Source organism: Dermacentor albipictus, chromosome 3 (genome assembly GCF_038994185.2).
Source record: "Dermacentor albipictus isolate Rhodes 1998 colony chromosome 3, USDA_Dalb.pri_finalv2, whole genome shotgun sequence".
Classification (NCBI taxonomy): Eukaryota; Metazoa; Arthropoda; class Arachnida; order Ixodida; family Ixodidae; genus Dermacentor; species Dermacentor albipictus.
Window position 1 is genome coordinate 78,462,646 of NC_091823.1, and position 144,179 is coordinate 78,606,824.

At 45.7% G+C, this 144,179-nt stretch overlaps 4 protein-coding genes across 6 annotated transcripts in view; 2 read left to right on the top strand and 2 right to left on the bottom strand.

Annotated features, from left to right (window-relative positions):
* The first annotated feature begins 25,502 nt into the window (after positions 1-25,502).
* On the top strand, positions 25,503-36,424 carry LOC139057423 (protein pinocchio-like). 2 transcript variants are annotated; one of them, XM_070535649.1, is made up of 4 exons: positions 25,503-25,772; positions 32,489-32,681; positions 33,221-33,350; positions 34,785-36,424. In XM_070535649.1, the coding sequence occupies exons 1-4, from the start codon at positions 25,700-25,702 to the stop codon at positions 34,869-34,871; spliced, it is 483 nt and encodes a 160-aa protein (XP_070391750.1). In that variant the 5' UTR covers positions 25,503-25,699; the 3' UTR covers positions 34,872-36,424. The 2 variants fall into 2 exon arrangements, with proteins under 2 accessions (XP_070391750.1, XP_070391749.1); XM_070535648.1 differs by lacking the exon at positions 25,503-25,772 and adding an exon at positions 27,209-27,658.
* A 951-nt stretch (positions 36,425-37,375) lies between these two features.
* On the bottom strand, positions 37,376-103,724 carry LOC139057422 (testis-expressed protein 10 homolog). 2 transcript variants are annotated; one of them, XM_070535646.1, is made up of 16 exons: positions 103,242-103,720; positions 97,738-97,917; positions 95,032-95,298; positions 87,793-88,198; positions 86,349-86,446; positions 82,375-82,515; positions 77,481-77,673; positions 77,003-77,135; positions 71,577-71,740; positions 68,356-68,521; positions 64,792-64,862; positions 58,242-58,393; positions 50,027-50,107; positions 48,726-48,999; positions 43,653-43,765; positions 37,376-37,649 (listed from the first exon to the last, which is right to left on the bottom strand). In XM_070535646.1, the coding sequence occupies exons 1-16, from the start codon at positions 103,422-103,424 to the stop codon at positions 37,509-37,511; spliced, it is 2,763 nt and encodes a 920-aa protein (XP_070391747.1). In that variant the 5' UTR covers positions 103,425-103,720; the 3' UTR covers positions 37,376-37,508. The 2 variants fall into 2 exon arrangements, with proteins under 2 accessions (XP_070391747.1, XP_070391748.1); XM_070535647.1 differs by lacking the exon at positions 37,376-37,649 and adding an exon at positions 40,150-40,569 and having other exon boundaries at positions 103,242-103,724.
* A 563-nt stretch (positions 103,725-104,287) lies between these two features.
* On the top strand, positions 104,288-112,616 carry LOC139057858 (transcription factor Adf-1-like). The gene is made up of 3 exons (XM_070536622.1): positions 104,288-104,713; positions 104,824-105,007; positions 111,986-112,616. Exons 1-3 carry the CDS (start codon positions 104,521-104,523, stop codon positions 112,416-112,418), a joined length of 810 nt encoding a protein of 269 aa, XP_070392723.1. The 5' UTR covers positions 104,288-104,520; the 3' UTR covers positions 112,419-112,616.
* A 23,085-nt stretch (positions 112,617-135,701) lies between these two features.
* Positions 135,702-144,179, bottom strand: part of LOC139057424 (cell adhesion molecule Dscam1-like) — a 105,644-nt gene continuing 97,166 nt past the window's right edge. Inside the window, exons 19-23 of the mRNA XM_070535650.1 lie at positions 142,801-142,876; positions 141,376-141,399; positions 139,855-139,918; positions 139,127-139,245; positions 135,702-136,100 (exon numbers count right to left, since the gene is read on the bottom strand). Coding sequence (XP_070391751.1) covers positions 136,039-136,100; positions 139,127-139,245; positions 139,855-139,918; positions 141,376-141,399; positions 142,801-142,876 — 345 coding nt within the window. The 3' untranslated portion in view covers positions 135,702-136,038. The remainder of the gene's footprint in view (positions 136,101-139,126; positions 139,246-139,854; positions 139,919-141,375; positions 141,400-142,800; positions 142,877-144,179) is intronic.

The window sequence follows — 144,179 nt, forward strand, 5'->3', positions numbered from 1 at the left end:
GTTGCGCAATCGGTGGCGATGGTCGTTCTGTCCTTTCCGAAGCTGTCCATATCGAGTTGCTCGTCCCACCTCAGAAGGAAGGGAAGTGACGGAGCTCTAACCCTACAATTGGGCAACGAGGAGAAGACCGGGCCCGCATTCGAGTCTTACATCAGCGCCGTCCGAGGGAGGTCACCGTCGCCGCAGTCGTCTCGTTATGGTGTCGTCCAAACGCCGGCAAGGAGGGGGGGGGGGGGCGGGGGGGGGCGGGGGGGGGGCATTTTTTTTTATTACGTAACGCGGAAGTTTCGTGAATACAGACACCGAAACTAGATCCGACGACGCTGCTTGTTAACACTTGGCCTTCATCCCTCGAGACCACTGGACTATGATTATTGGCTCCATGGGACCAACCATCGATCACTACTGATCTACATGGCCGAAACAGGCCTACATTTATATATTTATATAATATGTCACGCCATTGGGCAAACTTTCGAAATAATAAAATAAATACAGACACGTATGTGTGGTGCCACGTGTTAGCGAGAAGCAGCCTAATTTGCAGACAAGGTGATCATGACTAAAAGCGTGTTCGTTTTTAAGCTGTCTGGAGTGTCACCGATTCACAAAACGAATCCGTTTTTCTAATGCGTCTGTCAGGTTCTTCCGGCTTCGCTCAGTGTTCGCTTGTCTATGTATAAAGCCACATGACCACGCGACACCGACGTGGTTAACAGCACCAACGAAGAGCCCTCCCCTCCCCCCCCCCCCTTTGCCATTGATTCCAATAACGTTTTATTCATTCATTCATACGTTTACACTGAAAGAACGGAAGTAAATTGAAACAAGGGAGAAGGCTGCGGATGAAGAAGACCATACTACATATTTGATTTAAATGGGGTACCTTCGGGCCTCGCTGGCAACATGCTTGAGAACTCAATAAAATCTGCCATATATACTTGAATGAGTTAGGTGCTTACGGTAGTAAGCCACTTGGGAGAGAAGTTAGGAGCACGTTAAAGGTTGTATGGGCATGGGGAATACGTGAGGTCCTCGATAGCCATGGGCCAACACAGAAAGGCACTCTAAAATTTACGCTCATGCCTTGAATATTTTATCTTAGACATACATGTCCATGACGAACTGGATTGTGCAGATTCGCATAAAATTTAAATGGTTCTATAGCACCGTTTTAACTTTCATGCGAATCCACCTCCGACCTCTACCCAGGTTTCACCGACGTGAGGCATCGCTTCTACACTGGCTGTGGTTGGGAGTGGCTTTCACGAAGGCGTACACTACTTTGGTTGGAATCACCGACAGTGCAGCATACGACTTCTGCGGCGTGGGAGAGAACATGGAACATTTATTGTGCCATTGTCATCGATTTCAGTCGGAAAGACAAATATTATCTATCGCATTGCCACGACTGGACGATTGGCCGTTGTCTGCGCAGGTGCTACTTGAAGACCGTGCCCATAGCTCGTCGACCCACAAAGCTATGAAGGCACTTGTGTCTTTCTTGAGGGCGACTGGCATATGTGAACGTCTTTGACTCGCTCAGGCCCTCCACGTGCTTGCGCCAGCTCACCGCGGCTTTCCTCCCCCTCCCCCTCCCTCTCTCTATCCTATATTTCTATTCCCTCTTTCCCGTCACCCAGAGTAGGGTAGCCAACCAGACGCATTTCTGGTCAAGATCCCTGCCTTCTCTCTTTATTTCCTCCTCCTCCTCCATGCGAATCTGAACAATCCAGTTCTCCAGAGAGACTCATCATAAGCTATGTTAATGATTTCTGCGACGAATAGACCGATCGGATTTTTTTTCTTGAAGCAGTTGCTATGCGTAATAATCTTGCGTCCTGCAGTACAAGTGTTCTGCTTACGTGTTCTAAAGTTGCTGAGCTACAGGCGCTCAAAGTGAGCTTGGTCCATAAATAAACCTCTAGATCACGTCTTTCTTGTGTGTCTGTGTGTGTTTTTTCTCGCTCTCTGCTTAACGAATGCTTTCAACAAGTGCATCATGCAAAAACTCAAAGCTTGGAACGTCGCGACAAACACGCGGCATGGCATTTTCTTTTATTTTTTTTACTGCTGCAGCATTTTTCGTCTTGGCATTAGTGACAAGAAAGAGCGTTTCGCTTGAAGGCCCCGGATTTTGATGGATTAGGGCAAGTCAAGGCTAGTGGTGTGACTTAGGTAACCGGTGACATACTGCTTCGGTCGACCGCTCAAGGCAATATCTTACAACACACAACAACAACACTGTCATCGAGACTGGAGGCTGAGAGGACATGTGCGCTCGTAACGCGTTACGGCACTCGCGCACTCCATCAGTCATGCAACGTATGCAAAACTCGCGGTGACAGCGCGCCTCCATCATAGATAAGTTCCGCGTCTTGGCGACCAGGAAGCTGCCAGGTAAACGTGGCTGCCGTCAGAACAGGCGACCGTTCAGGGCGGTGCAAATAGATAGACCTATACTCCAAACTGCAACGATCTTAATGGTAGGTCGCCTCTGACGTGTCGCCGTGCTGTACAGGCTGGTTCGCGGTTTTCTTTTTTTTTCTTTTTCTTCCTAAGCGTTTTATCCCGGTAAAACAGAAAGAGAGAGACAATCTCTTTAGCCGTATATTAACGCTGCCGCCAAGTCAAGCAACTTTAGTAGTTGACTGCCACTGCTTGCGCCCTTGCACGCAAGCGATGCCAGTGTTCTTGTTTACCAACATGAAGCACGCCTGTGGAGTGCGTGTCCCATCGCTCATATAGACTTGGCCCTGTAGTGTCCTGAAAAACAGAAACGACAGAAACTTGCGGGGTGTGCGACTAAGCGAACCCGTAGTCCTCGGCGTGTTCCCGAGGAAGCAGGCCACCGCCTTTGAACTTCTTTATCGCTTGAATGTTGGCCGGTGCTAGCATGTTCCACCATTCAAAAGGATATAAAAGGTGAACGTTGGCGCACGTGGAAACACAAGTAGACGCAGCTATGTTAATGCTACGAAAGTGCCGCTGCCGCTAAACATATTAAAAACAACATGAGGCTCGTGAAATATGGCGGTAACTATTTGGCATGCTACCTAACCACATTCCCCCACGATTTTGTTCAAGCACGAAGTGTCCACGGACGGCATCGAGAATATTTTTTTGTCAACAAAATTTCGCAGGCTCTCGCATGTCGTCTGGTGGCAAATGCCGATCAAATTATGCAAAACCGGGAATCGAACAGCGAACCTTTAAGATTCTGAAGCCGGTGCTCAGAGGACTCGTGGTTTAGTCCCACGGACAAGATCGATTAAGTCTGCGTTTACCCTGCGTTTGAAACGACACAAGGCAGCCGGATTAGTTGACAGCGGACAACGTTGCCTGGGATCTCCTTTCCAGTGACGTTGCATGTTCCTCAATAATCTGAGAAAAATAGAAGCAGCATCAAATCAAAGCTACACTGCGATATGCGCCACTATAAGCCACTGTTTAGTTTATCAAGATCTCGTTATGAAAAATTTACTAATGTTTGACTAATTCACATCATTATTAATTACAGCACAGGGGAATGATGTGCATCTGACATATTGTACGAACTTCGCGCCTGTAAAACAAAGTAGAACATTCACAGAGAGATCATGTACACCGCCACACTCGACACATGCGTGACGACATGATTAGCGCGACGTAAGAAGTGTAATTCACATAGAGCTACAAGTTGAGTTTCCGAATCGGGCATCTGAGCGGCCAGAAGTGAGAGCAATGCAGGCGCCGACGTCTGTTCTAAGCAACAACCCTACACTGGTTGCGTCTCAATGTATCTATAATGGCTGCGCTTTGTACTTCGAGTCTGCGCTAGGAAACGTGCTGAAGGTACTCTGAAGTGGCGATAAGAACGCACCAACGTTTACAAACACATATACAGGGACACGCTGCATATGGACGCGTGCATCCGTGTTATCTCTCGTGATTGGATGTCCCCGGACGTAGCTTCATGTGTAGAGCTGCATTACTTACTGTAAAACTGGTTCGAAAGCCCTTTCTTTTTTTTTGCGTCCGCAGTCCTGCATCGTGCACTGTCTGAAGGATCGGCCTACTCACCACATCCGGGTGTACAGAGCCTCCCAAAGTAGATCCAGTGTGCACTACGGACGGAGTGGGCTGACCCATGGGAGGATTGGCCCACTCGTCGTCTGCAGTGGGCGCACGCGGCAAGGCATAGCCGCAGCTGTGCCGGGGCCCAGAGTCAACATCGCGAAAGAAAGAGGTAAGGGTAACGCGCAGCCGCGAATCGTGGCAGGAGTGGTGGAACGAGCGCAAGAAGCAGACGGTATAAACGAGACGGTCCTGCCTTTTGACACCAAGAAGTGGAGGCGTTGGAAGCGGAAAGACCTGGCGCGAGAACAAAACAGCTGCGCCGAGCAGACACAGTGACACGCTACACTCTTGCACTGCATTTCACAGAAATTTTCTGCACCGCAAAATAAAATTTCTGTGAGTGCTTTATGACAGAAACCTGTTAAAAGATAAAAAACAGAAATTTTCTGTTCTTGATCTCCAGCCTCTAAATCAGCTCAAAACTAAAATATAACCATGCAAAATTATTGTAGCTGCATAAAAAACTATAAACTAACATTTTAGAGTTTTCTTTTTTTTTTTTCATGCACAACGGTTTTTTTTTTCATATATTATGCATGACACGCTGTTCGCGGTACTGCTTTTATGCCCCGTGCCGTATTCAAGATGGCTGCTCTTCGAGTCAACGTATGTCTGCACTGCTCCGTCTCTTCTTTCGCCAATATTAAGAAGTGATTGGTTTTATAAGTACATTACAAAGAGTGCATGGCGCAATCCTTTACCCGGTACATTCCGCGTGTTCACGACATGGAACAGGGCTATACTACCCACAGAGCAAATTCAGGTGGCCAGGGACAAAATTTACCAACTACGTGTTTCGACATTTCAGCTTACGCTGCGCCTTGTGAGGCAACGTGGGATTTGGGTCTTAAATTTAGACTTAGTGTTTTGTTGTAGCCCATGTAAGGGCTAGCCAGTGGGCTTGACAAATGTATTATTGTCTATTCTTGCCTTCTCGGAATGTACTTGTTTTTGCTGTGGATGCGAGAAAAAAGAAAAAAGAAAGCGTGCGAGAGTTCTCAACAAAGCTCACTCCGCGACGTTAGCTCTTAGCTACGATCAAGTGTTTAGTTTCTTGAAGTGATGGGAAAGTGTGATTTCTCTTCTGTTGTGTAAAATTTTATTTTATTCGTTTGGATGTTCACATATGAACCCGCTGAATATGATGGCGTATGACATCCAATATTGATTTTGTTGCTTCCCTAACTGCGGTTTGAGTGTTTTAGTGCGCTAACGTCGGGAAATGATTTTGCCTGGCCACTGACTGCGTCGTTTCATTTCGAAGTTAGTTAGCGGGAATAGTGGACTGGGCGGCTTGGTGTACTAGGTGCGCATTTTAAACGCACAGCGCAGGAGGTACTAGTACCGAGCCGCGAAGATCTGCTGCCATCACGCTCGTGATAAAAGAATTGCTCGCTTGTCACCTGCTAGCCTCACTTCCTGACTGCGACAAAGAATAACTAAATGTATGAATGAAGTACTGCAAATATTATAACTAACTTGTCAAAATTTGCGTAAACTGGACTGCAGCAACACTTTTAGTAAAAGAACGCAAAAAGGCAGCACGCGTCATTGTTTCCCGTAACTAATGCTACATACAATTAATGTCATCTGTCCACCGCTTTACATTATCGGGACTATGTTCTAATTTTGCCATTTTGCTTGATATTGCTACGAAAGCAGCTGCAGTGTGATTTGATTGCGACGTATACGCATGGGCCCACTCGAAGGGTCGTGTAGGTGTTGTATATGGTAAATGCTGTAAATATCTGGTACTGAAGTAAATTACGATTTCTTTCTCGTTTATGCTGCTCGACGTTACTGTATAGAGGCGTAGAGCAGACGACACACGTGAGCTCGGATTACGAGTTGCAGACGATGAATATAGTTTCGTATTTCATACCCCGTGCGCCTGCGCATTTCCAGCGCTGATAGTAGAGGCAGTACAGAAAACGCGATGATAGCACAGGCGTCCATAGAGCAAAGTATTTTACGGTAGACTCTATGGGCTCCACCGTCAAAAGGGTGATGACTTTTTAGCATGTTTACGCACTCTGCGGACTGTGTACGCGCCCAGGCCCAGCATTGCCGCGCGCGTCGCACAGACACCGTGACGCCGGGAAACTTGTCCTGCCTACCTTCTTGTCGACAGCTACTTTTTTTAAGCGCACCTAGCCTGCGTTGCGGGCAAGCACACTTCGTTTTCAGTATTACATTTCAATTGCAGGAAAGCCAACTTCGCGTTGACGCAGTGGATATACCGTGTTGTCTTCCTTTTTCTTTCATTTTTTTTTTTGTAGTTCAAAAATTTTACAACACAGCCCGGGACATATAGCGCAATCGGGTCTATTGGTGCGGATTATCCGAAGAAGTGGATTTTACTTGAGCGACAGATCGCAATGTCCGGAGCCTGGCCCGAGAACTTGTCGACCAGGCTCCGGAGGACGCAGAAGAGCTCACTTGACTCACAACATACTAAGAAATTACTCAACACTACAGACTCAACCACAGAACACTCCCACCACCACATCCAAAGTGCGCGAAGATGCAAGAGACAACACTCAGATTGTTGCAAACCTACACATTCCCACACCCAAGCAGGATTCATCTCATGTTCGGCACGCGGAGTGGCGCGAGCCAATGGGGCCCTGAACCAAGGGCTCCACCCTGCGAGGAAGTCGCCCAATCTCATGACAAATAAATGTTCTCTCTCTCTCTCTCTACACAATATGACGAACAATGTAAATACTTCGAACCGCTAGGAACCCCTCCGGCACATTGTCATAGATTGCAAACAAAATCCAGTCTTGCCTCTTCTACCCCCACCCCCTAAAGCATGCAGTGGCAGACGCTGCTGTCCAGCTCCCACTTCTCAGACCAGATCATGTTGGTTGAGAGGCCGGTCGCAGCCAAGACGGCGCATGGATTCCCGTGAAGAGGGAATCACTCCTGCAAATCAAGCCATCTTTATGCCAATTAAAGGGGCTTTCTCTCTCTCTCTCTCTCTATCTCGCGATGTCCAGGTTGATAATTAAAACGATTCACTCAATAAGTTCATAATTATTCCTTTTGGAGCATATGTACGCATTCCGAAATTGAGGCCAAGAAGTAATCAAGTCATTACTCCATAGCAGAAATTCGAAAACTAGCGCCACTTTAGAGATATCTGTCTCTAAAATCTGCTAAAGAAAGGCATTGGCGTTAAAGCTATGCTCATCCTGAACCACTTAATGCACACGTTAGGGAAGTTATAAGCTGGAAGGCCCATAAATTTCATCGCAGACTTGAAAACCGTATATCTCAAAAGTATCAAAAGGCATAACACGGGGTCTTTGACTATGGGACCTCCTTCTGCGTACTAAATACTTGTAATGAGACCCAACTTCCAACAATAAATTCTGATTCCGAATTCTGATTCACCGGGCACAAGATATGGGTAATGAGATCGCTGGGAGAGGCCCTCATCCTGCTGTAGACACAAGTAGGTTGATAATGATAATACTATTAATGATCGACGACCATCACCATCTCAAAAGTTGTGCTAGATTTACGATTCCCGCTAAACAAGCATCACTTCTCCACTGAGCGGCTTCAATTCCGCCACTTCAACATTTGCCCTAAAGTGAATAGTAAGATTAGTTTAGAAAGTCATAAAAAGGAAGTCATTAGAGAATGTGGCTATTCGTTTTTGATATCACATTCTGACTGGCTGCATGGTATTAAAATGTTTCAACCATGGTTGCACAGACGGTTGGTCATATTGTCATCAATTGGTGACACGCTTAAAACAAAAAAAATCAGCCAAGGCAGTGAGAGGGTTGTGATTACATTTGCAACTGAATCGATGGAACCCAACCTAGGATCTCTCTTTTTCTTTTTTTGTCTTCACTGGCTCTTGTTCTTTTAAAATGAAGTAACAGTCTCAATTAATCTGATGTTCATACATCATCTGGCTTAGTGCATATTGACTGAGCTGAGTATATATTGACTATTCACTGAGCTCTGTACAATCATGGTGCCATAGGTACTTTAAAGCAACACTTGTTTTTCGGGTCAGTCGCAGCATGACGCCCTCAGAGAGGAAGCAAGGTCCAGCGCCCAAGCAAGCAACACGGCCTTGCACCTAAAGTTGTCACCATAATCGGGTGTCTTCACGATTGAGTTTTAAAGCAAGTCTCCAACAACGTAACGCCGTGGCAAGTTTGAGTTTTTTTTTTCAGCCCTATTGTGGTTGGATATGTAAGCAGGTTCTCTTGCACTGTAGGAAGACGTTCGCTGTTTCTGTTTTGTTTTCATGTGGCTTATATGGGCATATGTTTTTGTTGCTTAAAAATAAAACACTTTTCTGTTTTTGTACGAAACAAACTCTTGCCTTGCTCTTTGTGTAGCATCATCTACAGCATTGTTAGAGCAGCCATTTGCTATTTGTCACACATGGTTCCATGAAATGTCTCGTTCCTTAGGCTAAAGAAAAAGAAAAGCATAAGCGTTATAAGTAACATTAGATAAAACAATTTTAGGGTGAAATCAGTTGTGCTATTTTGAGTCAGCGACGATACTCAAACAAATATCTGACTTTCAACAGCAGTTCCTTTTTACATCAAACAAGCATTTGATTGTATATGCATTTCGAAAATGCGCACATCTCTTCAATGTACACGTCACAATATCTGGACATTATGACATAGCACACAATGCACACCTACAATGCTGTCTCATGCACGTTGCACGCCCAGCTTGATACCATTGTGTGTAGCAAATTTGCGCATGAATACACGCGGTGACTGACAGACAAAAATTTTATTGACAGGGTCGGGGGAGTTGTTTAGTGAATTGGCTATCAGTGCCTACTATACGCAAAGATGTGCGTATTTATTTACTTCACACCTTGCTTTGAAAGGGCGTGTACTTTTTCCTGTTCCCCCTTCTTTACATACGCATGTGATCCATGGCAAGGGAAAGCTGGGAAATTCAATTTCAAGCTGTGATAACACTTGGAGGAAAGCCGATGTTGTTTGTTTTCCGAACCTAGTGCGCATAAGCAGTTCTATTATTATTCATGTATTCATATTTATCTGTCAAGGGAGCTTTTGATGTAAAATAAAACAAAAATTCGTGTTCCTCTACAATGTCCTAAATTGCAAATTCTTACAGCCACTTAGAAGAAAAGGTGTTGACCGTGTTTGACCATATAAGAAACTGAGTAAAGTAAAAACGGAGAAATATGAGCGCTGCGCCTGACCTTTGTCTTTTTGCACTACGGTTAAATATTTTCAACTTTTACCACAGCCTAATTTTTGTTTTAAGACCAGCTGCATATTTACGCGTTATCGCAGATACTTGTGTAATGGCCGCAGGTTGTTCTCCAAGATTTGGGGTGAAAATCGGGGGTGCCGTCATTACACGGAAGAAAAAGAACAACTTATTTTTTTCGTGAATTTTTTCGTTGGCGCTCGCCTTTAGTGAACTACAGTACTCGCTTGCGCTTGTACTGGCTCTGGCTATTCTTGACTATTCCCCCTAGCGCGTCGCCTGCCGGCCGGAGTAAATGGTGACGCCCCACAGACCAGTGACGGCAGCGTCTCGGAGGCAGCCACTAAATCTCGGGGGCTGTGCTATTGCTGATTGGAGGCGCCGGAAACTAGGCACGGCTGCCTCGTCTTGCCAGCGAATAAAAAAAAAAAGAAAGAGAAAGCTTCGGAATTCTCACACCACACAACAGATAACACTGCCAACCTTCTCAAAAACCAAGGGTGCGGCTTATAGGTGGGTAATTTCTTTTTTAATTTATTGGAGGATTTCTTTTACAAAGTTCTGGGTGTGGGCATCTACACGGGTGCGGCCATCACACGATTATATGCGGTATTTGTTATTTTATTATGATTCTGTAACGCGCTATACGAAACTCACAAAAAACACGAAAAGTTCACAGGAAAATGGAGGCTAGAAGTGATAACCACTGGTCGAACAAGCAATAGTGGCTGCAACCAATGTTCCGACAAAGGAAATTCTCTTCGTGAGGGCAGCAACGGCCCTCACGTAGAGAATTGCCCTTTCAAAACGTTGGCTTCGGTGACTTTCCTGGTTCGCCCACTATTCATCACGATAGAAAATTGTCTTTAGACGTCAAATTTCTGCACGGTGGAAAAAAAAAAGTGAGGTAGCATACAATATAAGCAGAACACAGAACATTTTCTGTGCCTGAAAATGGATAACTGTTTTACACATACATTCCCTGTAAAATAAAACAGAAAATATTATTAAAGAAACAGAAAAATCTAAAACAGAAAACTGAACTTTTTAGGTAATACAGAACAGATAACTATCTTTAAGCACACACTTTCTGTTAATGTAAAACAGAAAGAAAGACTTGTTAACTAAGAGAAAAATCAGAAATAGAAAACGGCTTTACAGAAATATTCGGGCAAAGCAGCTGCCATAAAATTTGTTTTTTTTTTAAAGGAAATATTTGCTACAGTGTAGTTGACAGTCAGTCTCGCGCAACATGTGTATACATATAGTTTGATTAGTTTTACAACACAGATGAGCAAAGTATACGCAAAATATATCGCAAGTACGTTCTTTCGCAATGTACAGGTGAAAGTATCTCTTGTTTGCTTTACCATCTTCATAAGCCAATAATAATTGCCGCATGTTAGTGGCGAAAACGCCGGTGGCGAAATTATCTTTATTTACGGACCTCTCGGGTTCCTCTCGTTGCGTACGGTCTCTCGAATACAATCACTCGTGCAATTCCGGAAACGGTCATGTGAACCTTTAATATTTTTTTAGGTTCTCATTACCAATATTGAAGCTTCGTTACGTGTTGAGCTTGAGCCATCATCATAATCATCATCAGCCTGTTTTATGTCCACTGCAGGACGAAGGCCTCTCCCTGCGATCTCTAATTACCCCTGACCTGCGCCAACCGCTTGGGTATCCGACTCTTCTTTCGGGGAACCTCTCTATACGTCTAAAGACGAAAGGTGCTTTCCAGTCAGTAGGAATTTACTAGAGGAACCTTTGCCGCGGCTCTGTCCACTTATTTACATTAACCCGGTGCTAACACATACCCCATAAAAATAACATTCTCCTTAACCGGTGCCCCTATCAGCGCGATTCATTCGGCAAAGTATATTCCCCGTTCTGGTGCTTCTTTCCATTGTTCAAGGTCATCAAAATCGTCAGAGGGCGCCCGGCGAGGATCGGTTTTTCTTATCGATCAACATAATGACCTGGCACACAGTGTCGGTGGCGTCACCGGAATGCCCGCCGTGTACTTGTAAATGCGCCAGGACTCTCCGCAGCAGCAGCAGCAGCATCACAAGCTCGTGACGCTTAACTACATTATTTGTAGCCTTGTTTCCTTTGTGCGTGTTTACTCTAACCGCTACTCTGTTTATATGGACGCGATTACTCGCCTGTGCACCTTCGCGGACTGCAGGCGCTTGCGCATGTCTCACTACGCCTGGTAACGCTTCGTACTCCTGAACTTCTCACTGTTCTCACCACGTGCCTTCCGCATTACCTCTTCTCACATTGTTTTGAAGGCCTTTAGAGCTGTACTTTCTATTAGCAAAGCTCATTGAAATTTTACAAAGAAGTCTATACCGAGTGAGTGAGAGTGGGTAAAGACTTTATTTGAAAACAAGGTATTGACGGGTGACCTTGTTAGGCAGCATCGAGCCTCTGGGCCCGGGCGGCTTCTACACCGAAAAATATTTATTTATTTCTCGTCCGAGCGAGGGGAGACTGGGACTAAAGGCACGCAGGCCTTTAGTCCTTTAGGCCTGTAGGCCTTTAATTAAAGGCCTTTAGGCCTTTAGGCCTTTAATTACTCTTTTATAGTACAGCGTTCTTGAAAGCAGTGGCGTTAGCAGGCGTTCGCGTACTTTTTTTTTCATAGTTAGTCAATGCGACTCGCTGCCACAGGAAATTGACCGCATCTAAACCGCCGGAGAATCGAATATGTATCAAGTTTCCCCGGGCATCGCGCAAGCAAGTTTAGGAAAGCTTCAAGTTAGCCCGAACTATACTGCAGTGTATAACTACCGTCATGCACATCCCGAACATGTCTTAACTGCCTATTTGCACCTAGCTCTTTCGGAAGGTGGTAGAGATTTATGGTTGAGGATCCTCGAATGAGCAAGTTCACGCATGTTCCGTCCCAAGCATTCGATGCTTGCGCGTTACAACCCGTGTGTGTCCAATTTCTTCATTGTTCGGGTTAAGTCTGACGACAACTGTAAGTTGCTGCTATGAAACTCAGGGAATGGACGTCTTAGCTGATAAGTTTGCGGTGTACGCGTATATGCTATACAGAAAGCGACTTGTACGTCAACGCGAATCGACTTAGAGCTGAACAGGAATCCGAGTGCGACGTCGTGCACCGCCGCCATATCCCACAAGTTTAGACTGAATTCATGGAGATTTGTTGCATAAAATGCATGCAAAATATGGTAAATCAAGCCTACGGAGGCACGCAATGTGGATGACGGTTGATGAAAGGGTGAAAAGATGTCATCCATATTGCGTTTCCTTTGTGGCTTCATGCTACTGTCGGGTCGATGACAATTCGGCTCGATACAATACAGACTCCCCTGTGCCCTAGGCTCATTAAAGCCATATTGAAGAGAAGCTTAAATCGAGTTAGGCCATTAAAACACCCTTCCAGAACTCTAAATTTGCACGACTCCGAAAAGACTGCTTACTTGGCGCTGTTTTCACACATCAGGTTTCTTCGTTGTTCTGCAGAAAGATTCCACAAATATTGCCAACTTGAGTCCTGCTTTGTGTAAATGTGTAATGCAATCATTTTTCTTAATTACCAAGTAGCCTCGCTTAGCCGCCACCGGAATTTATGACGTCGCGAGGAGCTATTGCGGGATTCCCGCAATGGCGTCACCACCGGGCTTTTAATTTCGTGTAGTCTTCTTGCCTAAGAAATTACTGGTAAAAGTGAACTTACCAGTACGGTATTCCAGAAGAGTTATCTACCAGTGCAACATAGGTTTAGATTTACACCCAACGTCAGTGCGCCATTTTAGTGACATGCAGCTGGCCTCTTCGGTAGCTGAGCTCACTAAGTCAGCCCCTCCATTCTCGTAACTGATGTTTCCGACAAGTGCTGTCGAGTCGCAGTTTGAAAATAGCTATCTTTCCTCGAAATATGCACGTACGCACGTGATTTAGTACTTTCTTTCTGTTATATATATATATATATATATATATATATATATATATATATATATATATATATATATATATATCTTTTGCTCTGCGCTTTCCGTTCGTCGTATCTGCCACCCGCCCCGTTCTAGAGTACTTCCTGTTCACACTGACAATCACCTATTTCGCACTGCGCTGGCGCTTGAACAGAGGGCAGCAATTTTCTTTATGACTTAGTCCGTTGCTCACCCGTAATGAACAGACGATCTCCCCAGCTGCGACCCAGCACAACGATCATACACACAGGCAAACGCGAATAGCTATAGAGGCTATGTATAGAACCTTACATCAGTATAACTACGCACAAGTATTAGTTTGGCCTGGATAGAACTCGATTGTGCAGTGCCTTGCCGACTCGAGAGAAAAGCTAGTTTCTTTCTTGCCTTCTTCTTTTGCCCGCATTCTCCTCGCGAGTGTTTGCACAAGTGTGCTCCTTTTGTTGCTGTGGTTCTGCAGAAACGGAAGGAAACGCAGCAATTCCTTCCTTCTTCGCTCCTTTACAGTGCTCTACGCACGCTCTTCTGCGCGTAGGCCGAGCCAACTGCGCAGAGTGGGCGGCAGGATGTATGTAGGTCGGGCCGTTATCGCGTGCGCTGCGCACAGCACCGCACAAGCCGTGCCATCTGGGGCACTGCGGCCGGGGTTTTGCGCTAACCAAAAAAAGAAAAAGTCAATATTTTTTTTTCGTTTGATTTGCTTTCGTTTGTGTGTGCGCGTGCGTTCCTGTTTTCATTTTCAACGCATCTATGAAAGAAAAGAAAGAAATAAGGTAAAGTACACAGGAAATCCGGCTGGAGCGTGCACGCGCTCCTGAGCACCGCACCATCACCGGCGACGAGACGCGGCCATCCCGGTGCAGGAGCGGCACAGTTTCCGGGCGGCGCACGCCCCGTTATGCGCTGCAGCGGCGAAGACACCGACGAAGACGGCGGACGACCTGTTACGGTATACAGCGGCGGCACGGTTTTACGAGGCCGGAACGGGGAGGGAGGGAGGATCGGGGCACGGCAGCGGAAGACCGCCGTGAAGTCGTCGGTCGCGCGCGGATGCGCACTGAGTGTGTAGTGTATATACACGCGCGGTTTGCGCGCAAAGAAACGCGTAGTATATACGCACGCTTGCGCTCGAGCGCCTCTTGTTTACAAGCGCCGTTCGCTCGCTTTCAAGGTGTATATATATACGAGCCCACGCACGCACGCATGCATGCTGTCGTCGTCGTCGTCGTCATCATCATCAGCAGCACCGTCATCAGACAATTTTTACGCCACCACTGCAGGGCCGAAGTCCTCTGCCAGGAATCTCTAATTGCCCTTTTTCTTGCGTCAGTATACTCTATGCTATGCCTACGAATTTATTAGTCCGGTCACGCTAAACTTAGCCTTCTGCCGTCCTCGATTGCGCTTCTCTTGGCATCTACACTGTTACTGTTACTTGAATACGACAGCGGTTATCTGTCCTACACGCATTACGTGACCTGCACAAGCCTCACTTAACCTCAACGATAATATGAGCTACGCTACGATATATATACAGACGGCAGAACTCTCTCAATAGCAACACGCAATTCGATTTGACAGGCGGTGAGATCTGTATGCTGCTTAATGGAACCTGCGACCTCTGTCAGTGGGCACTGCTTTTTGGCAATATGGCTTAATGGCCAGGAATTGAAGAATTTAACGTGAAGTAATCAAAACCGCTCACAACAACGCAGAAGTGTAAGCACCCCAGACAGTTCTGAGGTCTGTGAGGTCTGTCATCTAGGAATGGGTGATCTCAAGGTTCAGTGAGCTCCGGAGTACTTCGTTAAGCGATACGGTCGCCCACTGTGGATCTTCTTCAAAATCTCGAAGTCAGTTTCCCTGCATAGTCGAAATCATTTATTCAGTGGTCGTGGAAGGAAGGTAGTCTTTTGAGTCTCTTAACTGTTGCTATAGGTACTTGTCCGATCACGAAACCGAAAGATGGCGTAGTTGGCATGCGGATTCGTTGCAGCATGCACCCCAGTACGTGACAACGTGACACGCATACAATGTTAGCAGGAAGAGAGAAGCTGGTACAGCCCCGCCCTCATCCTCCCCCTATTTGTGTTGTGTCTAAATGCCGTCTGCTGTTTGTCTCGTTCACGTCCATTATATCCGTTATTTCGTTCGCTGCGTCGCCAACTAGTTGAATATTGAAACCAGATATTTTTATCTTTCTTTTTTACTTCTTTGTCTTGTTCTATTCCACTCACGGGGATATAAAAATACCCATGCCATTAAAATCGATGCCAGGAATATCGAATCACTTGATTTCCTATAAGGAGGAACTACAATGTGAAGGGCCCATAGTACCAGAAATGAGGTTAACGTTGAAACTGTGAAGAGACCATGTGAAGATCAAGTTAACGCCTAGCGCTGGAGAGTCTCCGTTTCGTCTCCTCGCCGTGAACCCCGCAAGAGCTCGAGGAATTGCAGCTCCGCGGCGTGCTCGTCCCGCTTAGCCCTTGACAACACACACTCGAAACGAAGGCGGGAGAACATGTTCTTGGGCGAGTTGGTTCATGACTGAGAAGGAAAACTTAAGTGCAAAAGAAACAGGACGGGACGAGTACGCAGCATCTTGAAGCTGTAAAAGAAGCGCACAAAGACGAGAACGAATAGAGTGGACAGGACGAGGCGCTTACTCACAAATTAAACGTTTTATTGAGAGGAAACAAATATGTACACAAAAGCGGGGCAGAACGGCGGACGAAGTACACAGGACTGTGTACTCGTCCTGTGTACTCGTCCTGTGACAGTCCTGTGACACGCCTGTGACAGTCCTGTGACAGTCCTGTGTAGTCGTCTCGTCCTGTGCCTCTCGCGCTTCTGTTGTCCTTACTAGAAGATCGTGTCGCGAGCCAGCTTACATCAAATCAAGACTTCATGATGTCGGTGTCGAAATACACGCTACGCGCTCTGTAGAGATAGTCTGCGCACATGTCATTTTTTCGCCCATAGTAGGCTCAAGAGGTAAACGAAGGATTTGCCCCACGTTGTAACGTCCCACAGTGTCGCACGCCAGCAGCTATATAGGATCAGCTATGTCGGAGCGCCAAGACGCCCCTTTTCAAGTGAATCGAAGGCCCGGATGACGACTGATATTGCTGGACGGAGCACAAAGCTTCCTCGGGTTATGATGATCCCGTTGGGGTGACATGCATAACTTCCTCGACGGCTAGATTTCGACGGCTAGATATCGACGCCGGAAAAGCGTCCTCCACCACTTTAGAGTCACCAACGGTTTCTATTTATCCGTGCCCAAAATCCACTATGAAATACATTGGCGTATAATCTAATTTCCTAAACTTTCTCACTCCCGCACTGCGCGACAGAACCAAGCGGAACACCTCAGTGTTTCGTAGCATGTATTGAGGACGCATATATTTCGCAACATGTACTCAGAACCTCTGCTATATACGTAGATACGAACAGACTGCTACTCGGCTTCAGTAGCACGATTGCAACAAGCGCCACAAAGCGAGCAATTAAGTATGTTATCCAGGGAACTTCGTTAAGCTAAACAAACATTGCGATTCGTAGTGCGTGTATTGCCCACCTCTTAAGTAATCCTCTTGAAGTCAAATTTAGGTACCTGCACGGGTTTTTTTTCGTGTGTGCGTAATAATAATAAAGAAAGAAAAAAGGTATAATCACTGCTTCTTTAGCACTAACCTAAGGCGCCCAAACATAGAGGCAAACAAATCAGCTTGAAAGGAGGCTTACGATAGCGCAGCGATATATATAGCGTGTGAATTGACCGGGGTACGTTGAATAGAGGTATAGCACATCAGGCAGGGAGATACGATCTCTCCAATGTTATTCACAGTATGTTTACAGGAGGTATTCAGAGACCTAGATTGGGAAGAAGTGGGGATAAGAGCTAATGAAGAGTACCTTAGCACCTTACGATTCGCTGATGATATTGCCTTGCTTAGTAACTCAGGAGACCAATTGCAATGCATGCTCACTGACCTAGAGAGGCAAAGCAGAAGGGTGGGTCTGAAAATTAATGTGCAGGAAACTAAAGTAATGTTTAACAGTCTCGGAAGAGAACAGCAGTTTACAATAGGTAGCAAAGCACTAGAAGTGGTAAGGGAATACATTTACTTAGGGCAGGTAGTGACCGCGGGTCCGGATCTGAGACTGAAATAATCAGAAGAATAAGAATGGGCTGGGGTGCGTTTGGCAGGCATTCTCAGATCATGAACAGCAGGTTGCCATTATCCCTCAAGAGAAAAGTATATAACAGCTGTGTCTTACCAGTACTCACGTATGGGGCAGAAACCTGGAGGCCTACGAAAAGGGTTCTGCTTAAATTGAGGACGACGCATCGAGCTATGGAAAGAAAAATGATGGGCGTAACGTTAAGGGATAAGAAAAGAGCAGATTGGGTGAGGAAACAAACACGAGTTAATGACATCTTAGTTGAAATCATGAAAAAGAAATGAGCATGGGCAAGTCATGTAATGAGGAGGGAAGATAACCGATGGTCATTAAGGGTTACGGACTGGATTCCAAGAGAAGGGAAGCGTAGCAGGGGGCGGCAGAAAGTTAGGTGGGCGGATGAGATTAAGAAGCTTGCAGAGACAACATGGCCACAATTAGCACATGGCCGGGGTAGTTGGAGAAGTATGGGAGAGGCCTATGCCCTGCAGTTGGTGTAGCCCGGCTGATGATGATGATGATAGCACATTAATAAGCAAGCATGGGACGCCGATGTTTTCGTTGATAACTTGCGAGCAACAAATGCTGTTGGACAGGCGATAAATAATTAGCTGAATCGATAAACGGTAGTCAATTAGAGAACAAGAATGGGTGTCAATGAAATAAAAACGCATTCAAAGGCGGGAAAGAAAAAAAAAACGATCTATAGAGATGTGATGATTAATAAACTTGCAGGCATAGTACGGACTCAGCTGATGCCGGACAAAGGTGAATGGAGACTGCCCGCAGTGTGCCTTTGTCCTTGCAGTGGAATTGAAATACTCTGATGTTTGATTATATGCAAAAAAGTTGCCATTACATTTCCCAATTTCCCTCCCACATACGCTGTCTGAGCATGTAAACACATCTGCGTCTATTAGTCTATTTATCTTATAAGGTCGGTGTTAGGAAAAACTTCACCGACGATTACGATACTCTCCAATGCAAAATTTGAACGCAGCTCTATACGTGTTTTGATTTCGCGATGTAATGAGGCAAGGAATTTGAGAGAGACATGTAGCAGAGTCGGCAATCGTCGAAAATCAGATCTGCGGGTAGAGCGCGTCAGCTTTTATACAGGACTCGTCGAAGCTTCCAGTGTAATCGCTGGTGCCGCGTGGTTTCCAGAAAGTACTACACAATTCGCGTCGCACATACAGTGAGATTAAAAAATAAAGACAATCGCAAACCGTCACAATCGAAACAAGCGCTAACGAAACCAAACCCCGCAAACCAAACAAGTGCGGGCGAGAGCTGACGCGAGCAGACGTTAAGTACGAAACGAGCGGTCCGGCTGAGATCAGATACGAGTACGCATCGAGCGGTCGGGCGGGTCCGCATGACACCATGGTTTCCCGCACGCACGTCAATGAAGGGGCCGCTCTCATTGGTCTCCGTCGTTCGCGGCTCGCGTTTTTTTATCGTCCGCTCCGCGTTCGCTCTTTCATCTTTCGCTGCGCTCATTGCTAGGCTACGCCGCCGACGCTCACCGCAGAAACGGGTGGCTGCGCTCTAAAAAATGCATCAGCCCTTACACTCTGTGAAGCACGAGAAGTGAAGCTGTTGTGTTTTACCTCAATCAACGCATCTATGTATATATAGGTATCATCATCATCATTATTATTATTATTATTATTATTATTATTATTATTATTATTATTATTATTATTATTATTATTATTATTATTATTATTATTATTATTATTATTATTATTATTATTATTATTATTATTATTGAAGGGCACAGACAAGGAATAGATCTTTCGACTGTGAAGGGACTTATTCTTTTATGAAGTAGTGACGTGCGCAAGTACCGCCGCATTGCAGGTGGGAACTCCACAATATTTACAACCTCACAGTGAACTACGTAATTAATAAAGGTAGATGAAACTCGGCGCAATGATAGAGTCGTCTTAGCAGTCAATTTCAGTGTGATTAGTTTTGGGATAGTTTTCGATGAAAGAAGAGTTACAGCCGTTTTCTATAACCCTACTCCCTCCCTAGACGGCCATGTACGTATTGACAGCAGACAGGAAATCAGTCACGTCAATTTCACTGTGAACTAATTCTGACCTGCAAATGAAACTCGGCGTAATGATGGAGTCATCTTAGCAGCGGATTTCAGTATGATTTTTTCCAAGGCACCTACATTAAAGTGAGAGCTACAGAGCATTCGCGAAAAGCTGGAGACGGAAATTTTTTTCGTGCCGACGCGACGCGTAGACGGACGGACATCGACCAGCGCCGAAGGGTATATCAACATACAACTACGCTGTAAAAAGTCATTTCAGGCGCGCCAGAATGCGTGTACTGTTTAGCAACGTTAGCCTCAATGGAAATGCAGCTACAGCGTCCCGCAAAACAAACAAGGCAGCCTCAGTGGGAGTCAGACACACGAACAAAAAAAAAGCAAAATTTTCACCGAGCGATGCGCCGTCGGATATTATTTCGCAAAGCCCTGCACTGCCGGCCAAACGGTTTGTTGACATCTCTGTACATAGAAGTGCCGTCACAATGGGTCTATATATATAAACGGCATAGTCCTGCAGTCCACTGCTGCAGTAACCGCGTAACGGGACTTGAACAAAGCAACAAATCGCTAACTGACTTGTTTTCGTCGAGTCGACGGGGTCGTACAGTACAGTGGGCAAAGCGCTAGAAAAAATAGGCCGCCATTACTTTCTTTCAGGCGCAACCAATCTCTCCTGCTTTAAGCAATACAAATCGGTCCCTGCAGAGGAAGGAGAGAGACCGAGCCAGCCGCCACAACGCGCGCTTCTCATTTACACACACCTTCAGGGAAAACAACGGAAAATTGCAGAAAATTGTTTTCGTAGTGAAGAAAAAAATATACTAGCCTCTGTCCTATTTTCTCTTTCGATGTGGCTATACGTATACCTGTCGCATTTCGCGCATGTGTTGTATACAGATGCATTCGAGCCAAAAATAACGCCCATAACTAAACGCTGACATTGTCGCAACGAACTCGCTGCATAATAACGACAACAAAATAAATAGAACACAGAGAAGCTATGTCAATGGCAAAAGGCTATGTCAGTTTCAAAAGGAAAGCCCAACATAGCCGGATATTCAATGTCAACGGGTCACGATACGCGTTCGTCTGTAGTACAACAGGGAGGAGAGGAAATGGTGGAGCGGAAGCGGAGGCGACCGGAAAGGAAAGGAAAAAAATATAAAACATAAAATGAGAGAGAGAGAGAGAGAGAGTCGGAGTGTGAGAGTGCTCGCGTTATCTCGCCCAGGCGCGGCTGCAAAGAATCTGCAGAGAATGCGACGGTTTGCTCTGCACATGTGTTGCGCGGGCCATTCTTCTTTTGTGATGTCTGCGACTTGGTGCCGTTCAGGCGACAGCGAGAATTTTTTGGCCTTGCTCTTGCGTGTACGTTGTTTCTAAGCGTATGCAGCGGTCAGAGGGAGAGGAGGACCGAGACGTCCTTGGACACCCTACCGTAAGAGGCCCCAGGAACGCGGCCCGATGGCGCATACTTCAGTATCGCAGTGCGAGCAATACCCAGAGTAATGGGCGTCCAAGCATTCCTATCTCATTTGGAAAGAAAGAAAGAAAGAGAGAAAGAAAGAAACAAACAAAGAAAGAAAGAAAGAAAGAAAGAAAGAAAGAAAGAAAGAAAGAAAGAAAGAAAGAAAGAAAGAAAGAAAGAAAGAGCAGGAAACTCGCACAACTCGGCTAAGTGTTGCAAGATATCAGCAAGCTCACGTCATTGCCGGTGAAAGCGAAAATAACGTTCCCACTTTTAATACAACCAGTACGTATTTGAGGACCCTCTTTGAGTACATGTTTATTGAAATGTAGAGCTGATCCTTAGTTCGTGCAGGAAGCACGACATGAGATGATTAACTGTCGTCCCTATAGGCAAGCGAAATGAGAAATATTAGCATTTTCCACCGTTAGAGCAGATGCAGTTAGGTGGTTTCGAAAAGTTCGAACTGTCCAGATCAATTGCTTGTTCTGCGTAGATATATACGATTGAAAATAAGCAAAGTCCGCTCCTCCTAAATTCTGGAGGTCATTTTTCTTGTATTTTGTCCGAAAACGTTAGCAACGGAAAGAGAGAGAGTGTGTGTGCGTGCGTGCGTGTGTGTGTGTGTGTGTGTGTGTGTGTGTGTGTGAGAGAGAGAGAGAGAGAGAATTACAAAGAAAACAATTCGAGATTTTATTAAAAACGTATTCCCAAATCAGAAGGAAATAAGGACCCCACGCGGGTTAGGGCCGACAGCTGCTATACCTGCTTAATACAACACACTGTCGCACGCACCCATGTATTAATTTCCACATCATATGTCGTATGACAGACAACTTAAAGAGATTTCAGTATAAAAACAGGGAGTGTAACCGAAGCAATTGACGCGAACTTACGGCTAAAACATTTCAGTTTATCGACACTTTCAGTGTGTCTTTCGCCTTTTTCAGTTCGCAACAGTGCAAATTCTCGATCGATCAGTTTTGAGGATATCACTTTCAGTGCGATTTGCCTTGTTAAGTCGAATTAATGACACTCGCCCGATAAGCGTTATTGCCTGCTCCATAGACCTCTAATTCATTGACAAGTGTGTTCCTCGCATCAGTGAGGTAAAGGCACCGCATAATTTATTCGAGTGGACACAGGTTATGCGAAACTCATTGCTACACATTTGTGATGGCAACTGGCCCATTGAGCTAAAAAATCCGGCGTCTGTAGCAGCGAAACGGCGCTTAAATTCCCATTGGCTGCGTCGCCACGTTACGAGCGCGCCTAGACCGAGCAGAGCGGGCGAATTGGAACACCTGCTGCTGCCTTAGCGCGCCAGGTGTGAGGGGAGAGGGCATCGCCGCGACGCCACGTCATCATCGCGCCTCCACGGAGCAGATATACGGCAACACGGTGAGAGTCGGGTCGTGGTCGGCGAGGCCGTCGCGTGACGCGCAGGTACTGCCGTCTCGCTCTCGGAAGCCAGCGCGCGGTCCGTATCTCTCTCTCTCTCTCTGTCTCTTTCTTTTGTATCTCGCCCCCACAGGGCTTGCGCGCACCTGCCGGCCTTGGTGGCCGCTGCTGCTTCCTCGGTCTATCGTCCCGCACGACATCGGTGGGATGCCGCGTCCTTGACTTCTCAGCAATATCGTCCGAATGATTCCGGTCCACAGCCAACGTGATAACGTAGAAAGCGTACGAAAAAAAATAACCCGCCCCAATTTAATCGCAAAACTCGATCACATGCACGGCAGCAAAACTCGAAAACATTTACTCGCAGCGCCACACTCGAAGGAGCGCTCAGCGGCGTTCAATTGCATATTAACGTTTTCGCACTCACAACTCATAAGTGCTTAGTTGCCCCCGGATCTTTTTCAATATATAATGTTTAAGAGATGTTGGGACCTTTTATTGCACTCCTCTTCCCATATATATATAGAAGTGCAAATAATGAAGACCACAGGTACGAGAAAATTACATAAATATACACATTTATTATAGCCACGAACTTGTGGCTGGGCATATCAAGAAAGCTAGCCATGAAAGCTCTCTTAGAATCTATTTAACACAGACCTAAATTCTAGGCTGTGAACGAGCTCTTTGGACATGAACGTGTATACTCATGTAATCGCATCCTACTGTCCATCCTCACCAACAGTCTTCATACCCATCTATCTCTCATCTTCCCTCTTAATGTAACCGCATCCTACTGTCTATCCTCACCAACAGTCTTCATAGCCATCTATCTCTCCTCTTCCCTCTTAGTAGAGTAGCTGGCTAGAGCATATTACCTCAGGCCAACATCTCTGCATTTCCTCAATAAATTATAATCTCTCTATCTCTCTCTCTGTACAGCTTGTATGCGCTGACAAGTTCGAATTCCTGTATGTGAAAAACTGCCTATGAAAACAGGAGATGAACAAAAATTGTAATAAAAAGAAGAAAAAGTCAGGCGACATCGGCAGCGCAGAGCTTCCTACAAAATTTACCACGGGGTACTCAGGCGCTACGACCTTTCGGTTACCATGGGAACGATGGGTAGTACCCGGGTTTGTCTAATCTTCATGCTTGTGGCTTCAGACGTTCTGATGGCTTTATTTATATCTTTCCAAATATCAATGAAATGACTTTTCTTTTTTTTCCTGGACGCACGAAGGCATGGACTTTCTGCGTACACGCACATTTATAACGAATCGTTACTACTAAAACGCAACATTTTGTCGAAAGATATCATTTTTCAAACTCGCAAGGAAGTTTGAAGCCGCGAGAACAAAGTTTAAGGAAATCCACGTACTATTCATCATTCCCAAGTCGACTGAGCCGTCGTACTCGCAGCTGCGCCTCCGACACTACAGCGCCACAGTTCGCTCTGGTGATTCTTGTAGGAAGCTCTATGATATGCAGCACCGGCTCGAGACTGCCAAAAAGTTGCAACGCTCCCTGGCACTTAAATTGTATCAGTACAGAATCGCATAGAGTTTCAGTGCCACGCGTTAAGGCTGGCACGAACGAGAATCTTCTTTCAAAAAAGAAAAAAAAAGAAGAAGGTCGCGTCTTCCTTCTCGTTTATTGCAGCACGGAAACCGCCACCACCCGCCTCCTGCAACGGCAAAATGAGGGGAAAGAAATACTTAAACAGAAGCGGTAAAATTAGCGGGGACGATCTCCAGAAGGTTAACAAATCGTTCCACACTTTCCACGAAGCGGCGCGGCTTCAGAAGCAGCCTGCGTATAGTTAAGGAAACACGCTGGGAGCGAGGGATGTACGCGGAGAAGCTTGCGTTTATGTCGTGCGCAGGCGGCACTACATTCAACCAGCCGATGCTGCATTCCGGAGGAGACGCCGAGAATGTCCGCGTCGGCTCATTTCGCAAGAACCGCTCTGACAGTTGCGCGCCGTCTTTCCTTCCTTGCTTCTTGCAGAGCTTGCGGGGAGGATCGCGAATTCGCGGGAAGCGCTCCAACGGTCCCAGCGCAGCTGTCCCCTGTAGCCGCTGACGTCGAGTAATAACGCCGCGAGCGTTCAGTAGACGAACAACGTTGGCGCGAAGCGCGTAACTCCCCAACATCGGTATACAGGTTCAGTTTCACGAAGGGGAAAACCGAGCGCGGTCGGTCTGCTGGGCGCCGTTCCCACCGAAGTCCTCACAGCAGATTAGTCGCAAAACGGTCGAAACAATCTATTACTATTCAAAATGCCGCATTTTGCTCTAGCTGTATCACGGAAAACAGACTAACGCACGCGCTGCGCCACCTGGAGAAATGTTTGCTGTAAATGGCATCGTCCACAACCACATGTCAAGGGGCGCCCATTGAAGCCAGTGCTGCTACTGTAGACCCTGTGCCCCACCACATTTGCCCTAACCAAGACAATTTATTTACTTATTTATTTATTTATTTATTTATTTATTTATTTATTTATTTCAATAAAGACTCGTGTAGCCTATCTCACCGTTTTCGTGTGCCGATCCCGGATATAGCACAGTGACACAGTCTGAAATGATGTGCCACTGGAGAGATTGTATATGTGCATTGGGTGTATGTGCACCAGGACCACAAGGGTAACTAGGTATGTGCAACTGAGTTTTAGTTTGCTTTCAATCTTGCATCTTGCCATTACAAACATCTCTCTTACACTGCAGCCTATGATCTCTACATAACCGTTCTCTGCACAACAGTTACATTACTCATACGGCCGTTCTCTACAAATGAAGACTGCTTCGCATTACGTTGGCAACGTTAACTGCAATTGAGCCAGCCGACATTTCTTTTGTTTTAATTTACAGGGCAATTTACGACCGCAAAGGCGGGAGTTTCGCAGGTTTGAGGAGCGCGGGATGCTGGCACGCATGCGCAGCTGCTCTCAACGCTTCTGCGCATGCGCCACGCCAGACGACCTCGTTTGCCTCCGCGGCGCGGCGCCAGCGGCGAGCTCGAAATGAATCGTCTGCTGCGGCAGCGTTCCTCCTCAGTCGTCCGCAAGCGCGCGCGAAGTGCGGGAGCAGTCGTTTCGGGCAAACCGAAAGCTATTCCAGTCGCGAAAGCCCAAACTCAATATATTGGATTACGTATACCACGTCAGGAAGCACGGTGCTGTGATCGCAACTGTCGCTCACTCCATCATCCCTTTCTGCTGTGCCCGACACGTGGAGTTATACCATGGCTACTGGAGTTCTAGTGAGCTACCCGTCCCCGGCGCTTCATGAGTCGCGCTCAGCAGTCTTCAAGAAAGGTTAGAAACACCTCAGTCACATTTCCTGCATCTGCACACAGTAAATAAGCAACTATTTGTAACAACGTTGATGAAAATGGGATTTCTCAATGAAACTGCGTAATTTTATCGCCCGAATTTCGGTACTGTTGCGAAGCAACAAATCCAGACAGATATACAGGAAAGCTTTGGTCGAAGCTGAACACGATGGCCGGTTTAACTGGGGAAAAAGAAGAAAAAAACTCGCTATTTCACAGCGCTGCCACCTTTCGCGCGCGTAACCTGACACCATTTGGCCGCGGGCCCTGCGAACACCAGCTGCAGGGTCTGTAGCCCGGTAGAACGCGTACAAGGCGATGTAAAAATAAAAATAAACGGAACTGCTAACCAAATGATACAGCGACAATCTCTTATTTTCCCAGATATCTGGCAAATTATTTGGCTTCAGGCCTTTTTGGCTCGAACGGTCGTCCCCGATTGGCGCGGCGATGTGTGGATGAGGCCACGACACTCGCTGCAGTTGCAAGGCGGCGGTCTACGTGGCCGTCTGCCAAGCTAAGCTGAACCGCGCCCGCCCTCAGCTCTTTACATATCGCTCTCCAAAGTGCCGAAATTATTAGCAACGGAAGGAAAAAAATGCCAGGGATTGTGAAGACAGACGAGGCAGGGTTTGTGTAGAACCACGCGGCCAGACAGTTTCTGGCGTATCAAGCTCGCACGCCACGCGTGCATATGATATACAACAGGCATGCATACATCCGGCCGTTTCGAATTCAAAAGAATCGCGCCGACACCGCGACTGACACCACGGCCTTGAGAACGCGCGCAACTTTGGAAACGTCGTCTGCTTCGAGGTTGTTGTACCCGAGACGAAGAAGCGCCATGCACGTGTTCTGTTCTGAGCAAATTTCAAGGGTCCGTAGTTTGTTCGGTGGCCCGCTGCGGCAGCAACTTCGAAAAAACAGAAGCAATGTATGTAAGTTGCTCGAGTTCTAGGCTGTGTAAAGTTCTCCACTGAAGGCAAGTGCACCACGGTGCGCGACTGTGGGGAAAGGGCGAATATTGCATCTTTCTCGCCTTACACGTAGATATAAACATAAGACCCCGTTTGTCGTGCACGTCCTAACGTTCCTAAATAGGAGGCAAAAACCATCACTCACTCCAAGAGCAGAAATGACGTTCCAGGACGAAAGTCAACAGACTACACGAGAGGTTCAGGCGAAGTGTTCAATTGAACGTGGCGGAGGAGCTGGGACTTGGAAATCTCGTGCACTTTGCCGTCACGCTCAGTCACGCTGTCCGCGCGCGTTTCCGAGATAATGATGCGTTGTTGGCGTTGTCGATAAGGGCCTGGCGAATTTGCCAGTCAGGCCCTTATCGAGACCCGCTCTGAAGGCCGGCGTATCATAGCTGCGATTTCGGCAGGCCCAGATTCCGGTGCCGCCGTATTTGGTGCGCACGGCACGTACCGAAGGGACAGTCTAGCGCGCCCCCGCGGTCCAACCCTGAGTCACCGCGTTTTTAGTCACCAGCATATAGCGCCAGCTTAAGTTTCCCGGTAGGACGCGTGCGCCACATGTGTGTTGAGTCACTTTTCTTTTTTGCCAAACGGAATATATCGCCACGGATTAGGCGCGGGGCCCTTGCACAGCTTGAGCACATGCCCGTCATTCGCATTAGAAAAAGTGACCTCGAGAGTCCATAAGTTATCAGGTGCGTCGAAAGCGCGACGAGGCCAGTGTTAGTCAGTCCGCGTCTCGTTCTGCTATACGCCTCTCCTTGTCCCGGAGACCCGGCCTAGCGAAATATGGCACACTGTGCGCGACGTTCGCTCGCTATGCTTGAAAACTCGTCTGAATCCAGGCCGTCGACGTCATCGCTTCGCGACGTCCACCGCTCTCTGAATGGTACGTCGTTTGTGTGTGTGTATGTGTGCGTCGTCACTTTCGGTGTCATCACCAGCTCCGCCGCCCTCGTTCTGTTTCATCCGTCTTCATTTCAAACGGGGCCAGCCGCAGGTGGAATTGTTATATGCGCTTCTTCGCGAACGGTGTTTGCATTCGCGCGCTTTTTGAGGCATTGAGGCAAAGATAGCTTGCTCCCGTATGTATCTCGCGTTTTATCGTGCTTCTTTGATACAATGTATCTGGCTCAGAATGACGAATAAGACGGCAGCGGTGAGCAGGTTACACCTGCCGCATGTCTTCCTCAAGAAAAAAGGCGGGAAAAAAAGAGATAAAGATACCCTCGCTTGAGAGCGGAGGCCACCGCGGCAAGTTGCGCGGCCCTCTACAGCTCCGACCCAGATCTCCCGCCGCGAATGTAGCACAATTTTTACGCGCGTGCCTCGTGGGTCACAGACGAGCGAATACAACACCCGCCGGGCGGCAGATCACGACGTGCCCGGCCGCAGGAGCGAAACCGTGTTTCCGAGATTCGCTCGAGCGATCGCACGAGTTTTCGAAAAGCCAGCAGAAACGCACGAACCGCGATTCAGATGTACTACACGCATGCACCGTGCGGTTGCCGCCCGCACGTGAGAGCAGAGCGAGTACTTTTCAATTTCGGGGGGAGGGGAGGGCTGTGAGAAATAACCGTTATTCACGGCCCGTCCCGTTATCCGAAGACGTGGCCGGCGCTCTGCGTACGCCCGTATAGCATAAAATTATATAGGTGCGCGCGGCAGGCAATCGAGCTGGCCGCGTCGAGACGGCGCCGCGCAGACGCCAGAGATCATTCATTCGTGGCTCGCGTTTGAGGGACGGCAGCTGCTGCGTGCGCGCTCCCTTGTCATTCGGGCGCCAGCCTTTGTTTTGGTCGGCGGCGGCGCCCTGCATTAGTTTTGCGGGCCAGCAGTGTGTGTGTGTGCCTTCTTTCTGACGGCGGATGTGTACACTGCGATCCGGCTGGCATCGGCGCAAAGATTAATCTGGAGAGTGACGGCACTGCTCGAAAAACAAACGGGCGCGCGCAGTCGTGCCCCCTCGCTGTCTTGAGCTCTAATGTCGCTGGCGGAAATTAGGCGTGGACACGCGTCTGACAGCAATTTGACCGTGCAATTGCCTCTCGAAAAAAAAAAAAAATTACCTAGGCCGCGGTGACGGCGCGTTCAGGAAGTGTTTGAACACGGCGAAGACGTGGCGTAGACGTAGACATGCGCAGCGGCGATGGTGGCGACACCTTGCGATGCTGTGCTTAACCCCGCAGGACTTGTATTGCCACAGCATAACCGCGACGTCGATATTCGTGTACGTTTTCTCGTTTGGCAAGAAGAGTCGTGAGCCAGAACGTCTAGCGGGTTGCTGGTGAAGGCGTCAAAGGATTATGCCACCGCAGCTTGATGCTGAAATTCGCCGAAAATGCAGACAGTAACCGCGACAACACGTGTGCGTTCGCGGTTGGGGCATATGCAGCACCTGCCGTGTCGGAAGGGTTTCTAGACTTATGCAGAAGCCAGCGGCTACATTGTCTTGTCGAGAAGGCTGCTATGGCAGCACTTCGGCAGGCGATAGCAGTTTTTTTCGTCGTCCCGTAAATGGTGAGGATTCTGCTCAATGAAAGGCACGATACTGCACATTTGCGTTATTTATTTATTTATTTGTTTGTTACGGGTCTTTGACATTGTTTGGAAGCCAAAGAAATCTAAGAACTGCATATCTTTGTTTACAAAACCGAGGCGCTTTGCGAACCGATAGAACATCTTTTTCAAGCGTCCAGCCAATCTTCTGACGTTGCGTTTTTATGGGACCGTCAGGCTTCAGGACGCTGACCATTCTGCTGCTGTGCTGAATAGATATGCATTGCTAAAACATCGCGGTAGAAACAAATCATGACACGGCGAAAGCCTGGTTCATCATTAGTTTGCGGGTGCAATTCGCAGCGCGGGAGTGGCAGGGAGGACGCCGCGAAGCAGGCGTCAAGGGTATCGCCATGTCCTCTTCTAGCATCGGTTATCACACTGGGGCTTTTCGATATATACTGCGGTGTGTTTGGCTAGCTTAACTTCAGGCACTGCGATGCCTCTAAAGGGCACCTGTTATTTTCTCTTTCTTTTCTGTATGTTACCCCAAAAATGGATAAAACTGGTCATACGGAAGGCCACGAGAACGCTTTTTAAAACGCACAGGGGACAAAGCTTGCTGGCTCGCTGCGACTCGCAGCCTTCATGGCGCTGAAAGGGACCAGCAGCTCTGCCAGCGCGTGGAGCCTACTGGTGCTTGTCGTTGGAGCGGCGCGCGCCGCGTCCCAGTGGCGCAGGACAGGTTGCTCCCTCGTCTGCGCGCAGCGAGATCTCGTGGGAAAGAAGTCGCAGGAGGACAACGCACGGGGCAAGGTGGCGGGCCAAACGGGGTCGTCGCACGAGAGGAACCGAACCCTCGCGGCTCCGCTCAAAACGATAAGGGGGCGAAGAGGAGGACGTGCGCCGAGAGGGGAGGGAAAACGCGCACAGCGCCGCCGGCGCGTCGCCCTTGCGGCTTGCTTTTCAAGAGAGCTGCCGCGCCCTCTCTGCTTTCCAAAAGGCAACGTGCGACGTCCGAAGAGAGCGTCGCGTCGAAAAGAGAGTGAGACTCGTGCGAGATGCCATGAAAGGGCCGGCGAAGACTAGAGCGGAAGAGGAAGGAGAGGCACTCGTCACGTCTACGCCTATTATTTTCTTCGTTCTGTGCCTTCTCTTATCACAACCGTCCACGAGACAACGCAAAAATAGAGAGGAACGCCCACCGCCTATTGCCGAGATTCCCTCTTCTGCCCCCGCCTTGGGGGGCTTAGTCAACCGCGCACGCCAACTCCCGGGCTTCCCCGCTCCACGTGCTTGCCAATCTAGTAGAGGGCGCGGCCTCAAGACGGCATAAAATAGCGCGGCCTTCAGTTTCTTTTGAATGCTGCGCCTTCTCCGTCTCCTTCCCGATCGCACAAGCATGCACGCCGTACCGCGAGCACTGAATATTCTTCCTGCAACTTAAAGGAATGGGTCTCTTTTAGGTAGTACAGGCACAGAAACAAGAAACATATAGCCAGAGGGAATGTTCCTAACGAACATCCCCCTGGCACAGGCGCATCTGAAATTAAGGAGGACCTGGCTGGCACTACCCTTGTATTACAGTGAAATAGAAAGCACTTAACACCTACTTCTTGGGAAGGAGAGGGTCTTCGTATTTGGTAAATAGGAACATCGAATCCGGAAAAGCAACTTGAGAAGCTTTCTAGAAAGTGCTGCTCTAGATCACTCGTGTTTCGAAATGATTAGGGGCAGTGGTCGCAAAGGTTACTCGAACACTGCGAAACTGCACAGCAGCTGCGTCAGTGATCACCACTCTGATGATGGCACATAGCACACGTTTTAGACCACCATGTATACTAAACCTCGGTTGCAAGAGTACTGCTTTAGAAGAGATGAAAATAAAATGAAAACAAGTCTTATCCTTTTCAAGAAAACAGGATATTTATTGGGAGACTGGCTTTACAATTTGACAGCTGTTAGAGCAGTCACTTGTGGATGCTTTGACCGTTCAAAGTTCAGTGCACTACATTGATAGAATTAGCTATACTGGCATGCTATAAGGCCAAGTACATGCTGTTATGAAATAGCTGCATTTCTTCACTGAAGTATTTTGATGCTTGAAAACTAGCTACATATGACTTATGACATCACAATAAAATTCGGTCAGGCTGGATTTGGTGGACATTAGTGAATACATAAAAATTGCAGCCCATGTTTTCATTTATCCTAACAGCTGTCAGATAGTCGCAGAGTTCACATAAGCTAGTTAACTGGGGTTTGCAGGTACTACATTGTATGCGAGGACCAGTGGAAGAAGCACTGTTTCCTGTAGCAATTTTTCAAGTACGGTGGCAAACGTGATACTACTACTCCATTACCTATAAGATGAATTATTTGTCCAAGAGCAGCATAATTTCCCAATATGCTATTCCACTCAACAAAGTTTCACTGAACACTGCAATAAATACGGCCTTCATAGAAATGTGGGCATATTGTCACTTAGCTTGTTGCACCTGGAGCAAAGTTCATGGCAAACGGGATGTCTGCCAGACACTCGTATACGCTGGAATGCTACAAGAGTCTGATTGACGCAGGGTAGAGTAAGCAGGTGTTTCACAGCTGTGCTTTGCACACTCCACTGCTGTGTACATGGCCAGATTCAGTGACCCCACTTTTCCTGTCTTCACCAGCCAGGCTCTAGCTCCAGCACAGAGTTCCATCATTAACAAGCGCCTGGACAGCATTGTATGCTAACATTTAGCACGATTTCAATCTTGCTTGCAACGACTTAACTTTTTTAATGCAAAGCACCGTTGAAATTGGAGTCATTGTGATGGAGACCTTTATAACCGATGGGCTGAAATCAGCTGGCAAAAGCTGCAAGTGTGTTCTCCTAGGCAGTTATCACAAAGCAACATTTAAGTGTAATAGTGTTTGTACTGAGGGCTACTTGATAGCTCAAAGGCAGAAAATTACCGGCAAAAGACTATAAATGGGCAGTTGTAGTCTGACAAAAGCAGGATGTTTTGTAAACATCGCATCCTGGTCTGTTGTACCATCACATAAGCACACCACACTGCAGCTTGCACCTGCACTTCTATGTTTCTTTCTCATTGTTTCAAGTCTGCACTAGGCTTGTATTACTCACGAGGGAGCCAAAGCTTGTCAGTGCAGTTTGAACAGTGCCTGGTGTCTGTAAAGTCATGCCTATATCCCGCCTGTTGATTGTGCGCAGACCTGTGCATCCGGCATTCCAAGTCGGACCCTGTGCTGATGACGCTCTCACACAACCCGCCACTGGCACGATGCTCAGACCAGGACAGCTGTTGGGACAGTATTGAGGATTTGGCGCAGCAGCAACTGCTGGTACAAGGGGCTGATGCAGTCACTCTGGAAGGCCTCAAGAACCACTACAACTCCTGCTTCACGTGAGTTATCATGATTGCTCTGGAGTGTTCCTAGAACTAGATCATAAACAAAAGGTGCTGTTAAACCAAACAAAACATGTTTGCACACATTGAAGTTAACATGTAAACAGGAAAAGCTGTGTGAACGTGGCAACAAGACAACCACTAGAGCCTCCATCATTGTAACTAGTACCAACACTGTGTAATGGGCTTGCTGCTTTCCTGCCACTTTTCCATTCTGTGCAAAACAGAACTGTAATGTGAGCGGGAAAAACAGGGTCCAACTTGCCAAAACATTTCCTAAACAAGTAAGATTCTTCCATTATTGGTTGGCAGCGAGGCTTTTAGAGTTCACTGACCAATGGTCTATGGCAGCTAACCACAATGTGCAACACATTAGAAATCTTGATTTTTCTAGCTTGACAGTATCAATGGTGCTCAGCACTTTTGTAACGCATATGTGCAGCATCCATTTTAGCCACCAAATTAATCAACGAGAAGGTGAGCTGGTGTGAAACGTTGAATGAACAGCTGCAGCATGCATGTTGCATGCTTTGCAGATGTGGGGTAAGCTGGTATGAGGACCATGCTTCTCTGGACTGTGCCGAGTGCGGCGGATATGCCTTGCGCCGTCCCTGTCTTCACTGCAATGGCAGCTGTGATGAAGTCTGGAGCAGAGACTTGGATGCTGTGAGTCCACTTTCCTTACATCACGGTGCAATACAGATGAAAGAAAAATATGGTGGCTGTGCCCTTACTTAAGCATACAAAGTAATAAAGATTGAAGTTTGCCTTTGCCAAAAGTACAGTACAGTCTGAAAATCTACCAATTAGTGAAATTGGTGCAGCACAGTTAGGTATTGTAAGCACCAACTACTTGTTTCTTAAACTGTTTCCACACAACACAGGGTAGCATGCTCTGGCTATGAAGCAAAGAAAAATAGAATGGTCATGCATAGAAACTTGGCTTTTTACCATAGCCAAGTAGCATCACAAATGTTTTGGGCAGCTAGGTACCTGATATCTATTGTCACCTGGCATCAGCACAAGGGAAAAAGAAAGCCTCATTGCCATAGTTACTATGAAAACTGAATAGTGTTGCAATCCATATCAGCAAGCAGCATCTAAATTTTCCAGAGTCCATAACTTCCTTTCTGCTTACTTTAAAACGCTTATGTGGCAGTGCATACATTGACCTATTGCAGCCAATGCAGGTGCCTTCACTCCTTTATAGACTCTTAATTTGTAGGGTTAGGTGCTTAAAAAGGGGCCTTGAGCCATTTTTTATTGAAGTGGAGAAAGACATTTGAAGTGAAAATAGGCTATTTCAGAATACTTTGCCACAAAAAGTACTTCAATGCGTTCACCAGAAGTGGTTATTGGCAATCAAACATGGCCTCCGCTGTGCTCCTGTTACTTCTTCAATGCCTTACACTGCGAAGGCTACGGCACAGTGAGGCGTGCCCACAATGCTCCCCATTCTAAATGTCATCGTTGCATACAGTTGAAATTTCATTCTGGATGTTAACATAGATGCCACGACTTCCTCCTATGGTGCCTACAAAGCACTAAACATAAGCCGAATGCGGTCGTCCTCAGCGAGCCGCAATGCACATAGCCAGTGGACTTGTGGCGGCCTCCCGTGGCGGCCACGGTATCTGCGCCATGTAGCCAACCGCAGCTTGACGTCAGCTATCGGCCAATAGCAGACGTCCAAGAGAATGATGAAATGGTGCATCCGATGATGAAATAGTGCGTCTAGAAGAGAGTGAGGACAGGGCCTCTTGTTGAAAAGACAGTGTTTGAGAGAAAGGTGACTTCATGATCCGCTTGCGAGATCCGTGCACCGCGTACGACAGCAAAACTTGACTGAGATGTTCACAGCGGTGTATACTATCCGCCGACTATGTTATTTCACCAAGCCAGATGGGTGGTTCAGGGCCCCTTTAATAGTGTAAAGTTTCATTACCAAGCTTTTACCGGTATTCAAAGCAATAAGTTAGCAAAGGCAGTCTCTTCAGCAGAGTGGTACTGTTAGTATTTAGGAAAGTGATACATACAAAACACTGTGCAGCGCTTGCAAGCTAAACATGTCTCCTTTTCCTGTTCCTCCACCATCAATAGTCCCACAAGCAAAGGCGTGCCCAGTGGCTGGGAGAATGCAAGAAAGCCCCCCAGGACACTCCTCCGAAGAGCCAGCAAGACTCTTGAGGAATGTCCTTCCTAGGAGAGCTCCCAGGCAGCAGCACTTCTATCAACTGTACATAGGACAAATCCCTGGTTGATCCCATTGCGTCGCATGTTTTCTCCCACTGCCTCACATCGAGCCTGGACTTCACTCCACCAAAAGACTTGAGGATTCCACGGCATGCATGCCTCGTCATCACACAGTCTCCCGAGATGTCTTGGCAGCACCTGTGTGAGCATTTAGTGGCCATGGACCTGCTGGACTCTGTGTTGTGGTGTTGAACAACCTGAACTTGAACGCATCGTGCATTGATGGCTGTGGGAATCTGAGTTCTATTCATAGCATCATGATGCGGCCAAATTACTGATCCATGCTGTAGTCACAGATCCAATGAAAAGGGAAGGGTGCTTGTGGCACCTGTAACATTCCATGTCTGCGCCAAGTCAGTGGCTCCCCCTGCAGTGGTTTGGGAAAAATGGGCCAGTGGGTCAACGAGGGATATATTCTGTACATATGTGGTGCTCGTTCAGTGTTTCGCACATTTTTGTCCATCTGCATTGTCTTCCCTTGTTTTTAAGGTTCATTTGAAAACGGGATAATGTGGCCTGTGGTAGCTTCTCGGGGTGCTAGAACAGATCGCACACAAGTAAGCTGCTTTTTCCTTTAAATGATGACAAAAGCATGGTAAGCATCATCTGCGGCTCAGTAATGACACTAGAAAAAAAACTTGAACCCTTGATGTGTGTGTCCATGCCGGCTTTCTACCTGTGCTGCAGGGGCAACTTGCTGTCGCTTAACGGAAACAATTGCCATGTGCTCATTATGAAGCTGATAAATGTGCCACAATGATTTTCCAGTGGTGGTTACATTACCAGCTTAAGACCAAAGGCAGTACGTTACATTTTTTCCTTTTGTGCATACAAGGCTGTTCTTGAAGCAAACTTGACAAAATGGCAAAGTGCCACTTTGGCCCTGTAACACAGTGGTAGATGTTGACAGTTACTGCAAAACCATCTTGTCTAGTGTGTGTAGTTTGTCATTGTACATTGTATTTTGTGGTAAAAAGTCACCACTGCATGGAACAAAAATGTCCACCTGTACATTGATGAGCCTGTAGAGGTGTGCTACCTTAGTTGCAGCTGTCAGCAGTGGCGGCTGCTCAAAAAACAGCAGATATGTCAAGCAATCCCCTTTTCACAAGCTAGCATTGTAAGCTTATAGTTAACTTGTTGCCACATTGCAAACCAATATGGTAAAAAAGATTTTCACATTTGCATACTAGATTTAACTACATTTACCAAAACTGGACTGAATTGGTAATCGGTGCTGCCATGCATCAGCTACTCTGTACTCTTGAACCATGCAAATAATAAGTCTGACAATCTTCAGATTGACATGGACTAGCTGCTGCTGACAGCTGACAAACCATTGCTTCACAACTCTCTGGTATGCATCTCACTCTGCTGTACACTGAGAAAGCAGTGAAATGTTGATTTTAAGTCATTTGCTTGTACACCAAAGCTGTTGTCGCTACCTGTGTAATTCTGCCTGCCTTTAAAATTTTTTTTAAACAAGAGTAACTCAATATTGCCTGCTTTTTAACTATGTGCCAAAAATGTCTGCAATCTGTGTCCTTGCCTGTAAAGTTCTTGTACTGTCAACTGATTCTTTTTCCACGGACAATTTGGTTCTGATATCAGAAAAATCTTGCTGTTGACCTAAACAGGCAAGCGAGATGGACAAGGTCAGACTTGTTTGGTGCTGAAACATGTTTCAGGATCTGAGTGCCTCAGGAAGCGACTTGTGTGAGATGAGTGCCTTGGCTAGTAGATATGGAAGCAATCTACAGAGTGTGTATTTTTGTAAGCAGAGAAGATTGATGCCAAAAGCAAACAGGCAGATGGTGCTATGGTTGCCAATAGGGAGAATCAAAATGCACATCCACAAACGGGCTGATAAGGGACTAAAGCCAAAACCACACTATGCTGCATATGGTAAATTGAAATTGCACAAACTCGAGTGTCTTGGTTTTATCGCAAAACGCCAGTCAATATCCATAGTAGATATTTAATTAGAGCGGGCTGGCTATCTAACAAACAGCTGAATTCAAGCACTGCTTGCCCACAAAGCATGTGGCAAGCATATTTAGTACCAAACAAAGCTTCTCAAGCTAAAATTTGAAATAAATGTAGCCTAGTCTACAGAGTGCTAATATGAAAAGGGACACCAAATTAATATTCAAGATGCAGAAATAAAAGTTGAAACATGGCTTGCCTCTTGTTCAAGAAGCTGCCATGTAATGTTTCATTTCACTGCATAATTAAGGCAAAGGTAGGCCTAAACCAAAATTGTTCATTCCCATTCATACATAGGGAAAAACAATAACAGGAAACCTGCATCTTCATGAACTCGCACATGCAACGGCACATGTTTCATGAACTCTTCTATGCCTTCAGCTTTCAATGATGAGCCTACATCAAAACTTCCAGCGCAGCAAACACCAGTGCTGGCCTTGCACACAGATGGAGTCATTGTGCATGTCTTATTTATTGAAACATGTCTCGAGGAATGTGTGTTTTTGAAAACACCCATGGCTTGCAATAAAGACTGTCACTTCGCATCTGGTTTCCATGGACTGCTTGATCTGCCTATGGGGTGCCTTACTGACGCACGGCGATGGCGATGCCCGATGGCTGCAGCATCGCTGACTGGTGGGGATGGTGCTGCTGTTGTATGCCCTCGCAGAACTCGCTCAGTGTGGCCAGGAACCATGGGTGACGGCGCAGCTCTGAGCCTTGTTTCTAAAGGAACAGTAGAGAAGAGGCCTTTGGTTTGCACAAATCATTTAACAGCCAACAGAAAGAACGGTAGATTTATGCTGCAAAAAGAAATTACAGGTTGAGCTGACAAAGGCGAGAAGCGCTGTGCAAAGAATTTGAAACAACCATTACTGTTAACTAAGTGAGCAAGGTAAGTTTCTGTGAATTGTCAACTGTTGCAGCATGTCAGAGAGGAGACCATCAGTTGTGCTGGGGTTAAAGACACAGTATGCTTCCAATTCATTTATCAGCCTACTTCAATTCATTGCATGGCAAAAGCCACTCCTAGCCCTCTCCAATTACCTTCACTTAGAGGTGTGAGAATTCAGTATACAAAGTTGTCAAATATTTGTTTGCTTGAATACTATAAGTGACAACAGTATGTTGTAGTCTTCAGAGAGAAATACCAATCTAAGTGCTCATTACTGGCATAGTTATTGGCACACCAGGTATGTTCACCTTTCTGTTTCTTATTTACAAGCCTCTCAGTTGACTTGACATCCAGTTATTAAAGGCCATACATGTATAACATACTGCAAATGAGCTGGTTTCTTTCCAGCTGGACTCTACAGATCTCATATTTGCTTAGAAAATGAAAACGTTCAGTATTTAATTCGATATTCACAGGTTGGTTTTCTGGAACATTCAAGATCGACTCAATTAGAAAATTTTGCCATTCGAATGCCTTTACCTCTACTCCATCATTCGCCAACCATTGATGTCTGAAAATATTTTGCCAACCTGGGCATCTATTCTATAGCCATGACCTCTAGGTATTACATAGCCAGCTCAAATCGACATTTTTCCTCTTATTCTCGACCAAACTAGCAGCTACCGATGTTCATTCTCTAATCCGTGCTGCCATGTTTCTATCCTTTAAAAGGGCCCTGAAACACCTGAAATATAGTAAATAGTATACATAGTAAACATAGTAAATAAACTTGCATAGTCCCTAGACAATACTGCCATATGCATTTGAGCCAAACATTATTCCTGTACAAGTGCAGCTGTGAGCCCAGCATGTTACTTTAAAACGCTGTGAGCCAGTTGTTCCAACCATAGAAACTAGGCTTACATTGTATCCAAAAATGCAAAAAAAAAATCATATTGACAATTTTTGTGTGCTATTCCTCAAAAAAAGAAAGAAACCGCCCCTCAATTATGGCAGATATGTTTTGCAAGAAAAGTGGCAGCTTCACCTGAAAGGCAAAGCATCAATTGTGATAGCAAATTAGTGGACAGCTCCACGAAATAAGGATAGAAGTTTTAATGGCCGTATAAACTTGCAAACATAGGCACGCCAACTAAATTAACAAGCATGGTGACACGCGCGCACAAAAAAACATGAACACATCTGACTCGATGACCGCGGAAACTCGCTGTCAAAACGCTGGCCTGAGGAAATGCGGCAGCAGCAGCAAGCAAAGTGACGTTCGTGCTGTCTATCACTTCAACAAAATGCGAGCGTCAAGAACACAAAGCTACGAGCTGCCAACGCACCTAGACTCTGCGCCCAATGCAGATCATTCTCCAGATACAGCCGGGCAACTGCCACATGCGAAGTTGCAGCCGGAGTAGAACGCCGTGCTCTCTTCCTCCCTTTGTCCCTTCCCCCCAGCGCCTTGAAACATTGGGTGCCTCTGGCACGACAGGAGGTGGTGCGCTTCCAGTCTGTTGTCTCTTTCGTGCAAGCGAGATTGAGCCACGATCGTCGACTCCCTTCGCATTCTTTGCATGCCTTCATTTGCACATACAGTGTAGGGCGCACGGCAATGGTGTTACTATTGCCCTTGGACTTTATATCGAACCTTACAGCAATGCTGATGCTGACGGCAGATATGTGCTTGGAGTGTCTATATCATTGCTATCGCACTAAAAGAAACCCACATAGGTTTCCTTTGTGGGTTCACACTACTGTTTGGTGGATGACAATTTTTTCCCTTTCATGACCCTTCAAATATGTATAATTAACGATAGAAATGGTAACAACACAAGTGTGTCCTAGGTGCCCTGGTTTGGAGGCTAAATTCGAAGTGTAGAATTCAGGAACTCATTTTATTCGTAAATACTACCATATTCACCTTCACCTGAATGAATACATGGAGTGTTTTGGCAGACCATTCTATATAAAACTCCTTCAGTGCTTCACTTTAGTGCTTTCATAAGATTGGCCCTATGCAAGCCTGTCAAAACTGCACTGTGCTTCCACAAATTGCACTCCAAGCAACCTCTACAAAGTCACTGTAAAGAGTACAAATACAGCATGCTCACTCTTAACAGGGATTAAATCCCATCTCAGAAAGAGCGAGACAACTCACAAAGCTAGATTTGCGACACTGTCTGAAACCCTAAAACTGAAACTTGAAACACCTTGAAATGAAGCACAGCTACAACACTCAATCACTAGGTGTTTCCTTCCAAAGAGCCTTGAACTCTCCCTGTGCCTTCTTTTAGCATGGGAAAAGGCACTACTAAGATTAGGAGGTGATAACCCAACAATAGTCCGCTATCTCCCCATGGCCCTCAACAGCTAAATGCGGCTATCACTCACAGAAGTGAGAATGCGTCATTCTTAGCTGGATAATGTCTTTTTCAATGCAATGGCTACAGGAAGCAGACTGCTCACTGACAGGCATCCGAGCTTCTGCAACAAGTGTTTGCGGCAGTCGAGATGATAAAACGAAGGTCGTGACAAAAGTTAGCCGATAACGAAATTGAGTTTTCAACCAAATGACATGCCATTTCATCCACGCAGAAAAAGCTATGCTGAAAAGTGGCACAGTCTAATGGAGCAGAATCAAACAGCAGGTACTGGCCGCTTCAGGGTGTAGAGGTAGAGTGGGGTGGAGGGTGCCAAATGGCGATATGCTTCTGCACTTCGCAGAATACAGTTGCCGCGCACCTGCCCAACAACTGCATATTGGCTCAAGCTCGAGAAAACAATGGTCAACAAGAACACGTACACACTCAGAAAGCACTTACTCACTACATTTACAACTTCTGGTTTTAACAGGATAGCTAGGCTTAGAAAAAATGAGTGAGGGATTCCTTGAAGAGAACGCACAGGTAAAAAGGGGTTGCTGTCAAGACCGTCTGAGCCAAATACTATTCCTATTATTCCTGTACATGCATTGAAGAACCTACAATTGTTCTTAGATTTCCGGCTGCTTCATTCGAACTGCAGAACTCCCTGCCACTTTTTGTTTGTTGTTACGCACTAATAAATATATATATATATATATATATATATATATATATATATATATATATATATATATATATATATAACCTCGAATGTAGGCCGAACAAAAAAAGCGAAGAGAGCATTCACAAAATGCAAACAGCCTTTATTGAATCTGAACATGCAAAGCTCATTCAACATCGTCGTCACTACTAGACTGGTCACTGTGTTCCTTGTCACTGTCACCTTCAAACAGTAGACTATCTTCGATACCGTCAAGCGCATTAGATATGCTGCACTATTTAAAGGCGCGCACGATCAAAGTACCTCGGATGTCATCCCACACTGCAGCTACCCAGCCCGCCAGCTGCGATAGCGATGCACGTTTGATGCGGCCCGTTGCCGTTAGCATGCGGTCTTCGTCAGTCAATCAGTCCGTGTAATATTTCCGCAGATGATCCTTGAAAGGTTTGTTGATGCAGATATCAAGTTGCTGCAACTGGCCCATCATGCCACCCGGTATGACAGCGAGGTTCGCGTTCGCTTGGGCGAGCGCAGCCTTCACGTTATCGGTCAAGTGCCCACGGTAAGAGTCGACGACAAGGAACGAGTTCTTTGTCGAAAGCGCCATCGCTGTCGCCACACAATCTTAACCCACTCTTCCACCATCGCACCCGTCATCCACCCGTTCTCATTTGCCCGCACAATGACATTTCTTAAAGTTTCTCGAGCAGGCAGTGTCTTCCTTTTAAATATCATATAAGGGGGGAGTTTATGTCCATCAGCTGTGCAGCACAGCATCACAGTTGCGCGTGGCTTCTCGTAGAACGCAGAGCGCACCTTCACCTCCTGGCACCCTTTTCATTCATGATGTACCCCACTGGAATATCAAAATACACAGCCATCTGGTCGGCATTGCCGATTTGCCCAAGGTGTAGCCTGCCGCTTCTCTCTTTCGCAGCACGTAGCGCTGAAAAGCTATCAGCTTGTCTTCGAAATCACTTGGCATTTTCTGGGTGATTGAAGTGTGACGTCGGAGGCTACAGCCGAAGCGCTTCATGAATTTCTGAAGCCAGCCCCGGCTGGCTTTGAAATCCTTTGGCATTAAACCTCGCTCCCTCGAAAGTTCCCTAGCTTTCGCTTGGAGCACTTCTGTTGTCACTGGAAGGGCAGCTGCTCTCTGCGTTCGAACGAAGTTGGCCAAAACTGTCTCCACTTTGTGGTGACGGCCTTTCTTTGGTCCGCTAAATGCCATCCTCGTTGCGGCACACGCAGAAAACTGCTGTCATTGTTCCCTCCAAGGACGGATGTCTTTCTCGTCGACACCGAACTCCCACCCGGCTTGAAGGTTCGACGATGCCTCTGCGGCTATCACAACCTTTCGCGTGAAAGCGGCACTGTAGTGGCATCTCCACTACAGTTGGCAGTCAGCGCTTGCCTGTGGTATTTGTTTCCTTGTGTCCTCGTCTTTTTCGCGCTGTTTAATCTCAGTTCTAGGCATCTCCTGCTTGGTGCCATCGCGATAACACCACGCCGCACACCAATACGGCCGACACGACACAGGTCATAATGGCGACCTCGATTGTGTACGGTTGGCTGCTGGCACGGCTAGTAGCAGCTGCGATACTGACTTTTCTAGATGGCGCTAGCTATGCGCCATATTTAGCAGTTTCAATGAAAAACTGGTGCGTTTCTTAATATCCTCGAATCTAAGCCGACCCTAGAGTTTGGAATATAATTATTTGAAAAAAACTATCGGCCTAGATTTGAATAAATACGGTAATTTATATGTTAAAATTGGCCTCGAAATGCCGTACCTGGTGTCACTGACTTAACCATTACCTCTTCACAAAGTGCAAAATTTGCTGATGTTGTGGAGCAATAAGGCTGGGTATGAGGGTGCTGCTCAATATAAAAAAAAGAAAATAAGAGTATTGTGTGCACATCTCGTGGCTGCGAGTGTCAACAGCAGCGATTACAAGAACAAGGCAAGCCAACGGATTATGACGCATTCGTTTCCTGCAAGCGAAACTGCTTTGCAGAAACATGCATTAAGGCAAAAACAATTGAGGCCGCTCTGATGCTTGCCAATATTTTTGCTGGAGTACAGTGTATGGAGCATTTGCTGCAGAAGAATGACAAGTTGAAAATGTCATATCAGTACACTCCCTTAAAGAAATTTTAGCTCAGAGATCGATAACAAGTGCTACTTAGGTGCGCGTCCTCGAGAATTGTGTAGCCTAAAAGGTGCAATTCTATCCATCATCGCTCATAATAATAACTGTCATCATTCAGTTGTCATTCCTTATTGCTGCACACATTATATACTTTCCTGTCAGGAGTGCCATGCTTGTCAAAGCATTCTATAGCCTTCTCCCCAGAAAAATAGAGGCCGCACCTTGTGCGACAGAATGTGAATGCACAAGATAGATGGAAATTCTTGCTGTGTAAAAAAGCACGCCCTAGAGAGTGGAATGCTTTTTCAAACTGTACTACCCATGTCCTTGAGGGAGTCGCACTGTCCTAAATCTTTGAGTGCTGAGATGGAGTGTCCAGTGAAGAGATGCTTAAGAAAATGGTGGTGAGAGATCTTAGCCTCCTTCAGGTTAGCCTTAGTAGGGGTATTGAAAATTCTTGAGGTCGCACTGAATCTGTCTTGAAATGGTGCATTCTAACCCTAATAAAAGTATACCACACTTCAAGATGAGAAATGCTTGAGGATGCACTTAATTTGTTTGTGCTGAAACGATACTACGCACTCGCTAACGAAGTGCGAGTAATTTGAACAACCAGAGTCTGCTCACCGCAACCAGCATCTGGAGAGCAAGGTTCCTCGCTGGGGTGCCTAGAAGGCGTTGCTTGCTGAGAATTCGCAGTGCTCCACACACCAGCTCTAGGCAGGGTGCCGATAATGGCACTGCAAAAGTGGGGAGGCAAGGGAAAAGAGGCACAGCAAATAAGCATTGCAAGAAATTAAAGGGATACTTTAACATTGTCACTTTAAATGACGTTCAAAATTTTACTATACTTTCACATACTTTAAAATTTTTAACACGAAAGTGTTTTATGCTGGGGTCCACTATCAAGTTCCTGTAACGGCTTTGACATCGGTGCAATCGTGTAAAATATGCTTTTGCTTGACAGGGGTGGCGCCGCCATCCAGGAGCAGTGAAGCAAAGTACTGCATTATGACACTAAACAAGTGCCGACAGTGAGTGCTTCAGTAGTTTCAGCGCAGCGAAAGCTACAAAGCAGTGTAGACTGGTGTAGGTGGTATAGGCCTTCTGCTAAAGTGACAACGCCGCCTCCGCACATGGTTTGTCTTTCGCATGCAATTAGCCTCGGATGCCTCGTCACCTGTGGAGTGCAGCTTCAACATGCATCAGCAGTGCTTACCTATCGCCTACTAATTCGCTTGTGATGTTACCAACTAAGAAAACTGCCACACTAAGCGGCACAGAAAGGCAATGATCTTGACGGGTGAACCCCATTTTGGTGCGGCGAGAGACATGCCAACGTGAAGCAGAACGCCTTCGTGCATTTGCGGCGCACACTGCGAAATCTGCCACTCCCATTCCTGAAGCTGAGCGCATTGCGACTGGCTGCCCAAGACACTACGAAGCCGGACCAAAATGCTCGTACCTTCACCGAAGCAACTCGGCAGCAGGATGCCACTCCCTAACAGAACACTACATGCCAAGCAAACCTACAACACGGTCACCAAACCTAAACAGGGTGTCTACCAAGTTGACATTTTCAAATTCCCGGTGTTTTCGTGGTTTTCCTTGAGCGACAGATAACTTTATTTTATGTCAAGACATCCTGACACCATGTCACCCGATGCTGTTACTCTCAAGTAAACATGCTAAAAAAAACAACTTACCTCTGTTTGAATAGTAAGGAGTAATGTTTATTAAAAATAGAAAACTGAAGGTAGAGGATAGTAAAATGCACAGCAAATAAAATATCTTGGATAAGAAAAACGCTAAATCCCCATGTAAATCGAGCCGAACATTTTCAAATACGAATAAAAAGATGCATACAGAAGCAAACATATTTTCGAAAATGAGCTATTTCTATTAAGTGATAGCAAGACCATTGGTCCCAAACTTTCTCAGCAGTCAGATTTTCTCAGCAGTTGGAAAGTCAACCTCCGCTGTCCTCACATACTCTTAGCCCATGCACAATGCCTCCGTTTTGTGTTTCACTGCTTTCAAGAGTTCATTTTGGCTTGGATGAGGGTCACCTGCATCGTTGTGTCAGCCAACACTTTGTTTTTTGAGCTCAAGCTCCTTCACACAAGAGGCGGTACAGTTCCTTTCCCAATCACTCCTCAATGCAACGGGCATTTCTGTTCTTGCTCTCGTTCTGCTGCGCGTTCGCTCCATGGACCATTTGAAGCATCCTCTTGGTCAGTTATACCGTTGATGTCCAATTTCTCATACTCCCTAGGGGCCACAAGAGCGTTTGAAAAATCAAATCGGGCAGTCTGAAAAAATGAATGCATGTCTTTTACTGCCCTTAGGGGCTCAAATCCTCACACGCACGTCAGAAAAAGCTCTGAAGGCCTACCAGTACACTTATTAGGCATATTGGTGCTCTTACTGTGACAGAAGACGGCAGGTGCACACGTGTATAATTATGGAATACGTACTGTGTCCTCTGACAATTGCCCCTTCCCATGCTTGTTAAGCTTCACAGCAATACAATACAATACAAATTCCCTGAGTTTTCCCCACGTTTTTCCAGACTATTCAAAATCCCTGAGAATTGCTGGTTTTCCCCATTTTCCCAGTTGGTAGACACCCTGCTAAAATCTTGTGCCTTTTGCTGCAGCAAACCATGAGTTTATCAAGCAAACATGGAACAGCTTCTGTGAAGACACATTTCACTTTCGTGCTCTCCAGATTCCTATGAAAGAGGGATCAACCATTATCTTTTTATCCTAGTAAGTTCCAAAACATTCTTCAAGATGAGTAGTGTATACATTCAGATGAAATGTAATCATTTATTCACCTGTGCCAAACGGTGTCAACACAAAGAGCATGACAGATGTGTGGCAAGTTCGTCTGTGTGCTTAAGGTAACACTTGAACAGAAAGCCCCGAACTGTGCGAAGAAGCATGCGTGAACACGCTTATCCTATAAGATCTGAATGCCTTCCGGTGGCTAATCGGTCCTATCTTAGAACATGTTTTAGCAAACGAGACGAAAGGGGATTAACCGAGGGGCCCAATTTTTATTAATCATATTGTTACGGGGATGTCGGAAGTATAGAAGATTATAATTACAATATATATACAAAATGAGTCTGAGTACAACCCGCAGTAGCCAGCGCCTCGGGATCTTCTTCCTCTCTTCGTTCATCCTTCCGTAACAGGACACCCGGGTGGCAAAGCGCCGTCTCGACGCTTGGTAGGCGAAGAATTGCGAGCGAAGTATGGCTTCAGCTGTGAAATGTGCACGACGTCAACAGGCATCTGATTTGAGGATGCATCAAAGTGTAGCAGCGAAATCTCGCAATTTACGTCGTTAACTTGGCATATGACTTCATAAGGCCCTGTGTAGTGAGAGAGAAGCTTCTTGGAGAGGCCAACCCGACGACATGGTGACCAGAGGAGCACCCAAGCACCTGGCGCGAACTTAACATCGCGATGGCAGCGGTCGTAACACTCTTTTTGTATATGCTGCGAGGCTAATAATCGAGATCGGGCAACTTGACGTGCCATGTGAGCGCAATCAATGACTTCACGGGCGTACCCAGTTGCAACACGCGGCACAGATGCGATTTCAATATAACAAAATTTCACTGGCAGCGCAAAGGAATGCTAAGACAATAAATGGAAACTTCAGCAGACACAGATGGCAAATGATTGAACTACAAGCGGCTACTTGCAAACACACCTCTCAAATCGTGTGCCTTGCGATGAGAGCGATTGCCAAAGTGGAGCCGCATCATGTTCTGTATAAAGTCCAAGTGCGATAAGATCCTATCGCGCCCCGTGCACTGTATGCTTTAGGTGCGAGTTAAAATGTGGGAAATGGCCGTGGGTGAGGCAAGGTGGTGGTTTCACGAGTGTTGCCTTCCCACGTGAGCAGAGGCAAAGAGAGGAGGGGAGGGTGCTTGCAGTAATGCGATCAAGTGAGCACGAGGGGGCGGAGTTGGGGGGAGGGGGTGTAAGTTGGCGCCCGTCTCGATTTCTGCCGCATGTCTGTCTCGGCTGTGGCTGCACATGGCTGTATGCCCGGCTGAGCACATACACAGCTGCGCACCCAGCTATAGAAGTAATCTGCTGCGTGTCCAAAGAGTGGGTGTGCCGAGACGGCGTGGCACCATGTAGGGAGGTTGCGCAATCTCTAGTTTCGGTGACCCGTTGGAGCGAGAGGCAGACGAAGCATTTGCTCCCCACTGTTGGCGCTTTTCCTGATAGCATCATACCAGTGCGGGCGATGCTATCAGCCACAGGAGTGGAGTGCACGCGAAAGCATGGCTGGCTTCACTTAAATCGTACCACCGATGTGAAGATATCATCAACATACATGGCACGAAACCGTATCATTTGTCGGCAACTCCCAAATTTATCAAAATTAATTGTTTTTTTCATTCAAATTCGCTTTTTTAGATTGCCCGATAGTTCGTAAAATGCTGTGGCCCCCTTCTGTGCAAGAAAAATCAGTCGGTGACTGTACTCATTTGCATAAAAGGTCAAATTTCAATACAACGGAATTTTAATATAATAAAACAAATTGCCGATTTTGTTATATCGAGGTTTAACTGTATAGCAAATTGTGCTTAATACTGTGCTTAATAATAATATTGTGCTTAATACTTAATATGAAGGAATACTGAAACAACAGATGGAAATGGCTGCAGATGCAGATGGAATTACATGCGGCTGTTTGCAATCACGGCACTCAAACTGTGTGCCACGCGACAGAGAGCAGCTGCCGGCCGAAGTGGAGCAGCTATGTAACGGAACTATGGAACTATGCAACTATGGAACAGCGTAGTGGCTATACCCTCTTGCCATCATGTTCCATATAATGTCGAGGTGCATTAAGATCCTATCACGCCTCACACGCCATGTGCAGTAGGTACGAGGGAAAGCGTGCGAGGGCAGGCTGAGAAGGATGGCGTCTTCCCACACATAAGAGGGGTTGGGGTGAGGTGGCAAGTTTGCAGTAACATGATTAAGAATACGATAGTGTTGGCAGAGGTAGCGGAGGGGAGGCAGTGAGGGGCAGGTGAGCAAGTGTCGCACTTTTTGTCAGCGCGACTGAGCGCGCAAACGACCGTGCGTCCTATGTTTGAGCTAATCTGTGGCCAATGCAAAAATGGGTGAGCCAAGATGGCCATAACTTAATGTGCACTGTCTTCCCATGCAATTAGTGCTGGAGAACATGTAATCTCATGCTTCGGAGACGCATTGACACAAGAAGCAGATGAGCCTTTCGCTTCCCTCTGCCTGAGCTCTTCATGATAGCGTTGCCCCACTGTGGGTGACATTATCAGCTGTGGCGGTGGAGTGGATGTGGGCACGCTATCAAGCGTTGCGAACTTCGTTTCGTACTGCCGCTGTGAAGATATCAACAACATGGCATGGAGCCGTATTTTGGGTTGGCAGCTCTCAAATTCCACAATATGAAATTTATTTTCTCATTCAAATTTGTTTTTTTTTTCTGACTGCCAGATAATTAGAAAAATCTTTAGGAAATTGAAGGTGGTATTGCCACTCATATCCTGTTTCTGCACCATCTTTTGGTGACCTAATGCTTTCAGCAAATGTGATTGGTTTATCATTCCAGAAGTGAAGCCTAATTACACTTAATGCTTCCTTAAGTGTACGTTCAGCACAACTGGTAACGCAGCATACTCACGGTCAAGGACTTGACAGAACTGTGCAACAAGGTCGTTAAAGATGCTTGGGCAGCGTGCAGCCAAGCCTGCCAAGGCTTGGACCAGGGCAGGCATTGAGGTTGGCAGAGGACCAGACAGCTGCGCTGCCACACACAGAAGCCCCGCGGTGCAGCCGATAGTCAGGGGACCCCAGGGTGGTGCAAGCAGCCAGGGTGGCTGCTCAGCTGAGCGCCTCCGGCCACAGAGATGCACGATTGAGAGGGCAGCTGAGCATGACATCTGGGGGTATGCCTCCTGAATTTGTGGGTTGACAACAAATGACATTTGAAAAGGGTGGCCCTTGTCTTAAGGAGCACTTCAAAGTACTCTTGAAGTTTTAAGAATGGAGAAAAATGCGTATGGTATTCATTAAAGTTTCTCTCTGCACATTACAGTTAGGTTTCATTATAACGAAGTCATAAAAAATTGGCACTTTACGTTGTCACACTTAAATTTCACCAGATTGAAATAAGCTGCATCCTTGTGTAAGGGCTACGTCGTCTCACACATAACATTTTGGAAATTATTCATGTACAAGTTGCACCCCATATATAAAGCATGCCAGCATCTCATGAGCCGCGACTACGCAGCACGCTAGATGTTTGAATATGTAATGTCTGCAAACTGCCACTTGTTAAAATTTCTTTAGTTCTGGGGTTTTATGTGCCCAAAACCGCGATCTGATTATGAGGCACACTGTGTAGAGAGAGTACAGATTAATTTGGACCACCTGGGGTTGTTTAACGTGCACCCAATGCACAAAAAACATGCGTTTTTGCAATGTGCCCCATCGAAATGAGGCTGCCGTGGCTGGGGTTTTAACACTGCGACCTCATGCTTGGCAGCGCAACACCATAGACACTAGGCCACCACAGTGGGTAAAAGCCACATGCAATTCCCAAATTTGAACACTGGCGCTGCTGTAGTTTTATTTAACATTTCTATCGTTCTTTGCAGCTGCGGTAAAAGATGTTTAGGCTGAAATAATGGATAGACACTTTCTTGTATTGCGGGCAAAAATACATGATGCTTCATGGGCATCAAGTAATGAAAGGTAAAACAACACATTATTACATTATGAATTTCGCAACAAATAAGTTTGTTACATCAAGGTTTAACAGTGCATATCACTGTTATTATATTGCACATGGTGCAACGCTGCAACTTTTGATTTACTGACCCATTTCAAATTTTTATTAAAATGACACAATTGGTCTTGGTTAAGTACAGCAATATGGTTGCTTGCATAATGTGTAAACTATGCTCAAGGCCTCAGTCTTACAAGGAATTGATGCAGGAAAGGCTCAAAGATCCGAGACAGGTTCCAGGAAGCAGGAAATGCTTCAAAGGATTTGGCCACCATCTGCAGAAAAGAAAGGTAACTCAAATGCAAGAATAGAAGAAAGGGGTCACAGTGACACTGTTTACCTCCAAGCTTTTCCAAATACAGTTGAACCTAGTTACAATGAAATTGAATCCAGCACAAAAATGCCTTTCTTATATCCGACAGTTATTACAGTGAAAGCTCGTTAATTCGAACTTAAATGATTCAAATTTATGGATGATTCGAACTGTACGATTTGGTCTGGCCAAGCTCCACAGAAGTCTATGCATAAAAATGTCTGTTAATTCGAACACGAGAAGGTCCTGGTCCTGCCACGGATAATTCGAACTACGCACCACTGTACCGGCGGCTTGGCGTCTGGCACACGGCCAGAGAAATGCGCCTTATGCCTGCACACAAGGCTGCATTGCCTCCGGAACGAAGATAACGGCGAGAAGAGGCAAAATCGGGAAAAATCTAACCGGCGCGTGGTTGGCCAGAAGGCAGAGGCGGCTGCCTCCTCTCCATTCTACGTCGACCTCCAAGACTTCTTGCCCGTCGCAAATGTCGGGGGCTTTGCAAATCTCCTTTGCTGACTATGTTGACGTGGACGAGAGTGCAGTGGTGTGTGGTGCACTGACAGATGAGAAAATATTTCTCAGGTCAGAAGCGCTGAACCTGTCGCTGCCAGTGACAAGGAGGAGGATGACAAAGCGCCAGCGCGGCCCTCCACTACGGAGGTCATGGCTGGATTGAATGCTGCCCGTCTCTTCTTCAGTTTTGAAGAAAGCAAAAAGTAGGCCTTCCGGCATATTCGCTTGTTAGAGCAAAAGGTGCTAGCTGTCACCTTCAAGGAAAAAAGGCAGCTACAATCACGGACTTTTTCAAGCATTACATTTCTGACATGCCCTACTGCTTCCAAATCGCAGCGTACTGTTGTTCGCCTTCATTTTTGTTAGTTCGAACTTTTGTTAATTTGAACTGAAGCGGCTTCCCCTTGCGGTTTGAATTAACGAGCTTTTGTTGTATAAGTATATATATTACAGGCCAACATAGATGAGAATGTGTACGTGTGAACAAAAAATGCGCACACCACTGGCAGAGCTTTTTTTTTGGACACAGAGGGGACTGCGTATCGATCCGTACTTCAGTGCTATGGCCTTTAGTCTAACCTGTGCGTCTCATCTCACAATCCATCACCAATAAGGTATAAGAGTGTGAACATATTGGCGGTGAGCTTCCCGCAGTGACTTGCCACCAGCCACTCCGCCGGCCATACTACTTTGGCTGCTAGGCCTAACCAGTGCTGCACTGTTGGGAGTTGGCAACCAAAGTTGCGGTTTCGTGCAGTCAACATGGCAACAAGTTTGTTTACGGCTCATACGTTTGTGACATTGAGCATGCAGTTCATGCGCAGAACATTGCTCAGCATCGAAAATTTCCATTACTGCCGCTATACATCGGTACAGAGGTAGGTGGCAGTGTCACAGGGAAGTCCAAATACAGTCTGCTTCCATTAATTTGACCCTAACGGCCCCACAAAATTGATTTAATTAGCCAGCGGGTCAAATTCATCAAAACACACCTGATTCATTGCACAGTATTTGCCCGATTCTAATACTCCCCCAAATTGAACTTCCACCCACTTTCTATCTGTCCAAAGTAGAAAATTAACGTAGATAAGAGATCTAAGTTACTAAGGAAAGTAGAAATGTAACATGCACCCGATCTTTTAGCAAGAAAGATCGGCAAGGGTCCACTATGCGTTAACAGTGCCAATCGATTCCCTAAAGTTAGCTTCTCCGCGACACAACGATGTTATGCGGAAAAGCATACAAACGCTACGAAGGCGATTTGTGGATCGATTTTCATGGGGGAAAAAAAAAGAGAGGTGCGCATTATAAGCGGGTAAATGTGTTATCACACATTATGAGCTACCGTTATTGCTTTAAAATCTTTCTTGGGCAGGCCGAGAATTAGCCTTTACGACATGAGATGACATGGGTTCAATGTATTCAGTGGCCCCTAAGCTGTGTCAGTTCTGCCAGTGAAGGGATCACCATAGAAGCAAGGAGGGCGGGCATGTTTTTTTTCTTCTTCTTTTTTTAACTTTATTTCCAACACAGAGTTGGGGGTCCTCCCGGCAAGAAAGTTGTCATAGACAACTTGAGCAAACGTAGGGACCGTAAAAACAGCAGGCAGAGTGATACATTCACAAAACGAAAATTGGAAAGACTTTACATCACCAGGTATTTTAGAATAGTGAAAATAATACACAATGCAAGATAAAAACGAATACAGTTATGGCAACTATGAACATCTTTTCATGTACATTCAGAACATAGTAATGTCAAAAATAAAGATGCACTTGTATTATAAGGGTTCTTCACTCATTCCACAACAAAAATAATCATATTTGCAACTTGAATTTATAAAGCTGAATGTTGAAGCTTATTAGTGAATTCACATGCTTTATTAGTCCGGGTATTTGATAGGCTAGGATGGCCCTTCCATAGTTTATATGTGTTCGTGGCATTGTTATCTGTTCATTATGCAGTGCATAACAAGCTGACATTGTGTTTGCTGAATGTAGCAAGTTATGTTTATATATGTGCAGCAGGAGTTCGTAGCCATATAATTTACTCACTTTAAGTAAATTGTGTTTAACGAACAAAGGATTAGTTGGTAGATATTTGGATTAACGATGATAATTCTCAAAAATCCTTGGCACATTGTTTTGCAATACCTCCAGTTTGTCATAATTCATTGTCGTTGCAGTGCCATAAACTAGTGTGCAATAGGATAAACGGGAGTAGAAGTGGGCATACTATATCACTTTCTTTAGCTGCAGAGAAATTAGACCTGACAATTTCAATAATAAACCAACTGTTCTGCTTGGTTCTGAGGCTAGTTTGGTTATGTGTGTACTCCATGACATACTTTCCTCAAACCACACACATAAAAATTTTTGACATTTTACGCATGCTATGACGGTGTTATGGAATGTCAGCGTGAGTTCAATGTCATATGGTTTGTTAGCGGTTTAAACAAGATGTAATTAGCTTCCTTTAGGGTCGATGCTAATTTATTCGTATGAAGCTAATCATCAAGCTGCATTAGGTAATCGTTTATCATGTTCTGAAGGTCAATAAGTGTACGCACATAAAAAAGTACATCGGCATAATCTGCTTAAATGACTAACTTTGGTGAGTTAGGTATATAAAATATTTTGTTTACCTAAAGTATAAATAACAAAGGCCCTAGAATCGACTGCTGAGGTACTCCTCGTTTCACCATAGTAGTTGGGGATATAACATCACCAATTTTTATACACTGCTTTCCATTTTCTGAACTTGACCGGTCAAATTCAAATTATCCAGCAAAAGCCAACTTTAGGATCAAAATAATGAAAGTTTAAGCCCATAGAAATGCATGGCAGCTAGCCAAGACCTTCGGTCAGGTTCAAATTAAGCAGAGTCGAATTAACGGACGTCTACTGTAATCACGCTGGTCCAAAAAATTGGGCACCTGAAAAACTGACTGACAGCCGCCCACGCAGATGCCTGTTGGCATAGTCGGTTTGCGTTCTGGAAGGGGTAGAAGGGAGACGGGAGAGATGTGTGCAAGGCTGGTGACACAGTGAAGGCACACAGTGTGCACTGAACATGGGTGGGTACGGAGGCTTGCATTTTCTTTTTTAGACCGCAGCTCTTAGGTGCCCATGCCTGCATTTAGCTTTGGCGTCCCTCGTCAGTGCCCCTTGGCGTAACCAAGAAAACGAGCATAGCGAAGGATTAAAGAATCTACATGGTGCGCAGCCAGGGGTGAAAGACTGTGTTAGCAAAGGAAGTGCGAGGAGGAAAGCGAAGGAGTGGGGTAAGGCAAAAGCATGAGAAGCAAAGCGTAATGCCATGCAAGACGAGCTATGCAAGACGAGCTCTGCAAGATGGCGCCAGAGTAGTGCATCACCGTCTGTTAACCAATGGCATGTGGCGAGCGTGTCTACTGATACTATGCAAGTTGTCCCACACAACTTGAGCCAAAGTTTTAAAAATGAAAGGCACTCTAGACATGAGTTGAACCGAACGCATAATGTTGGCACTGGCCTAGAGTTACTCATGATATTTTTTAATAAAGCGACACTAAAGCAAAACAATAAATCAGTTTAGACTAATGAAGCACTGTTTGAGAACCCTACAGGCAGTCATTTCAAAAGAATAGTTTGATTATTAGATGATAAAATGAAGGTTCAAGTATCAGTATTTGAATTACACGCCAAAACCCCAGCGCCGGTACGTCAGCGTGACGTCAGGGATTCTAAAGTATGTTTTCGCACTTGGGCCGCGTTGGCTGAATAAAGGTTCCCGAAACTTGCCACGTTTAATATTTGGTTCCTTTAGAACACAATGTAGTCAATCTGTACCGCTATATATAATTAGTAGGGCCAAGAAGATGCCATCGAAATCCATGACGTCACAGCCCCCAGGTGCGGGAACATAAGTAGGCGTCGCCACCCGTATTTCATTCTTGCGCTTTTTCTGGCTTACCAAACGTCTTATTGTTGTAAAAGTGTTGTTTTTGGTGTTCTAGAGCTCTAATTTACTGATGCAGAAGAAATCATTTTTCACTTTAGCGTCCCTTTAACTAATGGATTAGTTATGTTTAATTATTCAACTTTTTAAGTATTGGCTACAGACCCCAAGTGTGATTCGTAAAGTTACAGAGTGCCTTGAGTAACCTCTCAATAAATCGTTTAACCACACAGTATATCTCACATCGTCCTTTCTTCCGCGTTCCAAAGAAAGCCCATGAAATATGACAAAAATACCATGTGGCGGGGCGCTTGCGCACTCTTATTGTGCTGCTCTCAAGCATGTGATGGATGAACGACGTCGGCTGCAGCGGGACTGGTGCACGACAGGGCATTATGCCTAGTGCAGGTATCTGGGCATGCGGCTCTTATTGCATGACGATGCAAATGCATGCTGCTGGCCGGGTGTTGCATGCGCGTTGCATGCAATTGCATGCGCGTTAGAATCGAGAACGACCCTAAATCCACATTACAATATCGCCATCGGCATTCGAAAAATACCTCCATGTTGTATGTGTAACCAGGCGCTGGTGTAACCTAGTCTACTGCCTGTATTCCCATTTTCTGTGTTTATTCAATCAGCACGGAAGCGCCGACTGCGAAGACACGCCGAGTCCACCATGTTGCCGCATTTAAAAGGAAAGTTATCATGTGCGCGGAGACGGACCGAAATCGGGCCGCATCACAGGCATTCGGAGTTCCCGAGACTTGCTTGCGAGACTGGCGCAAACAGAAGAATATTTTCGCCAGCAAAGCAACAAGGAAGAGTTTCAGTGGACCAAAGCAGGGCCGCTTCGCCGAAATAGAAGAGCTGCTCGTGGAATATGTGCAAGAGCAGCGAGCGGCACAGCGGCCTGTGACAACCGAACAGAATCAGGTGGCCGCATCTGGCTTCACACTTGTGCACCGTGACCCGCGCGTCAGTCCTTCACAGAGTGTGCCCGCAGGCTGTTCCAGTTGACCGGATGTAGATCATACCTTATATATCTTGTCTGAACCAATCCCAGCGAACTAAATTATATCCAGTGTTCCTCAGGCACCTGTATCCCTGCATGTTCTCTACAGCAACACTATTTGGCTGTGACCAGCGTTAAGCAGCAGATATGGCTTACTCCAATGAGGAACGAGCAGATATGGTTTTGGCTCTAGGTGCGTTAAGTGGACATAGAAGGCGCGCAGTTGAGCTACTTCAACGCTGGCATCCGGGTATGCGTCCGAGCTCAATGACGATTGTGCGTGCATATGAAACGCTGAGACAGATTGGGACTTTTACGAAGAAACAACATAAATCTCCAATCCTGGGTGAGGACGTGGAGACAGATATTCTGTCAAAGTTTTCTTCAGACCCACATGCAAGTGTTTGTAGTGTGAGTGCTGAAGCCAGAGTGTCAAAGCCTTCAGTGTGGAGAGTACTTAAGGAGAGGCAACTTCATCCGTACCATGTGTAGCTGCACCAGATGTTGGAGTCCCATGATTTCCAAAATCGAAAGGACTTTGCAAACTGGATTATAATCAAGACGAAAGAGGACCCATGCGTTGTCAACTAAATACTGTCAACAAATACTCGGAAGCTACCTTCTCACGTAATGTCCAAGTGAACATCCACAACATTCACTATTGGAGCAGTGAAAACCCTCTCTGGGTTTTGAAGACACATCACCAATATCAGTGGTTGGTTAATGTGTGGTGTGGAATATATAGTGGCACTATCATTGGCTTCGTGCTTTTTTGATAACACGCTTACATGTGAAAGATATGTCAACGACATCCTTGATGGGGCGCTTGAGGATTTTCTTTGCGAAGTTCCATAAGCCAAGATGAAGGATATTTGGTATCGGCATGATGGTGCTCCTCCCGCACACAGCAGCAGCAAAGCTTGCAAACGGCTGCATGAAGTATTCCCGCAGCAATGGATTGGACGGCGTGGGCCCATTGCTTGGCCGGCACGGCCGCCAGATTTATCTCCCCTCGAATTCTTTCTCTAAGGCTACATAAGGACCAACCCAAGTATACTGGACACCAACCACAACGTAAGAGAACCTAAAGGAAAAAAATAAGACAAGTCTGCAACTCCCTCCCTGATACCACAATCAAGACTGCCTCGGAAAATGTGCCTATGAGATGCCAAATGTGCAGTGCAGCAGATGGTGACCTCTACGAACACGCATTATAATCAAAGGGCGCTTTTTGTATTGAAGGTCAATGGAAAATAATTCCGGCCTAACCCCGAATCCCCCCCAACCCCATTACACTCCATCAGCAGGCTGCCAGCTCTTGCCCGTAACAAAAATAAAAAAATAAAGCTATGTTCTTGTTCTCTTTCGTCTCCTTAGACGCTTTAGCGCTTTGGCGTCGCTCGGCCAGCAGCACATATTTGCGCCGTCATGCGATAAAAACCGCATGCCCAGATACCAACACCAGACACGACACCCTGTTGCGGGCCAGTCCCGCTGCAGCCGACCTTGTTCATCTATCGCACGCCTGAGAGCAGCACAATAACAGTGCGCAGGCATCCTTACACATTGTATATTTTCATCTTTCACAGGCTTTTTTTTGGAACGTGGAAGAAAGGATCACGTGAGATTTATCGTATTGGAAACAATTTAATGAGAGGTTTCTCAAGGTGCTCTACAACTCTGCGTATACACTTGGGGTCTGCAGCCAATACTTAATTAAAAAGTTGATTAATTAAACATAAATAATTCGTTTGTTAAGGGAAAATAAAAAAATAGCCCGAGTAACCCTAGGACAGTGCCAACATTATGCACTCAGTTTAACTCGCGTCCGGAGTGCCTTTCATATTTAAAAGAACTTTGGCTCAAGTTATGTGGGACAACCTGTACATAGAAGCAAAGCACTGCATGAGCGGAGGTCTGTTGGCAGCGGCTGCTCTGAAACACGCCCATGCATCACCTACGCGCTGCTCCTCGCGATCTTCCGATTAGCGAGGCTGTCGCGCCACCACTTCATTTGTTTGCAATGTGCCGCATGAGACAGACTGTCTGCGCCAGCCAATATATTGCGAAATGGAAAGACATATACAGCTGCGCTCATTAGGGAGCATCGTAATTGTCGGTGAAATTTTTTTGTTTCCAGTATTTCGCTTTCTTTTTCCTCTCGGCGAAGCCAGTAGATTTATTTGTTATAAGGAATAACACAGCATCGGAACATTGCAGTATGCAGTCTATGTTACAATAGAACCCATGCACAAGAATTCACGGTGCCGAGACTGCTTATTGTTACATTCGAGTGTTGCTATTAAGAGTAATGGTGCAGGCGGGTTAAACTGTACTTCTTTTTCATTAAAAAGTTTTTATGTCTGTCGCCTTCTTTTTTTGTGCAACCTGGTTAAACAATTACCGCTTATAAAACTGAATTTCCTTGGCACTTGAGTATTGCTAAATGAGGGTTTGACTCTATTTTGGATTGTCGCCAGTGTGTTACATTTTAATTGGCTGAAGGCCTTATGCACATGTACAGATGAGTTGAATAACTCGGCCACTTCAACTTCAAGTTTTGTGCAGGTAATCCTCTGCATCCGATGTCATGCTCCCAAAAGGTTTCTGTCAAGCAGCAACATACCTCAATCACCATCAGGTGGCTGGGAAGAAGGTCCCAGTCAATGGGAACCACAGGAATCTGGCTGACTTCCGGCAACAGCTCCTTCAGCTCCGACCAGGAGGAGTCATCTCGCCAGACTGCTCTCAGTTGCTCATCTTTACTGCGTGACATGCCTGCAACAGCGATGAAGAGCATAGTCTCTGTCAGACTTAATGCCCGCAATCAAGGCACATATCCAGCAGCTTAATTCAAACAAACCTAAGTTGTAAGAGCAAACATAGAAGGTCTTGGAAGGATGCATTGAGATAACATGTTCAGAGCACGGCAAACCAGAAATCTCTAGCAACATCCACAGGAGAAACGAAAAAAACGCTTAAGGCGTGTGTGGGCTAAGTATGATGGAAGCTGCACTTCCTAAGGGACACTTTAGAGAAATACAGTAAAGCCTCATTGATACAATTGCGATTTCCCGGCACCACAACCGGGAATCCAGAAGATGGCCCAGTACAGACGTGCCTCTTTTTTACCCGTTCGTAGGTTCCCAGGAAACACGATCCTTCGACAGCAGCATTCAATACATCGCCAAATTGTGATCATATGATACGCTTTCCAGCAGCTAGATTTTATGTACAGAAGAAACGGCACAAGGTGCGCATGATCGAGCAAAGTAGCAGCCCGCCACTGCAGCCCCCTGCAATACTCACCCACCCATCTCGAGTGAAAACGTTGGAGCGCACTCAGTTTCCTATCCTATTCCAGTATCGGCAAACCCCTTATCGCATTGTCGTGTGCAGCATTCACAGCTACCGTTGCCAACCCTATTGCGATAAGCATATTCACCTATCTGTTTCACAGCGTGTGAGGCATAGTGCCGTTGGAGATGTACTGCACGCATTTACCGTAAAAATGTGCGTATAATATGAGGCTTTTTCCTATTATTAGCGTCCCAAATTTTCGCTTCGTACTATATGCTGATCCAAACAAAAATTTCAGTCAAATTTGGGCTAGAAGTTTTGGTTTCGTTATTACTGGGTGGATATGGCTTGAGTTCGTTATTGCTGTGTGGTTGGCTTCCTTTTTGCTGCATGGCTACGGCTTGGTTTCGTTATTGCTGCGTGACTACAGCATCGTTTCTTTATTGTTGAGCGCACACCTTGGCAGCACACATGCAAACCACGCTTTGTGAAGTTCATCTTTTTTATTCCGCATTGAAGGACCAAGATGTTCGGACCACGAAAACAGTACTCGGCTGCCTTTAAGAGAAAGGTTATTTTAGCCGCACAGGACATCGACAACAGTGCGGCCGGGAGGCAGTTTGGCGTCAACGAGGCAAACATTCGTGGATGGCGTCTACAGAAGGAAGACCTTTTCGCGTGCAGTGGAATGTGAAGAAGCTTTAGCGGCCTGAAGAGTGGGTCATTTCCGGAAATCGAACTTGCCCTGACGGAGTTTGTATGCCAACAGTGAGCCGCACAACTAGCTGTGAGCATGGAGCTTATGCAGGCAAAAGCTAAGGAGCTTGAAAGAGAAAAAGGGCTACCGAGCTCTGTCTTCAAAGCGAGCAAGCACTGGATTTATAGCTACATGTGCTGTGCTGAATTTTCCTTACGCCGCCAAACTTCGATTTCACAAAAGATGCCCAAATCGTTTGAAGAGCTGCTTGTGGCTTTCCAGCGCCACGCTATTTCGCTGCACAAGTCCAAGAACTTCCAGCTAGGGCAAATCGGCAATGCTGACCAAACGCTGGTTTATCTGGACATGCCATCGCCCCTCCCGTGCACAAAAAGGGCTCTAAACAAGTTTATGTCTGGTCCACTGGCAACGAGAAAATGCGAGTTACCGTCATGTTGTCATGCACGGCAGACGGACGCAAGCTCCCGCCCTATGTCGTCTTCAAGCGCAAGACAGTGCCTAAAGGTGAGGAGCTGCCAAAAATGTGGTCGTGAGATGCCATGAGAAAGGCTGGATGTATGAGAATCTTGTGCTCAACTGGATAAAGTCCGTCTTGTGTAGGCAGCCCGGCGCACTGTTGTCGTTCCTGTCCATCCTCGTGCTGGACGCATTTCGTTGCCATTTGGCCAACTCATTGAAGAGGCTGTTGCGCGAATCCGGCACTGAACTCGTCGTTATCCCGGGTGGAAGGACATCTCAGCTGCAGCCTTTAGAATAGCTGCGTGTTCAATGGGGCTGGTTGGTTCATCTTAGAATAATAACAGGAACAGCGCAACACAGGACAAGCGAGTAAAGAGCAAAAGACAGAGCGCTGTCCTGTGCTCTTTACTCGCTCATCCTGCGTTGCGCTGTTCCTGTTTTTATTCTAAGCCTTTATATGTTAGCGTGAACAAGCCGTCTAAGGACGCGGTCAAGCGGGGTTACGCAGATTGGACACGCTCAGGTGAGCCTGCAGTGACGCCGACTGGGCAGCTGAAGCAGGCTTCGCCAACCATGCATGCAAGTGGATTGTGGACGCATGGGCCAGCATACCGGAGGACCTTGTGCGCCGCGCATTCAAGAACTGCTGCATCTCGAACGCGCTGGATGGCACAGAGAATGAGTGCCTCTGGGAAGATATGTCTGACAAGGAACTATCCGAAGAGAGTGCAGCTGAGGAAGACAGTGATCGAAGTGCGGAGTGCAATTTAAATAAATGTTTTCCTTGAGCTTTCCGAACTCGTATTATACGTGGAAAAAACTTTCTTTTTTCCATTTCCCATCCCCAAAATTTCACCTCGTACTATATTTATGCAGCTTCGTATTATATGCAGTTTTTTACGATAATAACCCAATTTTACGATAACCCAAACGCATTGTCACTCCCTGCTGCGGGCAGCATGAAGTGAGTGTCATGTTTTGCGCTGACGGCATCATAGGCATCATATTCTGGTGTTGCCCACCAGCTCGGTTTCGTTTTGGTGCAATAGGAAAACGACAATGAGCGTCTTGGGTTGCACGCGCACCACCTGCTTGACACATGTCATTGTTTCGCGTGGCAACATTTCGCGTCGAGTGGGCACGTGAAAACTTCCCATCAAAATGCCCTGCTCGAGGAAGCCACTGACACACGCCTAATTCGAGGAGGGCAAATTTAAGCTTGCTGAGGCCGTAAGAACAACGACACACGTCTCTGGCTGCTCGGGTTCTACCTGCTCGGGGCGTGTCGGTGTCGCATGCTGCAATGATTTGACAGTCGAGTCTGTTAATATTTTTGTGACTTCAGATTCTGTGTTTTCCCACTTAGCACGTATTTTCCTGCGCTCATTTTTAAGACATATGAATGCGGTTCTACTGTACGTCAAGTTGGGCTGCGCTAGTAAACGCTTTTTGCAATTGGAAAACAGCTCTTCCTACGTGGTGAGGCCACTTCGAGAGTCAGAAATGACACAAAAACGAAAGATGAGTAGCAATGCTGCACCTTCAGTTTCCACTCAAGCCTGCCATGCCGTCATGAATTTTTACAGCATTTACTTGGGCTTACCTAATTGCTAGCACACTTTCTTTTTTCCACAACGTGCCTTCTATTCAAAAAAAAAAAAACCCCAAACGTCACATCCTTTTAGAAATGTCAAACCTTTGCACCAATCTTCCACTTCCATGCAAATACCGACTGCAGATGTGGCATTGGCAACTAATGGTGGTGCACCTGTCCCCTCCATTATTGTGGCTAACAAAAAAAGAAAACTAAAGATACACAGTAGCCGAAATTGGACTGCAATATGCAGACAAACGGTCTTGAAACAAAAGGCAGCATAATACCTTGACCCTGCAAGGCCCAAACGCAGTTTCACATGTAGGAAAATTGGAACAAATTGTTGACATTTATATGTGGCCATGCAGACTACATTTGCAAAGAAAAAAAAAAATAAAGAAAAAGAAATAAACAAGGAAGTTATTTATCAGCTAAACCTTAATTACTGAATTAATTAATCAATCAATTAGTGATTGGTTTGTCAAACTATCCCCAGCTGAAACTTCATTCCAGCATGTCAATGATACAACTATGCGACTTTGCATAATGTTTCTCTCACTTCAATCAGCATTTTGAGGTACCAAACTAAGCGTAGCATATATGATACATTGGGCGTTTCAGAGTTGAGGGACACTAAATAAAAATATTAAGTCAAATTAGATTGAAGGACTAGGCTTCTGTAAGAACGAATTTGTCTTTCCTAGTGAGGACAGAGCTTTTGTAGGCGAGAAAACGACGAACATTAATCATCTTATTGGCGTCACCTATTTTGGATGTGACGTCGGCACTGGCCGATTTACAGACAGCTGCGGAGAGAATGGTCCCGTGTGGATTACACCAACTTGTTCAGAGGTTTAGAAGTACTAAAGGAAGAATGTTGCAAACGAACAGAGACAAGATAGAAAACATGGACAAGCACAGACTAGCAACAACGGCTTATCTTGAAAAACACGCCAAATATATACCCTGGCATTAACACGGGTGGCACCTTAAAGGGCCTCTCTCCAGGTCTGGCCATTTTGAGCTGACAAAATGGCCAAAATGGCTGCAGGCACCGAAACTATGCCATTTTCTACCGTGTTCCAGTGCATGACCATGCTCTGCGATCTGCTTGTTATGCCACAGTATTCATGTAGCACTGAATTATACCACTAGTCACATGTCCTTGTGCACAGCACGCAAGATCGTGGATCGTAGCGAAACCCGACAATCAGAACAGCTCGCATGCGACGCAGTCAGCAAAAGTGTGCAGCGCAGCAAAACAAAACAAAAAAAAGGCGAGAAAAAAAAAAAAAAACGACGCCGGGGCCCGCGACGTATGCATCACGCAACCCTTGAGGTCCGATATGGGAGAACACAGGGAAGGAATTTTTCTTGCGGAGGCTCGATGGGGCTAGTGGAGAAAGTGCCTTGCTTGGCAGTGGAGCTCGCCTCCTGAAATCATGGGTTCACTACACTGAAATATTTCTATCTCTGCTATTATTGAGCCGATTTGGAAACTTTTGGGGGCAGAACGCTCCCTAGAGGACACGTAACAATTTCCAGCATATAATTAAAATTTACTATGGGGCCTGGTGAGGGGGGGCCCTTTAAAGATTAGTGGTTAAATAATCAAGTTCTAGTTCGTGCAAACTCATTGATGGCCTCGCCACGCACATGTTACAGGACTTGTGTGAATAAAGAATGCTTCAGCAATCTCCCTCGCTATCCTATCTTTGTGTCTTGACAGCACCTTGGTTTCTTTTAGCAATGGTTTGCACTTACATTCTTTGTGACATAGGCACAGATTAGACGACAGGTGCCCTTTCAAAGGAGCTCTGTGGTCCTTTAATCGGTTATTCAAACATTGTCCTGTTTGGTTGGTGCACCATTTCGCGCAAGACAGGGGAATGTGATACACTACACCCTTTCCACAGTCAACTAATCCGTCACTGTGTTTGACATCACAATCCCTTCACTTCTGTGTATTCCCTTCAACCTTTCTTCCTGCCATTACGCAGATGAGGCCCAATTCATTTCTTGCCAAGAAGAGGACATTTACGCCAAATCTACTACCCACTTTTTTCACACGGCGAGACAAGGTGTGCAAATATGGAATACTGGCAACTGGCTTATTATTGGCATTGACCTCTCTTGTCATGACACCTTTTGCTTCCAATTTTAACTTCCTCAGTAATCTTTCACTGAGCGAGGCTAAAGTACTAACTGGATAACTTGATTGCCTGAGCCTATTCAGATGATTAGAAAAAGCTTCACTCATTCAATGCAGGCAGGACTTGCGCAATGGAGCTTCTAAAAAGGATGCGGCAATAACATTCTTCACTAGCTTCGAGGGACCAGAACGGAAATTCAGAATGGGCTTCACAGACCTCGGTGAATACACCCAACAGGCATGCTCACCCCCAATTAGGATATTTATATCCAAAAACTGTATGCTCCACTCCCTAGATGCTTCGAAAGTGAAGTTCAGACCACGACCCTTCTCCTTAAATATCATGAGCACATTCACTCTGGTAGTGACGCAGCCATTCGCTTCAACGAAAACAAGTTAAAATAACGCATTGTTTTCAAGGCAACACCTTCTAAAACACCCACTAGGTCACAATCAAAGCTGCTCAGGAAAATTTCACTAAGTATTGCCGCCATGTGGGAACCTACACAATCTCCCAATCTCTGGGTATAAACTTCATCAGACCAATTGACCAGCGTCGAGGATAAATACACAAATAGCAGTTCCAGTAATTCCCCCACAGAAACACCACACTGTCTTGGAAATACAAAATCATGGGCGATTCAAATCGAAGAGCAGCAGCGGGACCTACAGTGGCAATTTTCTATACAACAAGGTCGTACACTGAAATACACACAACAATGATAGACTTCGAAATGAATAATATATCAATAAAACCCAGCTGAACATATTTCTTTAGGTCCCTTTGAGAAAAGCTGCCAGGTCCAACACTTTATTCATGATCACCTGAGACCTCTTAAAAAAAGTCATCTTTCAGGCACTAAAAATAAGGCTACAGCATTCTAAAACCAGTGGATGTACAGTACCGATTCAAATATGGCACTTGATCTGTGGCTTGCTTTCACTGCACTTACCTGTTGCAACAGAAAGTAGGAAGCTGCTGTATGCAGCGACGTACGTGACTCCCCCTTTCTCCTCATCAAACCTGTTTCAGACATAAAATGAGAGAGCAACTATGAGAGAGAGTCACTAGAATCCCGACAATTATGTTGATCTGTCAGCAGCCACCGAAATGAATGACAACTCTGTATTTCTGTTTCGATTTCATTGATCATTTTCAGCAGATACAACAAAAAAGCAGTTGTATTCATGTTGTAGGTTTGTGGACTGGTCTTTTGCAGAGTGTTGCATAAAAATACTCTCATTGACCAATCTTACCTGTAGTCTAGCAGAACATAATGCCTTATTTACTCAAATGCAACACGCACTTTTGCAATAAAATGTGTCCAAAAAATTGCATGCGTGTTAGAATTGAGTACCACCCTAATTCTGCGTTACCACATCGCCATCAGGATTTCAAAATGGCTGCCTCGTATGCACTTCGAGCCTAGCTGCCATAGCTTTCTCCATGTGCTGTAGTACATGTGCTTAGGCAATGCTTCGTTCAGATTAGGTTAGTGCACCGTCTGCCTTCCCGTTTTCTGTGTTTGCTCTGTCAGCATGGAAGTGCTGACTGCAAAGACATGCCAAGTTCATCACAATGCCGCAATTAAAAGGAAAGCGATCACGCGTGTGGAGACGGGCGGAAATCAGGCCACATCACGGGCGTTCGGAGTTCCCGAAACTTGCATGCGGAACTGGCATAAACAGGAGAGGCGTACTACGCTGACAGCTGCTATGTACGGCGCGGCCCTATCTTGAAAGCGATCTGCAACGGAGACAAGAAAATTAAATTATCGGGTTTTACATGCCAAAACCACTTTCTGATTATGAGGCACGCCGTAGTGGGGGACTCCGGAAATTTGGACCACCCGGGGTTCTTTAACGTGCACCTAAATCTAAGTACACGGGTGTTTTCACATTTCGCCCCCATCGAAATGCGGCCGCCGTGGCCGGGATTCGATCCCGCTACCTCGTGCTCAGCAGCCCAACACTATAGCCACTCAGCAAACATTGGCGGGTAACGGAGACAAGAGTCTGCGCATCTAGGCACACCGCATTGTGTTCTCGTTGCTTAGTTCGCGTCAAAGCGAGAGGCTGCACAAAGGTCAATTCCCTCACTCCTGTTACCGCACTTCCCTCACTCCAGCATTTAAAGGGCTTGTGCGGTTATTGAGTGAGAAGTGCTCATGTTTGCTTGTGCAAACATGACACCATACTTGTTAATTTAGTTAGTAAACAAATGTTTAAAAGTGTATACGGCTGATAAAACTACTATCCTTACTTTTCACATAGCTGTCTACTAATTTGCTATCGTAATCAATGCTTCGCCCTTCGGGCGAAACTGCGACTTTTTTTATTTATCGCAACTTTAGTGCACTGGGAGTAAATTTCTTTCTTCTCCAAATGAGGGAAAGTTGTATTTCTGTACGAAAGAATGAGGTGTGCGGCACTATAAAGGAATTTTCTTTTTTTAGGTCATGGCAAACGGCTGTGCGTTACAATCGAGGGCGTTTTCTTTTTTTTTCTTTTGATCACGAAAAATGAGTGCGCATTACAATAGAGGGCACATTAGAATCGGGTAAGTACGGTAGTTATTAGGGGTGAGCAAATACTAGAATATCACCAAATCGGATCGAATAGTGAGTGGTCGAATAATTCAATTCACGAATCAAATATCTACAATTTGAATTTTCAAATGTTTGGTATACAGTTAAACTTTGATATAACAAACTTCGATATAACGAAATTCTCAATGTAACGAAGTATTTAACATTTTGTAACCTCTTGTCTTCTTGTCATCATCAGGCTGATGATGATGATGATGATGATGATGAACTTCTTGTCTATAAAATACCATGTATTTTTAACCTCAATATAACGAAGTGCGTTTAAACATGATTGCAATATAACGAAATTTCACTGCCGCTGTGATGGAATACCTAGACAATGAATGGAAACTTCCATGCATGGAGATGGTCAAATGGTTGAATTACATGTGGCTGCTTGCAAACACACCTCTCAAATCGCGCAACCGAAAGCAACCGCCGAAGCAGAGCAGTGCGATATTCCATATACAGTAAAACCTCGTTAAACTGCACCCGCTTAAACAGTAGTTTCGTTTCAAAAGTAGTAAAGTCAAATCCCCGACTCAGCGGCCTTTGAACATAATGTGTTTTGTATTTGCATAAACCATACCAGCTTATTGCGTACGTATCGGTTAACACATGCTGTTTCCACTTTTTGTAGCGCAAGCATGGCGGTGCGTCGTCTTTATCGGGCTGCCCAGCAGAACAACAAGCGTCAGAGATCAGCACAACGACCTCCAAGTTCCCTGTGCGTTTGCACGTTAAGCTACATCAACATCATTTCGTCGCCGTGCCAGAGAGCGTTATGGCATCATGCAAGCGAGAACTAGCATAATGCCAAAACTCGGATATAAAAAACGCCAGGTGCTTAGCTTAGAAGAAAAATTAGACATCGTTCATGCTGGGTCTACTGTTGACTAGGTTGTGTGGCATTAGGATTGCAAAGAAGTTGCTCGACAGTGCTGCAGTGACCGCAAAGAGATGTCGGCTACGAGGTTCGACTTTTCGCCATCATTGCCTCTGTTGTTGTCGAAGTGTCACCTAGCAACACTGATAAGGAAGATACGGAAAGCGACAGCACGGGCAATTCAGGCCTGACAGTGGCAGAAGCTGCGCGTTACATCAGCCTCATGAGTGCAATCGTTGCGACGAGAACAGCATTCGGCAATGAAAAAGGCACCCCGAGACTTCTGCAGCACTACCGAGCGCATGCACAGAGAATACATAACGCCAACGAGGAATCTGCCATGCGATTGTTTGCCGAGAAGAGGGGGCAGGCTAAAAAGCTGGCATGCAGCTTCAGCAAGTTTGAGACCGCTTTCGTCGCGCTAGGCCGCCGCGGCATCAAACGAAAATAACACTTTTGTCACGCGAAGTGAATAAATACTGCACGTATTTTCCCCTTTCATCGCACTCTCTCCGTGTTCCATTTTCGACAGGCAAGTGAGCGATCTCATGCAATTTCGGTTAAACAGTACTACCGCATAGTACGTACTTTTCCCGAGCTCCGGCCAACTACGGTTTAATGAGGTTTCACTGTAGTACTAATATTCGCGTGGTCACCAACTTGCTCGCATTCTTACATGCACTGCTCGACAACCATTAGTGCAGCACATTCAGCACACCTATAAGATTTCCTGATCGCAAAAGCACATGACCTTGTACCAGCGCCGACAGCTCAAACAAAGAGCCGTTTTTAATTCATGCCCTTAAGTTCTTGTATTTCACACAATGGTTAGAGAACAAAAGGGCCAGAAGCGACGACTTCCCTCTTACTTTGGATGCATAATGATTACACTAACTGATGACTGCAGTGAAGAATGGCAAAGAGGTCTGGAAGAAAAAAATAAAAAGGCAGGAATGTCACAATCTTCCACAGCACCGGGACCTTGCCATTCCAAAGCCAAGACTACCCCCAACACTAATTTCTGCTTCTCCTTTTCCTCTTACCTCCCCTTGAGCAGCTGAAGCAAGTACAGCAGTACAGACGTCGGCAATGGGTCAAGTGTTGCAGCATACAGCGCTTCAAAGTGCTCCTTCTCCAAGCAGGGTACACGACAGATGAGCTCCAGAAGTGTGCGTTGGTCTTCCAGTTGTGTCATCTGAGGTAGAAGTTCTGGAGCAGGAAAAAACTTTATGATTATACTAGTATAAATGGGGTATCTTACTTCTCAAAGCCAGAGCTGGGCTGCAAGAGATGCCTAAGAGGCAGTCTCCCGATTCATTTTGACCACCTTGGTTTCTTTAACATTCGCAGATATCTCAGTAGGTACAAGGACAATTTCAGCCTTTCACCCAGCATCGAAATGCATACATCCTTTCCAGGAACAACACATGTACAGCCTTGTGCTCAGAAAGTGAATGCCAAAGCCCTCAAATTGTCTGACAGATCATATACAGACATATTCAACACCTGCATTCTCAATTACAACTCTCAGAAATAAACAAAAAGAAAATAAAGAGAAAAAAAATTCCTACAGCCTACACCAACGATTGCATATAACAATGTTCAAGAGAGATAATTTATCAGAAAGAAAGACGTCGGCCTGAGCTAGTATGCTCTGGCTTGCTTCACTGCACAGGGAAAAAAGGAAAGGAGCAAAAAAAAGTTCGCCAACGATTACAATACTTCTAATGTGAAATTTGAGTGTAGCTTTACATGTGTTTTCATTTCGCGATATATGGAGGCAAAGAATTTGAGAGGGCGATGGAGCAGAGTCAGCAATCGTCGAAAATCTGATCTGCGGGTCAAGCGTGTCGGCTTTTATATATGACCCGTCAAGGTACCAGTGTAATCGGTGGTGCCGCTCAGCTTCCAGAAAGTACTACACAATTTGCGTTATACATAGAATCAGATTACAAAGCAATCGCAAACTGTGACACTCAAAACAAGCACAAACGAGACAAAACCAAGCAAACCAAACAAGCACGAGCAAGAGCTGACGAGAGCAGACGAGTACGAATCTAGCGGACCGGCTGAGACAAGATACGAGCACGCATAGAGCAGTTGGGCAGGTCCACATGAAACCAGTTTCCTGCACACACGTCACTGAAGAGGCTGTTCTCATTGGTGTCTGCCGTTTGCAGCTCGCGTCTTTCATCTGCCACTCTGCATTCGCTCTTTCATTTTTCACTGTTGTGCTCATTCGCTCGGTTATGCCGACACCAATGCTCGCCGCAGGAACGGGCCATTAAGAGCTGCGCTCTAATAGAGTCATGAAAGATGATGAAGAGGACAGAAAGAAGGGATGCATATATGCAAGAAAACAGTGGTTTCTTTAAAGCTTTCAGTCTAGTGCAGTGATCTTCAAATACGGTAGAATCTCTTTGATACAATCCTGTTACGTACGATTTCCTGGTACCAACATCTGCGATCAATAACACAAAAAAATCTCCCAGTTGTGTTACATTTATATTTTACCGGTTCATACGTTCCCAGAAAACACTAACTTTCAGCACGAACAATTAGTACATCGCCAAACAACTATCATGTGATATGTTTTCCAGCTGTTACATCCCATGTAAACAAGAAAAGGCGCGAGGTGCGCACGATCGAGAACAGTAACAACCTGCCGCATCAGCTAACTCATAATGCCCACCAGCCTGTCTCACATGAAAACGCTGCCACGCACTAAGTTTCTTTTTCTGGTACCAGCAAATCTCCTTCTAGGTGAGAGCACGTCACATTCATGGCTATCGCAGTTAACCCTATTGCAATAAGCATCTTCACCTATCTGTTTCCCAGCATATGGGGTGTAGTGCTGTCAGAAGCGTATTGTACAAATTTACTAGGTAATTACCCAAATGTGCCACCGTTCCCTGCTGTGGGCGGCGCAATGAAAGCGTCACATTTTGCTCCAGCGGTCCCTGGCATCACCCACCAGCTTGATTTTGTTATGGTTTCCCATCGCCGTCTTATAACACTACACAAAAGGAAAACAACGAAACCTCCGGAGCCTCACCAGCTAGATGCGCATCGACATCTCGTACCTTGTACCACAATTTGCACCACGCTGCGCATTACATGGATGTAAACTACAGTTGAGACTGTCAAATTTTTCAGTTACCTACTTCAGATCGTATGTTTTTTCGGTTAGCACATTTTTCTCTTGCGTCTTTTTCCAAAACGCATAAATTAAGTTCTGCTGTAGTCCAGAGCAGTCCTTGTAGCTGTTGTTGCTACTTTGCAGTCACACATTGCGGAAAAGGTTGTGCTTCAAAACATCGTTTGCCTGCCAATGCTTGCTAGTGCAGAAGCCAGTGTCTTTCGCTGTGATGCATAGAGCGGGTGACAATTTTGAAATCACACAAATAACCGCATAAACCATGTTCAAATCTCTATATAAGCAAGCCGGCCCAATTATAGTTGTAAGGCACAGCTCCAGAAAGAATTTAACTTTGTATACGTACTGGGCAGTCAACATGTTTGCTGCTGCCCTCTTTCAAAGCACAATACAGTTTCATAGTAGAGTGTATGACTGTAAAGCCTGTAGGGGGCACATGGTACCCATGACAACATGCACAGTATCCACTACAGGCCACAGATCCATTACCCATAGACTAAATAGATACATACCGTCAAACCCACTTATAGTGATACCAGTTTTAACAATATATTGGATATAACAATAAGCATCCAATGCACTACGAACTTTTATAAGTGTTCTATGGCAAAATAAACCACTTACTACAACAGAACCTCGTTGATTGTTGGCATTATCTACGTTTTCCTGGCGCTAACGATCGTAATCGGGAACACAAAAAATGACCCACTAGAGGTACGCTTATTTTTTACCGGTTCATATGTTCCCGGAAACACGTCGCCAAACTGTGATCATATGAAACATTTTCTGGCCACTAGCTGCACCCTTGTAGATGCACCAAGGGTGTGGATGCACCCCTGGCCACTAGATGCACTTGTTGTATGTTACCTTGTGGTACAGTACATACCTACTACAGTGGACTGTTCACACTGTACCCACTACATGCTACTGCACACAACTATGCATTATGCACACACTACAGGCCAAGAGTTGTCACTATTCAGCACACAAGCTGCAGTGGGTTACTCCCTGCAGTGGATACATGCCATAATTGAGGGGTGTAAAGACAACTAATACTGTCAGCGAGCTGCTTAAAAGGTGGAGCTGAATGGACAAAATTGGACGCACCTATACACATCAATATGTGATGCTGTAGACTCTCCAGGAGTGCAGGAAGCCGCAGCTGTGCCAGCTTTCCCAAAAAGCGCAGAGAGGCTCCCTCCTGGCCCTCGCCGCTCTCACCCAAGGCGCGCTCGGGCAGCAAGCCCAGGAACCGGTCTACCACTGGACGTCTGTACAGAAGTGCAGTGCACATTAAGGAAAGAACAAAGATTGCATTTCTATCAAAGATTCTATCAAAGATTCTATTTAAGATCCCAATTCATTTTTTTTATTTATCATTTTATCATTGAAATATTTGAGAACTAAAAGTGTCCTCTTGGCAGCACATGCGTAAGGAGTGTTTAAATGTATGGTGCCATTTAGTGAAGTTGCGCTAGGCAGCCTACATAAAAGCAGTGATGTTCGCACAGGCAACTCCTTAGGCTGGCATGTAGCGTATGTGATTTTGTTTTCGTAAACTCTGGGTGAGTGGGCTTTGACGCCGTGATGCTCTTTAATGTGTCCCAAAATCGAAGTGCATGTGCGTTTTCTATTACACCTACGTCAAAATACAGGTGCTGCGGTTGGGATCAAATACGCGACCTCGAGCAATGCCATAGCCGCAAAGCTACCGTGGCGGGCACAGAAGTGTTGATTTGACGGTCGACCGTGTCCATAGTGTTGCCTAGACCCTGCAATGTGCTTTAATTTATGTGTCTCTGCTTCTGCAGCCCTGCGTAATTTGTCCGCTTGACATATTTGCATGGCGTTTATTTTTCAGAAATAGCAAGAACGTACTGTACTGCACCTTGAACTTACGCTTATAAAGTTTCCCCGCAACTGCTGTCATATAGGAGTAGGGTTTCCTTGCCTTCTCATGTAACCTCAGCCCCCCCCCCCCCCCCACCCCCATATGGGAACTGCCTCTTCTCCTCCCTCCTCTCTGCACTTCTATCTACATCACCTCTGAACTTGCATGTTAGTAGAAAGGGAACAGCTGCAGTTTCTGCAATGCTTTTGAGGATGGTCACAGATAATTACAGCTGTCAAGAGGCTAATGAGGCAACACCAGAGGGTATTGTGCACATTCAATGCGGTTGGGGTCCAAACGAGTTTCTCGCGTTGCCTTTTTTCTCTTCCGCACTCCTGTCACGTATACACACGCTCTGAACCACCCCTTGACGTGGTGTGCCAGACAGCAGCAGCAGCAGCAGCAGTAGTAAAGTTGAAGGAAGAGGCAAGGAAAGCTTTGCTTTAATATATGTCCAAGGACCTCTCCAACCTGTCCGAACCTCTCCAAGGACTTCTTGAAAGAGAGTATTTGGGATCAGCTAGCTTCCACTACCGTTCTATCTTCAACACAGGCTCTCTAAAAATCTCAGTGTAATTGCCATTCGATTCTTTCTGCTACTACAGATTTATCAAATATTTCTTCGCAATTTTCCCAAGACATCATCGTCTTATAATAAACCTGGCTTTCAAAAGGTCGAAAATGTATCCTAAAACATTAATGATTATTTCGTTTGGATCAACCTGCCAGAGGTGGTGGTGTTGCATTCATGGTTTCAACTAAATTCAGTCACAAGGCCATGATTTCCTATCAATGTACCGCACTTACTCGCATAATGATCACACTTTTTTGTCAAAAAAATTGGCACAAATTCAGGGGTGCGATCATTACGCAAGTTAAATTTCCCGCGAAAAGAAAAAAAGAAGCTTCCTTTTTTAATTCCGCATTTGCTGCGGAATGACAACAGGTCAACAAATAGGCGGCTGCCAATGTATGTAGTGCAGGACACCAAAACAAAGGTGGCAGCCGGCGGAGCAAGCTGAACGCATTTCTTTTTCTTTTTTTTTTCTCGCGAGTACATTACATGCACTGAAACAGTTTCTTCCGTATCAGTAACGAATAATATCGTGAATATCAGCAAGTTTGCGGCAATAATGTAGCCCTGTCCACATTGAGGGAATGGAAACAGATGGGCGCGCTTAGCTGCCAGTGACATAGAAACACATGGTAGGTATACTGCGGAAACTGTGGCATTTGTCTTCACTACTATCCTAATACAGCACGTTTCCGCTAAGGGTGGGCGAATATCTTAGCTGTGTTACAAGTGTCGGCGTATCACTAGGGTACACTTCTAACGTATCAGTGTAAACGTGGCTACTATCGTTGCCGCTCGCAATTTGTTGTGTGCTCACGAGTGCAAATGAGAAGAATCGAAAGGCGCCTTTTTTGTTGTTGTTGACCACAACCATTATAAAGCCTACACATAATAAAGGCAAGTTTGGTTGCAGCTTTTTTTTGTCATGAAAGTGCGGAAAGTGACGAAAGGAATGAAATGGGGCATCTGCTCAAGAATGTTTGGTGTATGCAGACCGCCTGGTTTGTCCTGAAAAGTCGTTCGCGTAGCATTCGACAGATGGTAAGTGCGGTCATCACTAGCTAGACTTGGCACATGACATATTGCTGCGACAAGTTCGGGGTGGGATCATTACACGGAAAATAAAAAAATTGAATTTTGATGACCAAATTCAGGGGTGCGATCATTATGCGAGTGAATACGGTATGTCTACTGAGTGTGAAATTTTAGCATTAGACCTAACACTCCCAGACTGCTCGCCTTTTTACTTAGTTAACATATATTTCCCAGCAGGAGTGGAGCTAGACGGCCCATTAGCTTCCTGCAGAAAAGCCACAGTACTTGCTGGTCACATTAGTTCTCACTAGGCATCTTGGGATTTCAAAACTGGTTTAGATGGTAAACGCCTGTGGGAAGTGACTCTTGATAATCACCTTTCATGTCTAAATTCAAAAGTTGCTAGTATGTTTGTTTGTAGCCAGCCTCACTCGGCAATAGATCTCACTTTTCCCAGCTCGTCTTCAACTATAACCTCGTGGAATACAATAGACTGTGCTATAAACAGCGACCACATTCCGATTATATTTTAGATTGATGTTCCTTTGATTTCTTTGCAGAGTTGACCCATTTGTAAATTATGACAAATATCAAAAGGACTTCAAGTCGACGATGCTTGAGGATATTAAGGTTTCGAGCCTCTGTGCAGCTTTAAGACATTCCTTGAAGAATGCAGTGTTCAATTTAACCTCTAATACAAGTGGGTCTTTCAGTCCTGACGGAATTCGGAATGCATGCTAGCTCACCAAAAATGAAAAGCTACCTGGAAGCAACTTCTTTGTGAACCATATCGAAAATATTGAAGTGATTACCAATTTGTTGCTGCATCTTTCATGCGTATGGTATATAAAGCCAAAGATGAGTATGGTATGAACAAATTCACTTACCTGCCATAATCTAAAAACAAGAAAGCCTCAGGCACGTCCAAAAAATTGGTTATTCATTACCTGGTTACCACCTGCCTTGACTGCAATGCACTATAATACAGTTGAACCCACTTAATGATGATTTCAGGTATAACAATCTATCAGTTAAAATGAGCACATTTCAGTGCATTTATGATTCCTTGATGCTACTAATTAAAGTTGCTTCCAGGAAGAAGGCACATGTGAAGTGAAAAAGATTTAAAAATAGGGCTCTCGCCTGAACCCCTATGAAAATATGACCTTCAAGATGAGTGAGTGTCACGCATCGATTTTGGAAGCCGTGCAAATGCTGCTCAAGTGTTTCTATCATTGCTGTCCGTAATCATGTGGCCAGAATCAGCGTGCACGTGGCACGTCGTGCTGCTGCCATGCAAAAGCACAACGTGTTCTTAGTTATTTCATTACTATACCAGTATCAGGAAAGCATGGTTCACCTATGTTTATGCCGTAGCTGATTGCTGACGAGTTGCGATGAGACATTCTACCTTTCGGACTTAGTACTTTTTCAGCTAAAACGATGCAGAAAATGCACTTCCTGGCTCCAGATGCACTCAGTTTTGCATGGCTGATGTGTAGCTGCAACAGAGAGACCTTCGCGAAGGGATGGCGTGTCGAAATAGTTTGCATTTCCAGCCAAGTAGAACATTTCCGTTCTTGTATTCAGAACCTATTCCAGTCCCGCTGGTAGTAAATATATCACAATCTCTCAAAGAAAACAAATGACATTCGTTGTGCTTGTGGTTTTGAAATCACAGGCGATCAGAAATGGACTCTGTATTGAAAAAGGAGTGAAGCAGTTTTTAGTTCTTTAGATCAACATTACTTATAAACTAGCCCCCCCCCCCCCCCCCTTTTCTTTTTGTTAAGAAAATTAGCGGCTAGGTGCTGAAAGGTGTTGGGAACAAAACTGAACGTAGTGAAAATACAATTTGCTGACAAATTGGTGCTTAATCATAACTGCCAAAGCCAACTTTAGCGTCGCTAATTCTTGAGTGGTTTGAAAGGAAAGTCCCCATATAATATAAAACATTGTTAATTCGGGCTTCACGGGACTGAAAAAAATGTCAGAATTAACCGAATTTCAAATTGCTGAGGGTATCAAGAAAACAATAAACAAATGCTTACTATCTCAACACACTTTCATTTACTGAATGAATCAGCAAACTGCATTTCTATTTTGCACAAAAGCAGTGTGGAAGCAGCAATTCTCACTATCTGGAGACTGATCAGAGCTCCCAGCGGCGAAAGCCTTGAGACGTACTTCACAGTGCGGCCGCGGCGTGCATTTACATTCGAGGTCAATAATGCACACATCCCAATTATCTTTTGCCAGTGGGCTGGTCACCAACATATCATCCGTCCGCCACAATGCAGTCTCTTCAACCTCGGCGGCTTCCGTCGCATTTGTGACATTGTACGTGTAGCCACTGCACAGAATCAAAATGAAACTGCCACCACTACGGACAAAACTGTAGTTGCTATCGATGCAATCAAGAATGGCAACCATGTAGTTTGAAAGCAAGCAGCCGACACGAGCACAAAGTAAAAACGAAACTACTGTTCGCCACAATCGCTGCAGATGAAATGATGATTGCTATCGATGCGATCGTTGATGGCAACTGCACAGTTATAAAGGTACACGGCCAATGCGGTGTTACGCATGGCTGTAAACGCAAGAATAAAGGCTATGTAGGGACTAATAGGCATGAAGCATTCAGGTGTTCCTATTGTTTACGTATGATTTCTGTTGGCGACTATGGCAATGCGGACTTCGCCGCTTCCTTAGAAAAGAATTCGTAGATGCTACAGCAGCGTTTGCTCTTTTGTGTTGCACATTTGTGGCGTTTCGCCCTCGTCGAGCTCCTAGAGTTGTTCAAGCCAGCCGGCATGCGGCCAAATACGCCCGGATTGACAATAGTTTGATTGCTTAGTTTGAAGGCATACGCCTGCTGGGACCAAAGGACGATTCCGAATTCACAGATTTTCCAAATAGATGAGGGTCGAATCAGCAAGATTGTTTTACTGTAATGAACTACTGATAAAACAAACACTTCTTGCGGAACTATTGGGTTTGATTACAAAAACTGATGAGCCATTGTTTACTTACACAACTTCCAGAAGTGTTCGCGGTCCTAGGATGAGCTCGTGGAAAAAGTCGAGGATAAAACGGGCGTCCTTGGGCTGGAGTATATCGCCCTCCTCATACAAGGACAGCATGGCCTCCACCAACTGCAAGCAGTCTACCAAGGAATATCAGCATCTTACCATTAGAACACCAAAGTTTTCAGATTGAGACACTCACCAAGCAAAACACTTTTATTTATATAACATCATCTTGAAGTGATCATGTTTATAGGCTCTTCCTTGGCTGGGAACAATGTTTGTGGTTAGTGTAACTAAAGTAAGTAGAAGACTGTAGAGAAAAAAAAAGATATGAATGGCATAGTTTGAATATAACGTTCAAGATGGCATGCTGGTGCAATGGTAGACACTGTCAGGAGCCAGCTAGAGCTGTACCTATGGCCTTTCGAGTGGCCTTCAACATACGCTGTCAGAAAGGCAGGAATGTTCATGGCTCTGCTCACCACCAGGGGATACACGTGGCAGCAGAAGACGGGCGATCTTGACCACAACACGGGTGTCTCCCGATCGCACTTGGCCAGTATTGATGAGATCACCAAAAAAGGCCAGTACACGCTGCCCCTGGTCAGCACTGAGCACGCCTAGCAGGCCAGCCAGCACCTCGCAGATGCCCAGGTTGATGGACGTCACAGACACCTGCAGCATTGCAGTGGAGGCACTTACAGAAGTTATAAAAGCTGTGAAACACTTTTGCATGTGGAACCAAACAGATCAGCTTGCTAGTTAGAACTTCTGAAAGCAGTTATCTGCAGTCCTTCAGGGTTCCTAAAGAGAGCTGATATGCCTCAAGACAAAGCGTCAAAAGAATGAATACCTCGCCAGATTTTTCGACTGCATTATCTTACGGACGTGTTGAATTGCAATACAAGCCCATTTAGCTACTCCTATCGAAAAAAAAAATGTAGGAGGCTGTAAGTAAAAGCTTACGACCAGTTCAGACAAGTCAGAAACAAGAAACGGCAGTGATTCCTGAACTAGTTTTCAAGCTCCGACTAGAATTCAACATCAGCCACATTCATTTCTGGCACACATCCCATTTGTCATTGATCGCAGACTGTGAATGGTACATAGAGCACCAACAGCATAAATCCAGAAGCTTAATTAAAGTGCATTACACTTTTTGCTGTAATGATGCCAATATGCCTGACAGTGTTCTTATGGTCAAGTCAAGGAGATTAGAAGTTTGAGAACCACAGCATTATGTTTTCAAAACGTAGGTGCATGGATGCATATGCCACTCAATTGAAGGGTGAACCCAGTCACTGCTCCTGCGTTCTATTCTGGCACTCTGATTTGATATACAGTAATGAAATCTCATCAATATTAATTGATTTAAAATATAATAATTAGAACATAGTAGCAACTAATCCCTCACACAGCCACCAAAGAGCTTATTACAGTAGAATCTTAAGGATATGAATCTCTAGGGGCATATAAAAGAATTCTATCACCTGAAATTCATAGCCCCGAGAATGCTAAAAAAATAAGGAAATTACGCGCAGGAATGAAATGAAAGATTTCGTAAAAATTTTATTTCTAAATTAATTTATTTCTGCAATCCTAAGACTTTCCTTTATCACATGGCAAGCCATTAAGAAAAACTACACATCAGAATTTGAGAAAATTACCCCCTTTCAGTGAGTTGTTAAAATAGGGAAGTAAAACATGACTTCAGTTGGTGCTGTCATACTGCTGATCACATAGCTTTCCGTTGATGCAGCGCCACCATCTTGGTATCCCCGTAAACGCAAGATGCTGGAGCTTCAGATAGCCGCAGCACCGTGTTTCACCATGCAGAAATAAAAACAATAAAGGGGGGAACAGAAACGGAGAACAAGCTTTGTCATTCGTTACTGCAGTCACGTGGCATGCAGAGAGACTCCCATTGGCCAGTGCGAATTTGAAACACTAGTGCACTTGTTTCGCATACATTTTTGGCAGCAGCAAGCTGCACACTTTGCAAGTTTTAAGTCAGGCATTTCAAGATCTGCCTGGTTATCTTGAGTTTTCTTAGGTGTTGCATTATAGCTGCTGCCGGATGGTCATATAGGCATGATTTGCGCAAGGGAATCTGTTTACTTTGCATTCACAAAGCTACTTCGTATTGTGCAATCTGACAGGTGCAAAGGCAGAAAATTTTCTAATTGTCATCGGGCACGAGAGATGACGCAAGGTGTGGAATAGAGAGATAAGAGAACCCATAAGCGAATGCCACTGATCTTGCTCACGGGGTAAGACTGGGCCTTATGCAATTGCCAGCTTCTGATGCCTGCTTATATTTCTTTTTTCCAAGGGGTGGGGGGTACATGGAGGACAGAGTCAAGGAGAAATGACGTAGGTTGCCCTAGCAACAAGAACGCGACGAAGCATCGGCGCGGCTGCTTTACTAGCCTGACAACAGCCAATGTCTGGAGATACCAGCAGGCGACTGCCAGTGCCTCCCAGCCGGTTCTACCAGGAATCGCACGGTGGCTAGGTTGTCCATATCATGCACCACAGCATGAAATGTGGTTCTTCGCAACTTACGAAATATAGGATGTTGTAAATGGACTTGGGCCGGCTCTTTTGAAAAAGTCGCATCATCCTGTAATTTGGATCAGGTGTGTTACCATCGAGATTCTACTGTGCAGTAAAACACCACTGCAACAAAATTCCTACGACAATGAAGTATTTTAGATTCCTTATCAGGATCCCACAGACCTCAATTTATCCCGATTCGCTTCACAGCCAATAACTTTTTTAACTCTTCCAGTTCAACAAAAATTTCTCAAGGTACAAGTCAGTCAATCAAACACATCAATAATGGCTTAAATGCAGACACAATGAATCCACAATACAGTCTCAACAAAGTGTAATATATTGGCCGACTACTTAACTGTAGTGGATCATCGTATGCTTACCAATTAGTGCGGACCATGACCACCTTTTGTTGCAGCTAACTGCGCCACCTAGATTTGCGGTGTGGCTGACAACGTGCTCTACCACAATCAATTTTCCGCCTTTCCAAAAAGTTTAGAGGCGGCTCCACGAATGAATCTCGTATCAGTGGAAATGCACGGAGGTGCGGCAAAGAACACAGCCAACGACAAGCACACCAGTGTGACCTATTGCCACAACACTAATGTGATAAGCATGACAAGCCTGACAGTGCATGTGGCATAGTGCCGTTGGAAGCATACTGAATGTGATAAGCCAAACGTGCCCCCGTTCTGTGCAGCCTATTTGAGTGTGACCGGTCTGATTGCATGTACATCACTTGCAGTCAGTGGTTTCATATTGATTTAGTGTAAGGCATGTGTGATATTACAAACACGGTGGAAGCTGCTGTGGATCACATGCTCGCATCAAATCCACAGGCTATATCATGAGGGATAATCAGTATAATCAATCAGGATAATCAGATAACCAGCTCAGAGGTGACAGAATATCTAGATGTGCGCATGGCAGCAAAAGGCACATCTACTCGGATGAAGATGGGTGCCCTGTGCTGCTGCCGCACTGTCAGAGAAGTTGCAAGGCCTGTGCTACTGTGAGCGCTTATCAGTCGCAAGATGTCGAAAATTGCAGAATTTTGCGCAGACTAGACACAAGGGCTGCAGATTTCTGCTTTAAATAAAGGTGTATTGATGCAGTAAGCATTTGTTTGTTGTTTTCTTGAGACACTCGATAATTTGACATATGGTTTATTCGGACATTTTTTCTAGCCTCTTGAAACCTGAATTAATGAGGCCTTGTGGTACTGCCATTTTTTGAACAGTTATGCCACATTCCTGCCAGGTATGTACTGAAGAGATGGTACTGTTATATAAAACAACCGACGTCTCCGACTCTCTGTGTGTCTTAGTCTATACAGTCGAACCTCAGTATAATGAACACAAATTTAATGAACTAAATTTAAAATTTGGTCTGTCACCCTTTATTTCAATGGAGTGTTCTTCTGCTATAATGAAATCGAAAATGCAGGATCTGACACAGTATCATCTATAGAAAAACAAATATTTCTTCACATATACCTCAAAATATATATTCTGATATCAGAAATGTCAAACACAGTCCCTCACCGATATTTCAGATAGTACTTGATTTTTCGGACCAGCACTATTCATGTGGCACTGCCACCTACCTACTCTTGAAACTAATGTAAATGTATAATGGCAATAATACAAATTTTGAATGCCACACGGTGTGTCAGGCATGAATCGTACATGCAATGCCGCAAACATGGCAGCCATGAACAAAGTTGGCGCCATGTCAACTGGCACGAAATTGTAACTTAGGCTACCAACAAAGTGGCCGTGGCAACCTAAGCAGTATGAACGGTAAAGTGGCTCGAGATGAGCCATCATGAGAAGCTTGTTACAATATGTCTGCACTCGTAGAACTTATCAGCAATTGAGCATGAGGACAGATGCACAGCCTAGACTGATGGCTGTAGTAGTGGAATATGAATCCATGTGCAGTCCCCTCCAATATGTTTGCACTTGTAAGCTTTATCGGCGATCGAGAATAAGATTACAAGCACGGGTCATACAGACGTCTGTCGTAGCAGAGTACGGATTCACATGTGGTCCTCCCTGTTTCTAAAAAGTCTGTCGGCAGCATGCACATTCTGGCAAGCGGCTTGGTTAGGTTAGACTGGAGTCGGTAAGCCAAAGTGCCAATCCTGCATGATCACTGATCGCACGGTTACGTGTGCACGGCAATGCAGTGTGTGTACGTGATTTATTGTTGTTGCTGTGCTTTGCATCGGCCCAGCAAGATGTCAACAAGTAATTGAAATCAACGAGAGACCCTTTGCTGGCCCATCAGAGGCATGCCACTTTGTTTTTCACACAGACCTGATCACAATTATTTTTGCCAATATCTGCATGCATGCTAATCATAAATATTGGATACATGTAATGAAGATGTTTTCGTGTCCTATGTGACCTTGCTATAATGAGGTTCAACTGCATCTGTTCAACACTTATAATCAGCTTGAAGCTTGCAAAGTTTCAGAAAGAATTTCGCTGGCAGTACGAGCATCGTTGAATAATATTTCCATTCTGTGCATTTCTACAAGCAGTGCACTTAGCTGTTACTGAAGGCAATGACAATGGTTGCAGTTTCATGTGAAACCACAGAACTTTGCAGTAAGGTTCTGGAAGCTAAACACACACAAAAGAAAGACAATTCACTTTTCTATTTCTCTTGATGCCTGTATTCACTGGTTAAAAATGTATGTAAGGTTACTTGATTAAAACCGAGTACCTCAGTTTCAGGTTCTTCTTGCTGGGGATATGCGTTATACATAGAAGTACATTGAAGTGTATCCAAGTGGCTGAGCCAGCTGCTCACCTGACGATCAAACATGGCGTCTTTCTTCATCTTCTTGGCCAAGGATGACCCACTTCCAGCCACACAGTCGTGTGAGAAGGGGAAGCGCCCATCAAAGTGATTGAGCAGTTGGGTGCCAAAGTTTTCTTCAAACCACGAGACCTGCAATTTGAAGTGGAGAAAGCGGGTAGGGGAAGGGGAGAAAGAGTACCGACCATCACAAGTCGACCTGGTTTCTCGTTATTTGACACAACTTTCACTTTTGTTCAGGGCCAGGGTTTTCGTAATTTTTTCGCTTTAGGGAACCCCACCAGCCTTCCTAGAGTGCTGCTGAACTTTTACACTCTCCCTCGTTTCACAGATGTGCTTATACACAGAAATTAATTAACCTAATGGCTGCACACAGTATAGTATTATGCAGAAATGTGAACAAAAAAGTGTGCCAATTACAGGATCATTTCTTTTTTTTTTTTTAGAATGCTTTATTTTCAACAGACCTAATACAGAGACTGCTAGAGGGGCAGAGGCTAAAGGCTTAACCCTTTGACGGTCAATGACGTAAATACACAGCGCCGTGAGGAAGTCCGAAAATGGTCGATGCTGTATATTTACGGTGCCCTCTGTACGTTTAAAAAGCGTGCCAATTTTCTAACTTTTTCTTTTCTGTCATATGCTGCCACTATGTGGGGATACAAAAAATTTTTTTCGCATGCCTCCCTCTCTCGGTTCTCATTGCATGGTTTGTTTTAGCGCTAGTTTGCTCCCACGGGTCTATATACTACCGCTCACGCATTGGCGCACGCGTGCGGGCGGCCGTTTGGATTTTGTTTCACAGGCGGTTTCGGCTTTTTGCGCTTGCAAAAGTGATGGCTATCTCGTTACTAATTGCTCAAAGGGCGACCACTTGTTTCTTGCTCACAGGGATGCGCATAAGAAGGATGCCACTGTGCATGCGTTTCCATTTCTTTTCTTTCTTTTTTTTTAACACCCGCGAAAACTAATTCTCCTACTGGTTGGCGATAAGATGCAGATTAGTGGAAGTTTGTCACATGTGTTGCTTTTTTGATGGACACAGAACCAAAGATTTTTCTTGAGTGCACATACCTACGCAGTTCGATTACGCTATGGACGTACGTATTAGTGTAAGAGCAGGAACATTTAAGACATGCAAAATATTCTTGTGTGCGGATTTTCAAAGCCTTGAGCTATGTGCATAAAAATGCATCAAATTTTTATTTCTGATGTTTATTTCCTTTTTTATTGTTGTTATTCATGAATGAAGAGTGCATATATACCAAGACAAAATATTTTTCTCTCACTTTATGGTCACCCTAGAAAAATTACGGTAAATTTTTTTCGAAATAAGTCTTTAAGAAGAACTGGAATCTGCAATAAACAAAATCGACCCTGGAAGGTCACATATGGCGAAAAAAATAGACCCTTAAAGGGTTAATGAATAGAGTTCCTGCAGACATTATAGTATACCACTTTCATAAATTAGAAAATATTCTGTAGTATCTGACTAAATATTTTAATGTTGCTTTCTTAACTATATTCGTATTTGATTACATTTGGAAATTTAATTATTTGGAAACTCCCTACCTTCTCTACATGTCACATGTGTGATAAGGCCTTAGCTCAAGTACTCTCACGCACCTTGTGTGAGCTGCAGTTCTTTCTTCAGCATACTAGTATCACTATCGGCCCTGTGCACCCCATATGGCTGTGCCAGTGCTCCCGAATGTGACAGCGCCACCGCGGTCAGGTCGAGCATATTCCCTGTGTTCCCTTCCCAGCATGATGACCGATACTGTGCGTGATAGCTAGCTGTCGTCGTGGGGTAATGGCATTGCGAAATGTGCCCCGCCTTTTGTTTTGCGGCTGCAGAAGGATAAGCAGTTGAAAAGTACTTCAAACGAAGCAGTCTGGTCTGTGATGCTGACTTGTACACTGCTAATCACTGCGTGAGCGAAGGAATCAACAGTGCTGTCAGTTTATTAAAAAACTAAGGCAAGTGCTTGGCACAAATAAATAGCATAATGTCACAAGTTTCAGCTTGCCAGAAACACACAGAGACACGATGCATACATATTAAAAAGCATTTATCTCAAGAAACAATTCTAACCAAGAAATACAAACAACAAAGTAATCTCACACACCATAAACCTTACACAGACGAAAACTTCCCAAAACTACCTATATACATAAGAAACACACTAGACCTCAGTTATATATTGTTCCGCCATTCGACTAAACACATAACCAGAAATCGCTAAGAATCGAACATTCTGACTGGCACCAGTATTGGCAGATGTTGGCCTGTGTGGTTCTGGCATGGTGTAGGCGTCGACCTCCATTGCAAGTGATGCGGTTGTGGTCCTCTGCCGAGACCAGCATGACACAGGGCCAGTCGGGCATTGTACCGCTGAAGTGGCCAAGCAGTTGCCTCCATGGCACTGGGCAGTGGCCGGTTATTGCACCACGGGACTGGACTAAGGCTGTGGAGCACTGCCACCGCACCATAGCTGGCGCTCGGGAGTTGGAGCTGTTGCCAGCCAACTCTCCGATGGCCCCCTTCTCCGTGGTCGCCAAAGCTGCTGCTTCTTGTCTCCAGAGCACAGGTGTAGATGCGTCTGCCCTGCTCCTAGCCAACGTGAGCAAAGCCAGCTCATCTGCCTTTGCCTCCTTCTTCTTCATCTTCTGTTGCACTTCCCGTGCTTCAGGCATCATGTGTCCAAAAGATGCTCCCACTTTGTTTCAATGACCGTCGTCTTCACATATTCACCCCTCTTTTGCATGTTTTAACAGTAACTAATGCCACATAGGGCATGATCTGCGCTTAAACATGAGCACACTGTTTTCTTGCTATGCATTCTCGTTGTTATTGTAGCACCTGTTTTGTAATGCTTCCATAGTAGAAAGCTACGTTTTATGGCCAACATGGTGCGTTTGCTAGGCCTATTCTTAGCACGCATTACAGATGGCATTACAGATGTGCACGTGCCATAGTCTGCCAAGCTAGCACAGGCTTGATGCTAGCAGAAAGCAGACCGGCCCGGCCTGACGATGAACCAAGAATCCGAGTACGGCATGAATTCACAAATTTTCTCATTAGTAAGTGCTCTTTGCCATCGGCCAGCCGCCGTTGCTAGTAATAAGCCAGGCATCAATATCAGCTGCATAGTTTTGTCTTACTAACGATTCTAGCTTAAGAATTTTTTGTGTATACTGGCCAAGCTTAAGAGCAAGCTTACAGCGTCAAATCAGGATGTGCAATGAAGGTAGGTGCAGCAAACTGAGCTTTCCACTTTTTGCTCAGTGCACCTGCATGGATTGAGTGACTCGAATAGCGCTAAGTTACACGTTCTGTAATAATAATAAATGAAAACAAGGGACCTAATATGTAAAACAATGTCCTAATAATATCTTGGGGAGGAAGCATAACAAAGCATGCGAAGAATAGATGGATTTGTTTACCTTCGTGTGCCAGACGGCTGTAATCAGCGTCATACGATTTCCACGGAAATCGATAAAATTACACCTTTGCCAGCTTCCAGGCAGTGCTCTTACGGACACTGTGACATCTAAACACACAACAGTAGACAGGTATTGATCTTTTTCACCAAGTACGCAGGCTCACGTCGCTAGTGGCCATTCTCAACCCTGCATGGCGGCGAGCAGGGAACACCGATTTTTGCCGGCACTTCGCCACAGTAGCGCTGCATGTCCGATTTGAAACAGCAGCGTACGAGGCCTATATGCATGGCATTTCAAACAAATTTATTTTGGAAGCTGAGTGCTTTGTCCAGGTAGATCTCACTGTCCCTGTTTTGGTGTGTGCTGGTCCACTACAATGGAATATGTAGCAACATGGCTAAACCTACACTCTTTCATGTGGCTTTACCCCCGCCTGTGGTGTACCACCATTGGACCACAGCAGTTTGATATCAAGGGGATGGGATGAGTGATTTAGGTGTGAAGAAGAAAGAACTAACATTGGAAGGGCTCTCCTTGCGAAGCCATTCGATCAGCAGCAGCAGGACACGTAGGATGCAGTCGATGAGGATCAGTGAGTCGCGCTGCATGCTCTCCCCTGAAACAGAACCAAACACAGTATTAAGCATGAAGAGTGTACTACAGCTCCTTGTGGACATAGACTTTTGCTAACTACTATAGGAAGGTGGATTTATCCTACTCTAAATGGCAATGTCCAAAGATTGATCGTATTTGAGTACAGTAAAACCCCATTAACTAAATTAAATTCTGCTGTCTTTTGTGCTAAACTACAATCTCATTATGAGGCGCACTGTAGTGAGGGACTCCGGATTTTTTTGACCACCTGGAGTTTATTAATGTGCACTCAATGCATGGTACGTGAGCATTTTTGCATTTCACCCCCATCGAAACATGGCCACCGTGGTCGGCATCTGATCCCGCGACCTCGTGCTTATCAGCGCAATGCCCTGGCCACTAAGCAACCCCAGTAGGTGGTCCCTGTTAACTCAAAGTCGTAAAGAGTGGAAAAATTATAATTTACTTAAAAAAAAAACGAAATTGAACTGCGAAAGAGGGCAACTGCTATGCTTTTAGCAGCCACGCATGAGTGACGTGACCGTTTACACTGTGAAATCAGATATATCAGACCCGAATACATCAAATTATTGCCTATATTGAACAACTGTAGCAACGCCATAGAAATCCCATGCAAGAGTACAGTGCTCTAACATGCACGTATCAAGCTCCCATTCATCACCACATTCGGTATAACGAACACTGCGCCTCGCTGCACCCCTGCAAGTGCACTTCTCCTAATCACTTCTTGCCCAATCAGAAATTTTAATGCAGACGAATTTGAAAAGGCACTATTCTGGCATATGCTGTAAAACAAGACATTAATCTGACAGGCAGTGCATATCATAGAGGAAAAAGCATGGTGCTTGTTACAGACATCTCAATCGCACAAACTATGGCCGTTTGTTATCAGCAAGAGCAGATTGCCACTTTCAAGCATGCGAACAGCCTCCTGGCAGGATACATGTCCCACAAAAAAGCATAGATGACACTCGATCTTTTCATCGAGTAGCTCCAGACATAAAATGCCGAAGTGGACATAAGCTGCGCCACTGGGTTTGGCCTTGTAGACCAGGGGTTTCCATGAACCTTATTTTAGTACTCCGTGAGAAGCCGAAATAAATCCAACTCAAACCTCCTACTTGGACGAATTTTTACATTACTATTTGGACTGTGCAAAGCCACCTCAAGCAACATCTGCTTATTGTGGCTTGCACGGTGCCAGGTACGATATCTTGGCATGGTGCCAGAAACAGCGTCGCTGTAGACAACGATGCATTGTGCGCCAAGTGATGTGAAATCCCCCGAAAGTGGTCTATTGAGAATACTGCCCCCGGTTCACCAGTTCACAAAAGATGGCACACGCACCAGAGTCCGGGTCAGCTTCAACCCACATGTCCAGGAGCAGGGGGACAAGCTCAAGAGCAAATTCACGGGCGTTGTCCCTGCTGCTACTGTTGCCGGCACCACCAGTAGTGCTGGAAGCACCGCTACGGCCACTGGTACTGCTGGTTCCCACCGAGAGCAAGCCATCATAAAGGCGGAAGGTCGAGGCACGGGGTTGTGGCTCCAGGCCATTTCTGTACAGGGCAATACCTGCTGAAGGCTCAGCACCGACCCGCACGGTCTTGGCCGCGGCTGCGGCATCTGAGGTGGCAGGGCCGCTGTCTTCCGTTGTCGCGGGAAACCAGACACGCAGGGCAACCGCCAGGAAGCGTTCCATGGATGACAGGACTCGCACCCACACCGCACGACTGGTGTGCCGCTGACCCAGCTGCGGAAGGAAAATAGAACATTGGAGACAAATACTATGAACAAGAAGAAAATAAAAGATCCATTTCAACAGTCAAGCCCAATCAAATTATATTTATCTGCACTAACACAAATAAGCTTACAAGTGAGAGGTTCAGATGGTAGGTTCCCAAAGTCAGGAGACTGCAACAGGTCACTACTGAACTGGGAAAAAAGCAGCATGTTCCACATATCGTATGTTTCAATGGCTCTTCTAATAATATTTCACCATGGTCGTCACAGTATTGTCACGTGCTAGTGACCGTCAAGAACACAGTAGCAAAACTGAATAACAAAACTGAATAACAAAACTGACTTATATTGGGCTAACTTGTGCCCACAAAAGCAAGTTACGCTCAAAGCACAACAATAGCGGCGAACACAGTAGGCAATCATCGGAATCCGAACTGCGGGGCAAGCGCGTCAGCATTTATGCGAGTCACCCAAGGTTCCAGAATAATTGCTGGTGCCCACTTGTCTTCCAGAAAGTCCTACACAATTCATGTTGCGCATACAAACAATCAGATAACACAAGGTTCAGTGACAACAGACAGCAGAAAGAACCCTCAATAACATTCGAGAAAGTTCCAATACATGCAGGCACATCCGGCGCTGAGTGATAACATCTCTAGACTGTGCAACGTGGGTACCTTATAACGATAAACAAGTACACATGTCAGTATTAAAGTCTACTGTGGAACAAAGGCCTCTCCAAGGTAAGTCCAGTATCAGCAGAACCTGCATAACATTGGTGAATTTCTTTATATTCGGTGCTTGATCTAATCCTTTGCTTCATTTGACAGTATTTTCCTTTTCTTGGCACACACTCTGTGACGAACAGGCAAACTGTCTTCTATGCATTACCTGAACAGTTGAACTCCACTCTTTTTTTCTTAATCTCAATTAGAATATTGTGTTTGCTTCCTAACAATGCTGCCATCTACCCGCCATATAACATCATGGCTATCAGTTTTTTTTTGCTGTTGTTGTTGTATCACTCAGCACACAGTCCTTGGCTTCCTTCATTTTCCTTGTTAAAGAGTTTCTCTGTTATGTTCCAAGTTCTGGTCTAACAGGCTTATACTGGCAGCATACAGTAACTTCTATAATACAGTACTTTTCTCAAGAATATGAGTAACATGCCATTTATGACTTGCAAAAGCTTGCCAAATTGGTTCTAACTGCTTTTCATTCTGTTGATTCTGCTAAAAGCATTACTGAAAGGAACGTAACGCCTTTCCAAGAGGTCTAGTCCTTTCTCTTTCTTTTATCTTTCTCTTCCCATTCCTCTTGCCAACGAAAGCATGACACACAGATCAAGAGCTGGCATGGCACAACAAGAAAGATGTGCAATATGTTTGACCCCATATTAATAAACACAATGTGCCTACCACATTTTCTTGTTAGTGATGTGCTTGTGAATATACATATACAGTTAAACCTCGACATAACAAAGTCAGTGAAATTGGCAATTTGCTTTTTTATGTGAACATTCTTTTATATTGAAATTTGACCTTTTATACAAGTACAGTTGTTGATGCATTTTCCTTATAAGGAAGAAGCCACATAATATTCCAAATTATTGGGCAATCGAAAAATAAATAAATAAATAAACAAAAAATCATAATTAAAGACATTCATTTTGAATTCAACAGTTATCAACGAAGGATACAGTTTCATACCATGTTGACAATATCTTCACATTGGCAGTACGAAGTGAAGCCAGCCACTCTTTCGTGTCCACTCTGCCTCTGTGGCTGATGGTGTCAGCCACAGCGGGACGGCGCCATCATAAAAAGTGCGGGCAGTGAGGAGCGAATGCTTTGCCTGCCTCTCCCTTTGGCTCTCCAAAACTTACCTCCAGTACTAAATGCACAGGGAGGCAGTGCGCATGATGCCACGCTATCTCGGCACACCCACTCTTTGCACACACGGCAGGTCCCGTCCAAAGCAAAGTGCGCTGGCCGCTCATGCACTCGGCTGCGCAAACGGCAATGCCCAGCCACTTCGGCTTAGCTAGAGAACGAAGACGTGCGCCAACCTGTACCACCCCCGTCGGATGCACTTGATCACATTACCGCGAGCTTGTTCACCCCCTTTCCCCTTGCTCGTGCAAGTAGACAGTGCTCACCAAGCCACCATCCTTTTTGGCTCACCCTCACAAGCTTTCCTTCGTGCCCAAAGCATACAGTGCGTGGGGTGCAATAGGATCATATCGCACTTGCACTTCATACGGAACGTGACACTGCTCCGATTGGGCGGTCACTCTTGGTCGCGCCTTCGCAAGCAGCCGCTTGCAATTCGATCATTTGAGTACCTGTATCCATGGAAGTTTCCATTTATTGTCTCAGTATTCCTTCACAGCGGCAGTGAAATTTCGTTATACTGAAGTTATGTATAAACACACTTTGCCATACTGAGCTTCTAAATACATGGTGTTCTATGAACAAGAAGTAATAAAAGTTAAATACTTTGTTATATTGATAATGTCATTATATTGAAGTTTACTATATCGAGGTTTCACTGGACTAACTCTAATCATCTTTACCAACATACCCGGCAAGCTGTGCAATTAATTTCTCATCAAACAATGTAGAATATCCTAATGCAATGGAACTACCATATTTACTTGCATAATAGCTGCACTTGCATAATCGTCAAAATTCGATTTTTTTTCTTTCCTATGTAATATCGCACCCCGAACTTTGCACAGCGATATGTCATGCGCCAAGTCTAGCTAATGATGATCGCGCTTACCATCTGTCGAATGTTGTAGAATGCTACGCGAACGACTCTTCAGGAGATACCATGCGGCCTGCAAGCACCAAACATTCTTAAGCAGATGCCCCATTTTATTCCTTTCATCATTTTCCACACTTCCATGAAAAAAAAAGAAGCTACAACCAAACTTGCCTTGGCTTTATTATTTGTAGGCTTTATAATGGTTGTCGTCAACGACAACAAAAAAGGTGCCTTTCAATTCTTCTCGTCTGCACTCGTGGGCACGCAACAAATCGCAAGTGGCAACGATAGTAGCCATGTTTACGTTGATATGTTAGAAGTGTACCCTATTCATACGCCGACACTTGTAACACAGCTAAGATATTCGCCCACCCTTAGCGAAAACGTGCAATATTAGGATAGTAGTGAAGACAAATGCCGCAGTTTCCGCAGTATACCCACCATGTGTTTCTATGTCACTGGCAGCTAAGCACGCCCATCTCTCTTTCTGTCCCCTCAAAGTGGACATGGCTACGTCATTGCCACAGACTTGCCAATATTAACGATATTATTCATTACTGATATGGAAGAAACTGTTTCAATGCGCGTAATGTACTCGTGAAAACAAAAAAATCTCATTCGGCACGTTCAGCTTGCTCCACCAGCCGCCATTCTTGTTTTGGTATCCCGCACTCTAACAGCTGCAGCCGCCTGGTTGTTGACCTGTTGTCATCCCGCGGCAAATGCGGGATGAAACATTTTTTTCTTTTCGCGGGAAATTTAACCTGCGTAATGATTGCACCCCTGAATTTGCGGCAATCTTTTTGACAAAGCAGTGTGATCATTATGCGAGTAAATACAGTAAGTGAAGGTAGTGAATGATTGAAGCACACTACTATGTAGACACACATGTTGCAATGCCCTATTAATTTTCTTCAGGCAGAACACATTATGGTGACCTCCAGTGGTGCACTGTATTTACAAACTGCTGGACATACCTTGCCAAGACAAAGTGACAAAAAACCCTATCACTAGGCAATAGACTGTTACCTGTCTATTTTATTATGCATTAGTGCAGAGAAGCAGCAGATATATAAATACAGTTGTACCTCATAAAAATAAAGTAATATCCCACTAGAAGACATCTTTGTTATATCTAATACATGTTGTAAGCATACAGGATGAGATGACACAAAATTTATAAATTTGCACTCGGGTCTAGGAGAAAGAAACATGTGGGATGCTTTTGAAAAGGCAGCACACGCTTTCCTGTCAGTCTTGAAAGATCGTTGTTGTGCCAATATATGGCACATGAACAAAGCTAAATGAGAAGTGCATGCCTTGCATTGTTAATGCACGACTGCACGTAACTGAAGCATTGGCTTGCACATAACTGTACCCAACAGAACACATGACTGGCATGCTGACTTGCAGAGTGCCGACCAGTCAAGCAATGCTGCTCATCAAAACGTGCATGCGTGTATAAAATGTGCTGTTTCAAGTTGTTTTTGCCAAGTATTTAAAACTTTTGAACTGAGAATACATATTTCGAGCTGTAAGCGAACACATAACAGGGTGAATCAAAGTCTTTGCACCTATTTTTTTATCAGCCAAAGTTACGTAACTACAGGTAATTACAAATATTCACACTATTCTATGCACCTTACACAATTTTTCCACACTGCCCCATACAGGCACATACCCAATGGGGGGAGCGGGGGGGCCTGCGCCCCCCCGATGGGTGTTCATCCCTTGCTCTATAGAAAATGAATCACACTTAGTAGCTCATGCACCGTGGACATGTGAAGCATAACCACCATCTTCAACAACTGACAGCAGCGCCATGCCGCAGAGCTACCGGCAGATAAGGCCACACCGGTCCAAGAAAGGTCCACTGCTGGGAATGGATATTTACGCTGGGACTTCGCATTTACAGGTGCGATTTGGCTAGAAAAAGAAAAGAAAAATGGGTCAAAGACTTTCTGATTCGCCCTCATACACATTTGCTTTGGTGGGAGCGATATATATTCTTGGACACTGCTTTTTTACTTTTGATATAGCCAGCGATGGCAGCAACACTTAGTCTTTTGGAGCAGCTCTCAGACTAGAAAGGATTGCAGTTTGAAGCACAAACATATGCTTTTGGAACAGAAAAATGTATTACATTGGGCAAGAGAACAATGCTTTGGTATAAAAATTTATTGCTCTGGTGAAAAAAAAAAAAGCTCTGCATGGAATTAATGAGAAAAGAAAAATGCTGTATAAGTTCGTACTTCCTGAAAGATTGCTTTCAATATGTACTACACTAAGGTGCAAGTTTTGTTCTTCAATTTGATGTTCCATTCTTTAATATTATCACATAAGATGGTGAAGGTTAATGAAGATTTAAACCTAAGTCAAAGTTGATGCTGATATTAATAAAAAGCCTTGTCATCTGTCAATTTCGCATAGTGTTTTCACTAATGGAGCACTTTTGTTCACTCGAAAAATCTTACCTAAGGCTCTAAATTTTTGCGATTTCGTCTCCATAATGTCTGACGATTACTAGGAATGTACAGTTTTTGCTTTCGCAAAGCAGATTGCCTCTTTAGTTAAGAGTATAAAAATTCGAACAAATAAGACGGAAAAGTGTGCTCTTAACCATAAAAGGACTGCAGTCATTGGAAGGAACAAAACTGCCAAATGACAGTGCAGAAACACTTTCTCATCACTTTGACGGCCTGCTTCCATAAATGTGGCAAATTGGTTTTTGTATCATGAAATGTTTTCTTCATATACATATAAGAAAAACTGAAGTAATGAGCGTCATTTTTGCACACAGAGGAAAAGGGTCTAAACATTTCTGGATGACCCATGTCAAAATATGTTTTATCTACTGTACTCGTGTTCACAAGATGCATTAGCACAGCTGCCCAACTCTTCAATGATATGGTACAACAGGCGCATCCTCGTGCATTAATATTGTGCGAGTATAAGTGCATGCCAGACACAGGGTCCGGTCTGCTACAGCTGTTTCATTCATAGTGACTCGTCTGCTGCACCACGAGGTGCTGACATACCTTCTGGTCGGTGCTTGCGCAATAATATTAAAGACTTCGAAGGCTGCATTGCATGTGAACACTATGTATCACTACAAGTGAAATTACTAGTTAAGTGAGTTGGTAGCTGATAAGAAACATGACTAAGCAGCACATATCAAGATGGAACAACAGAAACACGGATACTATGCTTTTGTTAGTCTCTTTGCAAGCACATAAAGATGGAATAGCACGCTTGTAGTATCTGTGTTGTGTGGTTTGTGCGTCTAGGTTTACTTCCTTGAGACATTCTCAGTTTCCTTTTTTTCATGTTGGAATTTAGTCATAACAAAATGTGCAATATGTACCTGTCAAAACCACTATACCTGCCTGCGAAAGAAGTCCCATCAAGCAGGTGTACTCTCACAATCGTGCGACACCACAATTACATAAAATAATTATTTCTAAACTACTGCACACACCAGATGTAAAACATTAATAAAGTGCATGTAGATACACTCATGAATCCCGAAGGAATCACAACTATCTAGGACATTCAGTAGTGAGAAATCATGTGCTACAGAAGTGCACTACCCTGACAAATGCATGTCGATAAATGGGGGGGGGGGGAAACAAAAAATGAACACAGCGCACTTCAACCAACTAGCTGAATTATCAGTCCTACTTCAATGTGTACATCGTGGACTGATTTCTCGGACCAACTCTGATTATTCAGATTTCCCCACAGCCTTGTCACATTCGCCATGGACGGTGGCGGATCCAGAGAACGAGGGTGTTCCGGCCCCCTTTGCGACATACTCGCATACTTCAGGGCCGACAAAGTTAAACAGCATTTCCCTTGCGGTGCAGTTTGGCACAAGTGGCACAGCCCTTCTATCACTGTGTAGCAGTAGAATAATTGCTGCATTGCAATCTAAATGTAAGATTTAGACCATTATGTCCTGTAATTTGCTGTATATGTGTTGGTTATATTAAGGTCTGACTGAATATCATTCACAATGAACATGCAGGTCGCGCCACCATGTACACCGTGGACGCTCATGCCAAGCGCGCACACCTGAGAAGAAAGGACCCGGCGGCGTGTGCCAACTTTTGACGATTCGGCAGAGGTGGAGATCATGTTGAGAAAGTTGCACAGTGTGCCATATGGAGCGCGCACTGCCAGGGATGGCACAGACTCCAGCAACAAGCCGAGCAGGTCGAGGGCATCGTGGCGGACTGCAGGTGACAGGTGGTTCACTGCACAGCCCAGTTGAGACAACAGCAGTGGTCCGAAAGGCGAAAGGCAATCACTTGACACTGAGCCCAGCACCAAGCGCAGGACCTAGGAAGACGGGTGTAAAAAAATTATGTGCCTTTGTGCAAACAAGGGAGAAACAAGTTTATTGAGAGAAAGGCAGAGAGGACAACCCGAGCCATGCCTTGCTACGGCATGCTACTCTGTACTGGGAAAGGGAGACAGTGAAGAAAAGGAAACAAGATAATGAGAACGAGGTGTGCGTGTACAAGCCCACCACATAGCAGTATATCCAAGGCCATGTGTCTAGTTCCATAGCTTGTAAAAAAGCTAGAGCTGCTGTTAGAATCGCTGATGAGCTGTGTGAATAAAGCCTAGAACCAAACATAAAGTCATCTTATAAATGTCTGCGAATGACATGTTCAATCGATGACACCAGCTGCTGCTGTTCTCAAGACGTGTACAACCATTTCTGAGAACTGATAAAGTTAACAATTTGGACTAATGTCACTGCAACCTCTAATGTCACTGCAACCTATGAAGTGCATATAGTGCACGGTGAATGCAACACCAAGCGAATCCAGTGTACCAAACTTGTTTGGTTGTGTTCAAGTTTCTGAGGCATACAGAACTTCACATTATGGGGCATGTCAAAACCTTTGACATCACACAATGGTGGTGTGGTAAAATCGTAATGCAGTGGCACAACCAATCTTATATCTTATGTTTTTTCTTACTTACCAAGCCTCTCTTCTCACCAAGAAAGACCTGCACGATGCTCCACAAGTGCATTCCACCAATCTAGAAGAATACTTTACCATTTGACAGTGATTAATGGGATTTCGCATCCCAGAGCAAAATGGCGACTATAAAAGACAACGTAACTTGGGGCCCCAGGTCGATCCTGACCACATGAGGTTCTTTAACATGCACCCCAAGGTCAGTACATGAACCCTTTGCCCACTTTCAAAATGTAGCAGCAACATCTATGAACTGAGCCTGTGACCATGTGCTCACTAGCAGAATGTCATATCCACTGAATTACCTTGGTAGGTACAGTCACGAGCAAAAATTTGGAGACCATGGCATCAACCAAAAATTTTTATATGTATTCAAGCACAGCTCCGCAGCCTGGAATTGGCTTAATACATTGTATTGGTCAAAACACGCCAACGTAGGAGTGCGCTCTTTATTTCAGCCCGGTCTGGACGGACGGACGGATAGAGAGACAAGCAGACAAAGAACTTTATTGAGGTCCTGAGAAGCACCGCACTTAGAACAGCACCGAGGGCCACTCCCACGTGGGGATGAGGAGGCCTAGCTTCACCGCATCATGGGCTCTCTGGACAGCCCGGAGTTGTGGGAGAAGCTCGGAAATCTTAATGGCAGAACTCCACTCCTCTTAATTGACTTGATTGGGCCCTCATAACGGGAGGCACCACCAGAGCATGTTTTCTAAGTTGCTAACCGACCCGCAGTCCAGGCAGGCAGTCTCAAAGGCACTCGGGGCAATAATGCTGAGGAAAGCTAAACTGGGATATGACCTAGTCTGCAATATTTCGAGTGCGATTGCCTGAGACCTGGAGAGTTTACCGTGCGGAGGCAGAAAAGCTTGCCTGCCCATTTAATATCGGTGACTTCATTAAAGGTGAATACAATGTCTTTAACTTCTTCGTACTCATCTTGCAGACCTGCGTCCTACCCGTCCCCTCTGATTCTCAGTGCACGCCCGAGAGTGAGCGGTATCATTGAGGTTGGTGAGGGAGTCTAGCTGAAAACCGAGATGGTGCCGGGAACCAAGTAATGGCGTGCTGGGATATAGTATTATTACCGAGAATTTTAGAGGCTTCAATGGAAATGGAGCCAGAAGCAAAGGCCCTAGCTACCGATCTAGAGTCTGTTTAGATTTGCAGTCTACTATAGTCCAGGAAGGCAAGAGCTATGGCCGCCTGCTCTGCCTTCGTGGGAGTAGAATCTTTGAAAGATGTGGAACTGAAGATCAAACCCTTGTGATCAATGACAACGGCAAAGAACCTGGTCGAGCGGCCATACTGGGCGGCATCTACAAAGCAAGCTGAGCATGGTTCGTCCCTAGTGTGTCTGAGAAGTTTGGAAAAAAAATTACAGCGCCTTTGGTCCTCAAACTTTTGCTCGCAGCTGTAAATTTCTATAAAAGTTATGTTTAAGTTTCCTTCTGCTCAAAGTCGAAGCAAGCTATATTTGATACTGCAGAAATGCAGTCAAGAGACTAAACAGTTCTTTCAATATTTCCCTTCCACGTCCCTTCTAAAATGTGCTACCAGAGCACCAGATAAATCAGTATGACAGTAAGCAGAGGTTTGACAAGACAGAATAGATGTCAGAAATGACAAGTAGACTTACCCAATAGGATATTAAGTGTTACCAAAGTGAAGGAAACTCTGCATAGCAATTGGCCATTCACTTTAAGAAAGAGCTAGACTGCACCCTTTTCTTTTTAAGCTCACTAAAGAGGGTAGTTCCAAATCGGCGACAAGGCTTCCTTACCTTGAGAGCTGACTGCCGCACTGTGCCTTCTTTGTCGGTGCAGAGTGTGCCCAAGATCTCAAGCAGGGGCTTGAGGTGCGGGCTGAATGAACCAGCATGACTGCGCCCAAGTTCTCGCAATCCTGTTAAAGCGTCCAGGCGACTGGTTACATTGTAGAGGTGCAGCCGCCGAATCAGGTCCTGCAGATGAAAAAAATGCACACGGACACACATTTCCAAGCTAAAAAGTAAAAAAAGACAATAGATTAGAAAATAGTCATCACCAACATCGTCAGCCTGGTTACGCCCACTGCAGGGCGAAGGCCTCTCCTATACTTCTCCACAGGCACGTACCCAGGGTTTTTTTTCGGGGGGGGGGGGGGGGGGGGGGGGCACCACCACCACCACCACCACCATCATTATCATCATCATCCTGTTTTATGTCCACTGCAGGACGAAGGCCGCTCCCTGCGATCTCCGTTTACCCCTGTCCTGCGCAAACCGATTCCAACTAGCGCCCGCGAATTTCCTAATTTCATCGCTCCACTTAGTGTTTTGTCGTCCTCGATTGCGTTTTCCTTCTCTTGGTACCCATTCTGTAACCCTAATGGTGCAACGGTTATCTAACCGGCGCATTACATGACCTGCCCAGCTACATTTTTTGCTCTTGATGTCAATTAGAATATCGTCTACACCCGTTCGATCTCTGATCCAGACCGCTCTCTTTCTCTCTCTTAACGTTATGCCTAGCAATCTTCGTTCGATCGCTCGTTGCGCGGTTCTTAACTCATTCTCAAGTCTCTGCCCCATATGCCAGCACTGGCAAAATGCACTGATTGCACACCTTACTTTTCAATAATAATGGTAAGCTTCCAGTCAGGAGCTGGCAATGTCTGCCGTATGCTATCCAACCTATTTGTATTCTTCTGTGAATTTCCTTCTCATGATCAGGGTTCCCTGTGATTAATTGACCTAGGTAAACGTACTCCTTCACAGTCTCTAGTGGCCGACTGGCGATCCTCATCTCTTGTTCCTTTGCCCGGCTATTTATCATTATCGTCATCTTCTGCATATTAATATTCAACCCCACTCTTGCACTCTCTCTGTTAAGGTCTCCAATCATTTGTTGTAACTCGTCTGCATTGCTGTTGATTAGAACAATGTCATCGGCAAACCGAAGGTTGCTGAGATATTTGTCGTCGATCTTTAGTCCTGAGCCTTCCCAGTTTAATAGCTTTAATTCTTCTAAGCACGCAGTGAATAGCTTTGGAGAAATTGGGTTTCCCTGTCTGGCCCATTTCCCTATAGGTATCTCCCTGCTTTTCTTGTGTAGAATTAAGGTAGCTGTAGAACCTCTGTATATATTCTTACGCGAAGGACGAGCCAGTAAGACGAGAAACTATTTACAGATTATATTTACAACAACGGTTGCAGCGCTGACCGGTCAGATTCACAGTGCGAGCCCAGTTCGTTCTTCCTCCTCTTTTCTGGAGTGATGGCGCCCACGCACCTCGTTCAAACAAACAAATACCACACACATGTAGCAATACTTTTCAAGCTTTTTACGTAAGCGTTCTGTAGTCTTTGATTACGTAGTGCCTCTAGACTGCTGGTATCTCTACTAAATCAAATGCATTTTCGTAATCTATATAAACCACACAGAGAGGCTTATTGTACTCTGCAGATTTCGCAATAACCTGATTGATGACATGGATGTGATCCATTGTAAGGTATCTCTTCTTGAAGCCAGCCTGTTCCCTTGGTTGACAAAATCCAGTGTTGCCCTTATTCTATTGGATATTATTTTGGTAAATATCATATAATACTGGGAGCAAGCTAATGGTCCCATAATTTTTTCAATTCTTTAACGTCTCCTTTCTTGTGGATTAATATATTGTCTGCATTCTTCCAGTTTTCTGGGACCCTTGCAGTATATATACACTTCGTATAAAGAGCCGCCAGTTTTCCAAGCATTATGTCTCCTCCATCTTTGATTAAATGGACTGCTATCCCACCTTCTCCTCCCGCTCTTCATCGTTTCATGTCTTGCAGGGCCCTTCTGACCTCATCGCTAGTTATAGGAGAGTTTCTGTATCCTGTTCATTACTGTTTCTAAGTGAGGTATCGCGACTCCTCTGGGTACTGTATACAGGTCAGCTTAGAATTTTTCCGCTGCTTTTACTGTATTTTCGAGATTGCTTATGATATTATCCCTCTTATCTTTTAGTGCATACATCATGGTTTGTCCTACGCCAGGTTTCTTTTTTACTGATTTCAGGCTGCGTTCATTTTTTTACGGCTTCTTCAGTCTTTCTCATGTTATAGTTTCGAATATTAGTTACTTTCGCCTTGTGGATCAGTTTTGACAGTTCCGCGAATTGCGTAACGCTGTATGGCCGCCAGTTCCATACAACCACGTAGAGCGCAGGACTCTGCGATTCTAGACGTACTGCGCTCACAGAGAAAGGTTAGAAAAACACCCACATAAGCACAGCAGAGAAGTGGCTACGTGAGGCGGTTCGACCGATAACTGTAGAAGCATTCAAAGCAAGTAATTATTCTCCACTTCCGGCGGCGTTTTCTCTACTTCCTTTTTAAATAAAAAGATGTTGATCCATAAATATTCACATAAACAACGGTTAACATTTTTATTATTCGCTTTTGCTTGCAGTTTGGTGGTTGCGTTGGCTCAGTAGATCGCTTAATTTCTCAACTCCTTGCGATTTTTGTTTCCAGTTTCCAATTTTGCAGGAAAAGTGCTATACAATTAAGGAAAAACAGACGAGGTAACGGGCGACAGTCATCTTGCTTATGGGTTTAAGGGTTATTGCAGGGTTTCATGATGGACGCTCTTTCACATTTTATTTCCCACCTTATCTAACCCATATCACGTGTATATGGTTCCGGGCATCTGCCAGCGTCGCGGCGAGCCGTAACTCAAGGAAATAATGAAGCAAAGGGAAAAGTTAAACGCAATTGGCGTTTTCTCCGGCCGTAACTTGTTCCATGAGAGTACAGACGAGCTGAGTAACAGCCGCATCCCTCTCCTGGTCCCAGGATCAACCTAAACAAAGAAGGTTGAACTAACAAAAGCAATAGCTATGCGCGTGACGGTTGAATAGATGGTGACAACTGAACGCATCTCGAGTTAATCGCGCGGGTGCGGAATCTATGAGAAAACCGTCCTTCACATTACAAGAGGTGCCGATAACTACCGCCATCTAAAAGGAGTGAAAAAGGCAGCATAAGGCTGACCGATGAACAGCTGCCAAGTCTCAACATTAATCTGGCGGCGCTTTCAGAATGTGTGAGGAGTGGTGGCGTGGGTGGGGAGGGGGGGGGGCCGGGCCCCCCTGGGCCCCCCCCTGGGTACGTGCCTGCTTCTCCAACAACCCCGGTCATGTACTAATTGTGGCCATGCCGTCACTGCGAACTTCTTAATCTCATCCGCCCACCTAACTTTCTGCCGCCCCCTGCTATGCTTCCCTTCCCTTGGAATCCAGTCCGTAACCCTTAATGACCATCGGCTATCTTCCCTCCTCAATACATGTCCTGCCCATGCCCATTTCTTTTCCTTGATTTCAACTAAGATGTCCTTAACTCGTGTTTGTTCCCTCACTCAATCTGCTCCTTTCTCATCCCTTAATGTTATACCCATCATTCTTCTTTCCATAGCTCGTTGCGTCGTCCTCAATTTAAGTAGAACCCTTTCCAAAATAGTAGGCAGTTTTAAGTCTGCACTCATCCCAGCCATGTTTGTTTTGCACATCCCCTAGTCCCTTTGCACCAGTCCCAAGAGCACATCTGCCAAAGGATTATGAAGTTCCCATAGTGTCTAACGTCTCATTTTCACAGAAAATAGCCTGCACCTGGAAACTCCTTCTACAGCGTCACAGCCTCCACAATGTCTTCACATTTTACTACGGCAAGATGGGAAGGCAACTAGCATTGCAATCTTTAAGTCATAGTCGGTGTTTGCAACTTGCATCAGCCAGGTGCAGCTGCAACTGTTTCATTCTCCTACCACTGAGGCTAACATCTGGCACATTGGAGAGAAATGAGAGTTAACTTTAGTCATACATGGTTTGATGAAGAAACACCAGAATGTACAGTAAATCTTTCTACCTGGCAAAATGCGGCACACATACTACTTGCTTATGCATGTGTTGCAGTGGATTAACATAATAATTGAACAAAAGGCGGCAGGCCCATTGACCCTTCCTCCTAGACCAGTTGACGATTGGGTTGGAATGCGTAAGTGTGACCCTAGCCAATCACATGTATGTGATATTTTGCAGAACAGGAACAATCTAGCTTGAAACACGCAATGCAAGTGGCGTCACGAATACACAGTGTCTTATCAAGAATGCTTCCTCCAGTTGATAGGCACCATGCACTAGTGCTGCTGTCAGTGCGGAAAGATCCAATGCAAGGTGCCCATAAGGCACTTCCTTGCAAGCACTCAATAGACATGTCCTTATGATCATCAGTGGCTGAATGGCTACATGCCAATTGAACCACAAAACCCAGTCTGCAACAAGAGAAAAGCAACACTGATTCTCTAAAGGCATGTTCCTATGGTTACATACCTTCATGCATCAGCATACTGCCAGTTAAGCTACTCTCAGTTCACAGCACTCGCAGCATTTGAACATGCCATTATGGTATTTCACTTTGCGAACGGGCAGCATGACTACAAAATTTACTGTAGACTTTCCTTCATACAAAGTGTTGTAGGTATTGGTAACTTTTACATGTCTGTGGGGTGCACATATGTGTTGATTGATTTTTGTATTTGTTATGAATTATTAACACCTGATAACATTTTTTGTGTTAAGCAAGCACTAAGCATCAGCACTTGAATGTTTTGATACTAAATTAATTATGAGTTTTCACGAATAATGCGCATATGAGCTGTTTGTTGCTTTTCTTTTTATGTATGGAACATGCATGATGTCAGGAACCTAGTCAGGTGCGGTGAGCGCTTTTTGTTAAAGTTGAAAAAACAAGCAAACAAACAAACTCGGACCACAATGCCGCATAGTCCGCAAGGAAATGCGGCGGATGGTGCTGTGGCGGTAGCTTCCAATTAGATTTCAGTAGCTGAGGTTTTAGAAACCACTTGACACTCGATCGTTTATCACGTGTATCCGACATATGATACGCAAATACGAAAACAGCCACGCAATAAACATTATTTGGTAGCTGATACATTATACCTAGTATTTTCCCGTCTTGCGCCGTTCACGTATTTTGAGCGCGGTACAGGCACTACACCATCATTAAGGTGCTATTGATGTTATATATTCGTAGCCATCTGAAATTATGTGAGTGGTACTTGGCACCCTCTTACTGATTCATGCTGCAACAGTAGTTCTCAACCGAAACTGCGCCTTAGCAAATCACATATAGGCAAATTAAAAATGTATGAACATTGAAGTTCATATTAATCATCAGAATGTCGCATAATTGAATTGCTGCAGAAATGTGAAATGCAGATAAATCAGGACGGTTTTATTACGTACCTGAACGCTCAGCTTTCGTGTTGTTGTGGGCTCGCCGGTGGCCGGCTTTGGCAGGCGGTCGTGCAGGACTATTTTCTTGGTCTTGAAACTGGTGTCCGTCACATTTAGGCCTTTCGGTAGTTTTCGCCCGACCTTCAGCTTCACCTTTTGAAAATCCTTCTGGTTCTTTTTGGTCTTGCCCATTTTATAACTGAGCACCAAGCAACTCGCACACACAGAATAAACTAACTGTCGCACATGTGAGCGCCAATCTTGCTTGTTGATGCCAAGGTGGCTAGATGAGCTAGACGCATAGAACCAGTGTCTGCAGCGCTACGAAAATTTTTTCTTTGCGTTTCCGGAAAGCAGAACTTTTCTTCCTTTCAATTGTTGAACTTCAATCCCAAGTTTCGAACGTTAACTGGACATAGCAAACGCACGCGCTTACTTAAAAGAGCGAATATGGTTCAAATCACGGTGGTTCAGTGTAGTTAAAGCTTTAAGTGTAGTAGAAACAGCAACACCGCCGCTTCTTCGCAAGAAACGGCAGCGCTCTGTAAACTTGCTGTAAACTTTAGGTGTGTTGGCCGGGTTCACCACGGCAGGCGCCAATATTGTGCTTTATTTGTAATGGGAATCGGAAAGGTTGTTCATTAGCCTATTAATGAGAACACAGACGACCGTCAGTGTTCACAAAATATAAAACAAAACACAAAACAAGAAGCACCGACTTCTTATGATACGACTTCGCTAAAGCGGTAAAAGCACTCTGCAACCTTCTTTAGAACTCTTTGTGCAAACACATGCGATTTGCAGATGTATTTGCGTGTTTAACCTATGCTTTGCTGGTAGCACCGACTCGAGCATTACGCGTGGACTTGTTACTGAGCTTTCCCGAAATTTTCTTGAGGATGCTGTGCTAAACTTTTTGTGACTACTTAACCATTTCAGTCAGTGAGCCTCAACACATCTTTTCTTTCTTTTTGGGCTAATGATCCATACTAGCCACAACCCGTACCTATCATAGCCTGAACGTCGGCCGAAGCTGGCCGAAGCCAATCAGCACCGGATCATGCGTTCTATGACCGGATGTTTTCCGGCAAAGGCCAATCAGAGGAAGGGTAATCCGGCAGCTAGTTCCGGTAGTTCTGGCGGTGTTTTGTCTTTGTAATCTTGTAAAACTTTCGTGGTATGTTGGTACTGTGATGTCGTGGTGGTTGCGGTGATGCTACTAGTTTTTGCATAGTTAGCGAGGTTGTCTGTTGGTGTAGCGGTCGCAGCCAGCTCGTGAATCCCGCAAATGTCAGCAGCAGCCGCGGTAAACATAAATAGCATACACTACGGCACACTCGACATCGAGGCTTTGATCTATTGCGTCGAAGCTCGACCAGCTCTCTGGCACTCTCGTCACAAGGACCACAAAAACCGCTTCAAGAAACGGCTGCTGTGGGCCGAGGTTGCGGCCGCCGTGCTTCCTGACGTTTGCGATGCAGGTGAGCCAGTTGCTGTCTTTGCGTACACAACGCTGCTACATGCGTTCTGTCATCTTGGCGGGCTGCCACAGACAGGTCTCGCCTTCAACTTGAATCTTTGATCTACGCAGAAGTGATGGTGCAAAAGCGATGGAAATCGCTACGCGACAAGTTCAGGCGTCTGATGATCGCACAAATGTCGGCGCAGAAGAACGGCATCAAGGCTGAAGAGGCAGCTGATGCCACCGCTGATGATGTAACATGGCCATACTACGAGCAGCTCCTCTTCTTGAAGAATTCCATGGAGGGGATACCGTGGGTACCTCAGCTTGTTGTCGCAGTCACTTGCCGTCACATGTTACTGTAGGCAGGCCGTGAAATTGTCTATCTCGTTAAAGTGTCTACCTTATCTTGCTTGCAACCTAATAGACCGGTAGTGCACGTGTTGCAGCATTTGGCTTAGCAAGACGTTAAAGGAAAGCAGAATCAGTAGTTACGACCACTTTGCTGCCATATCTTCTAACGTGCGGTCACAAGCTTTATTCTCTGAAAATCCAGCTACCTCACTCTACCCATTGAAACGACTAGACAGCTGTACTGCGTCCTAGCGGATGCAGTATATGCATGTAAGCAAAAAACTAAGTTAGGCTCAGTCCCTGTGAAATCATTGCAGACTAACTCCCATATTCAGAAATGCATCTTAACTTGAAGTCCGTGCTTGACTTCACTTAAATGACGCCTGTCATGAACTCACCAAAGGAAATGCAGTACATATTTTGGGCATGTTCACGTCAGGCATCATTTAGATCAAGCCAAGCGTGGGCTTCAAGTAAAGATGCATTTCTGAATACAGAGGTAAGCACATACACATAGCGATCAAAGCCTGGTCATTAAAAAAAAAAGAATGCTGGCATGCAGGGAAACGTACAGCACCATGAGGTACCAACATACACGTGGCGTTCCGCATGCGCGCACAGCCACATAATATTCCACAGCTGCACACATAACTGTTATTACCGCATTTTCATCAGCCATTTGCATAGCCTGTCTTCGGTTATCAACACTACGCCATTGGTCTTGCTGGCCGTGTTGCCGAACCCCAGTGCCTGCACAAAAGTAGTACCTTCGTGCAGGCACTACTGCATAGAGGCACTCCTTTATGCTGAGGAGAGAGACCTGTACCACGCAAAACTAGGTGGTTGGTGCTCTTCTCTTCAATGCAACACACTCTGCACAATGCTGCAAGGACGTCAGGAGATGTCAAAGCAGCGACGGTAGACCAATGTCTGCAACACTCCAGCTCGTGCCTTGAAGAGCAAGGCACTGCCAATATCGTCACATATCTGCTCCACAGAACAGAAGCTTGATACAAGCTGAGCACTCTAGTGAATGACTAGTGCAACCTCCTAGTTTGTAGGTTTGGTAGATGCACTTCCTGATTGCATTGGCGCGTCCTCTGCTATTAGTCTGAAGGCAGACTGTAAGCCTACGTGCAAGCGCATGAGATTACATATTCCATCATCTCAAGTTGTCACGGAGCAGTGATGATAACAGATAACACTTGAATGTGATTAGAGCATTCGTCTACTGAACCTACAGTCTACGAGAGTGCCTGGGCCACTTGCCAGTGTGCTCCGCCTGCATTGAGTTGCACGCACTCCCATTTTCGCTATCATAAAGCTTGTGACTGTACAGGTGAGGTTGTTAAATCAGTCTTGCATAAGAATGCAAACAGCTGCACCAGGAATCTTTGTTTACAACACTTTGAATATGAAGTAAAATTAGCGCAAGCATAAATGGCAGGAGAAGACGAGAGTAATAGTTAAGACATGATAAGCTACAAGACACAGTCACACATATGCACAACATGGGCAGTTGCTAGCACACTTTCAGTTCTGCAGCAAGGAAAACATACTCACTTGGGCAGTCAGCATTGTGATTGTGCAGTCAGTTTGCATCTGTGATGTGTAACGAAAATAGTCTGTTAGTTTATAGTCTTCATCAGGGACTGCTAACCTGTTGGTCCAGAATTTTGTCGAAATATATATCATGGTAGTTTAGAAGAACTTTATGCTGGGCTAGTTGGTGCATTGCTTTGAAAAACCAAGTTGCGCATTCAAAAAAGACAACCACAGGAAAAAGTGACGGAGACGGAAAGAGCGTAATTGTGCTCTTTCCGTCTCCTTTGCCTGTGGTTCTTTTTTTAATGCGCTCTTTCCGTCTCCGTCGCTTTTTCCTGTGGTTGTCTTTTTGAATGCGCTACTTGGTTCTTCAAAGATACCAAGGGATGTCTATTTGATGCTCCTAGGGGCTCTAGAACTTAGGAGTATCTGAAATTAAATACAATTATTTACAAAGCTACAATTTAAGAGGACACAGTACTTTGCATCGATTTAGTGTTACATTCTTGACCCCACTCCTTCATGTCCTTTCACTTCCTTGGTACAGGACAGAATCATGAATACTGCCAAAGACACTGGCTCTTCTTTCTTTCTCATTTTCAGCCCCTGTACTGTGATACTCTCCTCCCGATCCAATAAGGAGGAACATGCATTTTTCAACGTATACAGCACATGCCATAACTAAAGTATTGAAGCTCAAAACAGTGATGACAGGACAGTCACGGGCAAGCACTTCGCCATGTCTGTCATGTCATCGCTGTTTTCTCCTATAGGCTTGAAATTTATTTGATATGGAATACCACTAGGCCGCTCTCAAGTCTAGCATATGCCAGTAGTGCATGCTTGTTACGTGCTCTTTTTTTCGTCCATGGCTTTCTTTGTGAGCCCCCATTGTGTGGCCAACTGTTATTGTGCAAAACACAGATACGGCTCTCTTCTCATCCAACTTCATATATGCAAGATTATTCTTGTAAATGGTGCTGGTCAAGTAAAAAATGTCAGCAGACTTCAGGGATTTCCCTGGTACTGTACTTACTTACTCTGCCAGGAGTCCTTTAAATTGAGCATCACCCTTTCTTGAAGAGCAACTTCTTTGCAGTGCCACAATATCATTATCGTCTGCTACAGTATCGCTTGTCATGGCCTCCAAAATGCACGCACATACAGCACTGCCATACTCACACTGTGTGATGCACAAAACCTCTCACAAATTACCCAAGTGCCAAAGCTTCATGATAGCGCAGTGGCTAGTGCGTTCAGCTCTCAGCTGCATATTGCCGCTGCAGCATGAGTCTGAACCATAGTTACGGTGGTGGGGATTAAAGTTTTATTAGGGTGAGGATTAGGATGAGGAGGTCGCGTGACAACACATTAAGAATGGCAAATGCTATTTGTGTTAGTGTAATGAAAAAGACAGACCCAACAGACCCAGTTTCAAGGTCCTTATTTAATACTGTTGCACTACAGATCAGTTTGCCATGTGGTAGTCTGCAAACACAGATATATTTGTCAGCACTGGTATTACGATTCAGTAGACTTTCCTTGATCATGCAGAATGACCACTGTATGTCACATTGTGGTGTCCCTGCAGTACTGAAAAGGGTACTCACCATTGTATGTTTGCATTCACATTAACTGTTGTCTTGCATCAGGCACGTACCCAGGGGGGGGCCCGGGGGGGCCCGGGCCCCCCCCGAAATCAAGTGGCATACCCCCCCCTCCCCCCCCCCCTCCCCGCCCACGCCACCACTCCTCACACATTCCTAAAGCGCCGCCAGATCAATGTTGAGACTTGGCAGCTGTTCATCGGTCAGCATTATGCTGCCTTTTTCACTCCTTTTAGATGGCGGTAGTTATCGGCATCTCTTGTAATGTGAAGGACAGTTTTCTCATAGATTCCGCACCCGACCGATTAACTCGAGATGCGTTCAATTGTCACCATCTATTCAACCGTCACGCGCATAGCTGTTGCTTTTGTTAGTTCAACCTTCTTTGTTTAGGCTGGTCCTGGGACCAGGAGAGGGATGCGGCTGTTACTCAGCTGGTCGGTACTCTCATGGAACGAGTTGCGGCCGGAGAAAACGCCAATTGGGTTTAACGTATCCCTTTGCTTCATTATTTCCTTGAGTTACGGCTCGCTGCGACGCTGGCAGATGCCCGGAACCATATACACTTGATATGGGTTAGATAAGGTGGGAAATAAAATAATGTGAAAGAGCGTCCATCATGAAACCCTGCAATAACTCTTAAACCCATAAGTAAGATGACTGTCACCCGTTACCTCGTCTATTTTTCCCTAATTGTATAGCACATTTCGTGCAAAATTGGCAACTGGAAACAAAAATCGCAAAGAGTTGAGAAATTAAGCGATCTACTAAGGGAGAGAGCCAAGGTAACAAGCAAACTGCAAGCAAAAGCGAATAATAAATAAGTTAACCGTTGTTTATGAGAATATTTATGGATCAACATCTTTTTATTTAAAAAGGAAGTAGAGAAAACGCCGCCGGAACTGGAGAACAATTACTTGTTTGGAACCGCCTCACGTAGCCACTTCTCTGCTGTGCTTATGTGGGTGTTTTTCTAACCTTTCGCGGTGAGCGCAGTACGTCTAGAATCGCAGAGTCCTGCGCTCTACGCGGTTGTATGGGACTGGCGGCCGCACAGCGTTACGCAATTCGCGGAGCTGTCAAAACTGATCAACAAGGCGAAACAAATAACTGATATTCGAAACTATAACATGAGAAAGACTGAAGAAGCCGTAAAAAATGAACGCAGCCTGAAATCAGTAAAAACGAAACCTGGCATAGGACAAACAATGATGTATGCACTAAAAGATAAGAAGGATAATATCATCAGCAATCTCGAAGATATAGTAAAAGCAGCGGAAAAATTCTAAGCTGACCTGTATACAGCACCCAGAGGACTCACGATAGCTCACTTAGAAACAGTAATGAACAGGATACAGAAACTCACCTATAACTAGCGATGAGGTCAGAAGGGCCCTGCAAGACATGAAACGATGAAGAGCGGGAGGAGAAAGTGGAATAACAGTCGATTTAATCAAAGGTGGAGGAGACATAATGCTTGGAAAACTGGCGGCTCTTTATACGAAGTGTCTATCGACTGCAAGGGTCCCAGAAAACTGGAAGAAATCAGATATTATACTAATCCACAAAAAAAAGGAGACGTTAAAGAATTGAACAATTATGGGACCATTAGCTTGCTCCCAGTATTATATAAAATATTAGCCAATATAATCTCCAATAGAATAAGTGCAACACTGGATTTTGTCAACCAAGGGAACAGGCTGGCTTCAGGAAGAGATACTTTACACTGGATCACATCCATGTCATCAATCAGGTTATCGCGAAATCTGCAGAGTACAATAAGCCTCGCTATGTGGCTTATATAGATTACGAAAGTGCATTTGATTCAGCAGAGATACCAGCAATCGTAGAGGCACTACGTAATCAAGGAGTACAGAACGCTTACGTAAAAATCTTGGAAAATATTGCTACATGCGTGTGGTATTTGTTTGCTTGAACGAGGCGCGTAGGCGCCATAACTCCAGAAAAGAGGAGGAAGAACGAACTGGGCTCGCGCTGTGAATCTAACCGGTCAGCGCTGCAACGTTTTTGTAAATATAATCTGTCAATAGTTTCTCGTCTTACTGACTCGTCCTTCGCGAAAGAATATCTCCAGAGGTTCTACAGCAACCTTAGCTCTACAAAAGAAAAGCAGGGAGATACCTATAGAGAAAGGGGTCAGACAGGGAGACACAATTTCTCCAAAGTTATTCATTGCGCGCTTAAAAGAATTCAAGCTATTAAACTGGGAAGGCTTAGGAGTAAAGATCGACGGCAAATATCTCAGCAACCTTCGGTTTGCCGATGATATTGCTCTATTCAACAACAATGCAGACGAGTTACAACAAATGATTGGAGACCTTAACAGAGAGAGTGTAAGAGTGGGGTTGAATATTAATATGCCGAAGACGAAGATAATGATAAATAGCTGGACAAAGGAACAAGAGATCAGGATCGCCAGTCGGCCACTAGAGACTGTGAAGGAGTATGTTTACCTATAGGTCAATTAATCACAGGGAACCCTGATCATAGGAAGGAAATTCACAGAAGAATAAAAATAGGTTGGATCGCATACGGCAGACATTGCCAGCTCCTGACTGGAAGCTTTCCATTATTATTGAAAAGTAAGGTGTGCAATCAGTGCATTTTGCCAGTGCTGACATATGGGGCAGAGACTTGAGAGCAAGTTAAGGACCGCGCAAAGAGCGATCGAACGAAGATTGCTAGGCATAACGTTAAGAGAGAAAGAGAGTGGTTTGGATCAGAGAGCGAACGGGTATAGACGATCTTCTAATTGACATAAAGAGGAAAAAACTCTAGCTGGGCAGGTCATGTAATGCGCCGGTTAGATAACCGTTGGACCATTAGGGTTACAGAATGGGTACCAAGAGAAGGGAAACGCAATCGAGGACGACAAAACACTAGATGGAGCGATGAAATTAGGAAATTCGCGGGCGCTAGTTGGAATCGGTTGGCGCAGGACAGGGGTAATTGGAGATCGCAGGGAGAGGCCTTCGTCCTGCAGTGGACATAAAACAGGCTGATGATGATGATGATGATGACGATCACGACGACGACGACAGTGATGATGATGATGATGATGGAGGTGGTGGGCCCCCCCCGAAAAAAAATCCTGGGTACGTGCCTGTCTTGCATGATCTGGCACATTGGTGCATACACACTAGCCTCCACAGGGCACTTGGCACACCTTGCTGCGAGCGCACTCAGCCTCAAAAGGACACTGAGCGTTGCGCCACAAGAAACATTATAATTTTCAAGTGTCCCTCTGCTCTTGGGGTGATCAACCAGCAGTAGCCGAATAAAGGATGTTTCGAGCTGGAGTCAACATTTCAACTATGGTGCTTATCTTCATCATAGCATGATGAAGACAACTCTCCTAGTTGAAATACTGGCTCCAGCCTGAGGCATCTCTTGTGTGATCACTTCAAGCCTCCATATTCCTGTGCATTACGCTCTTGTCAGCACCTGTGGTCACACGGGTTGCTACATACATGGACAGAAGAGTGAAGGTGCAATTCCTGTCAAAAGAAGTTCAGTAAAAACTTACCATGGGACTTTTTGGGTGGTAGCAACAGCTGAACTCTTAGCTCTTTCACACTGCCTTACAGTATGGTCACAAACTGTGCATGTCATCTGGTTAGCCTCCCCACCTTTCCTCTTCATTCGCTGTCTCCCAAACAGTGCAATAATTTCTTTGCTGTATTTTATGTAATAGTGTAATTCCTTTACCCATGCTATGAACCATATTGAAATTGACTGCTGCGCATGTGTGTATATATTTACAGGTTATCCAACAACATTAGTGTGTCAGAAGAACCTACTGAGGAAATACTGCCGGGAATTGCACCATATGGTGACGTTGACTGTGTCTCGCTGCTCTCCGTGGAAAGCAACCACGATGCTCCGCCGGCTGCCTCCCCATCTACGGATTCTCAAGCAATGGTATCTGACCTGTCAGACCAGGAGATCGCTACTGCTGAGCCTGTGAATATTGAACCAGCACCTCAGCAAAGGCAGCGGAAAAGGAAGAAAAAGGATGAAGATCTGCAGCAACAGCTTGATGAAGTGTCTAACCTCCTCGAAAAACACAAGCCACCAGATGAGGATGAGCACTTTGCCATGTCTTTAGTGAGTCACATGAGGGCTGTAAAGCCAGAAAATAAACTGGAAATGCGTGTGAAGGTGTTGCAGATTGTTCAGATGTTTAAAGAACAGTAGCTGAATGTTTTCTGACTGGTTACAGAGGCAGCCAGGGAATACGCTCCAATCGTTCGGTGCACATTGCATTGCTGTCATGCACATCCAGTGTTATGTGTGCAGAGAAAATGGCACGCAAAGCTTGACAATGGACATGTGCTATTGTCATTTTAAATAAACGTCACTTTTGTAATTTAAATAAAGCTTGTTTGAAAAGTAGCTTGCAGCAGAGATTTTTACAGAAGTGGCACTGGCCGCTGCTGCTAGGAATTATTAATGATCATAGATTTGGTGTCAGTACACATGGAAGTTAAATCCGCCTTTTGCATGTTCCGAATGCGCATGCGCTGTATCCTAGCGGCGAGCGCCGGGAACGTTTTGTATGGCGTTGGTGGTTCGTGCAGCAGACGACGCAGCCTGCAGCATAATCGACGAGGTACTTGCGCAGTGTTTTGGTAGAAATTTCAACTGTTCACTACGATATTCGATTAATGTGGGGTACGTCACAACATAGGCCGACACGACACCGATGTCGATAAGTCGACGAGACGCGAACGCCAACATTGGGCCGATTAGCTGGCAGACTTTGTCAGTGGAAGACCTATATAGTCACACTAGAATGACGAAGACGCGACCGACGACTTGAGTGATGACTTGAGTCAACGTAGTGTGACAGGCTTTCGTGCCGACGACACCAGCAAAGACTAGTGTGCCGAGTGAGGACATCACACCGATAATGCGAATGTCGCAGCAACTGCGCTTGTGTATGCACTTTTTGACGCTCAAATGGAGTCGAAACGCACTTCCTAAGTTGAAATGCACGATTTCCAGCCCTTGCCAGCCGGCCACCTCGAGTTTGAGGAGAGAGAGAGAGTGAAAAAAAACTTTATTTGCATGTTGGGTGGTGTGGTGGAAAGACCCTCAGTCCAGAGCCTCGCTTGCGGCATTCTTCAGTGCAACACTGGTAAACGCCGCAAGGTACCGTTACAGTGCCTAGAACCCTATTCTAGACACTAGTACCGTTGGTCGTCGGCACTGGTTGCTTCTATCAGCCACCCGACATGCGGTTTAAGGGGTCCCTCACCAGGCCTCATAGCATTTTGTTTAAACGCTGAAAGTTTTTACGTGTCCTCTAGGGAGCGTTCTGCCGCAAAAATTTTTCAAATCGGCTGATTAATAGCCGAGATAGAAATATTTTCAGTGCCGCGAACCCATGATTTCAGGAGGCGAGTCCCACTGCATAGCGAGGCACTCTCTCCACTCGTCTCGTCTGACCTCTGCAAGCAAAATTCCTTCCATGCGTTCCCCCACACCGGACCTCGAAGATCGCGTGACGCATACGTCACGGGCCCCGGCTTCAATTTTTTTATGCGAAGCATATTACGAGGGCTCAACCCAGCTCCTCAGGCGCGGCGGTGACCATGAAATCACGTGACACCGTGACGTCACGACAGAGGAGAACCGGCGCTCCAACTCCCGCCGTCGCTCGCGGCGTCGCGCCCCGCATCGGACGCGGTGCGCGTCGAGCAACGCAGCGTTCGGCGCGACAACGAAATGTGCGCCTGAGCAAGCGCCGCACGCCTGAGCCGACGCCGACGACACCGGCTTTTCTGCGACTCGAGCTCCTTAACGCTGTCGCGTTAAAATAAAGGCTAGTATGCTTCGCATCCTGGGCTTAACCTTAGCTAAGCCACAGCCATTTTTTTCTCCTCACCTTTTATTTTTTATTTTTCTTTCGGCTCGGCGCACGAGTTGTTGTGATCGTCTGGTTTCGCGCAGAGCACGATATTGCGCGCTGTGCACAAGGACACATAACTAGCGGTATAAATCAGTTCTACACGAATACTGAGGCAGAAAAAGCGGATCGCAGAGCATGATCACGTGCTGGAACACGATAGAAAATGGCATAGTTCCGGTACCTGCGCACGTGACTGCGCGATCGTGCGAACAAGCAGACGAAGCGGAAGTACATCTCTCCTGCTTCGGTGCGAAGTAAAACAAAACATGCAGACATTCCGTTTATGTGTTTTATTATGCGAAGCATATTACGAGGGCTCAACCCAGCTCCTCAGGCGCGGCGGTGACCATGAAATCACGTGACACCGTGACGTCACGACAGAGGAGAAGTGGAGGGCTCAACCCAGCTCCTCAGGCGCGGCGGTGACCATGAAATCACGTGACACCGTGACGTCACGACAGAGGAGAAGTGGAGGGCTCAACCCAGCTCCTCAGGCGCGGCGGTGACCATGAAATCACGTGACACCGTGACGTCACGACAGAGGAGAAGTGGCTTTGGCTCAACTCTTGCAAGACGGGCTGGGTGGGAATCGAACCAGGGTCTCCGGAGTGTGGGACGGAGACGCTACCACTGAGCCACGAGTACAACGCTTCAAAGCGGTACAAAAGCGCCTCTAGTGAATGCGGTGTTGCCTTAGAAACGCGCTGTTTCTAAGGCGTGCGTCTCTTGCTCAGGCGCACATTTCGTTGCCGCGCCGAACGCTGCTTTGCTCGACGCTCACCGCGTCCAATGCGGGGCGCGTAGTCGCTGCCCTGTAGCCCATTGTCTTACACCCCTTGGCGGGTCGACGGGAACGCTGTCGCGTTCCACTCTTGAAGGCGAAGAAGTAATGCATGAGTTGTTTCTTCGTCTAGCCGAACCAAATATAGCCAAGCAACAGCAGTTCACCAGGCTAAACAGTGGTTCAACAACTAAAATAAAGGCTAGTATGCTTCGCATCCTGGGCTTAACCTTACCTAAGCCACAGCCATTTTTTTATTTCTCATTATTATTATTATTTATTATTCGTCAATTCAAGCGACAGATCACACAAATAACAGATGCTGCCCTGAATAATTCTCGAAGTCACGTGTCACCACGAGCGACGGCACACTGCGGTACACTGCGGTACCCGAGTACGTAGGCGCAGGAACGTGAGTACGTCACCGTCCGGCTTGGAGCATGGTCGCCATGAGGGAAAGGAAGAACGGCGTAAATGCCGTCATAGTGTCTTGCCGTGTACCTCTTGAAGTAGGCAACTCGCTGGCGTCGCCTCTCCTTGCCTCGTTCTAGGTTCATGCGGCGTGGCAGTGGAGCTATGGTTAGGAATTCGCGTTGTTTCGGGGGTAGTGGGCGCGTGTCCACAATAGGCGCAGCTTCTGGATGATGACTGATGCTATGGAGGATGTGCGTTTCTTGACACGTGCGCTGCAAACGCAGTTTTTGACGACGACGATGAATACTGACTAGTTCCGCCACCGTGTTATGGCAACCACTGTCAAGGAGGAGCTTAGTGCTGGCACTAAACGGAATGCCGATGGCCAGCTCTGTCGCCTTCCGCACGAACGCATCATGGGCGTCTTGCGCTGGAGTTTGAGGTATAGTAGCGGCGCCTGGTGGCGGCGCGGGAAACGACGTCTGGGTCGTATTGAGCGCTGGCTGTGGCGAAGCACGTTTCTAGGCCGAGTTTTGCGTCGATTCGCACTTTTTTCTGCTATGTTGCGAGTGCGAAAAGGCTCGTCACTTCTCACAGACCATGCCGACCACGCTGCGAGCTCGCCGCAGCCTATAGTTTAACGAAAACGGGCTCTCCGTGTGCCGTGGGACGCAATGCTGGGAGCAGACGGAATCGGTGGCGCCGATCCGGAGAGACCTAGCCCAGCCTCGAGAAGGCGTCACCGTCATTACTTCTGCGTCGTGGGCTGCCATGAACAAGAAGGACTGAATCCCAACATCATATTCTGCCGTTTTCCTTCAAGGCCTCACGAAGTGGAGCGTCGGGCGCGCTGCATAGCTGCAGTTCGTCGCGCTGAGTAAGCGAAACTTCGCGCCATGCTGACTGCTTCGCCTGTCTTGAAGCTTGCTTGATTATCTGCGTTCTAATGTTCAGTCTTTTGCACCAACAGTCCCGACAGCAGACCGACATAAATTCACCATTCGAGTCCCGGCCACAGCGACAATTAACAATTCGACCGATGCGAAGTGGTGAAGTGACCAGGTGTGTGGCAATGAGCACAAATGGTCGGGCTCATTCGATGACAATTCACTACTCCACTACGAGCAGCACAGGTTAAGAGAGTTACATGCGCTCATCCTTGATCTCAAGCCAGCACGTTGAGGCAACGCAGCAAGGCAGTATTGATTGCAGCACATCGATGTTCGAGCGCTTTCATTAAAACCTACATCAAGCGAGCGGCGTACGAGCTCGCGCTACAGCGCGATTCGCACGTACGTGCGAGCTCATATGCATTGCATCAGTTATTACCAGTTACTAAAAAGGACAGATGGCCGCTACTACAACGCAGGCATAACTACTTGTTTAGCGGCATGCAGTCAACAAAAATTGCAAGGCCCGCCGTTTCGCGGCATGTCGAAAGACCGCTGCCGTCGCGGCGCGTACGATCGTGCACTCGAGCAGTTCGTACATCGCGGCGCGTACCGTCGTGTGCTCGAGCAGTTCCGTACACATTTCTGCTTATCGCCGCAGTGGATTCATTTATAGCAAGCATTTCCTCGCGTTTGTGCGCCTGAATCTAGCAGCTAGCGTGCAAACCTTACCTGAAGTTCCACTTCATACGCGACTCGCTTCACTTGCGATTGACACGGTGCTAAAACTTCGCCGCCCAATTCTTGAACGGCGTACACGTATTCGGCACTGCATAATTTCTTGCCTTTACGCAGCGTGCCACCCCTGAAAAAATCTTAGGCGCCCGATATTCGCTGCAGGCCGTGAAACAACACAACCGAAAGTGGCGGGTCCATAGTGCAAACGTGCTTTCCGAAGCAGACGACCGAGCTTGGTACGACCCATTTTAGCGCAGAGGGCGCTTTTTAGCACCTTTTTCGCAGCGCCCCCTGGGCAATGCAAGAGCCCCATGGCGGTTGATATCTTGCTGACGGAGATTGGTAGGGCGCGACATAATTAGTGTGTTTCGCAGTGGCGTAGCTAGGTCGTCTGGCACCCGGGGCCCATAGGTCTTCTGTCACCCCCCTCTCCGGGTGTAGCCGGCGGAAGGAGGGGTGCCTTCAGACGTATATGACACCCCCCCCCCCCTCACTGGCCCCTTGCACCCGGGGCCCACGGCCCCCCGGCCCCCCCTGTTGCTACGCCATTGGTGTTTCGTAGTTCAAGCATATCCGCCCCCTTCACTCCATTGGCCCGCTTGTAGACCCTACGCATCATGTGCGGCGCGTGTTCTCCTTGTCTGAGCAGGTGCTGCGCTGTCGCAGCGGGACCTCCATCTTTCTGAATATGGAGACAAAGTATCTTAATACATTTTGATTGGGAAATCGGCACGCCTTCGTTTATAATCTGTATGGTATGGTTGGCGGTCGCCATCTTTTGTGATGGACCAGTATTAACTCATATTTTTCCGGCGCACATCTAAGGCCAATAGTTTGAGCAGCCTCATTCACCCTGTTCATAGCCGGTTGGAGTTTCTTGGATATGTCCTGGCGAAACCGTGTTGATCCATATGGTGATATCGTTTGCGTAGATCGCATATTTGATGTCGGGGATGTCTCGTAGTGCTCTGTGGACTACGTACATGACAAGATTAAAGAGTGTGGGAGAGATCACTGAACACTGCTGGATATCTCCCTGCGGATGGGGATACTGCGGTGGGGCGATGTCGCCTACTCGTTCAGCGTACGTGCAACTCCGTAAGAAGTCCCTGATATATATGTATAAAGCTTGGTTCCGTAGCCAGTAGCTTTGAGCTCTTGCAGTGTAGCATCGTGGTTGACATAGTCAAAAGCTTTCTTGAGGTCTATGGCAAGAATAGCTTTAAGCTGAGCATTGCTTGTTCCCTTCGTGATTTCTTCGTGTAGCTGCAGCAGAACGCCTTGAGTAGATAAGTGATGTCTGTATCCAATCAAATTATGATGACTCAAGGTGACTAAGACGCCAAAATGCAATCGTTGTGCAAAATATGAGCAAGAACAATGCAGCGGTGAGCGCAAAATCTTTTTTTGAACAAGCGCAGCAAAATATTCAGAGCCTTGTATGTCTGGACAGGAGCGACGCTCGCGTCCCGCGAGTTTTAGGAGGTGTCGATCTCGTTCAGCGCAGCTTCATTACCCGGGTGTCCACGGAGCACTTTTGATCGCGATCAAGCTCGATCCGGATCGAATTTCTCGGCCGTGATCGGTTCCTTTGCACAAAATAAGCGAGATAGCCAATCGCAGTCGAGAAATTCGATATGTATCGGTGCCAATCGCGATCAGAAGTGTACGTGTGACACCGGTATTATAAGCCTAACACAGCCCACATGTAAGCTCAATAACGCCGTCGACTTTAGGCGCGACCTTTTGCGGCTGGCGACCAAAAATGCGATGAAGGCGACTGAAGCTCACACCGGCAAGCTCGGCTGAGCCAACACCACCTAAGTGACCACCACCTAAATCTAGGTGGTGTAGGCTGAGCGCGACCTGCAAGTCGCAATCGCGGAGATTATCGTTCTCAGCGAGAACTCTAGGGATCTACGCAGTTCGCGCGCACTGCTGGTAGAGAGTGTTCGCTGGTTTCTCGTTCCGGCAATGGCCATTGATTTTAATTAAAGCGAAGAGAATGACGTCGCCACTGTGCTCTGCCGTGGTGTCAGATGTGGCAGCGCGGAAGCGTCCGAAGAAAAAGCGACGCTAGTGAGTGCGCCCGTGCCTCCCTTCGCGATAAGTGGCAGACATATAGTTTCGTATTACTATGGTGGCACGCCACACAAGCCGCCTTCTGCCCGAACTCCACGCGCATGATCGTAGTATCGAGAGTATGTCGAGTAGTATCACATGGTCGAGTAGTATCGAGAGTATGTTGTAATTTCTAGTTCGCGTAGCGTGGGAATCGGTGCATAATTTTTGTGTTTTCTTTTGCTGCTGTTTAGCTTCCTACGAATTCTATCGCGTACATTCGAGACGTTGCTGGACCTGCTGCGCCTCGGCATCCCGAGTCAAGGCACCAATTAAATTCCTGTAGTCTGCCATGGTGGCGTGGACTTTGTATTTGGTGCAACGCGCAAGCTAACATAACTTTCGGCGCGCCGCTGATTGGTTTAGCAGTTTTACGACCACGGTCGCGCAAGAGAAAAATCGAGCCGCGAGTGTCTGGCCCAACATAGTCGCTTTTCGATACGAGTTCGTCCACTATACCGGCGGATATGAAATACAGAATAAGCAAGTACGACGAAGGAAACTGATCTTATAGTTCCATCCTGGCCATACCGACTTGAAGTGAACCACTTTCAGGATAGTACGATGCGCGCACAAAAAGTGTGAAGCGGTGACAAGACGCAGTGCCGCGGTACATCACCGTTCTTGATCGGTCGCACTCGCCGGCGATGGTTGCATGAACGAAGTGCAACTACGTTGAATGGTAGATCTGTATTATTAGTTACCGAGAAACACAGTCTGCCTGTTATGCCAAACAGGCAACAAATGATGGCTATCTTTCGATACGGCAGAGTGAACAGCATATAGCTCGTTGTCACGCCGAGTACGGCAGGCATCGGCGTTTTCGCTTGATAGCTACCCAGGAAGCACAAGTTGGCTACTAGCTAGCTTGGTACAGCTTGAGCAGGCTGGAAGCAGCTAGAGCTATGTCAAGCTACAGTTTGCACATCTTCAAGATGGCTAGCACTTGATGTCTCCAAGTCATACGTTTATAGCCACTGTGAAAGCAATTAGAAAAAGTGCCGAAATTTCGAAGGCATTGCCAGGGAGGATCCAGGTGAGCCTCAACGAATTGGAGGGGCGGGGGGAGGGGCTCGCCGAGTGGGGGTGGGCGACACAGTCAATTTTGTAAGCGCGGAAGTTGCTGACATGCGTCGGAAAAGGTGAGGGGGATAGTTGCGTTGATAGAGCATATGAACCCTCTTGTAGCGTAATCAGCACCCCAAATGTAGCACGCGGAAACCGATTCTTCGTATATTTCCTACGCACATTCTGAAGCGCGCACATTTGCCGGTTCCAATCTGGCGCCATATTTTTAGCATACTGCGACTTGCAGCCCGCAAAGTGAGCGCGCAATTTAAACATAAATAGCAAGTGAAAAATAAAATGTATTCAGTTCAGAAATGGAAATCTAAGAAAAGTTTAGACAGCGAAGGTGGCGCCACATGCAACGGTGCCTCTTCGCGCTCTTTTTTGACGATTTCGAAACTTTCGGCAGTGGTGACGGCAGTTCGTTCGTGGTTTCGCTTGCTTAAAGTGATACGAGTTTTCGAGTGGAGAACTTGGAATCGTGCTTGCAAGAACGGCAGCAACAACACCGCTTTATTTCGGTTCGGTTAGTGGTTTTATTATATAATTGAAGGGTTCCTAATTTGGTGGAAATCATTTGCACGATTTGAAAGGCACTTAATGCTTCGGATTGTTGCGTTCATGCAGTTGTTGACGGAGCCTGTTTCAGATTGCAAGTTTTCAAAGGTTTGTTTGCAGCATTCTTTTTCCTATTGCCTCTTTGCAACTAGGATGTGGTACTGGCATTCAGGCTACAACGGGAGCTGTGTAATTCCGTTACCGGCTCGATATGCAGCTGTGCTACTATATTCATCACTATGTACTCTAATTAAACGTGATCGCATAAATAACACTCGTGGGCTGCGAATACAGACGAAAAATAAGCCAAACCACAAAACTATCGCATGAAAATCGCCTCAACATCGTACGCTGACTTTTGTTACGGTTGGTGTGTAACACCCCAGGTAATAGGATGCTCAATTACCATGCCTCATCGAAACAGAGTATGGACTCCTAATTTGTTATGGTTGTCTCAAGTGGTCGCCGGACTGGCGTACGCCCCGCAGTGTTTACAGGCCCCTTTGTGTGTGTGCGTGAGAACCCTTTCATCGAACTGTCCAACTCTATCGGGAGAACGCTTTCCGCGAACCAACGTCGCCTGGAAGAAAGGATCAGACGCCTACGATCCCGGACCCGCGGGTTGCCACTAGCGGAGACAAGCTCATGAAAAGTCACCTGGGAAAGTGGCAGCAGCTGCAAATCCACAACCAGACTCAGTGCCTGTTACGTGACGTTGACGTGAGCGAGATCCTCCTACGATTTTAGTGGGCCTATTTAAGGGGCCCCGCAATGTACTTTTTCACTTCATTCATTATCTTCTTCTATATCCTTCACCAACCATTGAATAAACAGTGCAAGTTTCGCACTAGAAATCGTCTCGTCCTTGCCTGGTCGCCATGGTCTACCGGACGCCTTCAGCCCGCCGACAACGCCACGCTACCCAATAGTAACGCCGGTTGAGGTTCGAGATACTGGCTTCGCAACACCTTCCAAATCGGGGGGAAAAAAAAGACTGCTAATGGCTCCGCATTTAGCTCATGGAAGTGTGCCCACTCCGCTATTGGACAAGAAGGCAATGCAAATAACGCCAACGGCAGGTAGCAAAAAAGTGCGTTCGCCAAAGGTAATAGCCGCCTGCAGCTGAGGATTCCTTTGTACAATGATGACAAATGACAGTACATGATGACAATGACGACAGTAAAGAGCAGAAGATTATGATGCTGTTTCAAGGGAAGCCGCAAGGGAGTAAAACAAGATCATCAGCAGCCTATGAACATACATGTGCAACATTTCATGACAATTGAACACTTAAAGCGGTTCAAAAATCTGACTGGCACTGCATGCTATTTTGAGTGCAAAACATTATCACTTTTACGCATTAGCTAAATAAAACTTGCAATTTCTACGTTCCTGTGTGAAATGTAAAAAGCCTATCCGCAAATCATGGTGAACATTAAATTGCTTTCGCGTGTATTGTTTTGGTTGAATGAATATAACTTATTTAAAAAAGGATTATTTACATAAGATAGCTTAACCGTCAGTTGGACTTTATTCTGTTTTTACTGAATCTTTCTTGCTCTGCGCTATCTCATGTGACTGTCAAGACAACTGTGTCGCTTGCAGTGTTGTCACAGAGTAGCATGTAGTCAGTATAGTCAGCATCTTTTTTTCATTTTTGTTGTTCCGAGCATTTCTTTTTTTTCGGAGCACCTGTCTATCACCCGGAGGTCGCATTTGAAATTCTGTGTAACCTATCACGGTTCATATGATATTCTACCTTTCTCACTGTAAGAAGAAAACCTTGGATGAAGCATTCATAGCTGTCGTGGAATGTCAGTTTGAAGTATAATGTACGGTTAATTTGGCTGCAGAGAGAAAGCAATGACAATAACTTTGAGAGAAGAAACAAGGCTAAAACAAGGTACATTTTGTTGATTGTATAGTGAACTATCACATTTAAACTGTTTCCTTTACATAAGCCTATGCAGCTTAAGGCTGTGGACAGCCAGTGTGCTATTATTTTGCTATTCTAATTTAAGTAGTCGTTTGTGTGACCTGCATCAGCTGACCAATGTTTTCTGAGTTTCAGAGGCGGCTAGGAATGACCCAACATGTGCTAATATGCTGTCACACTATCAAAACAGTGACAGACTGACTGACAACATTGCTGCCTTAGCGTCATCTGTGCCTCAAAGGTAAATGTGATGCATTTCACAACCTTGATTACATAGAATTCCTTACTGTATCTTCTGGCATATATGAAAATGAGCTATGCTTGCATTTATTGGCGGGAAACCTCTAGCCTTTCTAATTTAGTTATAAATATAAGTCTTAACTCTACCTTGCCAAATTGCAATGTTTAAATGCTGTCAGCATCAGGAAAGCGAGTTTTATGTTGTGCTATTTGTCAATAAGAAAAATGTCCTTTCCCTTTTGAACTTTACAATATCCAATGTGAATCTGACATCAAAACAATGATCATAAGTTTGTTTATGATTGTATGTGCTGACATAAGAGTGCTTAGTTTCTTTAAAGATTTTTTAAGGACAAAATTTTTGTCTAATTTTTATAGTACCAAGAATGGATAGCTGTGAACTCAGTAATTATGCTATGGAGCCTCAATTACTTGTTTAATAATACAATGCAATTATTAATTAATGCATTATCTTTTATTGTTACAGCGCAAAACATGTGCGAAGCGTAGTGTGGCTTTGGACGTGAAAGAGAAGTCTATTCATGTCACCAATACTCGATGTGGTGTTCTCATGGCACCAGACACAGCCGATATACAGGGTGCTTCAGCGAACACTTTCAAAAATCTTTAAAAGTTGCCTGTGGCAGGTATCACAATTCTAGTTCATGAGCTGGTCTACTCGAAGCTGCGGGCAATACTTGCACAATAAATTGAGATGCACAATCGACTAATTAATAAAGATTCACTAATTAAATCTTAACTAATGGCATTATGGCCCATATTGCAATTTAGAAGTTTTAGCCGTGGAGTTCGCAAGGCAGATCCACTTGGAACGAATTTCCAAGATGACACCAGTTTCGAGATATAAATTTCCGAACTTTGCGGAGAAATGCATTGGCGTTCCAGTTAATTTGTTAACAAAATGTCGTTTCATGCACTGATGCACAGGAGTAACTGGAACGCCAATGCATTTCTCCGCAAAGTTCGGGAATTTATATCTCGAAGCGAGTCAAATAATGACCACCGATCAAGACAATAAGTGAGTGAGCGTACCTTTCATCACGATGGCCACCCATCAAGACCATAAACTACCTTCGTTCACAATTATGCCTCACATCTGTGTAGTGTGCTAGGCAGCTTCGGTGGTCAACCACCTTCACAGAGTGCAATGGCTCAGGATTCTTTTGTGTTGCATTTTACCTGTGGACGTATTCTCGAACGGTCATTTTCGGAAATGTTACTTTCAGTGCGCGCTGATTAAGCAAGACCGTTAGAACCATACAACGCGCCATGTGCTAGGCCACCCGAAAATGATAGCATCGTCCTAGCTTTGCGTCTGTTATGAAGATACGGCTGTATGAACAGTTGCTCTAGCAGCGTTGCCTTTCAAGTAAGTGGTTGAGAGCACAGCTTCACGCAAAATTGCTACGAAATTTTGCCATAAGCAATATCATGTCGCTTTGGGAAACCAGCGCAGGCCAGGAGACGCTACGCCGGCTTGAACGTGTAACGAAAATATGCCGGCACCGTCCGGAAGGCAGGCCACGAAGATTGCATGGCATATTTGAGGATAACCGACGTGCACCTGTACTAACGTTTGCTTGGGGTGATGCACCCAGTCAAGTTCTGTCCATGGCCGTACAGGTGGCATGGCCGTACAGGTACAAGTGGAATGCGCTGCTGCATTCTAGCGCGTCAATGCCCATACAATTTTTACGATAGTGTCTGTGGGAGCTGCAATGGAAGCAGCTGAGCCAGCATGGGAATTATGGCAAGTACATGGATTTACGTAAACTTCGTCCTTCTGGCTTCAAACGGCTTCGCGACTTTGTCAACTCGTCATTTTCAACAAATTGCTGCGTAATAAACATTATTAAAATTGTCAGACGGCAGGATTCGAACACAGGACCTCTAGCACAGACACCCGATATTGAAACCATTAAGCCACGGACGTATGCATCGACAAGCGACATATAACGCCCTTATGAATTTATCACAGGCAAGGAGAGATGCTTGGAGCGTTTCAATTCGGCCACCTTGAAAAGCTGAATCATTGCAATTAGTAGCGATTGTGCGTGTTTGAAGCGTCTCCTACACTTAGAAAAGTATAGATGTCTCTGAAATCTACGACAATGAATGCATGTACAAAGAGTAACGAACGAATTTGCAAGAATGTATGAATCCACAAATACGATCAGACAAATCCATGTACTTCACATCATTCCCATGGCGGCTCAACGATTGCAGCGCCTGAGTTGCCTCTAGTATATAGGAATTCATTAAAACTTCTTTCTGGGCGATTCGGTGCATACTTGATTTGAAAATTATAACAGCGTAAACACACGGAACCAATGGCGGTCGCTGTTGGTGGGAGGGGCTTAGAGACAATGATTTCAAATAATTTCAGGTTAAAATGTGTGCTGAAGCCCAGTTCTTTGTTTGTTAGTGCGTGTGTGTGCGTGTGTGTGTGTGACCATATTGGTCCATCTTCTCTCAATTACGATGGTAAAACTGATAATAGGGAAGCTTCCATAAAAATGTGGTAGAGGGTAATATTCTGGATATTCACAAATTCCGCCATATTGTACAATTCGTCATCAGCCAGGATTGACCCAGAGTGCTGCTATGGCGTCTCTGATTGGCTCAAAATGCCACAATCTCAGAATTTGACAATGTGGCAGAATTCGACACTACTGATTGTTTTCTTCGTGTCAAGTTGCGTTCAGAGGCGCTTGTCATTTGTTGTCATCATGGGTAGTACGTTGTATGAACTAAGGCATTTCATTCCTCCCTGGTACAACTGCTATCGCTATTTTCGGCGCCCCCTTTCGGCACGTCCAGAGCCAGTAGTGCGTAATGTTTTTATTTCTATAAGCATATCTTTAGCGACAGCAAACCCTACGCAAATACGTCTTATTTACGACGTATATTTAGCTTGACGTACGTCGTCCAGCGTCGGCGCGTTCATTTCACGATGCACGGTTGCTGCGTTCTGATTTTGTTGAAAGGAGTAAACTGCGGGGTATCAAGTAAATTATTTGGTCCGGGAATACAGTGGAGATTACAATGCGACGGAATGTGGAGAGGCTTAGCCGGTCGACCTTATGCAGAAAAAAATGTCATGACCTATTTTTTTACACACGCACTGCACCACTTTGCGACGCTGCAACCATAATAAGCATACAGCATTTACAGCTTGGCCAAACTGGGTCGTGATGCGTCACAGGCTGCGAAACCCTCAAACGTACGGCACCACGTCGTGTTCCGACCTCGAGAGTCCACGGCCGCAGCGATATCTACTACGCAATCCTAAAGACCTTACTGTCACTTGAAGACGTACGTCACACTCTGCTGAGCGAAAACTTCCAACAATCTGAATTTCACTGCGACTGCCGGGTAAGACCAGTTTCTACGGCAGCATGCATGCTTCTACAGCAATGGGCCTGGAATTCTCAGCAAAACAAGTTTTGCATTGGTTGCGCTTGATTAATCATGTGATTAAGGAAACCCAGGTTTGATTCCAGGTGATGCGGGCCGATATTTAAGGGAAATAAGCTCTATTAAACTCTTCATAAGGGAGGTGGAACGGCAGACAAAAAGCTATGTTGTAGCTTGCTCATTCGCACATTTGATCACTTGCTGTTGTAGCATAATATTGATCTAGGCTAAGTTGTCAAGTAACTAATGCGTATGTTTTGGCTATCACTTTTGTATTATGTTTAGGCCCACAGCGTTCAGGTCTATGTAAACAGTAAGCCCGAGTAACGGGCGGTCGCGAAAATAAGCCGTTTTGCGGGAGCCTTTCGAACCTATATTTACTATATAACTTATATTTAACTATATAGCTATACTAACTAGATAACTATATTTCCCACAAAGTGGGAAATATAGTTTCATGTTCTTCGAAAACGCGAGATTTTTGCTTCTGGAACCACTGAAGCGCCTGAGATTGAGGTTCGTTCTCGGCAACAAGGATCTGGCAGATAGCAGCCCAGCTGCGACTGGGCCTAGAAATTGAAATTGCAGCGTCTACTTGTCTAGAAGACAATGAACTTGCCAGCATAGAGGCAAGAGCTGCTTCGCATGATGGTACCGTAGTGCACATTGCTTTTTCAAGACCTGTTGTGACTCTGCTCGTTCATGTGATACGGAGCTTTACATCCAATCACTGGGCGCAACCGGATAGTTACCACCGGCATCTGTACAAGAAAATGGATGCCCTTTTCTTTTTCATCTTCCTTCCGTGGTTGTTCCGCGCCTATTTCACACCAGTTGTGATAATTATCATTTTTTTTCATTAAATGAAGCAGCCAGTAGCGCCTTCTGTCCCAGTGCATGGTACAGCGTTCTCGAGAAGGCACGGGCAGACTGCTTGTAAGAATGTGCGTGCTTGAGCATGCGCGGACATTGATTAGCCATGTGAGGTTTCACGGTGCAGTTGGAGGAGTGCATACAGTGTAAAAAAATTACCGACGATTACGTTACTTCCTAATGCGAAATTTGAGCGCAGCAAATAAGCTGTTTCACCTTTTCGATAGATTGAGGCAAAGAAATCGAGCAACACATGTATGCGCTATCACAGAATTTTTTTTTCACACGTATTCCTTTAACAAAGACTCCACTAACAGTTCTTGACAGTCATGAAGGAAGCTTTGTGGTCGGAGAAATAGACTGATATATGTTCGACTTGGTACACCAATACTTGATTCTCAAAGACGAGATCTATACAAGTGCCTCGCGAGGTTGTCACAGCCGTGGGACGCGTTACGAGCGAGAGGAACGGGATGTTCTCCCGCATAAGTGTTAGGAAATTGCTGTTTGTCTTTATGTCAACATTAAAGTCCCCCACTACTAACATCGGTGTGGATCGATGGACGGTTAATGCGAGTTGCAGGAAGTGCACGACGTCTTTCGTGAGTGCGGTAGCGGACTCACGAAAGCGGTATCAGTCGGTCGCTGCTAGCGCTGGGGGAATGAAAGGGGGGCGGAGCTGGTTACGAGGCCGACGATAAGGCCGACGACGACGCGAAACCCAGGAACGGACGCCAAAGAGCCATTTGTGTAGCCAGCCCTCCTCCACACCTCCTCCCTTCCATCATCCTCCCTCGCCCGGAGAGCCGACAGCGCGCATGCGCGGCGGCGGAGCAGCAGATTCGTCGGCGAGCTGGTTACGAGGCCGACGCCGACAACGCCGACGACGACGACGACGCGAAACCCAGGAACGGACGCCAAAGAGCTGCGCTCTAAAAAGTAAAGCGCGACCGTGCCTTGATAAGCTTCTTTGCCGCAATAATGGTCTAATTGCAGTGAAGCGCGCTTTACAAGCCTAAGATAGGGTTGATAGGAGATTGAGATCGGCGGGAGGGTCCTCCGTCCTGCTGGAGGACATACATTCAGCTACTGCTGTGGATGATAATGATGACTATGCTTCACGAAATATATTTGTTTTTCGGCGTTGGAAATTGAAAACGCATACGTTGTAAACCCTGCTTCATACAAGTAGTTGGTCTTTTTTTTAGTTTTTAACGCGATAGCGTTAAGGAGCTCGTGTCGCAGAAAAGCCGGTGTCGTCGGCGTCGGGTGTCGGCGTCGGCGGCGTTGACCGTGAGCGATAAATCACGGCAGGCGCTTCATAAATAAAAAGCAACTTCCAAGATTGGCCCGGTGGGAATCGAACCCAGGTCTCCGGAGTGTGAGACGGAGACGCTACCACTCAGCCACGAGTTCGATGCTTCCAAGCGGTGCAAACGCGCCTCTAGTGAATGCGGTGTTGCCTTCGAAACGAGCCGTGGAAAGTTATACTGCGGTGTATATCGGTAATTATGAACATGTAACGTACAGAAGTCACAATTACACGAGTTGCGAAGTGCGTTTCCGCTGCATTTCTTCTGCGCTTTCCGCACACGCAGAGCCATCTTGCGGCAAACACAGAAGACCCCCTCCTCTCAATGTACGGCGCTGCCCCGACAGGAGGCGCGCCGCGCGCGCATTGGGACCGCTGCCAGGCGCGTCGCGGGACTCCCTCTCCCCTGACGACGCTTCGCCGTGCTTCCGGTTTAGATTACTATCTATCTCTCTGCCCGTGCCGATCACGACGTTTGGCTGGCGTAGATCGTTTCCCCTCCGAGACACCGAGTTCTTTGGTTCGTTTCGTTCGCTCAGGCGCACGTTTCGTTGCCGCGCCCAACGCTGCGTTGCTCGACGCTCACCGCGTGATAGGTGGGCGCTAAGTCCGATGCGGGGCGCATCGTAAGTGATTGCTGTGCCGTAGCGCATTGTCTTATACCCCTTGGCGGGTCGACGGGAACGCTGTCGCGTCCCACTCTTGAAGGCGAAGCTTAAGCGTCCTCCAATTTTTGTTTCGTTAGTTAAGGGAAATATTAACGCGATAGCGTTAAGGAGCTCGTGTCGCAGAAAAGCCGGTGTCGTCGGCGTCGGGTGTCGGCGTCGGCGGCGTTGACCGTGAGCGATAAATCACGGCAGGCGCTTCATAAATAAAAAGCAACTTCCAAGATTGGCCCGGTGGGAATCGAACCCAGGTCTCCGGAGTGTGAGACGGAGACGCTACCACTCAGCCACGAGTTCGATGCTTCCAAGCGGTGCAAACGCGCCTCTAGTGAATGCGGTGTTGCCTTCGAAACGAGCCGTGGAAAGTTATACTGCGGTGTATATCGGTAATTATGAACATGTAACGTACAGAAGTCACAATTACACGAGTTGCGAAGTGCGTTTCCGCTGCATTTCTTCTGCGCTTTCCGCACACGCAGAGCCATCTTGCGGCAAACACAGAAGACCCCCTCCTCTCAATGTACGGCGCTGCCCCGACAGGAGGCGCGCCGCGCGCGCATTGGGACCGCTGCCAGGCGCGTCGCGGGACTCCCTCTCCCCTGACGACGCTTCGCCGTGCTTCCGGTTTTTTTTCACTACGGTGAGGATTGAGTTTGCCTATACGTCAGAGAGGCTATTTATGACGGGGTGTACCCGTTCTCCCTTTTGTTCCTCTTGTAACGAGGCAGGCTCGGTCGATCACTTTCATTGTTCATGCCCGTGCTGCCGTGGTGATAGGGACGGGCTCTTTGAGATGCTATAAAAGAAAGATATTCGGTATACGTTTCTACAGCACCTGGTATATCTTGAAGAATCCATCATAGCCTACAAGGAAGCGTCACTTCTAGCATACATGCTAGTTTGTTGGACGTACGTCTGGTGAAATGCCTCAAGTATGCTCAGGAGGACAAATTGCCGACCTCGATCGCCAGAATAAACTCGCCTGTAGCTACCACCATCATCATTACAAATTGGTGAGTAGGAGTGGGGGGGGGGGAGGAGTGCAGAGTACTTGAATAATAATCTCATGCACGCGGACTTTCGCGCTCGGACTGTCAATTCTGCCAGTCGTTTCTCATGGTAACTACTTCAATGGTCCTTCTCTTGAGGACACGACACACTGTCGCAAGTCGTGAAAGGGAAATATGTCATCTACCCGACTGTAGCACGAAGCTACAAAGGAAACCCAGCTTTGTACTACAGTTGAGTGGATGGCAATTTTCTCTTTCACGAACTTTCCTCCACTTTGCGGGCTTACGCAGAACTTACTTTTCGTGTCGTACGTCGAATGATCTCTTGTGTGTTATCGGCTGGCACTTCTGCAGCACGTTTGTCTGCAATAGACCGCCTTTGGTGCCAATTAGTTGTCTGTAGTACTTTCCGCTTTACACTGCACTGGAATTCAAGGGATCCTAGAATACAATTTCGAGATGACTGCCTTTGTTTACTTTGCCTCCGATATAATATGTCAATGGTTGCCAAGTCGCTCTGGCACACATGAAAATGGTCAAGCGGACGCAGCTGCCCGATCTGCCCAGGAAGGCGTCAACGGCTTTGCCATTCCTCTTACGATAGTCGACGCGCAATAGAGCTTTCCGTGCTTGTGGGTAACCTCATATTGGTTCAATGGAATTCATCCGACTTTACAAGCGCACGCTTTCATACCCTGGACCCTAATTTACAGCTCCGTATTCCGTCAGACTTCCCAGGACGTGACTGCACCCTTCTAGTCCGTCAGTTGCTTGGAGTCGCATTTTCAAATGCGCGCTTCTTTCTGATCGGAATGGCGAATAGCTCGCTTTGTGACTTCTGCATGTGCAGCGAAATGATTGCGCACCTTCCTTGCGAGTGCGCTCGTTTCGACCCGCCGAGAGAAGCCTTTTCAGCCACCCTAGACCAATTGGACCAGCGCCCACTCACAGAAATCAAAGTTCTTGGAAACCGGCATACAGAAACAGCAACGAGAGCCACCATGATGATGCTGCTGCGTTATTTAAGAGATTTATGCCAGACTCCGTGACAAGTTGTGAACGTGCACTGTGTGACGTGGAATGTATTAGTGGGACAGTGATACTGTGTATGACAATGTAACACCTTCGCAGACCGTGTGATAGCGCCCACATGAACAATTCTGCTTTGTGTTTTTTTTTGTTCTTTTTCTCTAATCTTTCGCCCCCTTTTTCCCCTTCTCCTGTACACCTAGGTATGCCAATCGGAGATATCCTCTGGTTGATCTCCCCGTCTTTCCTTTGCTTTTATCTCTCTTTCTTTCTAAGATAGTGCAACGGGCACAGAACAGTGGTATAGGTGACACACCGCGACCGTGCTTCCCATGTCTCGTGTCTCGCGCTATTTCACTGTTTCACAGAGTCGCCGTGCATGTACCCTTCGTTACTGCGAGTGGGCAGGCTGCAAGCAACTTATTTTATCATTTGGTTTTGTCTAGGTGACAAGAAGCCGAGATCGAATGCTCCAGCTGTGTATGGTGAATTGTGTATAGCGAAAAATAACGACTTTCAGAAAGTTCGACTAAGCACAAATGAATGACAAAACGCAGCAGACGTAACAGTTGTTTTGAGCAATGTATATAATGTGTAGCAACTTACCTTTTCAAGAGCGATCATAAACGGGAGCCGCCAGGTCAGGCTTGTGTTCATTACTGAATGTGCTAACATGAATATCATGGGCCTGAAAAAAATTTCATAGCGTGCGTGCTCGTCGAAATGTTTTTTAGAGCTTAGACTACCATCTTAGCGTCACGCCGCATACAATGGATCACGTTTCTTATGGCGCAGACGATTTCATTTCATTCAATCCTTTGGGCGCCGCATGCGGCGGTGTATCTTTCAAAAGAAAATTGTACAACGTAAGTATGAGAAAATTAATATTTTATTAATACATTCACGCTGAACAACCATACCACAGTCTACGTTTTTGTACTTGGACGTCGACGCACGCGAGCCAAGTACTGAGCCCATTTACCCAGTAAAAGCTGTGATGTAGTGCTTCAGTTACAACAAGCGGTTTCACAATGCCAGCACTCACGTTTGTAGCCCGACTTATTCTCTGGCTAGGGATTCGGACGGCTGTAGTATTGGGGAGTTACAACGCACAGCTAGCTACTAGAAACGAACGCTAGACGTATGAATTCGGTAGAATGTCAAACGAGCACTACGACTTGGCAGTGCATGTTTAGCGTCGCAGGTTTTGAGTAACGTCCCTTGAGTTTTTTTTTTCTATGAAAAAATGTCGCCAACAGAACGCCGGAACTTATGTGCTAGTCTTCCAAAGGGCACTCGAGTCATCGAAGACAATATGCCGAATGGCACACTTGTTCTTAAAAGAGAAGATAAAAATTCATATTTTGGGGTTTTACATGCCAAAACCACGATATGATTATGAGGCAGACCGTAGTGGGGAACTCCGGAATAATTTTGACCACCTGGGGTTCTTTAACGTGCACCCAATGTACGCAGAGAAGAGAGCCCTGCTGTTGTCCACCTTGGAGATTTATCCAGGGCTCTTGGTTTGAAATAACGTATGAAAGCTGAACGTATGGCTGAAAGGTGTACAGATTATAGCGCATGGTTTCCTTTCATTAGCGTTCTTATTATTTTTGTCACAATAATAACCTTATTTTTCTACTTAGAGGCACAGTGCAAAACTTTCTTCTTAACGCTACAAAACAAACAAACAAACAAACAAACGAACAAACAAGCAAACAAACAAAAACGTTCGCGATCTGTAAACAATGCTGCCATGAGAATATAAGTGCAATATTATTCCCCTCCATGTGGCAGCGAGTCCACAAACTCGCACGAACGATAGCTCGTTCTTCGCTCTAACCCGAGGCTTTCAAGGCCTCCTCTATTATGTCCTGTGCCTATGACGCCATAGACCGGCGCGCGACTGTCCAATAGAAGAGAGCCATTGGGAAATTCGTTGATGACCACGAGTTACTGCCGTGCGAAAGCTCGGGCGCGCGTGCGCACCTACCCGATCTTCTGGCAAACGTGGGAGTGGCGGTTGTTGACGCGTCCCGCCCGTCCTGTCACGGCTACTTCGACGCTCTCCGGCACCTTTGTCAGACGCCAACATTGAGTAATTTATCAGTTGTCCCCCGCGGAACGAAGAAAACGTAAGAAAGGTGCAGTGGCTATACTGGTGCCGCCCCATATGAGATATAGAGAGAGAGAAAAAAAAAGAAAAAAGAAACCGTTTGAAAGGTAATGGGAAAGGTAAGCATAGGAAGCGTTATACCTCGTTTATTATTACGAAATTTTATAAAAAAATTTTTTATGATATATATTGTGGGGAGCACCCGCCTCCATTTCCTCCCGCGTAACCGCGGCGACCCGTTCGCACGTGGCGACGGGTCGTGCCGGCGTAGACAGGGGAGAGAGGCACTACGCGCCCTCCCTTTCTTCGTCGCTCTGATGACGCGCGTACTCCTCTTCTCCCACGCGGCTCACGGGAAAGGGAAACGTATCCGGCGGGTGAGGAGGACTTCCCCTCGCAAAAAGGTAAAAAGGCATAAAAGCGCGCTACCGGGAGAGACTCTCTCTCTTGGGACGCCGACACCTTGGACCGCCTGGACAGCACCTGCCGCATCCCGTGAGTGATCTCGTTTGTATGACCCACCGAGACAACGAGGCAAGCCTTTAACTACTCTTACTGAGAGGACGTCCCTCTGCGAGTGTTCGATATTGCTTATAGCAATAAGCGTTGTTACCGTTGACACCGCTGGTTGCCTTATTCGTCCGAACCCGGCGTAGCCGCGATTCCCGCGCTACGGGTTGGGAGTACCACGAAGCGACTGCGTGGGGCTAGATCCGGAGCTCGCCTTCAGCCCTAGCCGCATGCAGAGTGGAACCCCCACAATATTCATTAAAATACACCGTCGCAATATTTTACTAATATCGCATGAGCGACGGCCGCACGGCATGTCAGCGGCCTTGAAGCGGCGAGGGGCACTCATTAAGTGAACAGCGATGCAGATGGCTATAGAGCGGATTTTTAGGCACTTAATCCACGTTCTGCAGCCAACACGCTTGATACGTTTGTCTTGACGCTATGCGATCAAATATAGTGTATGTTAAATAGCCAAACTTCCTTGCTTACATGGATGCATCAAGCGGAGCAAGCACGAAAAATACAAAATACGGTGGGAAAATGGCTGAAGGGGGGGGGGAGCTGTGTGGTAGGCTCATATTTAGTTTATTTCAGAGGAGCCGAGTTAGTTGCTAGTCTACTGCAGAGTTCTTAGATGCACTTGCGCCAATAAACTTCAATCATCATCATACTGCAGAGTTCAGGCGAGTCGCCATTGGCAGGTATGTTACCACATCCACAAAAGAAGCGGAGGAGCCGAAAAGAGGCGACCACGTAACTTTAGCCGACAGTACCTCCAATGAACTTTGCATCATTCTCAGCTCAGCCTCGCACGCCTTCTCTCACACCTACAGCCTATACCGCATGAGGGGCGCGATCTTATCGCACCTGGACTTGATGCGGAACCTCATGGCGACATCGATGCCAAAGGCCGTAATTAGCTTGGAGGGTCTATATACTTGCTATCGCAATAGAGAATCCCCCCCATAAAAAAAATCATTTTCAGTTGCGAAACACAACAACAGGCATTTATAGACGGAAATGACTGAATTTGGAATATATAGGCACTATAAAGTCAGTGATAAGCCACTTCTTAGCTTATAATTTGTGCTCATACATTATAAGGTAGTGACCGTGTCATCCGGGAACAAACAGGCATTTGCCTATAATCCGGTCTCAGCAGATGACATTTGAACTGGAAATCGCCTTGCGTGCTGCATACACTGTTGGCGATCCCGGCACCCCTAGCCGCCACAAGACCGTTGACACGCCTTGCGGTCGACGCTCGGGCTATATATATAAAAGAAAGAAAGAAAATAAAAGATTGCAAAGGTGTACACCGAACTCATTCCAGTGTGTTCTTCAGTTTGAAAGAAAATGTGTTACAGGGACTCTTTAGCCAATACTTAACGCAAGAAAGAAATGCAGTATAGGCAATTCTTAGAGGGAACCATCTAGAAGATCACTTGCGCTTCTTACGCGTATCAGGTCCGGTTGATGACGGAAGCAATGTGTACACGCTGTAGAAGCTGGCACAGTGCCACCTTTCGTGGTTCTTCAACTGTACAGCCAGCCTCTTCTGAGGCCTTTAGAAGAACTTAAAGTTGGCCAAGTTGGTATTGACTGCGCGACATGTTTACTGCCAAAAGTGAGGACAGCGCCCGTGTCCTTCCTGTTTTTTCTCGCTGTACTTGTCTTTCGTTAGCAGTAAAGGCGTCTTCTGAGGCCAATCGCATATGAAAATTTGTACATATGGCCCGTTTCCGAGTTCACGCAGCGAACAAGCCTGACTCCGCGCTTGGAAGCCGATCTCTCGCAACTCTTATTCTTCGAATTAACGATGCGCCTTTTCAATGCTTCTCCATGTTTCCTGAGAAATATTTTGTATTTCCATATTCTATACGTCAAATTAAGCGGCATCTTCATTAGATTGTGCTAAACACAACTCCAGCTTGCTAAGGGCGCGTCTAGCGCAATTTAAGCGGGGAGAACTTCGTTTTTTTTGTATGCTCTTGTGGGTGTTTCCTAAACGGAGTGCTGTTGCATAATGGACAGCCGTGGTACAATTATGCGTTATTCAGATGTATATCTATGATGTCTCACTATCATGACAGTATTTCACACCGATGCAATGATCTTCTAAGGCGTTGCAGACCGCTTAGAGTTGGTCTCCATTCTTCGATTTAACACTGTATAAAACAAGGCAGCGGCGGCAAAGTTCAAAACACCTCGGTGAAATGCTTATACGATGACTGATCCTGTTGACTCCTCGCAAGGGTATCTGAAAGAAAGAAAAGGAGGAGGGGTCAGGTTGCACAGAAAAAAATTCGCCGACCACTACGATATTTTCCAATGCAAAATTTGAGCGCAGCTCAGCTGACGCGGACAATCTATGTCGTGCGGCACATTGCAAACGGAGCGAAGTTTGACGCAACTGCCTCGCTAATCCGGAGAGCGCGAGAGGCAGCGCGTGGGTGACGCATGGGCGCGATTCACAGCAGCCGCCGCAGACAGACCTCCGCTCATCCAGCACGTTCTTTCCATATATGCCATCGGTGGACGCACTCGCCGCATGCCCTATGTTTGGCGTCATTGGTGAACACACTACGGCGCGCTACTCTGGCGCCATCTCGTAGCAGTCGTCGCCGCGGAGCCCGTCTTGCGCGATACCACGCTTTTCTTCCCACGCTTTCGCCATATATATGTATACCTTCCTCCTCCGCTCTCCTCCTCGCGCTCTCTTCGCTGTCGCCGTTTTTCATCCCCCGCAGCGCTCCGCGTTCACTCTTTCATCCTCCGTTGCGCTCGTTCGCTCAGTTACGCTGAGGTCGCCGAGGGACACCGACTCTCAATGCAAGAACGGGCGCCTAAGCGCTGCGCTTTAAAAGAGAGAGAGAGAGAGAGGGGGAGAAAATGACCAGCCAAAGCCTTCCTGTGACCCACAATGGACGTCAAAGTCCCTCAAGCAGCTATCTCAGCCACAGTTCAGTTTTTCTGCCGATCGAATCCCTCGCTAACGAGTGGGCACTAGTAGGTTGCCTCGATGCCACTATCAAGGCAACCTATACGCACTGGTGTCACGTGGGGCCCTATAGCGCTCCCAGTCGACCGGATCCCCTGTGTCTCGGCCTAAATTTAGCTGGGAACTTTTTTTTAGAGACCTTCGCAAATATATATTGCACTAAGAGCGTTAAGAAGTCGCTTTTAGGAAGTCTTTCTGCTATTCGTGAACAAGACTTACTGGACAGACACAAATAATCAATATTCACGACAGTAAGCAATATTCACGACAATTAGCAATATTCACGAAGCTCATTATCACTATTCTGGCTTATGCTGCTGACACAAACTTGAAGGCGATCTTTGCCTGACCGCAAGCCGTCTTGTACTTTTTATATTGAAATGAAAATAAAAGAAAGAGATGTAGTGGCCCCATAATGGTGACGGCTACTCGTTTTCGCAAAGTACAATTCCTTCAACGGACGCGCTATTCGAGATTATGGTGGTCAAATTCAGCCTTCGCTTTGATGGAGTACGCGACACAGATTGGGAAAAAGGTCACGAAGTCAACCTTTTAGTTTTAAATGAGCTGATGGTTATTTTTCAGTATTTTGTTAGCCAGCATCATGATAAGGAAATCAACAGCGCGTGTAGTGCGTCGGCAAGTAATGTTGTCGCAGCCGGTAATGTCATGTTTTGTACTTTGTGAGCTTCACAATCCAGCTGCCGAGAGGGTAGATAACTACATCGAACTCTTTAATCCCATCTCCCCGACCCTCCTGGCGCTTAGCCGTGCTCCCGCATGGGGTGCAAAAGATAGTGCCAGCCTTTCCTCCTTTCCCACAAGAACCACTTGTCTCTCTACGTGCCTGCTCGCATCACGCCTCTTCCTGAACAACTGGGCCACCTGTTTTCGTAGAGTCAAATTGACGCAATATCTTGATAACCGACTCCTCTAAGCCTGCACAAATACTGGTTATAAGAATTTTATGAAATGAGTTCTGTCACGTATAGCGATCATCTTAAGCTGTGTAGTGCATATATAAACAGTGAAGCGTATATAAAATATTAACAGACAAGCGTTAATTAATTGTGCCAATTAAATTTAACGTATTTAAATTGTGCTCGTCTGAACAAATTATACATCAGCACTAACGCTGTTATTGTAACTGATATACATTGTTTAGAAAAAGAAACGGGTCGTTCAAAGAACAGCAGCGCACTTTCTGCTGCCAATAGGCTTGAGTCACAGTTTCTTTGTGATACCGAAATGACATTTCTAACCGCATCCACAGAAGAAACGAACTGGTAATGAAAGAAAGCAAAGCGCAGAATATCAAAACACAGCGACGTTTTACAAGTTTGTATTAAGCTTTCGTATTGCCTTTTTTGTTCCTCTTGTGTCCATTTTTTCGTTGCCTCGTTTTTCGAGCCACAGATACTAATAACTCGCTCAACGGCCTAACGTCCGGTAGGTTTTCATTTTACGGTAGGTTTTCATTCATCAAAGGGCTGATTTTAGGCAAATATCTTGACTAATGATGAATGTAAAGAGAAGAAAAATCCCCCCCCCCCCAGAGTTACTAGAACTTGTAGCATATAACATATGTATATATTAGACACCATAGCCTATTCTCACACCTCTCTGATGGTGCCTTGTATACCTACCGATCCCTTAACGCCGTCACGATACTGCGAGCATTACGACAATGTTGACGTTGGTCATTGTGAGAAGGACGACGGGGAGCTTTAAGGATATACTATCCGCCATATTGGGTGTTCTCAGTGTTCTCAACAAATAGCGCCATGAGTATACTCTTTATTTATCTCTACCCGTGACAATATTAATTTCCATCGCTAATGTCACGGCGGCGTCATCGATTTCTGGGTGACTCTTGTGCGGCTTCGCTGTCGCATGTATATTTATAGAGCGGCGCAACTCGCGCCAACGGGCATATGTATCCGCAAAGGATGCCTCGATAGCAGCGCTGTGATGTCGAGACATTCTACTTCGCATATAACATCAATGCGACATTTGACGAGCGCTGCGCGAAATACAGCTAAACAGGTATGGGCCTTGGGTATCTCCGTTCTGAAGGAACAATTCACTTTACTCTGAGCCGGATATTTCGGAAGTGGTATCTCAGATGGCTATGCCGATTAGTGTGGTACTCTCTAAAGCTGTTTTGGCGAAAAAGAGGGAGGAGGGCAATCATTTTATCTTCCCCTCAGCGTAACCCAATTGGCATCAGCGAAAACATTTAACGTGTGTCTCGAATACACAAAATGGTGCACGGATGGACTCACTTTGATTTGACATATGGTATCGAAGCCTATCTCTATCGCATTCGGCCTCTGAGAGCTCATCCATGTCCATCACTTCACCACTCATCAGCACCTCTGGTTTCATGAATTTTCTTGGGCTTCTGTGTAAAGAGACAATGCACAGTGCGAAAGATTTCAATTTTGCAAGTGTGCGCGGGGCGGTGTTAGTCTCAAGAAGAAACCTTTATGGTATTGAGCTCTAAAAACAACAAATATCCAGCTTCAATACGACTTCGTTGACCTTTCGAAGATAGAAATTGAAATACACAGTTTTCTGATATTTATGTATGGAATTTCGAGCGTTATATCGACTCGACAAACCGTAGATTCCATATATTGCTTCAAGAATGCACGACGCAAATGTATCATTTGAGGTCGACAGCTTGCCAGATACTGGTCGCCATTTATGTTTCACGATTTAGAGAGTGGCAACGCTGTGCCTCACTGGAAATAGGTTAGCATAGGCGTAGCATACGAGTTTAAGTAATTGTGTTTTTCGGAACACATCGTTACTTTATTCCGGGGTTGATATGTTTGCTTTCAGAGAGGGAACTGGAAGCATTTAGCAACATTCGCAAATAACTGTGAGGGAGGGTTTGTTTCTCCCGGTAACACTTCTTTGGGAGTCTGAATAAGATGTCCGTACTTGATAGTTTGGTCAATCGTGATATAAAAAAGAAGAAAGAAAGAAGGAACACCCAACTACCTACCTGTAATGTGAAACTTCCTCGCCTCTTGAATACTTGGTCTCGTTGCCGACAAATTCTACAAAATCTGAAAATAGATTTCTTTCTGTTATAATTAATACAATAAAAATTGCGGCAGACCCCATCTCACGATGACTGTTGACGGTAATGCGATTAGCATTCAAGTAATGCGTAGCGACACACCGTATTGCGGATGTCACGTTTTTCTTTAAATATCTGCAGTGGTCATTCTGAGACTTCGGCTACATGCAACAAACACTCTTTTGTATTGGCCCTCTTTACCATGGTATTCGCATAGAAATGTAACCCGTGAGCATGATGGCATGACGACGATAGAATGACGAAGGAGAAATGACGTCAGTGGAACGACAAAGGTGGTATGACAATGCCGGCATAGGGACAATGAGATGACGATTTTGAATGATGATGATAGTATAGCGATGACAGCGTGACTAAGACTGCATGAGGACCATGACATGACGATGGCGTGACGATGATGGTATGACGACAAACGTATGCCGAAGTTGGAATGACCATAACGGTACGACAACGAAGACTTAGTACGACCACGATTGAGACTGCCTGAGGACGATGCAATGATGACGATGGCATGAGAACGGTATCATGACAATGGAATGACGACGACTGTATGACGACGATGGCATGACAAAGAAGGTACCGGAAAGAGTGTGTAAAGACGATGGCGTGACGACGATGGCTTGGCGAAAGTCGGATGTTGAAGCTGAAGTGACGATGGTGAAACGACCACATGCCGTCACGGCGATGGTATGACAACGAATGCATGACGACTGTATGACGATGATGACGTGACGACGACGGAACGACGAGAGTCGGATGACAATGCTGGAGTGATGACGATGCAACGACCACGACGGCATCACGTCCACGAGCACATACCTAGTGGCCCAAGCTACTAGACAGCTTAGACCATTGGGCTGGCGTAGAAAGCGTGAGTACGACGGCAGAACAAGAGCCAGATGACAAAGCTGAAACAACCACGGTGGCATCACGACCAGGACGAGCATATAGCTTGAGGCCTTGTAGACAACTAGGCGTAAGAAACTGACTGACTGGCTGACTGGATGGGTGGATGCTAGAGCTGGAGCTGGGATGGATGGATGCTGGAGCTAGCTAGATGGATGGATGGATGGATGGATGGATGGATGGATGGATGGATGGATGGATGGATGGATGGATGGATGGATGATAGATAGATAGATAGATAGATAGATAGATAGATAGATAGATAGATAGATAGATAGATAGATAGATAGATAGATAGATAGATAGATAGATAGATAGATAGATAGATAGATAGATAGATAGATAGATAGATAGATAGATAGATAGATAGATAGATAGATTTTAAAACATCTGAAGTAGGCATGGAATGCTAAACATGTTAAAAGTAAATGGCTACTATGTCTAAGTAACCAGTCTGCAAGCCATCCCATGTGATGAGACCAATGCGGGAGAAAGGAAAGCAAAACTTTTGTGTCTTACCTGCGTACAAGTCCGTTTCTCCATCTTAAAGAGAAGAAAGAAAACAGACACACACGTGACAACCGAATGACACGCAATGTACTACGAGTCTTTACATGTCAAGCGGCCCGACGTTTTGAACAAAGTTAGCCATAGGCTCCAAAACGGAAGAGATAGAGAGAGAGACACACACAGAGAGAGAGCGAGATAAACGGCGTGGGAAAGGCAAGGAAGTTAACCCGAAAACATTTTGATTTGCTATCCTGCACTGGGAGAAGGGCAAAGGGAAATGAAAGACGGAAAAAATAGCGGAGAGAAACTCCAAAACAACACTTGCAATAGACGTTACAATACGGAGAATGGCGTCAGTTGCGGTGATCAGACGTGAAGATAGAGCTTGCGGGTTTTACACAATAAGTGCATCACAAGCAGGCAGCAGTGAGGGTAGTAAATAAACTTATTCATCTCGCGAGGTGTATAGCAGTTCATGAAGAAGCTAGGTGATGCCAAAAACACAATGACTGAACACGCAGATCATTCGAAGAAAAAAAGGTAATTAGGACGAAGGATGCGCCTTTCTGAAAGGATGCCCTGCAATCAGAATTTAAAGATAACTGAATTTATAGATATTTTAACTAACTTTTTCCAAGCCATTTGTGAAGCAAGAATTGAAATAATAATTCCTTCTTCTCTGCTGTCTTTTCTTTTCCATCGCTTAATTATTGACCATGGCGAACAGCGCATATAACGCGACGCCATGCTTACCTGAAGCTATCTAGCCCAACCTAGAACCCTCGCAAAAGTTGTAGGCCTGTATTTCTTGATTTAAAAAATCGCACTTGGACCAATGAGATCTATTTTGAAACCTTCACACAGAGAATACAAGCACAAGCATATTCAAGTTTATCTGTAGATCATGGCAGTTGCCCCTAAACAAACAAGCGTTGCGTATTTTTAACAACTCTAAGATTCTGCGCTTATCTTATGCAATCACGTCACTCTTTAATCAAATTTGGTGCCTGGTGGCCGATCTTGGCAACGTGCACACTAAAAAAAATAAGCATCAAAATAATATAAAAAGCTAAGCAGTTCAAAACCTGACAATAGAAATTCACAAAACAATCATGTTGAAAGCATCAAGTCGATATGTCCCCGAGGGAACCATTGAATCTGTGCGGCTGGCATCGGACAACACACACACACATATATATATATATATATATATATATATATATATATATATATATATATATATATTGCCTGTGCACTCGTAAAACTCAGCTGTGTATTTGCAAGGTGCGATGCTATAAGCGATGGTGCAGGTGCGGCACTAGGACAAGGACAAAACGCATCTAAGAGTGAAACAAAAATAAAAAAAATATAGAAGCGAAGATGCAGTGCTCTACGGCTGGGATTCTACGTGGGTGAAGTAATCAAAGAGCGTACCTTGATCTAAACTGAACGCCCCTGTGGGAAGCGGTTGCATCCAGAGCCTTGCATAAGCTGTATAGTCTTCACTCTGCTGAAGCAAAGGAGATACCAGAGAGCTACGATTTACCATTCTGTCCTCGCCTATAGTGCCGCACAACTGCGGTATTCTTACGCTGGGATCTAAATGGCTGTTAAGAGGTGCTGTAGTATTTTAGGGCAGAGACCAAGCGAATGCATTAAAGAGTCCCTGCAACGCGCAAGGGAAAGCTTGTTGAGCGTAACCGATGGCATCGTCTCGGTGCGGCGATTTGGTGTACTTCGTTGACAGGACGTGACAAACGAAAGTGTCGCTATGATAATTGGTTAAAAAGCGTGTGCGATTTACGTTCGCACCACATTGTGAATACCGCGAAAAAAGCTGTGGCACTACGTTTTGCAACCATTTTAAGTATTACAGAGTCACGCGCAAACTGTTGCAACCACGGCAGGAACTACGCGCAGCAAACCGAGTACGTTGGCGCGCCAACGCCACCTCGCGGGAGCTATTGGAACCATATAAGTGACGCCATGGCCTCCGAGATCGGACTGTGCGCCGCCCGATTGTGGAAGCCAAGGAAACGCCATAGAACGCCATAAACAGGCTGAGAAGGTTTGACAACCATGGCGCGCCGACTTCCACTAATGTCCTGCTGCTATTGGGTGGTGCCATATGACGTCACGGGGAAGTGAAATGAGCAACTTAAAGCAGCAAAGATTTGTGCGGAGGGTAATTGTCATGTTGCTTGTACTTTGATTTTCCTCGGGCCGATTAATTTGGTTTGGGTGGGTCAATTTTCGTAATTCCGCTTGCTTTATGTTTTATGGCATGCTGAGAAATAGATCTAAAGCAATTATGGCGACCTGAAAACGGGTGGTAGGGTCCTTTTAAGCCCAAGAGACAAACCGAAACATTACGGTCCTTAAAATGTTGAGCCTTATTTCTTTTAGAGCCACTTTTCTTCGAAGCCTCAAATGTTCGTAATTGAGAAACGATGTCGTTCTGCAAATCACACGCTTTTTACACCAGCCGAGGTGTTCCATAAACATCTTCGCACCATCTCCTACGCATTATCTTGTCGAGTTATGAAGTACGTTAATTTCCGATATTTCATACATATTTTACTACGAACTACTATATTAAACCTAGCTGTTAATGGCGTCTTCTCGGTGTTGCCAAACAAGCAATGATAAAAGATAAAGCTTTTCATTCACGAAGTGCCTAGAGTGGTTTATTAGTGTCGTGTGCACAGGGCTCCTTAATTATTATTGCGTTGGAATGAGTCAGCTTATTGGTAAACAGGACAAATATTTGTACAACGATTTACAAATATTTGTACAACGACAAATATTTGTAC

Bases quoted from the DNA above. Each gene is read 5' to 3' on its own strand.
- LOC139057423 (XM_070535648.1), top strand. From the start codon at position 27,559: ATGGCACACTGTGCGCGACGTTCGCTCGCTATGCTTGAAAACTCGTCT. The intron at 32,682-33,220 runs GTGAGTTATCAT...CATGCTTTGCAG, and splicing joins CACTACAACTCCTGCTTCAC to ATGTGGGGTAAGCTGGTATG. The intron at 33,351-34,784 runs GTGAGTCCACTT...CACCATCAATAG, and splicing joins GGAGCAGAGACTTGGATGCT to TCCCACAAGCAAAGGCGTGC.
- LOC139057422 (XM_070535646.1), bottom strand. From the start codon at position 103,424: ATGGGCAAGACCAAAAAGAACCAGAAGGATTTTCAAAAGGTGAAGCTG. The intron at 86,447-87,792 runs GTGCGTGTGCCA...GTTCTGTTTCAG, and splicing joins TGAAGCTGACCCGGACTCTG to GGGAGAGCATGCAGCGCGAC. The intron at 50,108-58,241 runs GTATGTTGCTGC...TCTTTTCTGCAG, and splicing joins GCCACCTGATGGTGATTGAG to ATGGTGGCCAAATCCTTTGA.
- LOC139057858 (XM_070536622.1), top strand. From the start codon at position 104,521: ATGTCAGCAGCAGCCGCGGTAAACATAAATAGCATACACTACGGCACA. The intron at 104,714-104,823 runs GTGAGCCAGTTG...TGATCTACGCAG, and splicing joins TCCTGACGTTTGCGATGCAG to AAGTGATGGTGCAAAAGCGA. The intron at 105,008-111,985 runs GTGGGTACCTCA...ATATATTTACAG, and splicing joins AATTCCATGGAGGGGATACC to GTTATCCAACAACATTAGTG.